This window comes from Cajanus cajan, chromosome 2 (assembly GCF_000230855.2).
Source record: "Cajanus cajan strain Asha chromosome 2, NIPB_CcT2T_4, whole genome shotgun sequence".
Classification (NCBI taxonomy): domain Eukaryota; kingdom Viridiplantae; phylum Streptophyta; class Magnoliopsida; order Fabales; family Fabaceae; genus Cajanus; species Cajanus cajan.
In genome coordinates this window covers 72,170,264-72,290,527 of record NC_138518.1, presented here as the reverse complement: position 1 = coordinate 72,290,527, position 120,264 = coordinate 72,170,264, and the positions used below count along the sequence as shown (strand labels likewise).

The window sequence follows — 120,264 nt, the reverse complement described above, 5'->3', positions numbered from 1 at the left end:
ACAATTACAAATATTTTATATTATAATAAATAATTACATATAATTAAATATTAAAAATTTTTAACATAATTAAATCGGGATGGATATTAAACCGGTGATGAGAACAAGTATGGGAATGGGACGGGTATGGATATGGGTGGGTAAATAATATACCTGTATCCGTACTTGTACCCGGTTAAACCAGATATTCTCTGTCAAAATTGGGACAAATTTGAATATTACTCATGAGTATAGGTTTATTTGTCATCCCTGAACAACACAACTAGTACCTTCAAATAGTTAATATATCATACATAAAAAAAACTTAGAATTGTTTTAAAAAAATGAAATTTTATCTACACATAATTTAAATTTTAAATATAACGTTTGAAACTAATTTAAACTAATTATATTTTCAGTTATTATTTTAACAAGAGTGTTTTTTAATTTTTTTTTTAAAACTCTTTGTCTCTTTTAATTTAACTTTTATTTTTAATTTTAAATTCAATTTTAGTATTTTAAAATTATTAATAATTAAAAAATATTTATTATAATATAAAATATAATTTATGTGTTTAAAAATATTTATTACTACAAATTTTAATTATTATATAATTTAAATATTCAAAAATAATTATGTATTATATATCATAATTATATAAAGTAAACATTTATCATGTACACAAGATGAATTAGAATAATAATTAATTTTTAATATTATATTAAGAATTAGCATGATTGTCTCTAGTGAAATTATTTTTAATAACTATTTACATATATTTAGTATATACATATACATATATATATATATATATATATATATATACTTATTATAAATTTAATTATATAATTTCTTACTTGTAATGTTTGTATCCCGTCAAAAGGCTACATGATTATAATAACAACGTTATCCGCGAAAGATTAGAAAAAATAAGCAGATTATTATAAAAGTGTAAATGTTATAATTAAATAGACGAAAAGTAATTTATTTTATGTGACATCTGACAAAAAAAAAAAGGAAAAAGAATAGAGTGAGGGGCACGCAGAGGCAGCGCGTTTTACTTGAGGTCCAAGGATTGAGCAGCAAAGAGAAGTGTATATAAGCGCTTCTCCTTTCACATTTAATTTTATAACACAACTCCAACAACCTTTAACCTCTTTTTTCTTAAACTCAACAACCTTTGCTTTGGCTCCAGCTAAGTTGGAGTGATGAGCTCGCAAGAGCCAAACCAGCGGCCTAGGGTTCCTCGTCAGGGATGGATTCCTAGAGAACAGGGTGGTTCCTCCAGGAGGGACCCTAATTTGCCTCAACTGCTGCGAGAGATTCAGGAGAAGCTCGTGAAAGGTGTGGTGGAATGCATGATTTGCTATGACATGGTGCGGAGGTCTGCGCCAATCTGGTCTTGCTCCAGTTGCTTCTCTATCTTTCACCTTAATTGCATAAAGAAGTGGGCACGCGCACCCACTTCGGTGGACTCCTCCGTAGACAAGAATCAGGGTTTCAATTGGCGGTGCCCTGGTTGCCAGTCTGTGCAGCTCACATCATCCAAGGAGATTAAGTATGTCTGCTTCTGTGGTAAGAGACCTGACCCCCCCTCAGATTTCTATCTCATGCCTCACTCGTGTGGAGAGCCATGCGGCAAGCCTCTTGAGACTCAGACTCAGAGGGACCTTGGAGGGGATGAGGACCTTCTTTGCCCTCATGTCTGTGTCTTGCAATGCCATCCCGGTCCTTGCCCTCCTTGCAAGGCCTTTGCCCCTCCGCGAATGTGTCCTTGTGGGAACAAGAATATCACCACTCGTTGCTCTCACCGCCATTCGCATGTTACCTGTGGCCACCGCTGCCAGAAGCTTCTTCAATGTGCCCGCCATCGGTGTCAGCGGATTTGTCATTTGGCTCCTTGTCATCCTTGTCAACTTCCCATGGATGCCTCTTGTTTTTGCAGTAAAAGGGTGGAGGTAATTCTTTGTGGGGACATCGCTGTGAGGGGTGATTTCAAAGCACAAGCTGGTGTTTTTTCTTGTGGTTCCACTTGTGGAAGGAAGCTTGATTGTCGTAATCATGTATGTGTGGATACTTGCCATCCAGGCACCTGTGGGGAGTGTGAATTATTACCGTCCCGGATTAAGACATGCTGTTGTGGGAAAACTAGATTGGAAGAAGAACGTCAAAGTTGTTTAGACCCAATACCTACCTGTTCACAGGTATGTGGCAAGTCCCTTCCTTGCGGGATTCATCGTTGTCAACAAGTGTGCCATGCTGGGGATTGTTCTCCTTGTTTGGTTCTAGTCTCGCACAAGTGTCGATGTGGTTCGACTTCCCGAACTGTGGAGTGTTGCAAGACTAAAACGGAGAATGAGAAATTTACTTGTCAAAAGCCTTGTGGGCAGAAAAAGAATTGTGGAAGGCATCGATGCAGTGAACGCTGTTGTCCACTTTCGAATCCGAATAATGTTCTAAATGCGGATTGGGATCCGCACCTCTGTTCGTTGCCATGTGGAAAGAAGTTAAGGTGTGGACAGCATGCGTGTGAATCGCTGTGCCACAGTGGTCATTGTCCACCTTGTCTTGAAACTATATTTACTGATTTGATGTGTGCTTGTGGTAAGACTTCAATCCCTCCTCCATTACCTTGTGGCACACCGCCTCCCTCATGTCAGCTTCCATGTTCAATTCCTCAGCCTTGTTCCCATCCAGCCTCTCACAGCTGCCATTTTGGAGATTGCCCTCCTTGTTCGGTGCCTGTAACAAAAGAATGCATTGGTGGGCATGTAGCTCTTAGAAACATACCTTGTGGTTCAAAGGATATTAGATGCAATAAACTCTGTGGAAAGACCAGACAATGCGGTTTACATGCATGTGGCAGAACATGTCACCTCCCACCTTGTGATAATCCATCTCCTGTGCCAGGTATTCGAGCCTCTTGTGGACAAACTTGTGGTGCTCCAAGGAGAGAATGCCGGCATACATGTACAGCTCCATGTCACCCTTCATCACCATGTCCAGATACAAGATGCGAATTCCCTGTCAGCATTACTTGTTCTTGTGGCCGAATAACAGCAAATGTTCCTTGTGATGCTGGTGGCAGCTGTGCTAATTATAATGCTGATGCTGTACATGAAGCTTCCATTATTCCAAAGTTACCTTTGCTGCTTCAACCTTTGGGTGCAAATGGCAAAAAAGTTCCCCTTGGACAAAGAAAACTGAAGTGTAATGATGACTGTGCTAAGTTAGAGCGTAAACGGGTTCTTGCAGATGCTTTTGAGATTACCACTCCAAATCTGGATTCTCTCCATTTTGGTGATAATTCTAGTGCTTCTGAATTGCTTGCTGACATGTTGAGACGTGATCCTAAATGGGTTATATCCGTTGAGGAGAGATGTAAGTTTTTAGTACTTGGCAAGAGCAGAGGAAATACACAGGGTCTAAAGGTCCATATTTTTTGTCCTATGTTAAAGGACAAAGGAGATGCAGTGAGGCTTATTGCTGAGAGATGGAAGCTTGTAGTGAATGCAGCTGGTCGTGAGCCAAAGCGTTTTGTAGTTGTTCATGTTACCCCAAAATCAAGAGCTCCTGCACGTGTGCTAGGGATTAAGGGTACTACAACTATAAATGCGCCCTTTCCTCCTGCATTTGATCCTTTGGTAGATATGGATCCTCGACTTGTTGTCTCTTTTCTAGACTTACCAAGGGATGCAGATATCAGTGCACTGGTGTTGAGATTCGGTGGTGAGTGTGAACTGGTTTGGTTAAATGACAAAAATGCTTTGGCCGTTTTTAATGACCCGGCCCGAGCTGCAACTGCCATGAGGAGGTTAGATCATGGTACTGTTTATCAGGGAGCTGTGGCGGTGGTTGTTCCAAATGTTGGGGCATCAGCTACAAATGCATGGGGAGGATCTGGGACAATGAAAGGAAGAGGAGGATTGGCAGCATTAAAGGGTAATCCGTGGAAAAAGGATGTTATTCAAGAACTAAGTTGGAAAGAAGATTCTTGGGGTGATGAGGAGTGGACTACTGGTTCTGCTAATGTCCAGTTGCCTATTCAGAAGAAAGATGCCCCAATATCTGCTTCAATAAATCCTTGGAGTGTCTTAAATCAAGAATCATCATCAAGTTCATCTGTTGCAGCCGTGAAAATTGATGTTTCTAGGAAAGACTCTAAAAGTAGTGCTGTCACAAAGTTGGAACCTCATGATGGTGGTTCAGACCTAGGAGGGCAGCATGCAAGAAACTTCGATGCATTAGAAGTTTCTGATGTAGTAGATGATTGGGAGGAGGCTTGTGAATAGCAAGGAGTAGACAGTTTTCTTTTCTATCTCAATTTTGCATTTTATTTTGTTGAAGAGGAGACAGGTATTCTATTTGTATGGCGTCCTAGCCACTTTTTTTTTTGTCATGAGGAGGGCATCGCCCCTCCCTACTGGGTTAATATTTTAATTTTCACAATGGAAAAAGAAAATGGAGTGATGATGTATGGCCAGTATGGGGCGATTGAGGTAAAATCAACGTTTCTTTGATGCTCTGAATCTCGGTTGAAGGGTTGTAGTTAGTAGCCTTTGCTGATCCGAAATGACTACTAATTAAATGGAGTAGCAGGTTATCGTCTTATGTGTTTTCAACAACAAATATCCTAGTGTCCGTTCAATACCGATGAAGAAATTTCTATCTTAGCAGTTTCATTGGTTATTGAGGAATGTTAGTGTATGGAAATTATGCATATCGACAATTTATAAGAAACACCAAATTGTAGTTGAGATAAAGCAAACCACACCTACTTCCTCCATTATTTCTTCCTACCAGCACAATTATCAGTTTTCAATTTTCAAATATTTCATTTCCCAGCTTTTCCTTCGTATCTCCATCTCAAACCTTGTGCCAAAGGGTCTCCAACTAGATTTTTCTGGAATTTTCCACCCCACCTCCATAACAGACGTGTGTCTTTGAAGCAGTATATCACCTACCTCTGCCCTGGAGCTTGACCCCACCCACACTACTGAGGCACACAGGAAAAAAAAAAGAATGTTGCAGATGATTTATGTTCTGATGCCTCTGCTGATTTGTCGGATGATGTATCGATGTGATTCTTTTCTTTTTACTTTTTACCTGTTCCATTAAATCAATCTAAGGGAAACAAGCTTCGGTTCTTCATAGTAGTCTTTCGGTCTATTGATTTCTTTTATGTATCGTTTTTGGTTGTTGCATTCATTTCCAAATTACGTCCAGGTCTTTCTGTTCATCCAAACCCCAAACCCACAAAAAAAAATTTATTCATTCATACTGCAGTTGGTCTTTCTTTAACATCAACAATATTTTTATAGTTAGTATATGGTACATTATCTACATATGTACTGACATGCAGCCTCAATTTCTTCTGCAATGTAATCATTTGCTGTAGGTTGTTTAACGTTTTACTATTTTTGGCAACAAATTCATTTTTTGCATTATCTCTGGCTAAACACTAAAATTTGACTATGAGGTAATTAATATTAAAAGTTTTATAACTTGTGTAGAGATTTTTAATGAATCACAGTTATAGTATTTGACAGAGGGAGCGGGATTTAAAGAGTTGGGATGGGTTTCGATTTGGAGGCAGTTTAGTTTCTTTGAATTTTTTCGATAACGAAAACTTTGCAAGTATTGACATCAATTACGGAAGTTGCTTTATAGTTTCAGTGATTTAGGTTTATAAGTTTCATGGTACTGGTTTATTTCCTAAATATATATGCTCATGATGCTTGTCTGAGACTAAACTTCTGTCGAATGCTGATATGATATCATTGCTGTTATATTCTGTATTTCTCTAGAACTTCAAAATATGAGCATTGGAAAAAAGTGGAACACTCTTTACACGGCTTTTAATTTTACAGATTTTGATCAGTGAAACAGTGAAAGTTCTAAGGCACTTTTTTTTTTCTTTCTTTTTTTAACACTAGATATATATGCCGGGGGTGGTGGAAGTGGTAAGGATTGAAATTGATGTTAATCATTGGATAAATAGAATTTGATATCAAAGTTTTTAAGGCTATTAGATTATAATAAAATTAATGATCGAGAATTGGTATAATTTTTTAAGAATTTATTTGGTGGTAAGGATACGATAATATAAGATAATTATCTTATCTTATTATGTTGTTTGTTGCCTGAATAGGAATATGATTTTTTTTTTTATCTAGTGTATTTGTCATACTCAAGTTAAGAATTGATAGAATAAGTTGTCTTTATATATATATATATATATAAAATAAGAGATTTTTTTATTCTATGAGTAAATATACTTAGACTTATCCCGTTCAATAACTCGATCAAATTTTAACAATTCAACTATTCAATTTAAAGTTTTTAATGCATAGATCAAATCTGCAAATTTTTTAAAAATTTAAAAATTATTTGATACTTTATTTTATTAATTCAAATTGACAGATAATTATAAAATTATTTTATACATTGATTCGAATTAATGAAATGAAGTATTAAATGATTTTTAAATTTCTAAAAATTTGCAGATTTGATCTATGCATTAAGAACTTTAAATTAAACGGTTGAATTGTTGAAAATGAGTTATTGAACGAAGTAAGTATATGTAAACTTACTCTTGGAGTAAAAAGATCCCTCCTTTATATATATTGTACATGCACGAGGGTACTCCGGTAATTTTGCTACTCCTGCTGGGTCTTCGTCTTCCATGATGTATCCTAGGGAAAGAGAGGGTACCTGCAAAAGGCACTTCAATGCTTAAGTTAGTCCTCGGTCTCAGAGATATCACTGCTAATCAAACTAGTAATTATGAAAACGTACCTCTCTTTGTCACTGGTCATACTTATTTATACTAACCTTGATGGGCCAGGCCCATATGCAGGCCCATAAGAGGGTCCATTAATGATACAAGAAGTCTTCGATGTGATCGCGAGGAGTTATAGATTCTTCTAAGGTGTTTTCCCTAATATTCATATCATTATCTGGTATACATTCTCCCAGGGTTTCAAGGCTTTTTGATAAATATTAAAAAATGGAGAAATCCTAAAAAGAAATGTTTGCGGATCTTTTCTGCTGCTTTCTCTGATATTGCCGTTTTTCAATTAATGTGGGACTGCTGCTTTCAATCAAACTTGGCCGAGGACTACCATATTTATGTATATAAAACTTTGAATTTCAAAACCTTTTCACTAAGGAATCTTTTATATGTGAGATTTCTCGCTTTTAAACATTTGGCCGAGGACTATAAAAATCTTTGGTTTTCAAAACTTTTTTCACCAAGGAATATACTTGGCCGAGGAATCTTGTACAGCTTTATGCTTCAATTGTTTGACCAAGGGCTAATATATATATAACCTTGGCTTTCAAAAGTTTTTTCACTGCGGAATCTTTAATACGTGAAATTTTTATCTTTTAAATATTTGGCCTAAGGCCAAAATGGTTTCCTTAATTGGCCGAAGGCCTTTTGATACGTAAAACTCTCACCGAGGGTATAAGACGGTTTTAATTTTAGATTCCTTTGACTATTATATACGGTTTCCTTAATTTGCCGAGGAATAAAACGATTTTCTTAATTTTAGATTCCTTTTAATTCCTTTGACCGAGAGCATAAATCAAGTAATTTTTGATTCCTTTTAACTGCTTTGACCGAGGGCATAAATCAAGTAATTTTTGATTCCTTTTAACTGCTTTGACCAAGGGCATAAATCAAGTAATTTTTGATTCCTTTTAACTGCTTTGACCGAGGGCATAAATCAAGTAATTTTTTATTCCTTTTAACTGTTTTGACCGAGGGCATAAATCAAGTAATTTTTTATTCCTTTTAACTGCTTTGACCGAGGGCATAAATCAAGTAATTTTTTATTCCTTTTAACTGCTTTGACCAAGGGCATAAATCAAGTAATTTTTTATTCCTTTTAACTGCTTTGACTGAGGGGTTTTTCAAGGTCTTGAGTTATTTTTCACGCTCGACCAAGTGTGTCCTCGGTCGAGGTCTTGAGTTATTTTTCACACTCGACCGAGTGTGTCCTCGGATGAGGTCTTGAGTTGTTTTTCACGCTCGACCGAGTGTGTCCTCGGCCAAGGTCTTGATTCATTTTTCACGCTCGACCGAGTGTGTCCTCGGTCGAGGTCTTGAGTTGTTTTTCACACTTGACCGAGTGTGCCCTCGGCCGAGGTCTTGAGTTGTTTTCGCGCTCGATCGAGTGTGTCCTCGGCGGAGGTCTTGAGTTACTTTTTCACGCTCGACCGAGTGTGTCCTCAGCCAAGGTCTTCAGTTACTTTTTCACGCTCGACCAAGTGTGTCCTCGGTCGAGGTCTTGAGTTATTTTTCACACTCGACCGAGTGTGTCCTCGGCCGAGGTCTTGAGTTGTTTTTCACGCTCGACCGAGTGTGTCCTCGGCCAAGGTCTTGATTCATTTTTCACGCTCGACCGAGTGTGTCCTCGGCCGAGGTCTTGAGTCTAGGAGCTCGTTAAACCTGGAAATATTTCTTGTATTATTATTCACTGGGGTATCTCGTTAAAAACATTGCTTAGCAAAAACCCTTTCACGTTCTTTTAGGGATAAAAAGCTAAGCAAGGAAAAGAGTACACCGAATTACAATGTTTTTCAACTGTAATACACTTTCAAATGTGTTGTATTCCATGTTCTTGGCATTAATTTTCTATTTAATTCTTCTAGCTTGTATGCTCGCATGTTTTGATTAATTTTGTATGGTCCATCTCAATTGGTCGAGAGCTTTCCTTCCCTTAGATTCTTTCTTGCTTCTCAACTGGCATAGCCTCGGCTCTAACTTGATTTCTTGATTCAGTTAATTCCTCCATTTTCATGTATTTTTCAGCCCTTCTCCTCAAGTTATTCATATCCAACGGAGGTTTTTTGCATAAACTATCTACAAAAGGTCCGGGTTTCAATGCTGTGTTCAACCTATCCATTGCGACAGCTGGGTTCAGGTTTTTTATCTCCATTGCGATTTTGTTAAAACGATCCATAAATGACCTTAAGGATTCCTTCTTTTCCTGTCTGATGTTGGCCAACGCCAATGATGTCAGTTGGTAAGGTCTGCTTGTAGCGAATTGCACTGTAAATAAAGATGCCAATTCTTCAAATGAATTTATGGAGCCAGGTGAAAGCTTAATGAACCAACTCAATGCTTGCCCTTTTAGTGCAGTGGGGAAAAGGCGACATAAGGCGGCATCTTCTGTTGTCAACAAAGTAACCTGTGTGAGATATGCGTTCAAATGGTCGTCAGGGTCCGAGGACCCATCGTACTTCTCTAGAGGAAAGTTTCTCCAGCTATCAGATATGGTTGCCTCCATAATGCTTTGAGTGAAAGGGTGTTTGTATGAGTCAGGTGTTATTGTTACCCGAGGGGAGGGTTGCCTAGGGATGGCTGACAGCTGCATGGGAGGGGCATGTGTTCGTGAGGTTGTCGGTGCATGATGTGAGGATGCCTCATTGTTGGGATGCTCAGTCGTAGGGTTCCAAGTTCTGTTCAAGCTTCTCAACTCGACATTTTCTCTCCTAAGTGCTTCAAGCTCCTGAGCGTCTTTTTCTCGGGCTTGCTTGACAGCTTCTATTTCTTCACGAAGCATATTCACAGCATCTGAATGATCAGTTTGATCTTCCACAGCAACTAGCCTCGAGTCCTGTTCGGGTTGAACCGAGTAGTTGTTGTTCCTAGTAGTGACCATCTTCTACAAAATCTTCTTCCTGCAAAAGAGATAAACAATACGGGCCTTCAAAACGGGCCCCACGGTGGGCGCCAAAATGCACCTGCACGAGGGTACTCCGGTAATTTTGCTACTCCTGCTGGGTCTTCGTCTTCCATGAGGTATCCTAGGGAAAGAGAGGGGTACCTACAAAAGGCACTCCAATGCTTAAATCAGTCCTCGATCTTAGAGATATCAATGCTAATCAAATTGGTAATTATGAAAACGTACCTTTGTTTGTCACTAATCGCACTTATTTATACTAACCTTAATGGGCTTAGGCCCATATGTAGGCCCATAAGAGAATCCATTAGTGCTTATCCGTAATAAACAGGTTAAGTAGGTTATTCCTCGGTCCTTCCTTATATTTGACCTGGTACTTATATTATATATTAAAATTCGCACACACATATTAAAACTAGAAAAAGTAGAAAAAATAGATATATAAATGACATAATAATATCTACATTAAATATTATAATAATTATTAAAATATTTTTGTTAACGATAATATTTCAATTAAATTATTTTATAAAATTTGTAGTTAAATTTAAAAAAACTAATAATATTAATTTTAATGAAGGGATATACAAATTACCTTAAATTATCTTAAGTTTTATTGGTATGAATTTTTTTTTAGTTTAGAGATGCTCTTTGACTTAGGTCATTTAAAGCAAATTTTGGTCGCTTTATATGGTTGGACTGTAATTATCATATTTTCTTGATCGGCACTTAGGATTGCATTTTCAGTCACTTAGATTACTCTATAGTTTTATATACATATATGTTATGATTTAAATTAGTTGTAATTTAGTATGTATATATACTAATTGTTAAGTACCCAACTACTATTTAATGCTATCCTTAGAAAGCTTTTTTTTTTTTTTTTTTTTTTTGCTACTTATGGTCGTACCATAAGTGTAAGGTCCATGGCAAATTATTAAAAAACTCGTCATCCAACTCATACGGTATGGATTTTGATCAGGTTAAGTTGAGCCTAACTTAAATAATAAGTTTGATTCGAACTCATTAGAACAATTTGGATTAGTTTGGATTTGCGGATTACCTGTACTTACTTACACTCCTACCATTTTTACAATAGTATACACACTCATAAATGTAAAGGATAAAATTTACAAGGAACTTTATATGCAATGTTTCTTCAATCACTATCATAGTTAAACTTTCACTTCAATAAAATGTGTATTAAAGAACCTATTTTTCTAGTTCATTATTTTTTTGGATATTGTATAAATTATGTCTATGAATAAAAAATATATAATTCTAATTAAAAATACAATTATGCAAACTGGACTTAAATTTCTTATTAATTATTGATGATGTCATCAAATTTAATAGACCAAATCACATTTATTAATAATTAAATTGATGACATCAATGATATTTATTTTACAATTTAATAATTGAAAATTGCTAATATAAATTTTAAAACAAAAATGATAGAAGAATTAAATATATAAATACAATAATAATATTAAATATTTTATAAATACTCATGCTCAAAGTTATTTTATTTATTAACATGTATTTTACTTATAAGAAGATGTAATGTTATCTAATCACTTAAAAAGTCATGACTTTTTTAAATATATATACTTATTTCATTTCTATTAAAATATGGTGTCTTTATCAAAATAAATTAAAATCTAGTGTCAAATATAACATAGTGATGATAAAAGATCAAGGGACTATTAGCTTGTGGCTTAACAAAACCAATTCTATAGTTTGGATAGTTGTGCATGATAAGCTTACAATGTTTCAAAATGACTCCAAATTTGGTATCACCCTATAGTTTCACTTGTAAATACCATTCACAATCCTCTTACAGTCCGTCTCAATTGGGACTCAAGGAAGGTATAAAAAGTTTGCATGACTTTTTATGTTTTAATATTGAGCATTCATTGATTGATTTATCAACATTAATTTCTTTCACACTCATAAAAATGGACACTCGTTCTAGAAATTTGAACAAGCATTTGTAACTGATAGGATGTATTTAATGATAAATTAAATTGCTCACATTAATGCTATTCATTATTATACAATTTTGACAATTAAATAATGTACTATTTTTGACAATTTCAATATTACGTAATAAGATTAAATATTAGACTATTATTTATTTATTTTAAATAAATTGCTTTAAATATATTTATCATTAAAAATCAATTAAATTTCTCACATTAATGCTATTTATTATAAAATTTTGTTAATTAAATACTATTTTTAATTTTATATATTAGATAATAACATTAAATATTAGAGTATTATTTATGGTTTTTTTTATAAAATAAATCACTTTAAAACATATCGCACAATAGTAATTAGATGTGAAGATTCCATAAATACGTAGTTAAATTTAAAATAATTCATATGTTGTTTTAATTAATAATTATAAAAATTTTAAATTCTAATAGTTAATTTTTATTTAATAAGAAATTTTTAATATAAATTGATTCATTTAATTTTTTAATATACATATATTTCCATTAAGTTAATTGATGAATATAGTGCAATTTTAGAGTATAAAAAAAATTAATACTACATTAAAAAATTAAAATGACAATTATTTTGTAATTAAAAAATGATATTTATTTTATAACTTATTTTTTTCTGATGCCACACTTGTGATGAAATAAATGGAATAATTAAATTTAGTGGACCTACTTGTATTTAATGACAAATTAAATTGTTCAGTTTAATGTTAAAGTACTAATAAAATTCAACCGATGGCTCGATCGTAGATTTAACGTTCAACGGTCTATTTTGTACACCTTAAGACAACGTCACATAAGCAAGGAAAAAACAATAAATAAAATAAAACTCGGGTCCCTTATCTGGCTCACTTTTTTATTGATTTATTTTTTTGGGTAAATCCAATTTAGTAAATCTGCATTGTATACGAGTAATGCAAACTTTCAGTTGTTTTTACCGTAGGATTTAGGATTTATGATTAAAATTATGATCATAATTAAAATTTATTCTTAATTCACAAAAACTAAAATTATGATTGTCTTAATGACCTTTTTTTATTTATTATTTTCAGATAAGATTATAATTTAAATAAATTTATTTTATATAATAATAATAATAATTTTATCTGCCATCTATACTATTTATAAAGATAGTGTTATTATCTACTTTTATATATCGCCTTCCTAGTTATATCGCAAATTTTTTAGATAAACCAAGAAATTAGAAAGTTTAGTATACTCCGATGTGTGATTTGATAAAAATTTGGATTGTAGTCTATGTAATCGAACTCAAGTATTCTAACATTTGTCAACTGTCTCACAAGACGGAATACATGATATAGACATTTGCTTTTAAGTCCATAATAAATTATATGTTTATGGTTTGTATAAATAAAAAAATTATATATTTATTGTTTAATAATTTTTATCAAGAGAAATCTTCTATTCCAAACTTTAATTACATAATTGATTTAGTTTGTTCTTAGGATATTAAAAAGCACTAAAGTTTGTATACCTTAAACTTTTATCATAATTAATTTAGAAGTGTTAATTTTGAAATGTTATGTCATTTTGTAGATGTCAAGAAAAATAAATAAATGTTATTAATTTGATTTTTTAAACATATTATTATAAAAAATTAAATTAAAATTTTTAACTATTTTATTATTAATTTTTCTTTCTCTTTTTCATTATTTTTATATTCATAGAAAAACTTAGTAATTGTTAAAGTGAATATCTAATTTAAATTTGTTATGGTTTAGGATTTAGGGTTTATTCATTAAAATGTTGATGAGTGATTATCTTTAATACTATCTATAATTTTTAGTGATATTATACTAACATGTAACACATTTTAAAAAATTCACATGTTCTTAAAATAAATGTTATTTATATATACCATTATTAGGGATCAAAACTAATAATTTTAGATTTTATAGTAATAAAAATTAAAAACAATATTTTTTTAGGAACTAAATTAAAATCAAAATTTACTCATTTTCAAGCACCAAAAATATTTTACAAAGACAAAAAATATTTACAAATTATAAGAACCAAAATCAAAATCCATTATTTTATAGGGACTAAAAACTATTTAAGTTGTTCTTTTATTACATATTATAGAATTATAGTAATATAAATGTCAAATAAAAAATGAATATGATTTTAAAATATAAATAAAAAAATGATGAATATCTTATAATTCAAAATGTTATTAGAAGATTAATAAGAAAATAAATAATTAACTTTATATTATTAAATTTCTCTATAAATTTTGTCTCAGGCCTTTAATTGTTGTAACACGATCTTATTGTCTCATCACACTTATGAAGAAAGTTGTAATGTAATATCTTTTATTTTATTTTTATTTTTGAATAAAATATACGCAAAGACACATTGTATGTCTTTTGTGAAACAAAAAGTTAATAAAGTGAAAAAAAAAAGTGTCTTTTACACTAAGTATTATAAAAATGAAATATCACCTTGTATTATCTATTTTTTAAAAACGTTTATACCTTTATGTTATATTCTAACTTTTTTCCTACTAATATATTTTTTAAGGATAAAATAAAAAAAAAAGCATATAAAAAATAATTTTCTCTGAAAAGAATAATTTTCAATTTTTTTTACAAAAACACTTATTTAATTTTTCTTATGAAAGTTCGGAGTCTGCTTTTTCCTATTAATAAATTTTATATTTATATTTCATGAAATTAAAATTTTAAAATATTATGTTTATTATATTTTTGGATTCATTAAAATATTATATTTATTATAATAACTTAACATAACTTAATATATATATATATATATATATATATATACCATTTATTAATTCCTCACATTGGGCGGATAATTAATCTACTTTAATGCTATAATAATTTTAAAGATACAGTACAATAATCCGAAAATCTCAACCACGAATTCTACAAATTCAAACAAGTGATTTTTTTATTTGCTAATTAATAAATTAAATAACTAAAAAAACAAAATATGTAATAATAGAAATGGGGCACATAGTTTTGTGCGATAGTTTTCGTTGAAGATTTGAATGAATCTAGCATTTTCGTTTTACATATATTAATTACTTACGTTTAGTATCTATTCCTATATCTGTTGCTGTTCAGTATTTTTTGGGGGCAGCCGACACATGTTCATTCATTGTTTCTATTTTCTCTGTCGCATCCACATGCTTTCAGCTTTCAACCATACAACAGTTGGAAACACAAATTAGGGAGAGAAAAAATAAAAATAAAAAGGAAACGGAATAAGTTCTGTAAATATATAGAAAACCATGTGATATGATCATATGATTGTCAATCATTTAATTAGTGATTAATAAGCTAATATTAAAAAAGGCTGTTAGAAGGTGCTCTGATTGCTACAAATACGTATATATTCAAGTGATTTTAAATAATGTTACATTTTTGGCCCGTTTAATTATTTTCCTATTTAAAAAAAAAAATTAAAGATAAGTGTTATAAGTTTTTAGATAAACAAAAAGAAAATAAAAATCCAGAATTGTTTGATAATTAAAAAGTGGTGTTGTGTGTATTATTTGACTGGTGTTGAATGTAGGTGGTGTGTAGTATTGACTCTTATATATTATTTTATTGCATGGTTGGAGCAAAAGTAGAAGAAAGTTATTATTTTACGCGTTCTCATTCGGTGTGTGAATGAGAAGATCCGGGTGTCCACGTCACCCCGGCATTTCCTCCCTACTACCAATAATAAAATAATGCAAAAATGCAAAAATGAAAAGAACTGTTTCATGTGTTTTGGAATCAACCAAATCACGAGATCAATAATAAGCCGTCTAAAGAATTGTTACGTGAAAATCACTATGTCATATCATTTTCATTTTTCTGTTTTAGACACTGTATTGTAGGGTCTAAAAGACGATCATCGTCTTAGTGTCCTCCGTCTCTGTCCTCTCAAGCATTGCCTCAATCGCTACTCATTCATATATATTGCTATTTGCTACCTGTCCTTTTCTTTCTTCATATAACTTACTTTCTTTTCCACTCACTTCCTACTTCATCTTGTTAATTCTCATGGATTCTCAACTACACCTTGATGCAAGCTATGACGAGGATAAGGTAAAATTAATTGCCTTGCACAAGTTGCTGTAAATGAATCACAACTTTTGTGTTTGCATATATACTTATTCACATACTTGTGTCAATCAAATTCAGTTTCACTCCATGACATGCATTAACAATTTTACTTGTTGCTGTTTTATTTGAATCTGGTAAGGATGTTGAAAGGATCTAGCTGGTATCTATATCTTCTCCTAATCAGAATTTTTATGCCCATATTATTCAGAAGAAAACATGGAAGCAAACAATTCTGCTATCATTTCAAATTGTGGGAATAGTTTATGGTCAACTGAGCACTGCACCTTTATATGTATTTGGGACAATGCAAGAGGGAGATCTTTTATCAGAGGAAGTCGTTTATGAACTCTTCTCCTTCATTTTCTGGACACTCACAATTATTTCTTTGATCAAGTATGCCTCTATAGTGTTGAAAGCTGATGATGAAGGAGAGGGTAATTAATTACCTTATCTTCAGTAACTATATAGATATGTACATGGCTAGAGCCTCTTATTAAGATTAACTTTTCATAGAAAATATTTGTAGGTGGTACTGTTGCTTTATACTCACTGTTGTGTAGAAATGCAAAAGTTGGCCTGCTCCCATGTGATAGTACCAACGAGGTTATGCTTTATGAGGAGAGAAGTTGCTCTAAGATGAAAACCGATTCAAGAGCACGAAGGGCCATTGAGAAACACAAGATCTGTCACTATTTGATATTGTTTTTAGCCCTCTTTGGTTCCTGTATGACCATTGGGGACGCTGTGCTCACTCCAGCACTTTCAGGTATACATACAACTGACTTTAATTTTAATTTCAATTTCCTACAATCGATTGCTGAATGCATGTGCAAGATTCAATACTTACTTTTCATTGTGTGATTAAATTATTCACCTTTAATAATTACTTGATTTTTTTTTCGTATATATTATTTTGGCTGTTTAACAGTGTACTCTGCTTCGTCTGGCGTTCAGAGATCCTTGACAGACATATTGGATGACATATGTAAGACCTTGTACTCAGAATAGAAATAAATGTGACTTTTGTAAGGTTAATCGCTACAACGTGTTTTTTGATTATTTTGTTGTCTATAACCAGATGCCTCATCACCAAATACTCAGCAATCCGTAACAAAAGCTCTAAAAAGATGTAAGTTCTGTATATAGAGATTGTCTATATACAAGTTTATAAAAGCTTTTTTTTTTTTTTAATGGGAATTAAAGAGTTTTTTCTCTTAAACTTGCATCCAAACAGGTTTATCAAACTTTTCAAAAAGGCCCATCGTATAACGTTGGTGCGCTAGTTTAAGTTGTGATCGGTTATTTATTTAATTAAGTAAATGAAAAATTGATGCACATATATATGTATGTATGTATCTTGCTCACTTAGTGCTTCATATATTCCAGATGTACCTGTTCCCTCCGCGTGTGTTATACTGGTTGGCCTGTTCATGCTGCAGAATTGCGGTACACGTAAAATTGGGATCATGTTTGCCCCAATCATCGCTGTTTGGCTATTGTTTGCTGCTGCGGTGGGAACATATAATATTTTCTACTGGGATGTAAAAATTATCTGTAAAATATCCCCAATCTACATATACAAATTCATCAAAAATATTGACCTCACCAGATGGAGGTTGTTAGGGAGCGTCATTTTGTGTGTAGCAGGTGGGCCTTCTACTTTTACCACAGCCATGCAAATATCACCAAGTGATTAGTATTTATATTCATAATTATTGTTTTGGTGGCTAACATTACAAGATGTTCGATACTGTTGTTTTCCAGGATCGGAGGCAATGTTTGCAGACCTAGGCCATTTCTCCAAGAAATCAATTAAGGTACAATATTGCATAACATTTTCTATAATTCTAATATGTTGAAAATTGTTACTAACTTGTGCATCATGTGTTGGATGTAGATTACATTTATATGCTTGATCTATCCGCTTCTTCTTTTATGCTATGCTGGTCAGGCTGCATATATGTCCAAAAATTTAATTGCTCCGGAGTTTAATCATCTTAGTCAATCTATTCCACGTAAGTAGGTCCAGTGCCTCTATTTCTATGAGATGTTTCTTCCTGCATGCAATTTCACTTTACTGAAGTGATGGCTGGTAAATCCAGGTGGTTGCAGGCACTTGTTCATAGTATTATCCCTACTTTCTTCAGCCGTGGGAAGCCAAGCAACCATAACAGCGTGTTTCTCCATCATTAACCAGTGCCTCGCATTAAATTGCTTTCCCAGAGTAAAAGTTATTCACACATCAAAAACTATACATGGGCAGATTTACATCCCCGATGTTAACTGGTTATTGATGATTTTCAGTCTCACTGTCGTGCTTGCTTTCAGAGACCTTGTGAAAATTGGCAATGCAACAGGTATGTCGTTGGCGTCTATTGATGAAATCTCATCACATGCTTCTTAAGAAACACAAGGAGTTCGTAAACAGGGGAGGCCTAAAAAATAACGATGATTAGTATGTGTGTTTGTGATTAAGGGTTTGTTTTTTGAGAATTACTTCCGGCATATAAAAATAATTTTACATTAGTTAAAGACTTAAAGTTAACTAATAATATATAAGTTAATTTCTCCAAAAACCAAGTGATCAATTTGCATGTTCGTGATAGAAGCTCACAATTTGTGACAGGTTTGGCTATCATTTGTGGAATGCTTGTGACAACTAGTCTGATGTCACTGATAATTGCTTTGTATTGGGAGAAGAATTTAATGGTATCTGCGTGCTTTCTTGTATGTTTTGGCTTCCTTGAGGTTGCATATCTTTCAGCATGTCTGCTACAATTCCATAAGGGAGCTTGGTATTTGGTTGTCCTATTGGTAGTGTCCATGACAATCATGCTTTCATGGCATTATGGAACTGTGAAAAAGTATGAGTTTGATTTGCAAAACAAGGTACCAACGGAATGGCTAATAGATATTAGTCCAGGCCTAGGGATTTCAAGGGTACCCGGAATTGGGTTCATTTACACTGACATAGTAGCAGGAATCCCGGCTTTCTTTTCACATTTCATTACTAATCTTCCTGCCTTTCATCAAGTGTTGATCTTGGTGTCCTTCAAGTATATACCAGTGCCTTATGTCCCAGAAAGTGAAAGGTATCTCATAGGTAGGATAGGGCCAAAGGATTACAAAATATATCGTTGCATTGTGAGAAGTGGATATTGTGATCACATAAGGGACACGGGTGATTTTGAGGAGAACATTATTCGTTCCATAGGGGAATTCATTTCCATTGAACAGAATGACATTGAGTCCATGGTTTCCCCGGATGAAACAATGATCGTTGTTGGAAATTCAGGACTTGATGGAAATGCTTTAGTTGCTCTTGATGAAGTTGAGTCATGCATGGTGAACAATGAATCTCAGATAAGTCCAGTGGATGAAACGTTGGAGAGTAGTAGTGGTGGTAACAAGAGAAAGAAGGTTCGGTTCATGTTGCCTGAAAATAGTCCTAAAATGCAGGTATCTGTTAGGAAGGAGCTATTGGAGCTAATTGAAGCCAGGGAGAGTGGAAGTGCCTATTTCTTGGGTCAGTCACATTTGGTGGTGCGCGGTGGCTCAAACTATCTCAAGAGATTCTTAATCATGGTTTATCGTTTCAGTGAAAAAAACTGTCGAGAATCTCCTGTGGCTCTTAAAATCCCTCATGCAGCACTTGTAGAAGTCGGTATGGTATGTACTATATAACTACAACAAATTATACGACTTCTGCTGTTTCACTAATCCAAATAGAGAAGTCAGAGGTACAAAAGATGGGGAAAAATATTTCTTACTTGAGCATAGTTGTAGATCTCAGACTATGCAACATATAATGGAAATTAGAGAGATTATTCATGTCTTGTATTGTACCAAAAAAAAAAATATAGTCCCCTTTACATGATATAGACATTATGACCATATAAATGCTGATGTATTTCTGGTTCTGGGTGAGTTATAGGGTGCAAGGGTATACAAAATTGTGTATGATAGACAACAATTTGACCTGTTGCCGTAAGCTGTAACACTTAAAAAATGGTTGTTAAACCTTTAATCAATTTACATATACTGCTGCATAACGTAAAGATAAAATTACAAAAAAAAAAAATTATAAAAAAAAATAAAACAATATTTTTTAAAATTACATGAACTAGAGACACAAATTTTAAATTTAAAAAAAAAAAAAAAAAGAAAGAAAAAGATTGAGATAAGAGAATGATGTGGCGAAATGATGGGTGGGATTAAGTAATTGATAGAGAAGGCAAAAGGTGATATGGTAATTTGTACAAGTAGTAAGCTAAGTAGTAGCGAGAAATGGGTGGGACAAGAGCTGGGACGCCGTCCACCGCTGAGTGGAGTCCTTAATGAGACAAGAAGAAATGAAGCTTCGAAAGTGTTGGGAAGCAGTTTGGGGCAAAGTAGGTGGGTCCCCAAAACAAATGGCGCACATAAGGGTGGGCCAATCGGGGCTCTGGCCCATGGGAAGGAAGGGGAAGTGGCCCACATAAAGCTCGAAGAGGGTGAGGCCCAAGCTCCAAATATCAGACGCATAGCCGTTGTAGTTGCCGCCATAGGAATCGGGGTCGAAGCGCTCGGGGCTCATGTAGGCACAGGTTCCCACGTACGAGTTGCAGGCGTCGAGCGTGCGACACATCACCTTACTCACGCCGAAGTCTCCGATCTTCACCTCCATCTTGCGGTTCACCAGAAGGTTGGAGGGCTTGATGTCGCGGTGGATGATCTTGTGCGCGTGGAGGTAGCTGAGGCCGCTCAGAACCTCACGCGCCACGCTCGCCACCTGGGGCTCCGAGAAGGTGCCGCTGCTCTTGAGGAGCGTTTCCAGCGTCCCCACTTCCATGTACTCCATCAGGATGGCCACGTCACCGGAGGGTTTCTCGAAGAACCCGTGGTATTCCACCACGTGGGGGGACTCCGTCCGCTGGAGGATCTCCATCTCTCGCCGGACCTCCTGTCGGCTGGCGCCGTCAGTGTCGCCGTGGACCACCTTGAGGGCGTAGACCGCGCCGGTGCGCTTGTGGCGGACCTTGTAGACGGTGCCGCCGTTGCCATGGCCGAGGACCTGGAGCTTTTCGAGGTCGGCGGGGGCAATGGCGGTGGAGGAGGGGGGCAGGGGCAGGGGCTTAGGGACGGAGGGCTCCGGGAGGCGGAGGTTGAGGTGGCGGCGCTGGCGTACAAGGGGCATTGTATGTGAATGACTGAATGTGAATGTGTGTGCTTGTAATTATATGATGGAATGGAAGGGAAGAGACGGAAAGAAAGAGGGAGGATGTGGCCTTCACTAACTCACAAGTCACAAATACCATTTTCTTTACTTTTCCTTTTCTTTTTCTTTTCTTTTTTTGCATCTCCCTAAATATATGCTAATTATCCCACTTCTACTATTCTTCCTTCAATTTTTATTTTTCACCCATTCATTTTTCCTTTTCTATATATATATTAATATATACGAGTGATAAATTGGTTTTATTTTTTAATAAATAACTACAATTGCAGTAAAATAATTATTTTAATTAATTGCCATTATAAGATTCAAATTTTATTAATAACGTTATACAAAAATTATTTATTGACCCAATCGTTAAGTTATATTTATATATTATTTTTATTGTTTTTGTCAAATTATATGAAAATTGAAAAATAAGAAGTTGATATAACGAATTTATTTAAATAAATAATATATTTTAAAGTTTATGAATATTAACTACAAAATTACAAACTAAAAATAAAAAATTTACATTTTTAATTCTTTTAATGTTAATTATCTTTTTTTATTATATATCACCCTTTATTAGATCTTCATTTAAAAATAAAAGTGTCGTAAAAATAGAATCATGATTATATACTTAAATATTAAAAAAAAATCTTAATTACTTTTATTCTATTAAATGATGTTGTCTTTAAAACATTTTTTTATTTAATTAATATGTTTTTAATAATAATTTTTATTCTTTATATCAAATTCTAATAAGGAAAAGATAAATTGTAATTGAGATGAACGTACTTAACATATAAATTAGTTAAATACAAACATTGATCATCTATTTGTAGCTTGCAAGTTGCAACGCCTATAAAAAATAAATAAACATAGGTTAAATTGTTTTGTTGGTATGCGTCTCAAATTTCCATATGTTGGAGTCAGAGTGAGTGTGATTAGATGCAAGTTGTAGACGGCTGCCCATTAATATAAGGCCAAACAGACCAATGTGCTTATTAGTCAACCCACCACAACCTTTCCCCAAATATCACGCCATTTTTTTATTTTTTTATTAAAATACTTCTCATTTTTATATTATCTCTCCATCAGTTATAATATAAGTTATTAGTAATAAATAAATAAATAGATGACTCATAATATAAGTACTTTTAATTACTAGTTAAGTAATTTAAAATAAAAATGATGAAAATTTAAGTGCTACTAATACACTTCTCCTTTTCTCTATAAAAAAAAATACATTTCTCGTTATTTTCATATAATCTCACTTTATTCTCATTAAAAAATAGTTATTAAATTTTATTCAATAGTTAGATATTAGTTGGTGAGACATTAAAAAAAAAAATTTAGTAATCAATGTTATAATCATATTTTGAATAATATTTTTTAATAAAAACTTTTCACTTTTAATTTTTTATAGTATCTTAAAAACATTAATAAGCATTGCCTTTGAAAAATAATGGTTATAATATAAAAAAGAACAAAAAAAATATTTAATGTATAATTTTTTTAGTAATTTAAACTATTTAATAAAACATATTTAACACTTTTATGTACCATGTACCATAAATACATAATAAAAAAATTCCAAATTTTCGTAGGTCATACAGTTATTATTTCACGATTGATGAAGGGTATTTCTCGAAGAAGAAAAAATGCAAGAGACACTTTATATTAATTATATATATATATATATATAAAAAAAACTGAATAACACTTCAAATTTGGTTCTTATGAAAAGAATCAGAAGAAGAACTACATACTTAATCTGCAATAAGTCAATAACAACACTAAAATTTGAACCAGAAATTTCATATAATTCTATGCCACTAAGCTGAGTTTAATGGCTTTTCTGAAGAGATGTCATTTAACTAGAATCAAACAAGTCTGGAAAAATCAGTTTACAAATTTAATTTCAATTATATTGTTTTGTAACATGAGTAAAGAGAACTATACATTCATTTAAATACAATTATCAAGCTTAATTCTCATTCTTGTATTCTACTAGCAAAAAAGTTTCACGTCACTTTGTTCCTAGGCAAAAGCTACTTCGTTCTAGTAATTAGTATTAATTAAATTTTTTTATCATTTATTCATTTTATTTTAAAAGGCCAACAAATGTATAACAATATGAATATTCATACGTATAATAATAATAATGTTTTTATGATAAGAACTACAAAACAATTATAAGACGGAAAAACTAACATTTTATTTGTCTAATACTAAAATATTCTTTTTGGGACATCATTTGTGGCTTCGTACCTGTTTCCAGTTTCCAAATCCGATGAATCCCATCAATTTATGGGACCAAGAGAGTAGTGGCGGCCCAAATTGGACTACTGGGACAATACTCAAGCTCCACTTAATTCATTAGATAAAGACACTGTTTTAAACTTGGCAAACACATACATACACATGCCACATTGTATCACTCAACCAATAATAAAATGAAACGTTATAAAAAAAAAAAAAAACAATGAAAATTGACAAAAAAAATTATGTTGTTTTGATTTTAAATAATACAAGAAATTCGATATAGCTCAACTCCAAATGATTCATCTAATTTGATTCATAACTTCCTTCTTTTTTTTTTATCCCTAATCTGACCCATGTTTTGACCCACAATTCTAACAAGCACAATATTACTGAACAATAGTATGACCGAAGTACCACAGCTGAGGATAAAAAATATAAGGATAATGATATATACACTTCTTTATATCAATAATATATCTCTATTATATTTTTTAAAATACTTTTCATATTTTAACTTTTATTTTTTTTTATTCTATGAGCCTTCTTTTTCTTTGTTTTCATTTTCTTTTTTACTCGCCACCTTTCACATGATGCACATCCTTCTACCTCATTATCTTTAATGTTCAACTTTTGTAAGCATTCATCTTTTTATATGTATTCTTTTCTCTTTTTTCCCCCCGTGATTTTCTTTCTTTTTTAAAAGGTGTTTAGCAGAAGAGAAATTTTTTATTTTTGGAGAATTTTAGATTAAGAATATTAGTGTTTAATATTTGATATCTATTTTTTAAAAATGATTCTCAAAAAATATTGTTTCGATAATATTTTTATCCTACTTTCATATAAAATCTTTTTATGTGAGGAGTTGGAAATCTAACTCTTTCAACTAAGAGAAAAAATTTTAATTATATAAAAGATCACAATATTCTTTTTAAAAATATAAAATATATAATTAAATTTTATATTTATAAAATATCTCTTTTGCCATCTTTCCCTCTATCTTTTTTCCTGGCTCTCTCACTCCCCCCTCTCCCTTCTCTCTATCCCTTTCATATTTTTATTTGGGAATTGTTACTGTACCCTCAAAGATCGAGGGATTTCAATACATTTTTCTATGTAAACTCATAAAAGATTTAAAATAAATTAATTTAATTATAAAATAAATAATCCAAATTATACTTATAAAATAAAAAGTAAGATAAAATTATAGAGATTAAAATTATAAGATTTTAATAATATTATAAAATATTAAAAAAAGAAATAAATTAATAAATAGTAGAAATAAAAAATTATTAAAATTACAATATATAAATTCAAAAATTTAAGACAAAAAAACAAAAAATATACTTAAAAAAATTTAAAATATAGAAATTCAAAAATTTTAAGTGAAAAGATAAAAATATACTTAAAAAATTATTAAAATTAAACTATTTAAATATATAATAATATTATTACAAATAAATTAGAATATATAAAATAAAAATAAAATGACTAAAAAATTAAAAGAATAAAATATTATAAATATTATTTAAATAAATTATTAAAAATATAAAATATAAAAAACTGTACCGGTACCCTCTCAAATAAGATGGGTACCATAGAATTTCTCTTTTTATTTCTCTCTCCCTTTTTTGTGTTTCATTATTTTTTGAGTTTGTCAATTTTAATAATATTATGAAATAATATTTTTTTATTTCTTAATTATAAAGTGACATTTTTTTGTTTATTTTTTATTATCAAATTTTATATTTAAATAATTTTAACTATAAGTTTTCAACATTTTAAAATAATTTAAGTTTTGTCAAATGCAAATAATATTATATATAAAAAAACTATTTATATATGTAATTAATTTTTTATTATCTTTAAAAAATATTTAGATCATAAAAAAATTTAATGTCATATTTATAATAGGATTTGGGTAATAAATATATCTAATAAGATTATTTTAATAAAGGATATTTAAAAAAAATGTCCAAGAATATATTATTGTAACCAAACATTAAAATCTTTAATTTTAAAAATCCTGTATGAATATTTTCAATAACCTTTATGATTAAACAAACAAATTTTAGCTATTCCTAGTAAAAAAAATTCTCCCCTACCAAATGTTCCTTTAATATTTTGGAAAATACTTTTCAGAAATATATATAATAAAAAAATCCTCCAAAAAGCACTTTCCTTAATTATGAAAATATTGTTCCAATTATTTTTGTTAAAAACATTAAATTCAATGTTATAAAAATTGGATGCATATAAAATGAAGAGTGTACAAGAATCATAAAATTCTATATTTTGAAAGGAAAATTATCATTCTAAAATTTAGTCCATTTTAAATTCTTGAAAAATGAGGAAGGAGGGGGTGAGTGCTTTGAAATTTGAACATTTAATTTTAAAGATTGATTTTATCAGTAAATAATTGGATCATGATATATAATATTAAGAAATAATATTTTAGAAAAAATTATAATAAGAATATATTATTAATATAAGGAGGTGCATGCATGAGTCAAAATATAAATAAGAAACGAAAAGCCCAGAACAAATCTAATGGGCCTTAGCTTTATATTTTAACCTCATCCCCCTTCGAATATTTAACTTGTGTTTTATCGTCCACAAAAATTGTTTAATCTCGCTTTTTGTTTGCAATTCTTTTTTATTTACGTCTTTCGTTCCAAATTTTTAGTCTTTTTAATATTTTTATTTTCTCAAAATAATTAAAATTTTAGAATTTCAAACCTTAAGTAACACTTTTTTCTCAATTAATTAAATTCACATTTAATATACTTTTTTCTACCAAATATCAACTTTCCATTTATTTATTACAAAATTAAAATTATTAGAGTTAGTCTAATGATTAAAGAGGATGAGATTGAAGCAGCTACAAGTGAGAGAATTTAGATTCAATTCCCATTATATCTTTGTAATCTATTCTATGAATAAAAAAAATTATTACTAAATTATAATAATAAGATCTCAAATAAGATTTTTTTAATCTAAATTTACATGTATTAAATATTTTTTAAAACCATGTTCATTAATCTAAGAGGACTAGATATTTGAGATCCAGGGAGTAGTAATTTCAAGAAACACAAAAGTGAGTAAATTATTGATTTATTAGCATTTGTTCTATTTGTTTTCTAGACTTCTATTATTGCATAATATGTTTATTTTTAGAGATTTTTTTTTTTAAATTTTGTTTAGATATGTTTTGTTTCTTACACTACAAAAAAATGTCATTAAAAGTACAATATATATAAGTAAATATCTATTTGACACATAATTACATATAATTTAAGTGTTAATTTTGATAGTGATTTAACAACATATTTTGTAGTCATTATATAGTTTATACCAATAATTTTTTAATAATCTCGTTTTTCATTTTAATCCTATAACATTTTGTTTTTGAATTAGCCCATTTTATAAAAAAAAATAGTAGAGACCAAAACAAACTATTCAAATATTATAAGATAAAAAAGAAAAAATAGTGTATTACAAGGATTAAAACATAATAACAAAGACTAAAGTAAAAATAAATAAATTTTACAAGAACTATTTTAGAAATTAAATTTTTAAAGACCAAATCTAAAAAAATGATATGCTACAAAGACTAAAAGTAAATTTATTTATTTATTTATTGTAGAAAACAATTTGCCGTTCCTTCACATATATATTTTAACTTCAAATATCTTAGATGACTCTTAGGATGTTTTATCATAAGGTTTTGGCTGAAGCATACTTTAAAATTCAAAATGACCCGCCCTCCTCATTCATGATTGGCTCAAATGAAAAATGAAAGTTTTCTATGATCCGTAGTTACGTTAATTAAAAGTGAAAGAAGTAAATTAATTATAATTTATATGATTAACAGACTAAAATAACCACTTAAAGTAATTCATTAAGAGTTTGAAGATAGGGAAGTATTGAATATCGATACACATGTAGACATCAAATGTAATTTATACTATGAAAGTCTCCAATAATGAGAATCGTTTTAACTAAAATGGAAATATTATAATGTGATAAAGCGTGGTATATATTCGAGCACAGATTCGCAGTGGCATACGATGCCAATTGGATCTGAATTTCGAATTGATGCTCAGATTTTTCACGCTTCAATAGTCTTTAAGAATATTCTCCCTCAAAAAAATAAATAAATAAAAAAGAAACAAAAAACATCCATAAAAGCTTATTTTTATAAGCAACAACGTATTTCTGGATTGGTTCAATGCGTTCAGCATTAATATTTTAACTAAATATTGACCCTACGTTGAACAGGTTTATAAATAGTTATACGTTATTATTTGAAATATTTAAAAACTATAAATAAATATTAAAATTAAATAATTATAGAAGATTTATTAATCTTATAGGTAAAAATATATTTTTCAATCAAAATTATATTAATTATACAAATTATTTGAGAGGTAAGTAATGTAACGACCCAGCTGGCCACTACACTCACCACCATAACACACCGGAAACACTAGACAGAGTAGAACAAGTATATAAATATAGAGTCTAGAATATAAATATATACATATGTCTCGAGTCCGACTAGAGTTAGGGCATGCAATACAAAAATTACATCAAAAGTCACTATGCCAAGTGACCAAAACAGACAAAGCATCCATAGAAGTCAGCTCCATCTATCAGCTATCGACTCACCACTATCCACCACCTATCCCTGCTCTGCTCCCGTACATAGTACGATCATAGCAGTCCAACCACATGAAAATACAAAGGGTAAGCTAGCATAAAAAGGAACAACATATAGAAAGATTTAGGAAATAAAAAAAACTACAACTATCAACACTTCATCAACATACATCCCATCGGTTCTCAACATGATCATCAATAAGCATGCAATGCGTCGTCACACATATCAACTCGGAGATCTCCTACAACAACTCAGCTGTTTAGGCCTACAACAACTCAGCCCTTTGGGCCTACAACAACTCAGCCCTTTGGGCCTACAACAATTCAGTCATCACATAACACTGCACAACTATACAACTCAACACATCAGCTTCACAGTTCAACATATCATCTACAACACAACACCACTTCTCAACACATTCACCAGATACAATTCAATATCAACAACAACATTATCTACTAGACATCATTTCATAACCTTTCATTTCAATTCAACTCAACATAAAACATCATACACAACAATCTCATCTCCGCGCCCGGCGCACACGTGGTTGTGCCCAGCGCAACGCAACCAGAGAGCACCAGGGGGGGTCAGCGCGCCCAGCGCAGGTGTGCCCGCGCCCGGCGGGACTCAGCCAGAGAACCCAAGGCTCTCTCGCGCTTGGCGCAATGGCCATTGCGCCCAGCGCTGACCAGGCAGAGACTCAAAGGAGTCTCCCGCGCCCGGCGTACCTAACCCAGCTCTCAGCGCGGGGAAGGCAGGGACCACCCCTTGGTCTCGCACCCAGCGCGATTCGGAATTGCGCCCAGCGCCCACAAGGCAGAGACTCCCAAGGAGTCCCACGCCCAGCGCGACAAGGGCCGCGCTCAGCGCAACCTCAAGAAACCAAAAGCAAGTTCCAACGAGTATCGTGCCCAGCGCGGTCCAAGTCACGCTCAGTGCGGGCCAACCAGAGACCCACATTCTCAAGCGCGCCCATCGCACTCATCATTGCGCCCAGCGAGCTTGGCCAAATGGGGTCCCCTGGTGACCACGCGCCCAGCGCGATGAACAGCGCTTAGTGCGAAGCTCAGCAGCAACACTTCATTTTCGAAAAATTAAACCAAAATCTGCATAACTCAACAGAAATCCAACATGCAAACCATTCAATATCTCCAATTTTCATCAAACATCAATAAAAACAGTTCATTTTCAACATGCAACCACAAATCTTCAAAAACCCCAAATTTTCCTCAAAGTTTCGAAAACCCCAAAATTTCATTTGAACCCTTCTCTGCCAGAAATTATCCAACAACAAGCAATATAGAAGTACCTAAGACCCATTCTGAGTCGAAAACAGCCAAATTTACTAGCTTCCCTTACCTCGGGTGAAGATTCCGAGCTTTGGGAAGAAAAGAATGAAGGAGAAGAGAAGCTTGGAAGTGAACGGAGAAGAAATCAGCTTGAGGAATCAGTTCACCCCCCCTATGCACCTTCAGCTGCCAAGAATCGCCACAAGCAAAAGAGAGAAAAGGAGAAGTGAGAGTTTGGAGAGAAAATGAGTTGTGTAAGGAAGAGTGAGTGAGGCTGAAAAATGAGTAAGGGTGAAAAATGGGAAATGAAAAAAAAAATAGAGTCCTCACAAGTAAAATTTGATAAAAAAAATAATTGTAAATTTTTTTTGAATTTATACATATAAAACTTATATTTTTAAATTTATATTAATTATAAAAATCATTTGCAAACTAAAATTTGTTAAAAAATTAACACAAATTAAAATATTTTGTAAATCATACATTAAAAAAAACATATATCTAAAAAATTAGGAGAATAACATTGTTAAAATTTAATAGCTTTTTTTATTAAAATATTCAATAAAAATTTAATTTCATCATCAGGTCATCACTCTTTAATGTGGAATAGCCTATATATTTAAATTAATTTAAATCTATTAGTGATTTTTAAAATAATATATCTAAGTTTAAAAGAGTCATTAATAATCTATTAATGTAATTTGCATTCAAATAATAATTAATATTATAATAATCATACTAATGACATTTTAATTTTGAAAAGAATACTTGAACTCTTAATCACATGAAAAAATTGAATTTATCTCTTCTAAGGTAAGGAGATTGCACTTTAAAAAATAAAGTGCAACAATAATTATTGATTGAAAAATTAATAATAAATATTATAATTAATTTTAAATTTTATTATATATATATATATATATATATTTAATTTTATCACAATTTTTCACTATTGATTTTTTAATGAATGATTATTATTATATTTTATCCTTTAAATCATAATTCCCTTTAGAGGAGCTAGATCTAAAAAGATTAGATATTTTAAGTTTTTTAATATCAACTTACCTATCACATTTAATTTAAAAATATACTTAATTTATGTATTATAAGAAATAAAAAAATAGTTTTATAAAGTAACGTACAAAGTCTGAAAATAAAAAGGTGTCAAATCACCATTGTTGGTATGATTATTAATTTGTATTATTAATCACCATTGTTTTTACGATGAGTTGAAAAAACAAACATTTTTAATTTGTATTATGATGGAGTTGTTATATAATGAATGGATAATTATTTAAAATTTAAGTATAATGATAAATTTTACATGAGTTTTTTAAATTTAAATATATCTTAAAAGTATAAATTTAAATAATATTTTAAATTTATTAATTAATTTATATATATATATATATATATATATATATATATAGGATATCAAACACGAAAAAGAATTACGATGAAATTAAAATTTGTATTGAATATTTTAATTATAAATATTAATTTATATAATCATGTTATTAAAAAAAGCATTTGATAATTATAAAGAAACGTTGTTACAATTAAAAGAGAAAGAAAAAATAGAATAGAAATGCATAACCTCTTATCTTTTATATGAGTTTACAGTCTCTCTTATATAAATTTGCATATTTTATTTTTCCTTTCAAAATCTAAAATAGAGAAAATATAAAAATAATCCCAAAAAGTTTACATAAATGAGAGAAATACATTTTTAATGACACAAGAGCATAGTGCCTGAGTGAATAATGATAATTAAATAATACACAAAATAATAATTATATAAATTAATATCATAATTTCTAATACTAATAAAATTAAAATAAAATACCATTTTATATATTTTAAATATTTATAGTGCATGTAAAAGTCTAAATGTAATATATATTAATAATAATAATTTTATATTTAAAATAGAAAAATGTCAAATTAATATAATATAAAATCTAAAATATTATGAAATAAAATTTTTGAATTAAACTAAATGGCTAAATTATATATTTAAAAGAAATTTATTAAAAGTATAAATAAAATAATTAATTATAATTTATATTTTTTTATTTATCATAAAATATTTTAAATAAATTTAAATAACCTTTTCTAATATTTTTTAATAAGACTGGTTCAACCTAATTCTTGATTGATTTTTGCTAGTTTGACTAGTTCATATTGATTTCAAGACACACAAGAATTGTCAGACTAATCATTGTGTCTGTTCCGTATGTCGAATTGGCCAATTCGATCCAATTTTAACAATTATGGTCTAAAGACTCTAAACACAATAAAAAGTGAACACATGAATATGACAATTGTTCCATCGTCTCCTATACCTTAGGATAATGGACATTGTTTTAAGTGACATGATTAAATCCCAATAGTTATAAATTTAAATTAATTGTCTTAAACAAGATTCTCGAACAATCAATAAAATTTATCTTTCTAGCAATTTAAATTCGCATATTTTTAGGTTTTGTTTATTGTTTTCTTTATCACTGTTGTTTACAATTTTTTTAATAAAATTGCTAATTGTTCACAACGCTTTCTTTATCACAGTATATATATAGGACTAGTGAAATTTATTGACCTTAATATCACAACTACTTAGCAAACTCTTGAAGTAAAATAGAAATTGATCATTCTGAGAAACAAAGTCTCTTCTTGAAGTTAATTCTTTAAAGAGAATTGTTCATTACTACATTTAAAAAAAAATAACTTCAATAAATAGTTTCCAGATCGATCTTTATAAGAACACTTGTACTGCAAATATGGATGAAATTAAGTATATGCTCTTGAAAATGGTCTCTTAATTATTATTATTATTATTATTATTATTATTATTATTATTTTTAAGATGACTTAGATGAGTGTACACTCTTCATAACATTATGTGTTATATATTGATTGAAATTTATTAAAAATTATAAAATTAAGACAAAAGTTCGTTAAATAAAAGGTGATATTCACAATATTTATAATATATTTAAATCAATGGTGAAGTGTGTGTTTAAAAGAATATATTAGAAGGTTTATTGTTAATATTTTTTAAATATTAATTTTAAATGGATAAAATATATTTATTTTTATTCCTCAAAATATTTTAGAATGTTAGTTTTAATCCCTATAAAAGTTTAATACGTTTTTAGTCATTACATTTATTAAAAAGTGATATAGTTTTAGTCGTTCATCACTTTTGATGTTTTTAGATAAATGCATAGATTAAAAATGGATTAATTTTTTTATAAGAAGTAGAATTAACATTTCAAAATATTTAGAGGAATAAAAATATATTTAACCTTTTTAAAATTAATCATTTGATTTATTTATAATTTTTTGAAGTTATAGGCTGTTTTCCCTGTTTTTTGTGTTGATTTGAAAGTTCTAGCAACATAAAACTTAAATTAAAGTTTTTATGAAATTAGAAAAATGTAGGGTGTAAGTTTATGTCTTATGAGGCGGATAGCTAAAATGACATGGAAGTTAATGAGAATCTAAAGTAGCGAATTCCTTTTAGGATTCTGTTTGTCACCACTAAGGTTACACTGTTAAATGTTCGGATGACATGCATATGGTAGCGTTCTTAGTACAAAAGGAAAGTGAGAGAGATAGATGACTCTTGAGAGGCTATTTAAGTAACATATTTCTTTATTTAGCACTGCTCAAAACCTAGCTAGCTTCTTGTCCTTTACATATATGTTGTAGTAGAGTTTTAGGTTGGGAAAGAAGACCATAATGCGTGGTGATGGCGGAGGTGAAGGAAGCAGCAGGAAGAGAAGAGGATACATCAACCCTTGTTATGCCACACGCGCCGCCGATGCTCATGCATGCCACCCATTTCTCATTCATCCTCATAACCGGTACTTCATTTTTCCAATTATATTTTCTTTTTTATTTTTCATATTCCTCCATGCATCTTCCCTTACTTGATTCTATTTCTATAAACATACCCATCTTTCTCCCCTATCTATCATCTATATATCCCTTTGTTTGGATTCATGAAAAACAAACAAGAAAATACCAAATTTTCATTCTCATACTTCTTTTTAATTCTATCTATCTAAATATTTCATTTATTCTTTTCTTCTTTCTTTTTTCATTTTATCGTTTTATTTGAATCTTGGACCAAATAGTGTCCACTGTCCATTCCAAGGTCTCACCAGCTGTACTCACTGCTCATCATTCATCAAACACAGCGACCTCTCGCATTTCAACATTAATTCCTCTCTTCGTTTGCCTGAACACCTCACCTTACCCTATTTATTACTACATCTTTCCTTATGTTTCACTACTTTTTTAATTTTTTAATGCTACTTTTTTAATTTTTTTAAAAAATAAAAGACTCCACCATACATTCAAGAGGATATGGTCTCTGGGGAAAAGGGTAAGGTAGAATGTGAAGTTGTATAATAATAGTAGGGCAAGGTGATTGGGGCATATTAAGTTAAATATAATGTTTATTTGACGATGAATAGGTGGTACGTGGCGTGGAAGCACTTCATTCTGATATGGGCAGTGTACTCATCCTTCTTCACTCCCATGGAGTTTGGTTTCTTCAGAGGCCTACCCCACAACATCTTCCTCCTGGACATCGCCGGCCAGTTGGCTTTCCTGATGGACATCTTGGTCCGCTTCTTCCTGGCCAGCCACTCGAACGACCACCGCCAAATCGCCCTCAGATACCTCAAGTCTCGCTTCCTCCCCGACCTCCTCTCCTGCCTCCCATGGGACTACATCTACAAACTCGCCGGCCACAAAGAGCCCCTCCGCTACCTCCTCTGGCTCAGACTCACCCGTGCTCTCAGAGTCACCGAATTCTTCGAGTCCCTCGAGAAGGACACCAGGGTCAACTACCTCTTCACCCGCATCGTCAAACTCTTGGTCGTTGAACTCTACTGCACCCACACCGCTGCATGCATCTTCTACTATCTTGCCACCACCGTGCCTCCTTCTCAGGAGTCTTACACCTGGATCGGTACCTTGAAGATGGGTGACTATTCCTATTCCGACTTCAGACACGTTGACCTCTGGAAGCGCTACGTTACTTCCCTCTACTTTGCCATTGTTACCATGGCCACTGTTGGCTACGGAGACATCCACGCCGTCAATGTCAGGGAAATGATTTTTGTCATGATTTATGTTTCCTTTGACATGATTCTCGGCGCTTACCTTCTCGGCAACATGACTGCGTTGATCGTCAAAGGCTCTAGGACGGAGAGGTTCAGAGATAAGATGTCCGATATTATTAAGTATGTTGATAACAACAATTTGGACCGCCAGATACGTCACGACATTCAACAACATTTGCGCTTCCGCTTCAAGTATGATCACACTTACACTGCACCTTCTGTTCTTCAAGACATACCCACCACCATCCGCACTAAGGTATTACCAAATACAAAATCTCTATTTTCTTCATCACTTTCCACTTTCCACATTATTCATTATTTATTCCTCTTTGCAGATTTTAATCAGTTTATATGAGCAGTTCATTCACAAAGTTTCTCTTTTCAAGGGATGCTCTTCGGCCTTTATAAAACAGATTGTAAGACATTAATTCTTTACATATGCTCACACTATATATCATCTACGATATATAATATATAGTTGGATTTTGAAGTTTACAATTTGGCATAAGAAAAAAAATATGAAATAAAATTTTCTATAAACAAAATTAACTTATTTATTGGCGGTTAAGATTTCTTCGGAGTCATAATTAAATATTTTTGTTTTTTTAATTTTTTAATTTTGCTTGTAAATTTCATGAAAATTTATTTATATTTAGAAGAAATAAATTGTACAAGTAAATGATGTTTGCTTGTTAACTCATTCATAATTTGTTGCTTACTTTACTAATCAATCAAAGGTTAATTAGTTTTAGTATTTAAACACTTGCTATAATATTTTCAATGTATATAAAATTTAATTTATAACTCAAATATATCATATTAGTTTTTTTTCTCCTTTTTGTTTGTATGATGTTACAAATTTTCTATTCTCAACCTATTATGTTTGTTTTAATTTATTAAAAAAAAAAATTCTTCAAAAGGTGCTTCTAAAAAAGTTTATTCAATTATACTATTATATTTCAACTTCTCTTCATATATTTAGTCTTCTTAATCTCTAATCGTAATTTTTCACTTAATTGCTCATTAGTAGTTATGCTTAGTTATCATTTTTAGTGCTTGTTTTGAAAAATCATGTGAATGTAAAACCATTTTGTGACAACAAAGTCAATAAAAGGTAGACATAGGAATAGCTAAATGCGATGTAGAAATTTTTTACATGCATTTAGTAATTATACTCCTTCCTTTTCATATAAATAACACCTTCAATACGTTATTTTATTCATCCCAAATTGTAGCTCCTCATTTGAGAGAGATAAAAAATAGAGGGTCTTTAAGTGAGTATATTCTCCTATTGTAAGAGAGAGTATTATTATTCTTTCCTTATATTTAGAAAAAGATTATAATTTTTCTTCCGCCTCTCTAGTCTTATTTGCGATTTTTTCCTTATCAGATGAGGATTTTTCGCGTAAAAATATTGTGTGTTAATTCCTATTTTTTCATCTCTAATTTTAGCTGAATGTTATTATTTTGTTATATCTAACGTATTTCCTGTTTTTGACAAAAGTTATAAACCAAAAATCTGTCTTAAATTGAAATAGGCAACCAAAGTTCAAGAAGAGTTTTTCCTCCCAGGAGCATTGGTTACGGAGCAAGGAGATGTTGCAGATCAACTCTACTTTGTATATCATGGTGAGCTGGTAAGAATTCACTAATTCAGTAATTAACCCATCCATTTGTGTATCTATGTATATTTTTCTTATTTTTTCAGTAATTCAGAGTAACATCTTCACTGTTACTTTCACTCATGATTTTACTGCTTATATTATTTGAAACAACTGCCTCCTCTAGTGTCAACTGTCTGAATAAGGAATCGACTGTGCAGAGATAGTAAGAAACATGAGTGCTTCCCTTTATGTTCTGACCGAATTGTACGTGACTCAAAACAAACTATCATATATATAAGATAGTCTCATTAAAATATTTCAAGTTAAAATGGATATAAGAAAACTTGAAATGTATAATCAGAATCAGTAAATGATATGCATAAAAAAGCATTGTTAATGATGAATTATTTTATATCACATTTTTAAACTTGTTGTCAACAGAACGAGGTAAAAAGAGAAGATGGTGATACTGAAGAGACAATCACATTGCGTACCCATTGTTACTTTGGCCAGATTTCTTTTTTTTGCAATATGCCTCAAACTTCCACGGTTGAAGCTCGTGAATTTTCCAAGGTTTTGCAACTTGATATGAAATCCTTTACTGAAATACTGAAGATGTACTTTTTAGATGGTCGTATTGTCTTAAACAATCTCCTTGAGGTATGTTTAACAAATAGTAGTTTATGGCCTTTTTACTAACTGAAGGAATTGTTAGGTCTTGGGATAGAGATTCTCAGTTGATAAGTTTATAATACATGCTTGTACTTGGCTGACAGGTAAAAAACTTGAGTGTTCAGCGTAAGCTTTTGGTATCAGACTTCAACCTGACTATAGGAAACCTGGAAACAGGGCTAGCTACGAGAATGAACTGTGCCGCTCATGATGGTCACCTCGACGTTGTTAAACGTTTGATTGGATTTGGGGCAGATCCCAATAAGCCTGATTATGATGGCAGAACACCTTTGGTATCAACAACTTATTTTAATAACACATTTCCATTTCTTCATTATGCATAATTACATATAGATAATTTATCTCTATATTCTCCCATTACTTGTAATTTAATTTGTCTCTAGTATCTACTCAACACAGTAGCGTCAAACAAATACTTGGATTTGATTTTTCCTCTCGTTTCCCTCTTATTAACTTGATTTTATGTTTGCTATTACAGCATGTCTCAGCATCAAAAGGATATGTAGATATTTCTTCCTTTCTTGTTGAACAAGGAGTAAATATCAATTCCACAGGTTAGCTTTTGAACTTTAAAACCCAAATCAAGGACAATATTTTATTGAAAATGCTTCTTTGAAGAAAAAATAGTGTTACATTTTAAACACCCGTTTGTTTTAGATAAATTTGGAGCCACTCCCTTGCTTGAAGCCATCAAGAATGGACATGAAGAAGTAGCATCTGTACTTGTTAATTCGGGAGCGATCCTTACTATTGATGATGTTGGTAACTTTCTCTGCATGACTGTTGTAAAGAAGGACTTGGACCTTTTAAAAAGGGTTTTGGCTTGTGGAATCAATCCAAATGCCAAAAATTACGATCACCGTACACCTCTTCACGTAGCTGCCTCTCAAGGTTTGATTACAATGGCTGAATTACTTCTAGAAGCAGGAGCAAGTGTTTTATCCAAGGACAGGTATGGACCAAATATTGAGTTAGCATTCTTATCAGACAATAATTTATATTCCATTAGCACCTTCATTGTTCTAATGTAAACTTATTTCATTGCTAACTTGGAGGGATCTTAGAATAGCATTTTTGTGTTGTTTATTGAACTGCAAAATAACATCTTTTAATATTTCCTTCTGGAAGATGGGGAAATACACCTCTTCTTGAAGCTCATACCGGTGGAAATAGAAATATGATCAAAATGTTCGAAGTTGCAAAAGTTTCTCAGTTGGCTGAGTTGTCCAGCAGTATTCATGAAACTCAAGGTATGGTTAAGTTTCTGAGCACAGAATACCATCTTAGACGATCTTTAGGTGTTTGGTACGCTGGCATTTGAACCTGGGTTGTTAGATACTCTGTATTTTGAACGTTAGGGATGTCAAGATTCTTATGTTTCGTGAGCAATTAAAATTCATTAAAACCATTCACATTATGTCCTAGAATCGTATCTTGCATTTTTAAGTTTAACTACTCGGATACCCAACATCCACTGAAATACATAATTTTTTTCCCCATGTACATTCTAACAAATCATATGCGTTCAACAATTTTGCAGCAACACCAATGTTGCAGTCAAGAAATGAAATTCCCAGAAAGAGGTGTATAGTATTTCCTTTCCACCCATGGGATCAGAAAGAGGAAAGAAAAGAGGGAGTGGTCCTATGGGTTCCACAAAGCATTAAAGAGCTTATAAAGGAATCGATGAAACATTTGGACATTCCAAATGGTTCCTGTATTTTATCAGAACAAGGTGGAAAAATTCTTTATGTGGACATGATTAACAATGATGAGAAGCTATTTCTGGTTAATGAAGCACAGAATGGGGTGAAAAATTATGGTTATCCCAGTGTCCAGACACAGAAGTAGGATCAAAAATTGTAAACGCAGTTACGACTAGCTGGTTAAGATACCTTTCCTCAGTCCACAAATTTTTCTATTCCAGATCAGAAAGTGTGGAAAATAGATCCAGAAACTATGTTCAATCAATTTGCATTGTATGTCTGCAGTTGTTGTTAGTACAAACGAATTATTTAACGAAAAATGTATATCTCACCACGGCTTATGTTTCATTCTTAAATTAATAATTTATTTTTCGAGGGAAATGTTTTAATGAAAAGGAAAAAAGAGGATCTTAACGTGTACGTGGTTAATCAGATTGCCTTGTTTTTAATCATATGAGTACATGGTTGCATTAATCAAGCATTTGTTATGCTACTTAAATCATGGTCGTGGTTGATGAATTTCCGAGAGAATTGTATGAATGATGAAAAGATTTGAAACACAAAATAAGTAAACTAGATTTTTGTGTAGCGTATGTAATCACTTCCGAAATCAGCAATGACATGTCAGCTATGAGCAGCCTGACATCCAATGGATTAATGGATGAGGAAAGAAAGTATAGTGATATAAGTAATTTGATTAGAGATGGGGTAATTATTGTGAAATTGATAGATAAAATGGCATACAGAATATGAGGCATTTTAATATAATAACCTTATTCCGAAGCAAGGTGTAACTCAATGTTGGAAATTCTTAACGACAAAACAAAGAGAGTGGCCAAGTGGCAGATGGTGAGAGAAGATATACATATAGGTTCTTTCTTTCATGACATACCATTTTCCTTTTCCAGGTGGGAGATTGAGGATGTGGGGAATATTGTCTGGCTCGAGATAGGATTCAGTTTATTTCTCGGACCAGGCTTCATTCCCCTCTTTCTCTTCTTCACTCTGCAGATTGCACATTATTTCCATTAATTCCATGTCATATTTCTTTTCCAAAATCCACACTCATCCATACATTTGGTAAACCCTAAACACAGGAACCGCTAACGCATTGCCATAAGCCTCTTCACAACCGCAGAGGGACTCAAAAACACCCAAAGCCTTCTCGCACGTGCTTCTTTCCCCCTCCAACTCAAGGACAATCTCCAACATTAAACAAACCATTCCCACTTGGATAAATTTCAATCTCATTCTCCCACTAGAGCAAACCAAATGCCAAACCACCGCCAACGAAGCTTTCGCAATGGTTTGACCAAATAACAAACAAGGTTTCTGAGGGCAACAATTGAGGTCTCTTTCCAGGAGAGATCTTGCTGCCTCAAGAACCAAACCATGCCCTTCTTCATCTTCTTCTTCCCGAGAACCATTTCTGTTTTAAGGTATGAGAATTGAGAATGAGAATGAATGAGGATGTTTGGTTGGGTGTTTATATATTGAAGTGAGCGCATTCAAAATTGAATGTTGACCAAGAGGAGAATCAAGAATGGGTAAAACCAAAACATCTTCAGTCAAAATAAGCACGTGATACGACTACCATTCACTTTATTGCAATTTTTCCCGTTACAAGTTCTTTTTTTTTTTTTTTTTTTTTTGTTAAAGGCAATTTTATTCTAGACATCGTGAACTATTAAACATGTATATGTTTTTAGAGATTCAACCCTTAATTCCTTTGCATCAAAGAAAGCGAAAAAAAGAAAATTAGTTTTCTCACATGCTTCCATCACAGCACTGCCCGTAACTTCTTTTTTTATTCAACATTATAAAGTCTTTGGAAATTTCTAGCATCACCAGCCACCAATTTTGTACAGCATTTTTGGCACAGAAGACAAAGATCATATATTTGTTATAGAAAATTCCCGCTTAAGTGCTTTTAAAATCATCATTAACAATGAAACTCTAACTCCTAGTATTTAAATTGAAAGAATGGAATAATAAACAACCCACTATTTTTGAAAAAAAATAAAAATAAAGAAAGAACACGGGCAACTTAATGGAATCCCTATGCGTGGGGTTGAAAATTGATTCTGCTATAAAAGTGGAGACTGGAGTGCTCTTAATTGCAACCCAAGGGCGCCAGGAAACTGCAATTTCAGTTGTTCCATCCAGTTCCTAATGTTGGGCTCTGTTCCTACTTTCTACACCCATGTTGTTACTACTGGCTTAAGGTTGGCCTAGTGACACGGGGGAAGGCTAAAAAAACCACCAGTGCCCCGTGAATCAGTCCGGATGCAAATACCATCAAGCCATTATCTTATAAATTATACAAACACTATTCTGCAAACCTAAATATGAAAAATTCAGCCATCTAACCAGGCAGCAAAGGAGGAAAATCACAAAAGCTGATGCTTTATCATTATGGCTTTGTTGCAGGGAAAAAAAGGACAAATAAATATTTACCTTGGAAATAACCTTCCTTTCATTAGTAAAATTCACAGCCCTATAACTATATAGTATATACAGATGATTAGTGAACAATATCTTGAACTTTTAACATGGAAGAAAATATACTCCATCAGTCGGTACCATCACACTATTATTAACTATGCCTTGTCATGTATGGGAGCAAACAGAGCTCAAGAGGACAACCCAATGCACAAGGCTCCCACCTGGTGGGGCTTACTCAGTTCAAGACAAAATGGTACCTAGAGTCCACATAGCTCTCAACATCCCAGAGAAAAGAACCAAAAGTCACAGCCTCTAAAACAAGTTTCTTTAAACCACCAAAGCTAATTTTGATGTTTTCATCCTTAGAGACTGCCCCCTCAGGTGTTACAACAATTTCAGGTCTTCCAAACAATGCCTCTGTGTGCTTCTCAATGATGCTGACAGCTTCTTTGGATCTAATTGTCGCATATCTTTGTAGGGTATCACCGTCAAAGGACATCACATAGCTACGCAACCTGGTGGGCTTTATACCATAGCTGAATCCACTAGGACTGACGTCACCACCAGTCCAGGTAGATACTTCAGGATGAGACATCACTTGAGAATTGTCCTCTTCAATATTCGGACTTGCATTGTCCATTGTAGTTTGATGAACACTATTCTCTTCTTCTGTTGCATTTGGAAGAATTTTCATTGTCTTCTCCAGCTGGAACCTTTGGTCAACTCGCTTAAGAAAATAACCATACATCACCGATGCTGCATAGACTTGCCCTACCCTGAATTTGCTGATTTCAGCTATTGATGTTAAATCTCCTACTTTGGTACCCAGAATGAGACTCAAGTGGTTTTGAATCATCTCATATGCTTCATGTGAGTGAAGCTGTTCAAGTTTACCATCTTCGTTTGTCCACAGATCAACCTTACCAGACTGATCTGGGATTATGGAGGGTATCAAAGAAATATTAGCATCCATGAACTTCTGCACCACCAATGCATACAAGATCTCTTCCAGAGTTTTCTTCCTTTCATTAGCCTTCACCTCAGCAATTCTCCTGAAATAGTTTGGAAGCCAGAACAATGGTTAACATCAGATTTGTTTAAGACAAACACTTTACGGTATATAAATAGAAGTTGAGATAAAGTGGAATAAGAATTAAATGTTTCACACTCCCTGGTTGCACCTTTTTTCTGCTTTTAAACGGTGCCATTCATGGCTACCACTTTTTCTTTTCATTAAAGCAATTCAAGAATACCGAGTTACTCTTTTCCTATTACATTTTTTTGCAAGAATGGAATTAAGGGTCTCCTAAAATAAACTTCTGTAGAAACACTTCTAGGAGAAAAAATAGGAATAAAAAATGAAATAAATTTCTCCATAATCTAAAATTAGTTTATGCATAAGTTAATTTGCAGAAGTTCTCTCATAGTTTTCCAAAACATTTTTTTTAATATGTGCATAAGCTAGTTTTAGCTTATTGAGAAGCTTATTTCATTTTCTTTCTTCTTATTGCATTTTTGCTCTTTATTTTTTCTCTCTTACATGTGTTTCCGAAAAAGTTTACCCAAATAGACCCTAAATTAAATTAGGGAAGAGACATTTTCACAAAAGTAAATAGATTCCAATGACTAAAATTCAATTCTTTAGAAGAAAAAAAATTAAATTCTTTGATTTTATCAATTTCTAGACTATCCATGGGAGAGGAGATGGTCCTTTCTTCACCAAACACAGGGCATATACGCGTATACAGTTTGATCAGATTTGAAATGCATAGTACATGAATGTGTTCCTTACAGAATGCACGTGGACCTACATACTAATATTTTATAATCAATTGAATACAACAGATGGACTCGGTATACTATACTCTACAATACACCCAACAAATCCTATGTGAATAAAAAATTAACGTGACTTTAATTTCAACTTCATCATTCTGACAATGAACAGTGGAAAATAATACAGCAAAGTGTGTAGTTTAGGAGAAACTCATGTATGATCCAAAAGTACTATGTCAATCCAGTTAACCATAAAAAATACGTGGCATCCAACAAATTATATAATACTTTTATACTAAAATCTAAACCGTAGTAGTGCACATAAGAATGTTTTGTAGCCACCAAAGGGATCAGTTTTCATTCATACAAGTCATGTATGCGAAATAAGCAAGGAATGTAAGTTGGCAGATTCATTAGCGATTTCGTAATAACATGAAGAGAAAATGAGAAGTGAGAATGAAAGAAACCTGTACAAAACTAAATCAGTGCCTGAAGCAGAGGGCTCTTCCTTTTGTTGATCAGCATCGCGGTCAGTTTGAAGCTGCTCAAGCTGCTGGTCGACGGCAGCAGGCACGAGATGTGGATGATCTTTCAAAATCCGAGAAAGAAACTGCCCAACTGGGGACTCCAACTGAAGAGGAGCAATCTTCGCAGTGCCATCGGATTCAGATGACGATGCTGCTCTAACTACTAATCCTCTTCTATTCCTGCGACCTTGCTTGGGGATAGATAATGAAGTGAAGCATACCTGGTAAAAATAAACAAATGAATGAAACTCATTAATAACTAATCTCTTCACGCATGCAATTGAATGCATTAACAAAGCATCATTTCATTTCCGATTCCTAATTCCAACTACTAGCAGATAAAAAACAGAACAAGTAATCAATGAATCACAGTAACCGTACCTTTCTGGAAAATCCTAAAGTAGAAGCGAACCGAGCTGAGGCGGAGGCGTTGATCGGTCTTCCAAGGGCGATCGCCGGCGACCGGACGGCAGTCACTGCCACGTCCATTTGCAGCTCCGAAAAGCGAACAAAAAAGCTGGATCTACGGAAGAAAGTAAGAAATAAAGCTGAAGGCAAAGAAACCCTAGAGAGAGAAAATGGTTATCGATGATTTTCTTCTGTTTATTCAATTCTGATGGCTTTTAGTCGGACTCGGAGAGGTTAAGTCGCCACGTCAAGTATTTATAGGGCGTCTCGTGTATGTTAAATGACCATTCAGCCCTCCAAACAAAATTTTATGATTTTATAATTATTATTTATTATTTATCTCTGCTCATCATTATTCTTATGGTTATGGAATTAAAAATAAGAAACTTTATTAAAAAATCATAACATTTAATATTAATATTAATAATATATTTTAGTAATTCGTAATAAAAATATTTATTTATTCTTAAGTATGAGTTTACAGCAAAGGTTGAAATAGGTAAATTGGAGATATTTTGGTGTGAAGGAGAGATTAGAGAGTTCGCGAATGATGAAACGTGTGATTTATGATTTGCGAGGCTGAGAAAATAGAGAGAGGAGAGAGGAGAGAGGAGAGAGGAGTTACTTGTCCAAACCTGAGTCTTAAAACTGCAGGCAAGTGTTGGGTCCCAAATTGGCCACTCATGCTGGGATTTTGTGGTGAGCATCTCATCCTGTATCATTTCTTGCTATTTTATGTCATTCACTTCCCCCTCAATCCTTCCAATCTTATTCATTTTCATAAATTCTGTATTACCAAATTTTTCTTTTTTTCTTTAGCTCAATAGGCTAGCTTATTATTCTTTCCAGAAACATAGAGACATGTTAAGTAAATAAAGTAACGACTCAAATGTTCAAATGGCTTTAAATAATTCATCAAATTGCTCAAGTAATTCACTAGAATTAGGAACAAAAAAATCCACAGGATACACACTGAAAGAATACGTTATGAATTAAAACAATTAATTAAGTGGATACTTGTTTATTAATGTGATAAAGGAGAGATAATAAAGTATTTCAATATTTAGCTAAATTGCATTTTTTACTTTGACTGTCAATTGACTTGATAACATGTCGCTGAAATGATTGGGAAATACAATTTTTTTTATAAAAATAATAAAAAAAATGACTTTATAAAGATTATAATTCATGTTCTTCATTATAAGTTATCTTGGATCCTATGCATAAGATTAAATGAATCTCTTCATTAAAATTTAATGAATTAGGTTGAATCAAGTTTATATATATATTTTTAAAAATTTATACTTAATCTAATTTGATTATAATTATGTTAGATTAAGTTAGATCAATCAAATTAATATAATTAAATATTTAGAAACTTTTTTTAATATAATTAAATTTATTTATTTTTATAAAATTTAAACATTTTATAATAAATATAAATCATTTAATATTTTGTTACTTATTAATCAATAAAATAAATAATAATATAAACTAAATTTAAAAATAAATTTATTAATTTACTGCATTATTATTCGATCAAACAATTAATATTAATATAAAATAAAATTAAAAATAAATATATTATATTATTAATTCCTTACAATATTATCGATTTAAAAATACAATATTTATTACCGAAAAAAATGACAAAAAATATTGTTATAAGTAAATGATTATATTAATTTATTATTATTAGTAGTAGTTAAATTGAATCATGGATCAAAAAATACAAAAGGTTGAATTGAGATTAAATCAAACATTAAAAAAATTTGTCTAAATTTATTGGTTAAGTTTAAGTTCGTGAATTACCTTTACAAACTTACACACCTAAACTTCCTGTATAATCTATTAAACTACTTAACTTCTTTTGTTGTGTCAATTTTATTTTTTATTACTTTATTTTATTTTTATAAATATGATTATAAGAATATTCAAGTAAATTTTCCGGCAATTACAAATTAAATTAAATTATATAATTCTAGTCATTGTTATCGGCGGTAGATATTTTAGGGACAAAAAAAATTAAATCATATAATTCTATCCTTTTCTTTTCGATATTTCAATCTCAATATCGTATCAACAAATCATAAAAATAAAAAAAATAAAAAAATAAAAAAAGAGAAAATCTATCATTCACGGCTAGTAACGAAAGATTCTTCGAAAAGTTAATGATCAATAATCATTTTAAAATATTAAAATGAAAAATAAAATTTGGTTTTATACATTCACCAGGAAAGTAATTCATTATATATAAATCTAAAAATTTGAATCAATTTTTATACTTTTAATAATTTTTTATAATATAAATATAATTGATCTAATTTTTAAATTATATAATATGATATTCATGTATATAGAATTTGATATTATTTAAAAAAATTTAGATATATTATCGAATAATAAATATTTATACAATTTTAAATATCACATTATAGGTTAAAATAAACTAATATGATTAATTATAAATAATTTTGAAATAAGGATATACAAAATATAATTAAAAACAGAAGATTTTGCGTAATTTTTTACCCAGTGTTAAATAATTGGGACTCATTGTTAATTTTCTTTATACCTCTCTCCGGTTGTTAACTAATATGGTGTCCTCAAATCTTTTTTCTTCATGAATAGATGGGGCAAAGGAGTTTACAAGGCATTAGGTAATTGTAATTAGTGTCAAACTTAAAACCATGTCCACTAATCTTGTTTAGGCCAGTAGGTAGGACTTTCACAGCGACTCTTCTATATGGCAGAGGCAGAACGTAACCCCTTGAACAAATTCACAGTATGCAAAACTTGGCCAAAAATATCATAATAAACAACTTTGGCATTGGTTTGTTGAAGCTCCAGGGACATAAATCCTTGTCCATCATAGTAAAACTCCATCCCATCTCTTCTCTCTTTATCGATGTCTCCTTTCCATGCTTTTGAACCTCCTCCACTGGTTAAGAACTGAATTTGGCTGTAACAACACTCAATATAATCAAATATGTATCATCATTTAAAGGTGATTTAGTTAACAAACAAGCCCAAGTTAATACGCACCTGCTTGTGCTACTTATATGTTCCAAGCAATGGTCATGCCCATTAATGTACATATCCACGTCGTTTGCCTGCAATTTTCATTTTATCAGTAAAGGGTGCACCTCATTTTTCACTAGTTTTCTTTGTATACGATATATTTGGCTAAATGACCTCAAGGATTGGCAGAAGCTGCCTTATGAGCTCTTGAGTGTCACCATGGTGCCCTATGCTTCTTACAGGATGATGCCCCACAACAATCTTCCAGTCGGCAGTAGAATCCTTTAATGCTATTTCCAGATCCTATGTTCAAAGCCACGCCCCAAAAGACCAAAAATATTGCATTAGATTGCTTTTATCTTAATTTGTTGTGCTGATTTAATAATGATCGAGAGATTTACCATTAAGAGCTTTGATAGATATTTCTCTCTTGGAAGCACTCCTCTCCAATCATACTTGTGCTCCTTTGGCTTAAGAAAATACTTGTCCACAAATGGTGTTGTATCAACGAAGAAGAACTCAGCAATTTCTGGGGAGTTTTAAGATTAGAAGAATACTTAATGATGTCGATATTTTATTATACCAAGACATAAAGCTCTGTTGAGAAGCTTCCTTACCGGTATCAACAATAAATGATTTTTGGCAGATCCATCTAGGATCAATATTCTGAAGGATTGGATTTAATTGAGCTTCAACATCTCCCCTGTAGTCATGGTTGCCCAAGACTACAACCAAAGTGCAACACATTTGATAGACATGATGAAATATTAGAGGAGTGTTTACTCACATATAAGCTTGTTAAGAAATTTTGACTAATAAATCTATCTTTGCAATCGGTGTCAGAACTTACCATTATACCACTGCTTTTGGAGGCTCTTGGCATTGTAGATTTTAGAGAAGGAGTTTTCAAATGCTGGGTCGTCTATACCAGTCAATCCATCATCATAGAAATTGTCTCCAGTGGATATCACAAAGTCGATATTTAACTTTGCAGCTACTCTTCCCATCTGACATACACAAAGAGTTGAGTGTTTAAAAAGCACCAGCTTTTGTGTACCTAACTAGACATAGAGTGTTTGGATAACCTTCTCCAGAAACACTTTAAAAAAATAATAATAAATAAATAAATAAATAAATGAAATAAACTTCTTTATAAGTTTGTTTCCATATTTCATCTTATTTTTTTCTCCTATAAATGCTTCTGAAAAAGTATCTATACAGGCCATAAGCATCCTAGCATAAAAAACAAGTCTCAAAAGAGCAAGTAAAAAGATTCACGAAGATGTTAATGCTATGTTATAAATCCTAATAAAAATATACTAGTAATTGTGTACTTGTGTTACTAGACTAATATTGGAACACAAGTTTGCCCTCATGTTTTTGCGGGGGTTGGGGTTAGAAAGAAGGTAGAGTTTATGTGACTGAAATTCTTAAGCGGTTATTAGATGAAGAATGGATGTAACAAAAACCTGAGCAGAAACTTCAGATTGGTTGTACGTTCCTTTCCTCCCCCAGTCTCCAATGACCACAAGGCTAAGTGAGCCATCAGTTTTGACAGGGTGCTCTAGGCGTTGCAGCAGAGCTGATACAGACACAAAACAAACACTGATGAAAGCCATCCATAATCCCAAACCAGCCATTTTTTTGTGTGTTTGTGTGTGTGTTTCCAACTCTTCACTTGTAGGACAAATTATATAACGAAATAAAAAAGTCTAGCAAGAGTTGATGACCAAAATGGATCTTAAGCGTTACTGTCAAAATGTCATAGATAGATAGATAACTTATACGTACTAATGGCTCAGTGGCACGACATGCATAATTTTAAAATCAATATACTAACGGACAAGCCGAGAAAAGCACGTGGACGCAAACAATAGGGTGTCACTGGGCCCCACATGTCAGTTTTGTGCAGCTTCGTTGCAACTTCCTAGCTAAAGACAATCTTGCTAATTGCTATGGTGCCAATGTATGCTCCATTTAATTAGAACCAGCGAATTCAAGTTTCGATTGCTGAAGCAACGTGTGAGCGAATGATAAATGCTGAGTTTGTAGAAACGTATTGGTAAGTGGTAATTGATTCCCTCAACTAGTCTCATTATTCGTGCGTTCGGTGTAAAGTAGGTGTTGTCAAGTTCCAAATTATTTTGCTGGAGTTGACAACTTGACGTTAATGGGTTCAAAGTATGAGTATTATTCTCACAAATTCGGAAGTGTATTTCCTTTTGTAACATCACGTCACATGGGAGTTTTCTTTTCAGTTCTTTCTCTTCTCAAATTCACTGATAAAATAAATTGAAATCAAGCTTGGGATTTGGACACTTCTCATATTCCTATATCCACGTTATTTGTCTTTATGATATCCTCTAAGGTCTCAGGTATGGTCGTATTTTAATGGTGGTGTATAAGATACCAGTGGATATTGGATATAAGCAACGTATGCTTCCATTTAGCCATCCTTATAAATCAATTATCCTCGAAAAAAAATTGGCATCACGTTCTTATCCACAAATATATGCTTCCATTCAGAACAAAGATATGCTTTCCATCCTAAAATAAATTGGCATCACATCCTAACAAAGATATGCTTCCATTCAGAACTATTACTCGCAATAATTCAAATATTAAATTATTGAACCGGTGATGATAAGCTTTCCAAACTAAGGTATGTGGATTGCAAATTTGAAATTAAGTAGAATTACTTCTCTGACACCTTAAATTTACAAGTCAGAAGTTAAATAGCAATTCGTCCCTGCGGTGAATGAATCACAATAAAGAATGGGATTTGGCCCATAGTATTTTCATTTCTCATACATACTAAAAAACATGACATCAAGGATTGGTTTGAAATTACATCAACCAATTTGGGTTGGTCTATTTACATGGAAGAATGTAGCTGTTTTGAAGAAGTCAATCTATGCAAAACGTTGCCAAAAACATCATAGAACTCAATGGAGGCATCCGTCTGAGTCAATTTCACGGACATGAAGCCTTGTCCATCATAGAAGAAATTTAGGTCTCTTCGATTCATTTGTTTAGTGTCTCCTCTCCAAGCTTTTGACCCTGCCCCGCTAGTCAGAAATTGAATGGGACTGCATACAAGTTCCTCGATCAGACAAATATATTTCTTTTGCTTTGTTCCATGTAAAAATTTGCATGAATTCATTTAGTTTTACCTCTCTGTGTCACTGATGTGTTCAAGACAATGATCATGCCCGTTCATGTAAAAATCAATGTTATTTGCCTGAAATTTGAAAGTAAATTTAACTGAGTTAGGCAGAGAGATGAGAGTCATCTTCAGTTATTCATCCTCAGCTTTTAGTTACCTGAAGGATTGGGAGAAGCTGATTTATAAGTTCTTGAGTATCACCATGGTGCCCAACACTTCTAATGGCATGGTGACCAACAACAATCTTCCATCTTGCTGTTGATTCCCTCAGTGCCAATTCTACGTCCTGCAACATAATATTATAACCTCAATCAATTATATCACTCTCACTTATATGAGAAGAAAGCACTATTATTAATCAATCATCAAGTGGATGGCAAATTGGCAACAGCTAAGCGTGGTACAACAAAGGGAATTTTCCGGTTTGCAAGTTTCATGTATTTCAATTTGTCCAAATGGTTAGATTTATGGATTAAAAATATGTTATTCTGCTATCAAAAACAATTGTGGATTGAACTAGAAATATTTAAACTAAATTTTGCAGCTAATTGAATATTTCAAATTCTCCCTACTATAATTTTACAGAAGAACACTGCCAGCTGAAAATTCAGATATCTTGTGCCGAGTGGCAAAATGTAAAAGTAATCTATGCACACCTTGAGTAAGTTTGTAATATAAGGTTTTTGTGAGCCAATGCCCCGCCAATCATACTTGTGTTCCTGTGGTTGAATGAAGTAATCGTGAACAAAAGGAGTAGTGTCTACAAAGAAAATCTCAACCAGCTCTGCAGGAGAAGAAACACCAGATTATTGCAATGGTTTTAATGTCTAGAAGATAATCTCAAAGAAAGAAAAACAAGAAGCAAGAAAATACCTGAATCTACAATAAAAGACCTTAGGCAAAGCCATCTGCTATCAATTTCTCTAAGGACCGGGCTCAGTTGGGCCTCTGCATCACCCCTATAGTCATGGTTCCCTAACACTGCATCCAACATGATACAAAAGTATATGATAAGCTCTACTAGACTCTATAGTATAACTTGTATGTCATCATTGATGAGTTTAGGAAATTACCACTGTACCACTGCTTTTGCAGGCTTTTTGCTGTGTAAATTTTAGTGAATGACTCTTCAAAAGCGTTGTCATGGTCACTAGTGAGTCCATTGTCGTAGAAGTTGTCTCCAGTGGAAACTACAAAATCGATATCAAGCTTCTCTCCAACCTTTCCCATCTGCATTCATATTCATGTAACTTTGTTTTTTCAGTACAATACAACATTGTTTTCATCCATTAAATGATAATAACTGAAATGAGGAGAAATGAAGAACATAAAAGCAAACCTGGAAAGCAACTTGTGATTGGTTGTAAGCACCTCTTCTTCCCCAGTCACCAAGCACCAAGAAGCTAAGAGAACCGTCGTGTTTAGAAGAGAGTGCAAATCTCTGTAGTTCTGCAGATGCATAAAGAACGCAGAAGCCAAAGCTGATGATGATGGTAAAGAGAAAGGACATGGTGTTGTCTGCCATGGCTCTAACGAGAAACCAAAACAAGAGAAAGCTTCTCACTTTAAAAAAGCTTCATTCACTGAATTTCGTTATTACAAAGAGGGTTTATATTCTGTGAAAAAACAGTGCTAACAAAGTATTGATGATACTTAAAAGAAAAAACTAACTAACGATAACCTAAAACAAATCATAAATGCCAATACTTCTTTTCCTTGCTATTCCAGCAAGGGCCTAATGCAGCTCGAGTTATTATTACTGTGATGTGACTACTCACGAGTTTTTACAGAGTATGAATCAAACATCTCAGAATATATTATTTAAACCCGTGTCAGATTTTACTGCCACAGGAGAATCTAATGGATGTTGGGTATTTTTACTTAAATAGGTGATTTTTAAAGAATATTTATTTCGGAAACTTAATAAAAAATTATCCTACTTTAATAGTAAAAGAAGAAGGCATGGGTGTTAAAAACTATTGTGACTCTGAAAACACAAATACAATTATTAGGTTGGTGATGCAATTGGTAGTTTAAGAGGAAAAAATTAGATGGGTTGCGAGAGAGGCATAAGTTGGTGATATATGCGAATATGCCATGCAACAGTGGCTATGGAATGCGTAGAATATTCAAGAAAAACGCATATCTAACAGAATATTCGGATGCTGTGCTTCGGATTGACTGCAGCACACTCACACTCACACTCACACATATCAGAATCCTGGCCATTTAATTCATCCTACGATGCACATTAGCTTTTATTCTCCGTCTCACTGTCATATTCAGATATAAACGAATAACCATCAACTTGGCCACCGAATATCACTCTTTCTTCTAAATACTTGTTTAAGGATGTTGAATTTTTTTTCAATTTAGTCTCTTAATGTGTGAAAAATATATTAATCTGGATACAAAGTTAATGAATATTCGTTAATACTTTAAAAGTTATTTATACACTTTCATTAGTTTAAGGATTGTTTAAAAAGAAAAATAATAATATTTTAGAAACTAAATCGATGGTTTATTTAGTTAAAATTAATTGATAAAATCTCACAAAATATGAATTGAATTCCGTGATATAGGTGAAAATAAGTTATTACAATATTATTATATTGTTTCTATATATATAAATTAAAATATTTATCTTAAACAAGACTATTTTAAAAATAATTCTTTAATAATAGTGTTTATAATAACTTTTCTTTTAAATTATTTATAGGAATCTTTTTAACTTTTTGTTTATTTTAATTTTAACCTTTCATATTTATTTTTAAATAAAATTTTTAAAATGTTTATAATTAAAATAATTTTATATCATGATATAATTTATATATTAAAAATATTTATTTATTATAATTTTTAATTATAATATAATTTATATATTAAAGTAGTGTATTATATTAATATACAAATTTATATTAGTAAAATAAATACAATTTACCAAAGATTGTATAACAATAGTTAGAAGGAAAAGTTATGATCAAGGACGGAGCCAAGGGGGGACCTACGGGTGCCACAGCCCCCCCAACAATTTTAATTTTTTTTTATATACATATATATTACTATATGGCACCCCCTATTTTTAATATAAACTCATATATTACTATATGGCACCCCCTATGTTAATTATTATCTAGTTTTGTCAGATAATATGCTTTTGATACTTTAATTTTCATTTATTATAAATTATATATTATTTATTCTCGGCCCCCCAGTATTGAAATCCTGGCTCCGTCCCTAGTTATGATTAATATAACATGATTGATATGATAGATAGGTAGAGATGTATCATCCAAATGTTACAACTGCTTTGATAATGAAAGCATATAGACGTGTAAATATATATATATAAAGTCATGCACGAGGCAGTGGATCCAACCACATCTTTCCCTCCATTTTATATGATCAAAATCAGGAGTACTGTGTTGTGTTTTTTATAAAAAAAATTAATTGAAAACATTTATTGCATTAATCATTTTTAATAAAAATATTTATATTATTATTTTTAATTTAATAAGTAATTAATAGAGAAAAAAATTATTAATATATTATAAATAATTTTAAAAGAATAGAATAAATTTAATATAACCAATTAAATTAATTAATTTTCTTAATCTTTAAATAAGAATATTAATATATATATATATATACAACACTGTCTGCCCCAAATTGAGTCCCTCACACGTACCACATACACAAATACTACTAAGAATAACCTCTTGGTTTAGAGATGTATTAAAAAATAATGCGAAGAGATAAGAGAATGATAATAGATTTTTTTTTTTTTTTGTAAAGATAGGAAAGATTACAAAGATGGTCGTAGTGAGGATTGAACCTAGGTCTTCATGCTTCTAACTACCTCAACCCCTCCTCACCCAACCACTAGGGAGAATGATAATAGATTAAAAAAGTAGAATAAAAAGTAAAGAATTTAGTTTAGAGAAAATAAAGGAAAAATCGAAAAAGAATAATATTATAAAATTATTTAATTATTGGAAATAAATTATAATATAACTTAATTTTTAATTCTTATAATCTCTACTTTAAAAGCTTTGAAATAAGTGCATGTTTGGATTTGTGATTGAAGAAATGATCAGAAATGAAAAGAAAAGAACCCTAACATCTTTCTATCATCAGTCAATTCAACCGCCACCTCCTCACAGAATTCAACCATCTTTTTTTCTCCAAAATAAGGAGAAACATGTCTGTTATTTCTGCAACACTAGACACATGCACATCGGCAGAAAGCCTAACAACTGCAGAATGGTCGCATGCCACCAAAGAGAACATTGAAGTTTCATGAGGACAAATGAGGAAAATCAAATATCCACTTACCAAAATCAATTTCCTGAAGACGTAGAAGCAATCTTCACCAGCTTCAGCCAAAATTGATTTTTATTCGTGGAATCGTGTGAAGAAGAAAAATCCAAACATGCATCCAAAGAGAGAAATCGCGTTTTTGGAAGAGAATACGCGTGTTGCCCTAATGCAACGCGCATCCAAACACGGGCTAAAACTCTTTAGACGTGCTTGTGGATGCATATGCAAAACACCTAATTTAAATTTTAGTATATTAATAAACAAATAATCTTAATATATTATAGTGAAATTTTAATGTTACTATAAATTAACTAAATAGATTAGATTATTAACTTTTGCTATTGGTATGATATGTATTCATTTTGGAATCTTAGCATTATTTAGATAAGTTCATTCCATACAAATCTTGTGATTTTGTATAATTCAAATTGACCTAATAAACTTGAATTCGTTATTCTTAACATTTGGATCATTTTCAACTTAACTCAATTAAAATTCAATATTATATAGTTAGAATAATGGATTTTGTATTTTTAGTTTATAACAGCGTAACAATAAAATATTTATTTTTAAATTTTGTATTAGTTAATGTTAATTTTTTTTTATAAAGATAGGAAAAATTACAAAATAGTCGCAATGAAAATTGAACTTAAGTCCTCGTACTTCTAACTACCATAATCTCTCTTCATCCAATCACTAGACTAATCCTAATGATTAGATTAATATTAATTGTTTGGGTTAATAATGTAAAAAATAACAAATTTATTTTGAAATTTAGTTTGTATCATTGTTTTCTGTATGAATTGATAACATTGTATTTATAACAATATATCAAATAATTTACATTTATTTTAAAATATTTAAATTTTTATAAAAAAAATTAATTTAATTATTTTGATTCAACTAATTCAACATGTTCGTATCGGGATCTGATTAAATTGGATTAGATTCTTAAAAAAATTGCACATTGAATTTTAATCAAGTTAGATAAAATATCTATCCAAATACGGTTTAATCCAACCAACTTACAATCCCTATCGCGTGAACCTACCAATGCTCTCTTGGCCAAAAAAAGAAAATCAAAGCAAGCAAAGGAATCGTGAACGTTTGATAATGGAAACAAAAATTAACAGTTTTATACACACTAATCCTTTATCTGTGCATTGTAATTACAAAGCAAATACAAGCTGAAACCAAATGTGTGTACATATTACTAACAAAGCACCACGCACTACCTAATTTACAATATCAATACAGAAAAAGATAGGCATTGCTTATTTATTCAACATCATACGGTGAATTCATTCCACAAAAACATCCTTCAACATAATTTACTACTGGTTAGGACCTAAGAGTGAGAGAAGAAAAGCCCTGTAGTTGCCGGATGTTTCTGAGTGAACTGCATCGTTAAGCGTCTTCTTGTATTTCTTCAAGTATTCGGCTTTGATATACAGTAAATCCAACTCAGCCCTTGTTACTATCACCCTTATAAGTTTTGTATCATCAGTCCCCAAACCTTTCATTGACTTGCGCAAGACCTGAACAGTGCCAAAGGTGAAGAAAACATATCTTCATGTCTTAGTGGTAAGAAATTTTAAAAGGTTCACTTAATGCTTACAGAACTAACAACTACAAAATCAGCAAAAGATACTAGACAAAAAAGAATTTGTTGATGCATATTTACATTAATAAGTCATGCTAAATGGGGTTAGGATCCTCTGCAGTATAAAATTCACTGCAAGGGATCCCAGCTGTAGATGAACGTGTTTATCAAGTTTCTAACATTTTCAACTATAAATCATTTGTTTCAAGGACTCGGTGCCCATGTTGCTAACAGATCGTTCAGTGAAAAAATATTCTGACAATAAGTCTTGATCACCTTATCTTTAGACCACTTATCTCGAGTTTTGATTCTTACCTATCATCCTAGTTTCTTACAAGAAGAATTGTCATTGAATGCAAATGTTGTGATCTCTATCCAAGTAAAATGACGTTACTAGAAGCGACTATATTAAATTGAAGCCAAGGGGGAATACCTTTGCAAAATACCTTGCAGGATTCACAGCACATTGAACTATTGTCAGAAGTGCAAAAGCAAACAATCCGGATGTTTCCTTCTTTATTGCCTGATATAAATTTAGCTTGTATAAGCACCAGAAAAGACATTGGGAGAGACTAAGTTCAAAGCAAAAGGAAATAAAAGTGGTAAAGATACCTTTTTCAATGAGTGCCCATACATGCTATCGTAATAATAATCTACAGCAGCCAAATGTGCTGCACTCCGTTCACTGAATATTTGCACAAAAGTCTTCTCATCAGTTCCCAGTTTCTTCTCCCCTGCTTTGTAGAGAACCTTCGCATCCATCTCAGCCATCTCTCTATTTACCTCGGGGCCTTCATGACGTGGTGTGGCTACATATGCAAGCAAAATCTGAATCAAGGTTTTTACATAAATGTATTAGTAACACTTATTGTTTGAATATCTAGGAAGGAATTAAGATCTGATTACTGATTAAAATAGAGAATAAATGGAATGAGGCAGAAGTTGTAATCCACTGGAGATCTACGACAAACTGAACAAGATTTCCCTAGACATATGCAGTTAAACACACTTGCACATTCAAATAAATGGATAGACCAGAAAATTAGTCCACATCCTACCCATAGTTGACTAGCGACTGAAATCTTTCAACTGCCAACAGGCATTCAATCTTTTGTGTAGATCCAAAATCATTTTGTTTGCCTTGTAGCTATATTCTTGAATGGAGTAACTAGAGAACCTTGCCTCAAATGGCTTGGTAGAAGTCATTCAGCTATAAATTTGAGCAGAACATAAAGACCACAAATGGTGGCTTTATTGGAAATATCCACCAAAGCTTTAAAAAAACATCCCTATATATCTTTGATGAACATGTGCAGTCTCATTTTTGTTTAAACTTTTTTTAGCACCTTGGGTACTTCAACAAGTAAACAACCAAAAGTGCCTCACTAATGTCATGCAATCATCCTCTTTAACAGGTAGGGTTGTTAGGATACAAAAAAGAGTACGAGACTTTCAGCTACCAGATAGAAACCTTTAATGTGACTAATTTCTGCTAGCAAGGATGTCTTTCATGAAAGCCACACACAGGCAACAACAAAGAGAAGATTCACCTTTTTATGGTCCCCAGAGGTGTTCCTTTCAATGTCGTGCTCAAGAAAATTGCCAAATTTAGAATGATATATCTGTCTTAAATATTGCAGCTGGGATGAACTTCGTGAACATATTACTTCAGTAGCAGCTTCGATATTTTTGGCTGCGGTTAGAGTCTGCTTAAGGATTATTGCATCACGTGTGGCAGGGTCATGAATCCAAAGCAAAACTGCAGTCTAATAAGTCAAACCAGGTATATATGGTTAGGAAATGAAACATATCTGCTTCACTTGTCTAAATTCTAAGGTACATATAATTTGGTTAATAAAGAGAGAAACACATGGCTTGGTCTGTCATAAAAAAAAATGATTAACATGATATTGATCAATGGGTATATAATTGATGAAGTACAATGGAATTCATAACAAACAACATAGTACCTCCAACTTGCCAGTAAGCTCCGAAGCTAAGCGTTTGAGAAGGTCCCCCGCATACATTGTTCTGTACTCGTGTTGGATATAGGCACGCTGTGTAGCATCTCGATGAGCAAGTATATTGATTACAGCACTAGTATCACATCCAAATCCTGTAAACGCATTGAGTTAGCACAACAAAATGATTCACTGAGGCCTTCTTATTAAGAAGGAGCAAGTCTAAGAAGATATCAATAAACTTAGTTCCCAAGACAATCACACATGACAATTTTGAATATTGTCAAACTTCAAAAGCTTTAAAACAATAATGTCTAAAATGATTGGACATACAAACCACCACCATCAATTGTATGAATTTAGCAATAGGTATGCATAATAAAAGCAGTATGATGGTTCAATTTTTTTATTTTTATTTTTTATGATTGAAGTGGAACGGAGCTTGACTCAACCTTACTCCTAACATTACTCTCACGCCGAAGACGGTCTTTTTGAATGTGAAGAGTGCAAGACTAGACATATGCATGTGGTCCATAATAATCTGGTAGTAGTGGGTGGTCGGTCTGGTAATCAGTAAACCCAATAACAGGTAGGATAGTGATACTATTTTAAGAAAGTAGATTGGAATCTAAACCTTCCAAAAATCAGTTTGTAAGAAGAGAATGGGTCCAACAACAATGATTCAAACATGGTGAAACACAAAAGTGCCCGATTGACTAGGTTAATGATAAAATTGTTCCTTCTGATCCCATGACACAGGCCATGAATAGTGTGAATTAAGATGGTCAAATCAAAGGGAATTTTAAAGAAATCACTATCCAGAGAAAAAGTTCCTAAATAATCAGCAAAAGAAAAATAATATTTTGAAGGAAAATAGAGTACCCTTGAAAGCAGTGTGAAGTTGTATGGCATCATCTCTGGGGGAAGGAGGAACAGGGGGTACAATGAGGGTCGACATGTTTCTGTACGTATCGTATTCAAACACAAACTCTTATGTTTTTTTTCTTTTCTACGAAACCAGAATGCTGAAAGAGAGGCAAATCAAAGGAAAAACTTGGAACAAGAAAAATAATGGCACACGCGTTAACCGAAAATAAAGCAATAGCCATTTAATAGAATGATGAGTCATAAGTCATAACCCAAAGAAAGGAAAGGGTATCGATCGGTTCACCTAATTCCATTCGATAATTCACCACGTGTCTCATCTTCAATCCATTTCTTCTTCATTTCGTCATAATAATTTAATAACTAAATATGTGTGGATAAATAAATAAATTATTTGAATTAGTAATATTTAAAATGTATTATTTTACTTATTAATTTATTAATTTTAGATGTAGTTTCTTTAAATTGTATAATATAATCTTAATAAATTTTATGTCTTTATATTTAATTTCTCTAACATGATATTCTTTTACTTGAACACATCTTAATAGATTTATTGTTTTTTATTTATTTTTTAAGTATTTTCTTTTTTTTTAATATATATTATTTTTCATTTAATAAAATGTAAGAAAAACTTAAAGCATTTTTATATTATTTTTAAGTAACTTTTTCTCTCTTTTATTTTGTATATTATATGACTTTGACTTCAAAATTATCTTTAAATTTGTATGTATATAATTTATTTATATATATATATATATATATAACTATTTTAAGGAGAATAAGATTGAATTTAGTCTAAAAATAAATAAATTTAAAGATGATCATTTTTTTATAATGCATTTAAATTAATGCTTTTTAAATATTTTTTTTATATAAATTATAATAAAATCTATATAAATAAATACTTTAAACATGTAACATATGTTTATTTATGATAAATAATATTATATTGTACTACAAATTTTTTATTGATAATTTATTTTAAGATATTAATATTTAATTTATAAATAATTATATTAAATAAAATTGAATTAGATAAAAAGTTAAAAAAATTACAAATTTTTTTATTAAAAAAAATTAATAAAAATATTTTTATAAAAAATAGAAATTCGTGTTTAATATATAAAAATTGATATTAATATATAATTATAAATTAAAATAAAAGTAAATAATAAAATTTATGAATATTTTATGGTAATATTTAATTTATTTGAGATGATATGACAGGCGTGCTTACATTCAACGCGCAAGTGGTTGTTTAATGAAATGTGGGAATTTGATTGATTAGTGATATAGAAAAGGGTGACGGCGATAATAAAACAACATATAATCCAATAACAAGCTACCGTAGGTGTACATTGGGCATCACTACAGGCTATCATTTAATTATGTTATCATTAGTTAATAAGTATTATAAATTTAGGTTGAGTGTGATGGAATCAAGTTATTTTATTACCATTTCATAAACTTAGGTCGAGTGAAAGGAATGGAATTATTTTTGTATTCAATCTTCAAATTAGAATATTTCTCTATTGTTTTGTGATTATGAAAAAAATGAATAATATTTTTATTTCAAAATCATATAACTTATTCTTTAATTAGCAGTGGTATGCTCTTATAATTTTAAGAAATAACATTTTATATCACTAACTAATTTATAAGATAACAGAAATTACTATTTTTATGTTAAAATTAATATTTCTTCAATATCATAAACCCTGTAGTGATAAGCATAACATAAATTAAAATTATTAGCAAACAAAAATATTTTACTAATTGTTTAGAAGTTAAAAAAATAAAAAAAATAAATTAAATGAATTTTAAAATTTATAATTAAATATAATTTTTTATTCATAAGAATTGAATATAACTTTAAAAATTGAAACAACTTGATTTGCACACATATGTGTTTGCGCTTTTTTTAAAATTCATATGAAAATTTCATAATTCTTATTGGATATAACAATTTTTAGAGTAATTAAAGATGATTATTTTATTTTGACTATAAAATTTATTTGATTGGTGAACATTTTGATGGATGGAATTTATTATTAATGGTCAAAGATGAGTTAATCATTAGAATATATAGGTTTAAAAAATAAATGATAAAAATAAAAAATAATTATAAATTGGGCTTTTTTGCTGTAAGACTTGTAAAACTTTTAGATATATTGAAAATAAGTTCCCCAATTGAAGCTAAGGAGCAAGAGTGGCTTAGGTTCACCTTTTAGTGTCAATATTTCAACCATAAGTTTGCTGACATTTTTAAGATTACCGTATTTGAAGTATTGTCCGCTTTGACATTCGTTGGATTATCATATTTTTTGTCCTTGAAAAGGTATCTCAATGTGTTATGGAGGAAGAGTGTTTGTAACTTACTCTTAATCTCGACTCTTAAGCGACGTGAGACTTTTAAACATACTAGAACAAACTCTCAATCAAGACTAAGGGACAAGAGTGACTTTGGTTCTTCATTTAATGTCAATGTTCCAACTATAAATTTGCATCGTCAATATCACAACGTTCGAGGTATTGTTCGCCTTGACAAGTGTTGAATCATTGTAGTTTTGTCTTTTAAAAGACGTCTTAATGAGTTAAGGAGGATAAATATTTATAAAATATTTTTAGTCTCAATTCTTAAACGATATGAGACTTTTTAGGCATATCAAAACATAACTCATAAAAAACTTATTTATTTACAAATTCATTCAAAACAGAATAAATCAGGTTTTCAATAAAGAAAGAAAAGAAGAAGATAAATTGTCTTATTAATGGTCATACAATCACTACTACATTTTAATTCTTTAGCATCATTTTCCTACTTACATTTGTTAAAATGTTAATATATATTGAACAAATAAGTTATTTTGCATCATTTTTTTTAAATGTTATTATAGATAGAGTAACATTTTTTTTTATTTCAATATTATTCTTTCTAATTATTTTCAAAATTAAAGTCTCATATCAAGTAAAAAAATGTCACATAAGTTATTTTGTAATATATTTTTTTTTGAAAAATGTTACTATAGATAAATATCATTTTTTTATATCTCAATGTTATTGTTTCTAATTATTTTTAAAATCAAAGTTGCACATCGAATAAAAAAATTCACATAAAAAGTATACTTCTCTTATATCTATTTGTTTCCCATAATTAAAATCTCATAACAATTAAATGAATAATTCATAAAGAGTATATACAATCATATGGTTATACTTAAACTTATTGAACTTTAATATTTGATATATAACTAGTAATGACTAATTAAGAATATCTTCAACTTTGTCTTAAAGAACATGCAAGAGCTTAGGAAACATAAAGTATAATAATTGATAGTAACGTTTATATTAAAACTAATTATTATTTTATAAAATTAAAAAGACTCGACAACATCATTAAAATATTATAAAAATATCATTTTAATAACATTTGAAAAATATTATCTATATAAAAGTATTATTAAAAGTCTTTAGCAACATGGATTATATACAATATTTGATAATATATTCCAAAAATAAATTAGTAACATTTATGCATAATTAGGTAATATTTTTTTTTAAATATTACTAAAAAGTGAATCAAACACAAATTGAAAACTATCATTCAATCTTCAAATAAAAGTTATGCCCATTCTTAAAAAAAATTTCAGGATGAAAATAAAATAAATCCTTAATTTTAGAGAGACATAAAACATATTTAAGTCAAATAAAAATTTGAAAAAATTGTTAAATAATTAAAAAAAATAACATTATACCTCACAATAATACTATAAATAAATAAATAATTATTAGTCACTATTCACCCAATTTTAATTTATAAAAATATAAATTATTAATAAAATATGATAAATCAATTATATATATAATCATGATTAAAAATTGAGAATCATAAATTTTAAAAATTTAAATTTAATTCTATATATTTATAAAATAATAATTAAAAAAATTACCGTATAAATATTAACAACAAAATTATTAGATATGATATTTTAAAGAGAAAAAAGTTATGAGATTTTTTTTATAATCATGGACTGTGAATTTCAGGAGGAAGAGATAAAAAAATGGAGAAGAAAAAAAAATTAAAGAGGAACAAATTTTTTTTGAAAGAGAAACGAAAATATGAATAATAAAAAAATATACAATTAATTTTTAGTGAAAAAATAAGAAAAATTTATTTATGTTGGTGACATGATTAAAACTTTGATATTTTTTTTGATAAATTTTAGCATAAATTATGAATATTATACTAAATAATTTATTAAAATAAATTTAAAATATCTTATATATGAACTACTAACAAGGTATTTTATAAATCTATTTTATACTCTACACTTATATAATAAAATAAATATAAATAAAATTTTCATAGTTTTTCCGAACAGAGATAGATACTTCAGTTTTTCGAACACAATGAAATTTTCTTATGCTTTTTCCCTTTTTATCACGTAACATATGACTTTGTAGCTTATAAGTTGATTTATTTTAATGAACTTGAGAGTACTATGATATTACTCTATTTCTTTTTAATTAATGAACTCCTTTTTTGAAATAAAATTTGTACAAACATTTTAAATGCATTAAAAATACTTGGTCAATATTTAAAAACATTTTGAATATTTGATATGTAAAATGCTTCATCCAAGTTGGTCAACAAATATAACGTATGAGAGATCATTCAAAAGGTATTGTTCGTATAGTGCATCAGACGCTTCTTTATAAAACATAATTTGGAAACTTAATTCAAAACAAAGATTTTGGATTGTTTGAAATCTTGTTATGTATTCAAATTTTCTTTCAAAAGCAAAAGCTATTATAAAATTGTCACTTGAATATATTTTTATATGTATAAAAAGTTATTATCTTAATGGTTACATTACATGTTATTAAGGATTGAGAGTTTAAATATTTTGTATTTATTTTGACAAGTGATATTATTATGGGCAAAAATATAATTTTTGTTTTTTATATTATTTATTAGTGTTAATTTAGTCTCACTTTAATTAATTGAATCAATTTAGTCTCATATCTTTAAAATATATCTTAATATTTAACTTTTCGCTTCATCTGTTTAAATACTTAACGGATGACACACGTGTCATGCCATCATATCACGTGACATGACACATGACATGACATGTAGCATGATGACATGATACGTGTCATGTCATCATGTTATGTGACAGATCCGTTAAGTAATTAAACAAAAAAATAGAATGTCAAACATTGAAATACATTTCAAAGATGTGAGACTAAATTGATTTAATTAATTAAAGTGTAGTTAAATTAATATTAATAAATAATATAAGGGGAAAAAAATGTATTTTTACCTATTATTATGTGTGAGAGGGAGATTTATATCATTTATGATATTAGTAACATTATTCTAATGATTAGATCGTAAACTTGAAAGCATGCAGTAAATTGAGTGGAGGAAAGGGTGTTGTTGAACCAAAGTATGAGTGGCCATAAATAATGGAAAAATAAAGAATACCTGGCGTGAAGGTAGCGATAGTATTTTTCGCCGCATAGAAGCGACGTGTAATGCGAATAGAGACACACGTGTGATGTGGTTTAGGAAATACCCACATCAACATGTTAGGTGCTTCTGGAACGTGGTGCAGAAGGAGTAGCACTTTCTGGAACACTGCGCAAATCCAAATTTTGTTTCCAAGACAACAGAAGGCGCATTTAGTTATCATCGAATGCAATCCAAGTTTATGTGTCGTTTTGTTTCTAATAAATCCTCGCTGTTATCGATCCATCGACCATCATCACCTATATTTGGAAGTTAACTATTTTTGGGAATTGGATAAGGATTTTTGAGTCTGCATTGCATTGCATTGCATGGTGTTTGAGTTTGAGGAAAGAATGGGAATGGATGGGAGGGGAGAGGCGGCGTTGCTTTTGACGTCCGGCGCCAGCGGACGGATCCGCGCCTTGTTCTCCCTCCGAGCCTTGAGAGCCCTGGTGGCCTTATTGAACGCCGTCGTTTTGGTCCTTCTCTTTCCCTTCCGAAAAGGGACCGTCCTCACGTCGCCGCTGGCCTGGAAGAGCACCGCCGCTTCCACGTCCACGGGCAGGAGGGCGTTGGCCATTCGGAGAGTGTTGGAGGATTCCGATGCGGATACCTTGAGGGAGTACCGCCTCTTCCCAAGCTCAAGGGGTGACATCATTTTCACCCATTCTTGGATTCCCATTCCTCACCATAACACCAACACCTCTCTCCGGGGAATTGTTCTTCTTATGCATGGACTTAATGAACACAGGTTTCTATTTTCCTCCCTTCCCAACCCATTCATTATTCTTTTTTTCCTCATTACTCATTATCCTCACCATTATTCTTTCACAGTGGCAGATATTCTCCTTTTGCAAAGCAGCTTAATGCGAATGGTTTCAAGGTTTACGGCATGGATTGGGTTGGTAAGACAAGAATCATTCCTCAATTCTCATTATCATCATTAAACACTCATTTTCTATTTTCGCTACTTCCACTACGCTTTCTTCAAAACAATTTTCAATTAGGTAAACTTCTTCTATAACATAAGAATTAGGATAAATCAAATATAGATTATTTTTTTCCCTTATATTTTTTCTTCTTTTCTTTTCCGTAGGTATTGTGTTATGTGATTATTTTCTTAAGCAGGTGCATGGTGCTTTTTCTTAGCTGCCTACTAGAGCAGGAGTAAGGACCATGCAATAGTGCAACATATGGTCCCGACCTTTTCTTTTTTAAATAATGAATCAATACAAGTATTTCATTTAAAAATTACTTATTTAGTTCTAGTCCCCCCAAGGTTAGATTCCCTTTTCTTCATTGTTAAAGCATATATGGGTTTCATATATGGCAATTTGTTAGGATATGAACATTTTAGAAATATTAGGATGTGTGTTCTTCAGGGAACAAAATCGTGACTTACACTTTTCCTTTTTAGTAAACCATGTTTTAAAATATTTTTCATCTCCTCAATATTTGCTCAACTCTGATTTTTATCTGTTTACACCTAGGCCATGGTGGAAGTGATGGGTTGCACGCTTATGTCCATTCTATCGATGATGCTGTTTCTGATATGGTATGTTTCCAAAAAGAAATCTACAAAACGTTTGACAATATATGATAAATGGTGATGTGATTTATCTATTAAGTATCCATAATGGTGGGTTAGTAGTTAATGAGAGATGCAGTGGGTAGGGATAATACTTTTAGATTTTATTATCTGATTGAAAAATATCTTTGTACTGATAAAGAATTTCCTCTTTTTGATAAACAGAAAATGTTTCTGGAGAAGATTCTAAATGAAAATCCAGGGCTTCCATGTTTCTGCTTTGGACACTCAACAGGAGCAGCCATTACTCTTAAGGTTTATTTATTTATTTTAAATAAGATTCTTGCAACCATTAATTATTAGGAAAGGGAAAAGCTCAATAAGTATAAATGATTTGGTTTTTTTGATTTTCTATCTTCATTTTAGGCTATGCTTGACCCAAAGATTGAAGCTCGCATAGCTGGTGCTGTAGTGACATCACCTGCAGTAGGTGTTGCCCCATCTCATCCAATTTTGCTGGTGAGCATACTGTAATCATTCTGTCCAGTTTATGTATCTGATTATAGAAGATACCTGTTGACATCTTCATTTTAGAATCAAAATTGAATTCATAAGAAATGGCCGAGGTTGCTTATTCATCTCCTTGTCCTCTTCATTCCAGGTACTTGCTCCTATAGCTTCAATTTTGCTGCCAAAATATCAATGTAGTTCTGCATATAAGAAGGGGTTGCCAGTGTCTAGAGACCCAGAGGCACTAATTGCTAAATATTCTGACCCATTAGTATGTACTGGATCTCTTAGAGTGCGTACTGGTCATGAGATTCTCAAAATTACAAGCTACTTGCAGCAAAATATGAGAAAATTGAGAGTTCCATTATTTGTTCTCCATGGCACTGCTGATACCGTAACTGATCCTGTTGCTTCTCAAAAATTATATGTAGAAGCCTCCTCAACTGACAAAACCATCAAACTATACGATGGGTACTTACATGACTTACTCTTTGAACCCGAACGAGATGCTATCACACAGGACATAATTCAATGGCTGAACAGTAGAGTATGAGATTTAGTAGTGAAAATATCATGAAAATTTTCAACCATTGAAAATTGAAGAAGAACCTTCTATGGGTGGATAATTTCTGCCTCTTTGTAGAGGAAAGTAAATTGAAGCTGAAGCTACATATGGAGGCATTTTTTATGTTAATTTTTTTTTATAACAAGGAGGTAGACCTTTCTTCATCATTTCATATTTGGAGTAAAGTGATATCTTGGATTGTGACTCTCTGTCTCTCTGTCAAAAGTGAGGATAGAATTCCAATTCTTTGACAAGGAGCACAAATGTCGAATCATCATGTATGAGCTTCAGTTATAGTTTTTTTTTGGTCAAGAGGAGTTTCATTTATAGTTAGGATCAGATCTTTTACTTTTTTCTGGTGGTTATCCATGGAGCACAGAGTACGTGTTTACAATTCCAATTAGGCTTTTGCCCTTTGTCTATTAACGTCCCTGGGTAGAGTTTGTATTGTCCTCTGAATTATTATGACAATCATTTTAAAACACTTCTGTGTATTAAGAGTAAAGACCGAGATAGGTTAGAGGTACAAGTGGTTAAAATATTAAATTCAATATCAAATTGTTTGGACAGTATTTAAGTTTGAATTTTTGTAAAAATAATTTTTAATCAGATTTTACATATCTTTGAGTAGTTTAAGGTGAAATTTGATGTGTAAAAAAAAATATATAGGTTAGATATATTTTGCTATTCCTGGTACATTCAAAAAAAATATAAGTTCTCAATTTAAATCATTATCTTAAATATTATTAGTGAACTTTTGATTAAATTTTAATTTTACATAATTCTTAAATTTTTTCTAAAAAGTTATATATATATATATATATATATATGTGTGTGTGTGTGTGTGTGTGTGTGTGTGTGTATATATATATATATATATGTATATGTATATAAAACGTGACAGATATTTTTCATCATATTCATTTATTTTGGAGTCAGATATGAATATTGAAGTTTATTAAAATATTGAGAGAGTTAATGAAAACATTAAAATGTATTACCAACTATCATGATATGGAGGACCTTCTCTAAAATAACTTAAGCAATAATCTAAATTCAAATAATTTTAGAAGTGTATTTTACATCCTCATGATCCTAGTAGTACGTTATATATCGATGTTTGACTGTATTAAAATTACAGATTTTACGAAGATAATTTCTAAAAATTTTAGAATGAAATTTTCTTATCTTAATTATCATAAATATCTATAATTTTCAAGACTTAACTATTGGACTTTTATCTTGGCTATGTATGTAAATAATTACATTTCTAGTATTTTTTTTTTGAGATAGCACCCAATACCTTTTTATAAATGTAATTTACTCAAAAAAATTAATTATTTATTTTATTAATAATAATTATTCTCTTATTTTATAACAACCTTTGTTATTCAATTTTTTTAAGATTATTTTACTTTTTTTTAATTATGTAGTATCTCACTTGATTTACAATTTATAATCTCTATTGTATTTTTTTTTAACAAAATTCAGAGTCATAAAATGTCTCATTATTTTTTAAACAAAACACACGTATCATTAAGTGTTGGAGTACGAAAATAGTGTAAAATTGAGTATTGAATATAATATCTAACATATTTTTAACTTTTAAGGAGTTTCATTGTAGGTTTAAATAATGGAGAAATATTGAGTGTAATTTTGAAAAAAATACAAGACTTGTGAGTGTAATATTTTTTCAACTTTTAAGGAATTTTATTGTAAATAATAAAAGAGTATTGACTTTCACTATAATCTTGAAAATATACAAAGATGTAAATATAATTTACTCAATAGTTTATTTTTAGCTTTGGGCTTAAAGAGTACACAACTTATGGGCTTTTTGACCATTGTAGGCCATTTTTTTAAAAACAAATTAAGTAAATAGAGTTAATTTAAATCTATTTATACTTTTGAAATTGTTCTTGTATGTATGGTTAATAGTGATACTCGTGACACATGAAAAAAATCAATTATATATTTTTTCCTATAATTATTACACAATGAGCCATAAGATTCGTTATAGTCAATAGTGACATCATTAAGGTCATTATTAACCATAACAACTTGTTAAAAAATACTATATATAGAGTTGGATTTTTAAAGTTGCTATAGACCATAATGGCATTGTATTTTTTTTTACTACTATGCCCCTATGACACCATTTATTTTAAAAGAATTTTTTTTACGAGTGATTTAATTTTTAAAAAATTGTTATATATATTTTTTAATTTAGTTAAGTTTATTTTTCTAAATTTGTAATATTTTAAAAAAACGAAAAGTATTTTTTAAAAAAAATTGGTATTCATATTAAACAAATCTTGCATACTTTTCATTTTTTTAAAATAAATTATCTTTACTTATTAGTTTTTAAAAAAATAAATGAAAAATAAAAACCCAATAAATAAATAAATAATTATCTAATATATTTATAAACAAATTTTACATATTTTTTCAATTTATTTAAATAAATTATCTTTATTCATCAATTTTTAAAAAATAAATAAAACAAACCAGAAAACAGATTAAAAAAAGGAGCTCACTATGGGCATCAACAACCTTAAAAAAACCCTAGTATTATAAAATAAAAAATTACTACAATCCATAGTGACCTACAAAAAGTGATTTATTTATTTTTAGAATATGTAATATTTAAAAAATGAAATTGATTTATTTTAAAAAATTGTTATATTTTTTTTCATTTAATTAATTTTATTTTCTAAATGTGTAATATATATATATATATATTATTTTTAAAAATAAATTATCTTATTTATCGGTTTTGTAAAAATAAAAAGTACTCAAAAAAATAAATATAAAAAAAAGAAAGGGGATGAGATTGTTATGGCCATTGGCGACTACCAAAAAAATTTATAAAAGAACAAAATTAAAATAAATATATAAATAAAAAGTCATTATAATCTATAACAATTAAAAAAATCATGTTTTTATTCGATTATAAATTAGTATAGTTGATAGCGTTACTATTTTATCGTTATTTTTGGTAAAAATAAGAAATATTATAAAGATGGTCGTAATAAGGATTGAATATAGGTCCTCATGCTTTAACTACCTCAACCCCTCCACATCTAATCACTAAGTTCACCTTAATGACTCATTTTGTTATTATTAAGTCTAGTGATTTTAACGTGACGTATTTATGACTATAAAAATATTTCAAAAATAATGATGTATCATTCTTGTTGCTATATGTCATAACAAGACTGAAGTAAATAGTTCAAAAAATGTAATATGCTTGAAAACAATTACATCTAATAAATGGTTTGTAAAACTGTCCCATAATTGTTAACAAAACCCAACTTTTAAGCTTTAAGTACATAAGTACAAAGAGACTCGATAAATATCTATATCAAAGAAAGACGTTAGTCGACCACAGACCTAGATGATACAAATCCTCCAAATTCAAGTATTAACATAAAATGAGATTCAGTGAACATCAATCCGATAAAAGTGTATACTATATGATAAGTAAATATATCTATTTCATAATTTTACTTTGTAATAATGATTTTTAAAATGTATCACCAACCAAACTGTACAACAAGCAAATATATTTGATTCATAATTTTACACTTGCAATAATAATTTTTTATTAAGATATCGAAACCAAAAATGACTGATACTAATTTTTTTTATTAAAATATTTTTTTTAACGTGATTTTAAACCGGTATACAGACTCCATAATCAACATTCAAGAGCATTCCCTTATAGAATGATATTAATGACACTAATAAAAATAATAAACAAACACATGATAATTGTTTTGAGTTTTGTATATACTTAATGTTTTTCAGTTTTGTACATATAGCTCACAATAACTCCATGTCAATGTAATGATGTTATTACGACAACATAAACAACTAAGAGAAGAGTGATTTATGCTCACATTTTTTGTTAAGGTTCAGAAGATTACCTTAGTGGTATGAAATAGTAGGTGTTATGGATAAGGGACATTAGCTGAAAAGTGAAAAGTCAAAGCGTGGTCGTTGGCATAAAAGGAGGAGTGGGGCTTGATGAGAAGAGCATTAGCTTGCATTTTCTTTTGTTATAATTCTCAAACTCACAAGTGAGAAACTAAGCAAGCCATTTTATTTATCTTTCGATTTGTAGGGTTTCGTTTCCGATTGAACCATGGCATATCCAGCTAAGAAGTTCATCAACGACCCCAACGGTATGCGTTTCTTCCATTCTTTTTCAATTTCTCATCACAATCAAATTCCATCCACTATGCCATACCTGTTATTAGCTAAGGAAACCATTGCATTCTTTTCTCTTTATTCCATATTATTTTACATGCAAGTTTGATTTGATCATTCCCATTTCTGTTCATTGCAGATGTTGTTACTGAATACATTCAAGGTCTTGTGCACACTTATCCTGCTCTCCAATATTTAGATGGCTTTCCTCAGGTGAGGTATTATTACTCACACATACACCTTTGCCTCTTGCCTTTTCACACATGAAAGTTCCTTAACATGTTTCATTTTTTTATTTGCACCGAGGAATGCAGGTGAAGGTTGTGTTACGTGCCGATGTTTCATGTACAACATACGATAAAGTTTCAATCATATCAGGTGAGGGACTTCGACCATCAATTCAGCTCTGTTCATAGTGTCACTTGGCTTTTCTACGTTCTCCATCATTCTGCTTTTTTGCTTTGATTTTAAGGAGTTCACTACTAGGACTCGCATAACATATATGTACCTTTACAATTCCTGATAAATTCTCAAATATAAACTAAATTAACCGATTCCTTAATTTTATCCTAATTCATGCCTTGAGAGTTGAGAAGAATTATTATGTAGTATGTATCTTTACAATTCCTCTCTCATACAGGGGGAGGAAGTGGCCATGAGCCTGCTCAAGCTGGATATGTTGGAGAAGGAATGCTGACGGCAGCCATCTGTGGGGACATCTTTGCCTCTCCCCCAGTCGATTCAATTCTAGCTGTATGGTTTCATCTTATTGTTGGAAGTGATGTGTATATTACCCTTTCAACTATAAATATGTTGGTATCTGTATTATGAATCTGCTGCATTTGCTCTTTCAAATTAGGGGATACGAGCTGTGACTGGTCCTATGGGATGTCTTCTGATTGTCACGGTACCGATACTTTTGATGCTCTTTCCTGAGTAGTTTTTTAAATTGTTTATGATGTGGAAGGAAAAGGCAGAAAATGCATGAATGATATACATACGTTTTTCTGAACGTGAACACCAAAATGTGTTTTTATAAAAGCAGATGTCTTAAATAGAAAAGAGTACATCAACTGAATTCCTTCATCCTTTTCTCTCCCATAATTGTGCACTTCCATATCTTTCCATTGAATCCCACAAATTTGAGCTGATGAGCTGGGTCGTGGTGCTAATAGATCGGTATATTTTGATGTTGTACTCAGAAAGTCTAATGTGATTAAAGAGAATTAGATAAAAGAAGTTGCATTTTTTTTTCAATAAATTTTTTTGGTACTCTACAAAGTCAGTTTTGAAATGTTTTTTTTTTTTCATTTTTTTTTTCATTATGATGTATGGATTTTGCACTAGTGTGGTCAGATCATGAGGAATCAATAGGATCTACTTTGTTTCTGGATTCATAGTGTTCAAATTTGGGTGTTGATAGAACTACACCGGTGATCGTTTGAACTTTGGTTTGGCTGCTGAGCAAGCAAAGTCTGAAGGTTACAAAGTAGAGGTATGTTTAGACTTTAGATGGAGGATTGTTTTCACCTTTAAGATATGATAACTGATATTATACAAGAGTGCCAAGTATTTTGCACCGTGCAGACTGTAATTGTTGGGGATGATTGTGCCTTACCTCCACCTCGAGGAATTGCTGGAAGAAGAGGTTTGGCAGGCACTATTCTGGTTCATAAGGTTTGTTCAGAAATCCCCTTCAATATTTATTATTGCATTCTGGATGTTTTGACAAAAAGAAATGTCTTTCTGGCATGTTTAATAATGTGAATTTATTTTCTTGTTGAAAATTGCAGTACAAGTATCAATAAATTATATTATAATCAAGTTCTTATTTACTTTCAGTCTTTCGTATTTAATCATATTTTTGTTTTGAGTGAGGCAGGTTGCAGGAGCTGCTGCCGCCGCTGGCCTTTCTCTCATTGATGTTGCTGCAGAAGCAAAACGTGCATCTGAAATGGTGGGCACAATGGGGGTTGCATTATCCATTTGCACACTTCCTGGTCAGGTTACATCAGATCGTTTGGGCCCTGAAAAGATGGAACTGGGTCTTGGAATTGTAAGATACCTTTAGATAGGCACCTTGTCTTTCTAAACAGATATTTTAAAACCTCAAATTATTTGTTACAGTGCAAATATGTTATTCAAAATCTTATATCCTAAAATAAGTTCTTGTAGTTATTTGCCTGTGCATTTCAGTTCATGAGACTCAAAATAATAGTTTCTCCCCCTCATTTCTTATTTTTTTTCTTCCTTTTCTGATTGATCTAGATGGATTTCTTATCTCACCTTTTTATATTTAATCTTCTTTCTCTTAAATCCTATTATAAGAAAAAAATATTACACAAAAAATATTTTCTATTTAACTCCCTAGCAATTGAAGTTTGTCTTCACTTCAGTTATTGCTTTCATTCTCATTCAAGTTCTGAATATTATACAGCATGGAGAACCTGGTGCAGCTGTGGCAGATCTTCAGCCTGTAGATGGAGTGGTTTCTCATGTTCTTATGCAAATATTGTCTCCGGTATGCCACAACTTAGATTTTTTTGTTCCTTTAAACATGTTTCATACAAGTCTTATAATGAAATGGTGTCAGCCTATGACTGTTTTTGTAATGTTTCTATATCTGATATTCAGGGAGAATGGAGATTTTGTGTACTGAGTTTTCCATCTTACATTCTTTTCTCTGCATTTGAATTAGAGTATTTCTACTCTATGCTGTTCAATTTTCTCTTGATATGGTTTCTTGTCTGTATATGTATATCCTTTGAAAGTCTGGGACTTTCTTTGAATATTTATTTTCATCTTGTCTGTCTATGCATACTCATTATATTTGTCAGTCACTTAGGCATTAATATACTAGTGTCTAACGTGCATGACTGCATGTCAACCGGGTTTTTGTTTTATCTTTATTTAGAGAGGAGAAATGCTAGTAACATATTCTATGAAACTATTGGCTAAATGTTTTTGAAAATCACAAAATTATGTTGGTCCCATTCTTATTTAATGAATCTCATTCATGATTTTGTAGTTTTCAATAAATTTTAGCCAATAAAAGTGTTGATTGGAAGGAGTGTATTGCTAACACTCCTCAAAAAGAGAATACAGAGTATAAATGAACTTGTCTTTTACATTTCAAATACTTGCCTTCTAACTTCATATCCTATTTATTAAGGTTAATATTTATATTTTGGTCTTGCCATATTATAACAATATTAGTTAGTATAAAGAAGAGAAACGACAACAACAATAACCTTATCACTAGGTGAGGTTGGCTACGTGGATCATTTGGTGCCCGTTGGACTCAATTAAAAACTAAATTCTCATAAATATTATTCACCATGAACTCTCTTTTAATAATTTTCTTTATGAAGAGGAGACAGATATTGACAACATTAGTTAATATTGACAATTATCAGTTTTATTTTATTGCTGCTATGTGAGTGGTGTTGTTTAAGTTTTTGTGTCGCTCTTTGCATATGATTTCACAATGAAGCAATTAGTTTTAGATGATCATTCTTTTGAACTAGCTACAGTCATTTTTCTTTTGGTAATGTTTGCAGGAAACAAACTATGTTCCTATTACACGAGGTTGTAGAGTGGTTCTCATGGTCAATGGGTAGGTTCATAAATTTTATCTTTGCTCGATAACCAAATTTATCTTTTTGTAATTTTTATAGATTCATAATTTTCTTAGAAATAATATTTAAATCACAAAAGCCATTTTAAAAACATTATGCAAGTGCTTTCATGGATCTTTTCATTACAAAACATTGAAAATAAATTATCATAACATTGTACACATTTTATTTAGGTAGCACTAAATTTTAATCTGCAAATGCATATATGGCTTTAAAGAATTCTGTGGTTTTGACTACTCTTTTTTATATTTTATATTTTACTAGTGGTTGAGGGCAAACCTTGGTGCAATGGTAAGGTTTTCTGCTTATGACCTAGAGGTCCCAGGTTCAAATACTGGAAACAACTTTTCTGCTTGCTGCATAAGGCTGCGTACTGGCTATGAAAATGATTAGATTTGTTAATTTTGTGAATAGGAGTTCGCACACCAGTGATTTACTTTTGGTAAATACACTATTTTTAAACAGATTTTTTGGTATCTTACTGTTTTAAGTGTCAACTTGTTTTTACTACAATAGTTCAAGTGTCTATATTTCCACTCTCACTATTATGAATATGAACCAATTGAAGTTATTTCTGAGAAGCGAGTGCATGTGAGTCCTATTAATTTTTTTTCCTTCTTAAATGTCTTTTGAATTATCTATGATTTTAGTGAATCCCATAGTTTAAATGTTACATTGTCCATAATTTTATTGATGTTACATTAGAGCAGTCCTGAAGTGAGATTCTTCAAATGCAGGTTAGGTGGCACTCCTTTAATGGAACTAATGATTGTGACAGGAAAGGCAGTCCCAAAATTGCAGCTGGAACACGGGCTGGCTGTTGATAGGGTTTATACAGGGTCATTTATCACTTCTCTCGATATGGCAGGTAAGCAGATTTGTTATTGCAGATTATGGCAAAACATACATTTCTTTGAAATTCATTTCTGATTGGCATTTGTGTCACTCTTAGGTTTCTCAATTTCTATCATGAAGGCTGATGCATCTATTCTTCAACGATTAGATGCTGCAACTAAAGCTCCGTATTGGCCAGTCACGGAAGATGGTCAGTAATTATGCTAGTTGCATTTCTTTGACTGAACTCATTGCATGAACATGAAGACTTGAAAAAATTATATTGTGCTATGAACAACATAGCTTTTCACATCTTTAAAATCACATGTTAAGTGTCACAAGCAAATTCATTAAATTAAGCATTCAATGAGCTTTTGAAGTTGTTTCTTGATGACAGGTAATCGCCCACCTGCCAAGATTCCTGTTCCAGTTCCACTGTCTCAATCAGCTAAGAGTGACAAGGTACATCAATGGAAATCTTTCATTTCCTTCCATGACTTTTGAAATAATTAGTTTATGATCATTTCTGTCTAAACTGGCATTGAATATAGTTAAGGTATCATATGAATTGGTGAATAATATTCCATATTGTAGAATAGTGGTATTCATTCTCATTGCAAAAATAAGATGCAAAATAAACTGAATACAGAAAATATCCTAAAGTAGTATAATTATTGCAGTAGGATTGGCTCTTTTCTACTCATATTCTTCATTTCTGAAATTGTACCAAAGCAGTTCTGACTTGGGACTGCTTCTGTTTTCCTTTTTGCTTTATGTAAGCCACAGAGTCAGCCAGTATCACTAAATAAGCAAGGTCAGGTTCTTCAGGAAGCCATTGAAGCTGCTGCAAATGCAATTATAAATCTCAAGGACAGTCTAAATGAATGGGATAGCAAAGTTGGTGATGGTGACTGTGGATCAACTGTGAGTTCTATTCTCAAAAAGTCAAAATTATCATCATTCCTGTTTTATAAGTTATAACTGTTGATGTATCTAGTGCTTCACTTACTACATTCTGGTTTAATTTTGCAGATGTATAGAGGTGCAAAAGCAGTTCTGGAGGACATCAAAAAGTAAGTTTGTGCCCTATCTTGCTCCAGGGTACTACACTGGGGCAATCTGCTTGTATGTTATTGCAAGGAATGCTCTTCTCATTTTTCCTTGACTTTTTGACTATTGTAAAACCTCTTACAGAAAAAACGCACGAGTTATTTTTCATAGAAAAATAATAATGCATTACAAAAGGTTTTTATTTTTTATCTTGATTATGTCCTAGAACTTTCTACCAATACTTTTTATGGTAATCGTATTATCTAATTTGATCAGCTGGTGCAGTTTGGTTTTCAAATCACCGATCTTAATGATGGAAAAAAAAATAAAAATAAAGAGAGCACTTGAGAACAAATATCTTATTCAGTACAGAAGTATTGTTACTCATGTAAAGAATTCAAGATACATACCCATGGAGCAGACTCTTAAAGAATATCTGTGATTATTATCCATAGATTAACTGTTGGAAAGATAATTGAGGGAAAGGAAAGCAATCCAACTTTTTCTTCTGTTCTTACTTCTGCCAACCCAACTTTATGTATTCATTCATATGGGGCAATTTTGTCAATGCTCATGTGTAACGGGTATATTGATACCCATGCCTTGAATATTGACACTGCTATTTGCTCTTTTACACTTTATTGGGAGCACAAGGGTGACCAGTTATTTGCTTGCATTTTGGATTAATGAAGTGTTGATATATGTTGTTTTAGGCCTTTTATCTTTCCTTGAGAAACTTCAAAACAGCAGATGACTGCTGCAAAATATCATTGTCAATTTAAGTAGTGATTGTGATCTGATATGAACTTCCTATTTTTTGTTCATAGTTATCCTCTGAATGATGCTGCAGAGACTGTTGGTGAAATTGGATCGTCAATTGGACGAGCTATGGGAGGAACAAGTGGGATCATGTATTCTTCCATTGTTATGTATTCCATAAACCATAGTATTTATGCTATCTGATTATTATCACTTTCACACTTGATTGTATATATTTTTTTTCCAGATATACAATTTTTTGCAAGGCAGCATATACACAGCTGAAAGAAAATTCTCACTCTGGTGTCACGCCAAAACAATGTGAGAATATTCTCCTAAACAAGCAACAATTTATTGTTCTTTTGTTTATCTTGTCTTAGTAGAATCATCCTTCCATCATTGATTCTTCTGATTCAGGGGCTGAAGCACTTGCGGCTTCCATTGCTGCTGTTAGTAAATATGGGGGTGCTAGTGCTGGTTATAGAACATTGCTAGATGCCCTAATTCCAGCATTGTCAGTTCTTCAAGAGGTATCAACAATACTTGTTAATTGATCTTAACTATTAACAGGGCCTTAACACTGTTATTTTTCTTTGGGCTTACAGAGACTAAATTCTGGTGATGATCCTTCCATTGCCTTTCTTCTCTCGTCTGAAGCTGCATTAGCTGGAGCTGAGTCAACCAAGAACATGCAAGCTCAGGTGACAATCTCATCAATGATTCTTTGCGTTGTAGGTTGTTAGGTACTCATATACTAGGCCATGTGAAAAGATGAGTAAGGGGCAGAAGAGCGATATGGGTTGTTACAACCTTGCCTACGTGGAAATGAAGGTATGAAGGAAGAGGAAATTGTTAGAGGCAAAGATAAAAGGGAGGGAATAGTTTTGGGGACTTTGGGAAGGGAGGTGTAGACCCTCAAAATTGTGCAGTGTTCTATTCTCATCTCTCTGATAAATTTCTTGTTCCAATCATAGCAAAAGTTGTAGGTGATAATTAATGCAAGTTACTCTCATGTTAATTAGTGCAAGTCATTACAAGAAAAGGTGATTGAGTATAGATTAAGAGGAGGAACGAGAATTGCGAAGAATCAATTTGGTTTTATGTCAAGAAAGTCTACAACAGAAGCAATTTATCTTTTATGGAGGTTAATGAAAATGTGCCGAGGACTAAAATATGGCGATTTCCTATTTTGAGATGATCGTTTTGAATAGTAGAGACATTGTGGCATTTAGACATTTCAATCTAAGGATTCATGGTAACCATTATGCACTCACTTCCATGTTTTTATTCGTTGTATGGATCTGACAATGTAACAAATGCAGGCTGGGCGTTCAACTTATGTGTCGGGAGAGATTCTTTCATCAGTTCCTGACCCTGGTGCAGTGGCTGCTGCCTCGTGGTACAGAGCTGCGGCTGTAGTTGTCCAGCAAAAAACCAATAGTTAAGCTATGCATATAACTCTTCTCAATGTCTTCTTTATGTGCATATTTAGCCTAGTTGTTCCAGATAGTTATTCCTGTAACTAATAGATTCTCCACTTACGCATTTCCATCAACAGCAATATCCGTCTCAATGTGACCTTATGATTGTAATGTTCATGTTATTTTTATCAGTTTAATATTATATTCTGTTAAGCTTATCTGCTGCGGCTGTTACTAACTTAATTTCTGTATTTCCGGAAGCTTTTGATTACAAGTGTTTTTTAATACAAAATAAGTTAAACTAACTACGCGATGTATTTCTGTGCTTTTGATGTTTCCGGACAAACTCAAATCGCTGATACTATCTTTTTAGTTCTCAGAATAGAAATGTCTTGTATTGGATTGAATAAGGTCAAGGCTCTATTGTTGTTGAATTAAAATCTAAACAACTACTAAAATAAAGCTTATATAACTATGTAAAGGCTTTTGTTAAAACTAGGCAAGTCCATGTGTCGAATAGAATGCCATAAAAACGGGTTGATAGCTCATTTCTTTTCATATAGAAACTTATTTATTTAATGCAAGAGAAGAGGAGGCAAATGGTTTAAGTGTAAAACTATTGAGCACTATCAATGTTGCACATTAAGTAAATTAAAATGACAATAATTTATAGTGTATTTCTCTTGCAAATTGTACCGAAAGTTGTAGGTTTTCTCTAATACAACAGAGTTGCTTCTATAGGCAATTTTCTTTTACTATGTGTCGCATCATTACCTTTTAATGGTTTAATTTCTTCGGTAACAGGTGCTTAGAAATGAGACAGACTTGTAAAGAATCCTTAATAGCGCTTTTAATGGTGCAATCACGGTAGAGTTGTTTAACTCAGTTTTAGTGAGTCTTATAATACAACATGAGATTTAAGAACTTTAATAAGTTTTTTCTCCAATAGTGTAATCCTTGGGAACATAAAATACAACTTGAGTTGTAAGGTGCATTTTGGTGCATGTCGGCTATTGATCATGCTATATATGTCAAAATGGTTATTAGAAAAAGGATGGAGGGGAATGGAACTGTAGTGCTGGCTTACATGTAATACATTTATTTGCCTTGCTTAGTAACTTAGGCACATCATGTACTTGGAATTACTTTTATAATCAATGATGTGGTTTGGCTTATTAAAGAAAAGTCTTGGATGAGTTCGTTGGAGGGAGATGCAAAATATATGGTTTCAACTTGCAATTGTTCTTTTCCCAGATAACAAATAATTTAATATTAAATCAAAAGTAATAATTTTTTTGTATAAGTAAATCGAAAACATTATTTAGTATATTTATCTGCCTTATCAAATTCAATTGTCAATTTGTCTCGTAAATTCAACTTGCTGTTGGAAATATTGTGTGATTTTGAACGACTTTGCAATGCAGTGAAGTTGTTTGATGATCAAAGTTAGAGCAACAGTAAATCAGCGCGTGATAGATCCGTCGTTTTCATGTAAGGATTGTGAATGAATTACTATTTAGACTTTCCTCTCAATTCTCATAAGACATGCCCTGCAAAGAATCTATTGTGTTATCATAGTGTCGTCTCTTTAAACATGTGCGTCTCTCAATCTTCAGCTTTTCATTCATTAGATATAGGGACCATATCACTTCACCTAAAAATAAATAAATACAAAAATAAGAGAATATTGTTGATTGTATTTTCGGCCTGGCCTGCCAAGTGCATGGTGGCATTCATATAATTGAAACTAAAAAGTCATCGATTAATCATCAGTAGAAAGAAGATATATAGGGTTGAATGTGGTGTAAGTTATCTAACATATGTTGCAGTTAGATAGCAACTTATATTAAGAATGCATGTGGTGTCCCTAATTGGAATGGCAGAACCTGAGTGGTTTCACCAAAACCGTGGTCTTGTAGTTAGGTGCTTAAATTTGATTCACACAAACACTTGATTGGCATTGGCTCTTGTACAGACAAGATCATCTCGTGTTCCACATGGTGTGAGAGTGCAAGTTACAAGAGTGGGTGCCATAACGTAACCCATTCTAATACTAACTTCCTTACTTGTGCAGGAAGGGATCCATGACATGAATAACTACCTTTTTTTTTTCAATTTGCGTACAAAACAAGGTAAAATTGCCTCCATGAGACTCAGTGGTCCTGCAAACAATTACATGCTGCTATTATCGTCTTCATCTTGTAATTATTCCTAAATTGAGTCAACTGGTTCCACAAGGGGAAAAGTTGAAGTAGAACACATATGGTTAATAACAATGTTTTCAAAAATAAAACCGTATACATCGAAAAATGTTTTAACATACCATCCGAATCAAATTACATATTTAAAGGTGTGTATGATAAAACTAGTTAGTAAGCTGATAGAAAATTTATAAATAACTTAAAAACTTATAAGTTTGAAGCTGAAAATTTTCAAGTTTGCTAGCTTATTTGAATTAAAAGTATTTCTTAAGATTACCGTTGATAAATGTAAAATGATATAAATCGAATTTTATAAAAACTGTGAGAGAATGATAGAATAGGTAAAATGATTTATAAGTTAATGCAATTTAACACAAGTAGTTAAAGTCTCGTATCAAACTTTCACCTTTTTCATGAGGGAATTCGAATCTCCATAACATTACTTTCTCCCTTATTAACTAGGAATTAGTTGAGTAGTCACATATTATGATTTTTTTTAACTTAAATAATACTATTTTAAATTTTTTTTAACCAAATAACAATTGTGCAAATTTATTTCTCCAACTAGCATTATTCACTGTTCACGTTTAGAACGGGTCGTTCTGATTTCAGAATGGGCGGTTCTGGATTCAAAATTAGCATATAAAATGTGGAACCAGAACGAGCAGTTCTGAATCCGGAATGGGCCGTTCTGACCTATAAATAAAAAAAATTTAGTTTGATTTTCACTTATCAAATACCAAAATTCAGAAACTAACATCAAATAATTAAATTTATTGAATATTAACATTACAAATATAACTAAATAAATTTATTAAAATTCAATACAACAATAAAGATCAATGGTGGCAGAAACTGATTATGTTGTTCTCTAATGTCCATATTTATTTTAATTCTGCGCTGGACTTTAGCTGACCCGCTGGAAAACTGATTATGTTGGCAAAAACTAATTATGTTGCTCGCATGACCCGCCGGGAGATTTACCGTAAGACTAAATGAAATGTGGTATGATTGCGACAAGTTCCAGAAAGTTCATATTCCTTGCTCGCATAACCCGCTGGGAGATTTACAGTAAAGCTAAATGTAATGTGGTGTGATTGCGGCAAGTTCCAGAAAGTTCATATCCCTTACTCGCATGACCCACTCGGAGATTTACAGTATGACTAAATGTAATGTGGTGTGATTGCGGCAAGTTTCCGAATGGGTCAGCCAAAGTCCAGCAGGATTAAAACAGAGATGGACATTAGAGAACAACATAATCAGTTTCTGCCACCATTAATCTTTATTATTGTATTGAATTTTAATAATTTATTTAGTTATATTTATAATGTTAATATTCAATAAATTTAATTATTTGATGTTAGTTTCTGAGTTTTGGTATTTGATAAGTGAAAATTGAACCAAATTTTTTTTATTTTTAGGCCAGAACAACCCGTTCCGGATTCAGAACGACCCGTTCTGGTTCCACATTTTATGTGTTGATTTTGAATCCGGGACGGTTCTGATCCATTCGTCATGTGTTATTTTTTAATCCGGAACGACTCTTTCTGAAATCAAAACGGCCCATTCTGAACGTGAACAGTGAATGATGCTAGTTGAGAAAATAAATTTGCACAGTTGCTATTTGGGTAAAAAAAAATTAAAATAGTATTATTTGAGTAAAAAACTCACATATTATTTGTGTTTTACTTGACAATATTGAAAGTGTTTTTTCAATCAACCATTTTATTTCAGCAAAAGAAAAATATTTATAAATTAAAAAGGAGTAAAAAATTTAAAGGATTTGAAGTAAATTAACAAGAGAAAGAAAAAAGTTTAAAGCTTATAAGCTATAAACTACTTCAATTAGCTTTTGAAAATAAATTATAAACTTTATAAATAAGCTCATATAAATTTAATATCAAATAATTTTTTTTTAGCCAAACTAACTAATAAGTTAATGATATGTTTATAAGCCTATGAAATAAGTTGTTAAACACACTCTCACTTCATATTTGAAAAATAATTCACAGCTGTTTCTATGCGGAGAAATTATGAAACGATCCTGTATTGCTAATTAATTTTTATATGATATATAATTATTTGTTTTTATAAAATAAAAATTTGAATATATTAAATAAGAAGTGGTCGGGATCGTAGATAGTCAATAGTCTAAAACTAGTAAATAATTTCTCTGTTTATTTAAAAGTGTTTTTCTTATGTTAGACCACGCTCACTAATAGAATTTTTTTTATTACATGCGACTTTTCCTGCGAATTTTTCATAAAAATTTGCAGGAAACATTATTCCTGCAAATTTTTTTTGTAAAATTTTATCTGCAGGTAATACTTTCGTGGATAATATATTTTTGCGAATTTTAAAATTCGCAAGAAATTTTCCTGCGGAATTTCTTGCGAAAAAAATTCACAGGAAAGTTTCCTGCAAAAAAAACTTTGCAGGAAAGTTTCCTGCAAAAAAAATTTCGCAGGAAAGTTTCCTGCGAATTTTTTCGCAAGAAATTTTGCAAGAATACTTTTATGAAAAAAAATTAAAGAAATTACTATAAATTCTATCAATAATTTTTCAACATTCAAATACTCACAATGAATTCATCCAAAACATTTGTTTCCATGCCTCCAACATGTGATACATAATCTTTTAAATTCTAAGATTGTAGATTATAAGCTTACTCAACCATACAAATCAACTTGTAAGGTAAGTGTTGCCCTAACTTATATATTTTTTAATTGATTTATTTTCGATTGACGTGGGACTTGAAGTTTTTTTAAAATATTAAACTTACAAATTTAAATATTTTTTTTATTTTTCCTGCAGATTAAAATTTGTAAGAAAATCCGCATAAAAAGTTACCTGCAAAATTTTTCTACCAATTTAGTAAACATTACTTGCAAATTTATTTTTGCAAGAAAATCTGCAAGAAACAAAATAAAATTCTTACAATATTTTTTGCAAATTTTTACCATGGAAAAAAATTTCTATAATTATTAAAATTGTAAAAAAATTTGTAAGAAATATATGTAAATTATTTTTCGCAAATAAATTCGCAAAAAATTTCTGCATATATTTTTTTTCAGGAAAATTCGTAAAAAAATTTTGCAAATATTTTTTTGTAAGAAAATTCGCAAAAAAATTTTAGAAATATTTTTTTGCAGGAAAATTCGTAAGAAAATGACACTTTTCTAGTAATGGCTGTGTGATGAGAATAATTTTAGATGGGCCACCCGTTGTGGGCCCACATTCACTACAAATTTAAAAAAGAAAGGCTGATGATAAACACACCTCCACTTACGTATAAACACACCTCCTTTTCAAATAAATATATATATAATGTCTAAATTACCCTTAAAAAATGAAATTTCTAAATTTATACATCCCTTTCCCACGCTCAGTTTCCCGCACCCCCTTCCCGAAATGATGCAGTCTCAGATCTCGTGCCTGCCGCAGCTCAACGCGCCGCCGGTGTCTTACCCCGGCGCTCCGCCGCTGGTGATGCGCCCGCTTGGCCAGATGCCGGGGTACCCCGGGCAGGGCCCGCCTCCCATGGCGAGGGGACCTCCGCCACCGATGCCGCCCGGGAAATTTGCTCCTAGGCCCGGCGGTGCTCCACCGTAGCCTTACCCTGTTCCGTCACAGTTTGGACAGCGTCCCATGGGGCCTCCTCCTCCTGGTCAGATGGTAAGGGGTCCTCCGGCACCGCCTCATCCCGGGATGCCCGCTCCGCCACCGCCTCGCCCCGGCATGCCACCACCACCTGGAGGTGGTGTTCCAGAGTATGGTCCTCCTCGACCTGGCATGCCCCCTCCGCCAAACCCTCTGAATCAACAGCAACAGTAATGGGAGAAGGGATTGATAGGTTGGTTTGTGCTGTTTTGCTCATTCCTCTCTTTTAGATTTCGTTGAGACTGTGTGTTAGCAGAATTTGTTTTGAAGTGAAGTGATGTATGTTTAAATGCGGGGGTGCGGGGAAAGAGGGTCACTACAAAAAATAATGTAAATAGTAGGGGTCTTTTTTTGGCGATTTTAAAACATTTTTTCTAGACATCTCAGATGATGATCTTCGTGAAACTGCATATGAGATCCTCTTGGCTTGTGTCGGAGCCACAGGGTATGCTGTCAATATATGTTTGCTTCAGGGGATGTCTTTTCCTTGTTTACGCGTATTCTGTTCTTTATGTTAAAACTTTGATTTGTTTCTTGTTTATCAGGGGTCTGATTGTCCCATCAAAAGAAAAAAAGAAAGAAAAAAAATCTAGCTTGATTAGGAAGCTTGGGCGTAGTAAAAGTGGAAGGATTTTATCCCAGTCTCAAAATGCTCCTGGATTAGTTGGCTTGTTGGAAACTATGCGTGTTCAAATGGAGGTATATAGGGATTTAGATTCCATTTACTTATACTTTAATCCATTGGTCCTTCCACTGATTTTTTGTACCATTGTTTTTTTTTGGCAACATAGTGTAGTGTACTCTTATAATGTTTGACAGCCTCTGATTTCTCTAATGAATATCTTAATTTAGTAAAACCTTTATGATATTGTGGCTTCCTCTTTTTATTTGGTGGTTTAGAGGCTGAATTTTGCATTTATTGAGATGGAATTTGATTAAGAGTAGCTAATCAAATATTATCTTGTTAATAGCATGCACAAAACCATACCGAGGTAATTAACATGTCATATAATTATACCTGGAGATACATATCCTTGAGGAGCTAGAATAAGCCAAAAAAAACTGCAGTGATGACTGTCAAATTTTGAAGTGATGGAAAAAGGTATATCAAAGTCCAAAATACTTAAATCTGATGAAGCCTGCAAGATAGAAAAAATTGATCAAAATTTTAAACATGGTTAAAGTATGATTGGAACAAACAAAAGGAAACTCTTTAATTTTTTTCCCATTGGGATTGAAATATACTCGAGTTAAAATCCTTCCTACAGGGGTTGAGTCAAAGAACAACATGGGTTGATTCATTCTGTTTGGACCATTTTAACCTTGCCATAATGATTATGAGTCTTATCTTGATCAGAAGATTCATAGCCACTTGCATTTAACAAGTTTTAATACTTTATATAATTATAGTTTAAAATGATTTAGTATTATTTTTAGTTTTAATTTATCTTTTTTATGTGATTTTCTAGATATTTCCAGTCTGCAGTATTAGACCTGAAAGCTCAACTCAAGCCAGCTTCTATGTAGGTATTGTTTACCATTAAGTGTTTTAACTGGATCTCTGAAAATAATCTTTTTCACTGATCATCCTTCATTCTTTATCAATTAATTTCAAAAGCACTATTGTTTCCCAATTTCTTTGAGTCATTTAAATATTGTTTTACTGATACCTTGCATCCATTTCTCAGATTTTTTTTATTGGATTTTATGTTTTACGTGTCTCATATTTTAGAAGAAATGTTTATCCTATGCTATCAAGTGCTAAATAGAGATTTCAAGTTTGCAGCATGTATAATTGCTTGCACTATTTGTTTATTGGCAAAATTCTTTATAACCCAATTGATTTAGTTAAAATTTGTTTAAATTAGGTAACACTTATACTTTTCCTCCCAGTAAACCAAGAGATCATTCCTCAGGAAATTTTCCTTTTGTTGAACTTTATTATGTTCTGTAGTTAATAAAACCTGCAAACTTTCCTTGGTTGTACTTTTGCAAACTTTTTTGTTTTATATCTTCCGATATCTTTTGGATCATTTGGATTCTGCTATTGTATGTTACAACAACCAGGTTGTTTAAATCTTGTGTTGCTATTTACATATAAAATGCTTCAAGGTTGAAATGCTAAATTATCCTCTAGGCACCTTTGCAGTTGCTCTGTTGGACAATCCTATGCAGTCAGGGACCACTATTAGTTGTAAACTATTCAGTATTTTTGGGATCTTAACTGACCCCTTATTCTCAAGAAAAGAAAATTGCAATTTTGTGGCGGTTTAAAACTGCCAGATATGTTGAATCAAGAAAAATTTAGATAAATTTTGTGGCGGTTTTAAACCGCCAGAAAATGACAAACAAGTCAAACAAAAATGCATTTTATGGCGGTTTGAAACCTCCACAAAGAGGTTGAATTTTCTGGCGCACCAAACCAGCGTTTACGAAATATCCGCCAAAAATAGTTTTTGTCGACCGTAGATCCGGCGGTTATGAGTGACGCCGGTAATGTAATTTGTGGCAGTTTTTAACCGCCAGAAAAAACCAAATTAACCGCCACAAATCACACATTTTTTTTGTAGTGGGTGTGGGGTGAGGGGAAGGGGGGTGCGGGGAAAGGGATGTAAATTTAGGAATTTCATTTTTTTAAGGGTAATTTAGACATTTTATATATCTTTTTTTAAAAAGGGGGTGTGTTTGTACGAGAGTGGAGGTGTATTTATCATGTGCCAAAAAGAAAAACTAATATGGTAACTTTATTAGATTGGGCCAAAGCCCATTGTTAATTGGCAGATGTTAAACACACCTCCACTCTCGTATCAACACACCCCCTTTTTTAAAAAAAATATATAAAATGTCTAAATTACCCTTAAAAAAAAATAAAATTCCTAAACTTACACCTCCCTTCCCCGCACCCCCGCACCCCCACACCCCACACCCCCTTCCACTACAAAAAAAAATGTGTGATTCGTGGCGGTTATTTTGGCAGTTTGTGGCGATTTTTAACCGCCACAAATTGCATTAACCGCCGGATCTACTATTGCAACAAATCGTTTGCGACGGATATTTTGTAAACGCCGGCTTTTTTCAAGAAAATTCAATCTCTTTGTGGCGGTTTTGGTTTAAAACCGCCACAAAATGCATTTTTATTTGACATGTTCTGACGGTCGGAAACCGCCACAAAATTGCAGTTCTATTTGACTTATTTGTCATGTTTTGGCGGTTTTACACCGCCACAAAATTCATTTTAATTCTGTCCAATTCAAAGTTTCTGACGATTTTAAAACCGCCACAAAAATACTATTATCATATTTTCCCGCACCCCCGTTCTCCGCAACCCCCTACAGTCATCTATCTATTTTCTTCCTGATACGTTTAATGTACACTATTATTAGCCATTACGAACTATTAGCCATTTCAACGAGCACTTGTTGCAAAATGCCCCTATTCTCCATAGCTGTAGCAGTTTCCAACAACACTGCCGCCACCTCCTCCACCGTACCTTCCACTATCGCCTCTGCCATACCTCCCTCAACCGCCGCCGCCTCCTCCACTGCCTCCTTGAAAGCAGTCCCTCAACCGCCATCGCCTCTTCCACCATAGCCACCTCCGTCGTAGCCTCCGCCTCCTCTTCCACCGCCGTAACTCAGACCGCCACCATGACCACCGCGCCTGGAGCCCTGAATGGCAAACTCGATGGACTCCCCCTCGGCGAGGCTTCAGAATCCGTCAGATCGAATCTGCGATTAGTGAACGAAGAGATACTTGGTGCCATCATCGGGGGTTATAAATCCAAATCCCTTGGTATCATATTTGGAATCATTAAACGACGACTCTCGATTCAGATTTCAAGTTAGGTTTTCTGTTTCTCGATTTGACATCATATCTAAAACCAAATTTTGTTGTTGATTCTAACATGGCCACCGTTGCTAATCCCATGGATCTTCTCCTTTTTTACCTATCATGTTTCGTATTTTCTTGATCTGTTGTGTTGAATTGTGGATTGGATTCGGTGAGTTTTTGTTTTAAATGGTTGATTTTAGGGTTTTGGGAAGGTTGATCTTTTAGGGTTTGGTGTGTTGGGTGTTGATTTGAGATGTGTGGGTGCTGGGTTTTGTGTATTTGTTGATGTGTTTGAGTTTTTGTTGGTTTCAGATGCGTGGGCGCACAAGACATTAAGCACAAAATGTGGGTGCTGACTGATAAAGGGAAAACGTATCCCATTCAAAAGTGCAACTTTTTTTGGCAATATTTCCAGAAGGTATCTAAAGATGAACTTGAAGTTTTTATGTGTGTTGAATGTTAACAACATGCAGTTCTATGTCCAATTTGTTCATGTTGGGCTGAGAATTTAATTGATTTGATGACAGCTATGCAGGTGGGCCAATAAATTCCCAACATTAAACAAAAATGGACGTGTTTGGTTGTGAATGAGAATATATTTTGGATTGTTTGTGGTTGAAAGATATAGACGAAGCTTGAGGGGAGATTTTACTGCATAATTATAAGACCTTCAATGTTGTTATGGAACTGGATGTTGGGTGATGCAAAACCAACGAGATAATAAATTCAATGTAGAAGAAATAAGAATGTTCTTAATCAATGTGGCCAGTGGGGGAGGACTTTGTTGTTGTTCTTTTAATCTGGCAACAATGAGCTAATTTATAAGAGTCCACTATTTATTTTTCTTGCCATTGTACTGTTCTGTTCCTATTGCCCAATAGATGAATTATATGTAACTTCAAGTGATGAGCGGTATCCTGAGTGTACTTTCTGTTATACAGGAAAATTGAAACTGGTTGGAGAAACAAAGAAATAGTGTTTTTGGACTTGACTTAATAGAGAAAGAAGATGGTGTTTTTAGCGAAAGTAATGAAGATAAAGATGAACGGGATCATAGAACAGCAATGAATGCAGTAAGTAAATATTATCCCCTTCAAATGCTCTAGGCTGTTCGTTTCCATTATTATTTACGTCATATGCCAAAAGTATAAAGAAAAATAAAAGAAAGATATTATTACCTATATTGGAGTTCTGGAGCATTTGAATATTGAATTTTTTTGATCTAACTTTCACATTTCCAATGTTTATTCTATTATATATTTCTACCTATTAGTTTATGCTATAGTTTTAATGTTTAATACCCTGAATCCGAGAATGAATTTTTGAAATATCGCATTTGATGTCCCTCATTATGTTGAAATTTTAAAATATCTTTTTTGGGTATCTCCTGTGTTGTAAAGTTAGCTGCTGGCCTTGAAAATAGTAGCAGAGCGTCCTCATTGAGCCCTACAAGCACTCATCTCAATGGTTCTCAGATCAAACATGATCAGTATGGATTAGGATCTGAAATAAACAACAGTGAAGTATATCCAATCTTTGATCTTTGCTGCAGGTCTTTCTCTCTGCTTTTTTAAAGCACTAGTTATGTTAGCTTAGCTCATTTATATCTTTTCTATGGTTTGCAATAAGTTTGGACCTGACTAGTATGTATTATGAATAGAATTTGCTGCCACTTCTATTTTTGAGGGCAGAGGGGAATTTCCCTGTTCGACATGTTTTGGGCCGGGAGAACCACACAAGCCAAGGGAGTCAACAAAGGATACAAACACAATCTGTTTATCTTTCATCTTATAATAACATATTATACACCAAGAAATTGAATGTTACTAAAACTATGTGCATTAAGCCTATCCAATATGATTCATAAAAAAGAAACTTAATTGATAAAAAAAAAACTTATTTTATCTTGTAATGATGTTTTAAACCTGTAGATGTAGTGCCCAATATGAAACACGTAGCAGGCATTTTAATTACTTGTTTTTCTATTGCAGATGAAATTTTGATGGCCTCGAGAATTATACCACGAGTTACATGTTTTCGACAGATTTGCACAAGATTATTAGGATAAGTGTGAAGAGGAGGATATAAAATTAGTTTTGCCTTCCAAAATACCATCCCTCAAGTAACAGGGGGCGGGTTCTTTGTCAGAGTTTGTTGATTACTTCAGAACATCCCTCAAGTCACAAGATCTGGAGCTAGTTCTAGAGGCAGATTCAAACTTAGATAGTTGGTGCTCTAACTACTTTTACACTTTGCTTCTTTGCTTTGAATATTGTTAAATAGACAACAGCAACTTCATACCATATATGTGTTATTTCTAAGAAATTTATCTGCTGAATTCCATGATCACCACTTTCTTTATTTTTTATTTTAGTCATTCTTTGTTGTGTTGTCATTTTTAATTTTTTCTTTCTAATTTATATATTGATAAATGTTTCAAGAGTTACATTTGTATGTTCTATATTTTTTTACATGTATTACTTTTGAATTTCTTGGATGCATATGATAAACAATGCCATATTATTATTAAGACAAGTTTAAATTAATTTGAATGAGAATCGAACACAGTTTTAAATCCGAATGAGAATCCAACACAAGACATTTTTAAAAACTTCTGAATATATATGGAAGTTGAATTTTGAACCAAATTAAATGATATTTTAAATAATATTATTTAGAAAGTCCTATATTAAGAGATGAGCTTACTTTAGACTGCAAACGAATGATATTTTCAGTAGTTTAAAACCGCCACAATCTTTAAATACTATTTTCCCGTTCTATGCCCCACGTGACAACCATTTTTTTTATATTATTTTAAAAAAAATTCAAAAATAAAAAAATTATTCTTAAATAATTTAATCTGACCATTTCGACTTTTTTTTTAATATATCGTTTTATTTTACTATTTTCTTAAATATCTCAGATTATATTTTATTTACGTAAATATACTGTTTCTTTATACATTGAAAAGTCGATTAACGTGGAAACGATTTCTCAATTAAGCTTTTACTAAAACATTGAATACCCCCTTTGAGAAATCGGTGGTTGCCAAACCGATTTCTCATCGGGTCATTTTTTTATTATTTGTTTTTTAGTTTTTTTAAATTTTTTAAAAATTATTTTAGTTATAATTAAAATTTTAAATTTATAAATTAATATATTTTATAATTTAATTATTTCAATGTCATTTAATAAATATTGGTAATATAATATTTTGAATTATTTAATAATTTAATTTTTTCAACAAATATAGATATTTTAATATTTAAAAAAAAAAAATATATATATATATATATATTTATTGTTGTAATAAATATAGATATTTTAATATTTTTTTAAATATCTATTGACTAAAAAATGATAATATTTTTAGGGTATTTAAAATTTTAGTTTTTATTTAAAAACATAGATAATTTAAAATTATTTGTTAAAATTATAAAAATTTATAATTTTATTTTTATTTTATTTGTCTTTAATTTGAAACAGGAAAAATAATAGTTTCATGAAGATGAACAATTTAGAAATAATAAAAATATGTCATGCTAGACCTATGGCTAGATATTGTCTTGATTTTTTTAATAATGTTAAAAGTTGTTAATTTAATGTTTCTTTATGTAATTATATTTGAACAAGAAAATACATAACACATAAATATTATTATAATTATAGGTAAAATTTACTAAAATAAGTGATCCTAGAATTCGACAAGTAAAATTTTTATTTATATATAAGTTACTTGAATTAAATAACAATATAATAGTCATTAATTTTTAATAATTAATATGGTTAGTGTTAATTTTCAATAATAATTTGATAAATACCTAAAATATATAGAATATTATTTGCCAATTTATAATAAAAATGCGCTTTTAAAATAATTTCAAATATATTTTAAAAATAAAAAATTATTGTAAAATAAAGTGTATTTTTGACGATTGAAAAATAAAAAATATTTTTGGCAATCTAAAATAGCCATCAAATGTAAACAAGTAAAAATAATAGTATTTTTGTGGCTGTTTTAAAATCGTCAGAAACTTTGAATTGTACAGAATTAAAATGAATTTTGTAGCGGTGTAAAACCAAAAAATGACAAACAAGTCAAATAGAACTGCAATTTTGTGGCGATTTCCGACCGTCAGAATATGTCAAATAAAAATACATTTTGTGAGGGTTTCAAACCGCCACAAGAGATTGAATTTTCTTGTACTCAACCCCGGTGTTTACAAAATGTTCACCCAAACGGTTTTTGGCGATGCAATTTGTGGCGGTTTTTAACCGCCAGAAATCGCCAAAATAACTGCCACAAATCACAAGTGGAAGGGGGTGTGGGGTGTGGGGTGCGGGGAAGGGGGGTGCGGGGAACGAGGGTACAGGAAAGGGAGGTGTAAGTTTAGGAATTTTATTTTTTTTAAGGGTAATTTAGACATTTTATATATTTTTCTAAAAAAGGGGGTGTGTTTATACGAGAGTGGAGGTGTGTTTATCATCTGCCTTGTTAATTTATTCTATACATAGCTAGTCATACGTTCTTTGGTAGTGAGAATAAAAATAGCAACAAAATTTTAAGAAGAAAAAGACATGCGACGCAGACCAAGGGAGGAGAGAATATTTGTCTCTTTGAGCATATAATTGAGGCAGTAAACATACTCCATTTTAGTTGCAATTTTAGTATTTTTTTGCTATTGAGAGTTTTATTTTGATATATTTTATTTAGTGTTTCGCCATCTTTTTTGTCTAGTTAGTTATTTCATTGTTATGTTTTATTAATTGTATTGAGTTTTACTTTGTTTCATTCTTAAAGTAGAAAGACATTTTTGGATCATTTTTACATTTCGTTGTGTGCTTTGATACCAATAACTAGCTAGTATCAATATTTGAACTTTTTTGGTGGTATTTCTTGTAGTGAACATGGTACCCAATGCAACTGGAATGGTGATCTTGAATGGACCAACTATGCCCAGTGGAAAGGAAGGATGGAGGATTTGCTTTATTTGAAGCCTAATGATAAAACAAATGAAGAATGAACTTTGCTGTACATATATGTTTGTGGGTATATTTTAACAAATGATTGCTAACGTGTTAAAACCACGTATTAGTGGGGAGACTCGTGCAACGACCTTGTATTATCATGAACTATGTACTTATGTTACAAAAGATCAGGAACACAAAGTTGTTTTTTATTTGATCAAGTAGATGTTGGCTTTGAAGTATCACATAGGACTCCACTTACAAATCATTTGAATGGAGTATAAGGAACCATGAACCAACTTTTTGCTATGGGTATTAAATTTGATGAAGAAACTCGAGATTTATACTTGGTTATTTGCCACGAATGTAGGCCAGTTCAAAATTGGACTTGATAAACATTTATGAGAGGAAAAAAAAAAGAGAAAAAATTAAATAATTTTTTTCATAAATTAAAACTCGTTTGTACACAAACTAATCTATAATAAAGGAATTTCTAAAAATTAATTTATATAAGTTAATTTTACTATATAAAGAAGATTATTTTACTTTTCTCTCCTAATTAGTACTTTTAAAAAAGTTAATTCAAAAAGAACTAAAGACATGGATATAGATTCTAAGAATAAAGATGTGTATGTTCTTTGAAAATCTTAAGCATATACATGTGTTTAGTGAGTCCGCTTAAGGAATTAGAATATTTACTTTAATAACCGACACATTGCCAATTAATTGGGGCGAGGTTCGAAGGAAAATTCAAGATCAAGTTTAAGGAATGCCGTGTGATTTAGGTTTGAGAGAGTTTAGGAGGTAGGAGTAGTGAGACATGAGTTGTTGTTTGTGTAATATCTTTTTGTTTTGAGTTATTTTGTTTTGATTTGGTGGAATCCAAACTCCAACTTAGGTCCAAGACCAAGTGAATCCTCACAACTAACAACTGATCCTAACAATGTAATTTCAATTTGTTTGACTAATGTAAAAAATAAGTACACTATTGTGTTCATTAGAAGAAGACTTGTGCGGTGTAGACATTTTCGAGAAAAGATTTATTATTGGGTATGTTTAAGTAATTTCAAGCCTGTATTGAAAGAGAGAAAGAGGCAAACTTGATGCGTCCAAGGTTGGCCATTTATGGGGACTAATCAAACTTTGGTACATGCCGGTCGGATCGAGATCTGAATCTTTTAGAAATAACAAGTTGTTTGATGTGGTTAGGTCTAAATGTTTTATAGAATGACAAGTTCTTCGATGTGGCGGCCAAGAGGCCAAGACTTTATGTCAAATGGGAAAAGAAAACATTCTGACACTGAAATGAGTAAAGAATATTGCACAAGAGTGAGGACGTGTATGAAATTTTTATTGTTACAGTGACTTTGGTAATATTGATAAGAATCAAAGATGAGGTGCACTCCTTGGCATGATGGCTAAGGAAGGACACTTAAAGGCAATATATACTTTGTTTTAAGCTAAGGTATGATCTAGTGTCCAGACGAGTATGTGATAGTTATAAGTTGGATTGAATCGGTGTTAGGGCTAAGGTTATAGATACAACAAAAGTGAAATGCATAGAGACATATATATGTTGAAAGAAGTTGATTAGTAGTTTGTAGGCAGTTAGAGTTAGTATGGAAATGAAAAAGAGGAAACATGGAACTGGAAGTGATATTAAGTAATAAATAGTTACTGAGTGAGGGAAGAGACATTGCCAGTAGAAGAAGAAGAGTTGGAGTTCTTATGGTTATGCATCCAAACTTTGAAGACTTGCCTGCTAACTCCAATCCCTCGGCAGAACCTCTCTATCTCATCATCAAGATCCTTCCTCTGAAGCTTCCAACCGAGCTTCTCCGCAAACGCCAGCATCTTCTCCTTCTGCTCCGCCGAGAACTTTGACCTGAACCGCTTCTTGCTCCCTTCGCCATACTCCATCGCCGGAGGGCTCTCGGGGGCCGCCGGGTACTTCACCTTCCGGTGGAAGTTGCGGTGGCACCCGCACGCCGCGCATTGTAGCCCCCCTCCGTCCACCGTGAACTCGCCGCAGCCGTCAGTGGCGTAGCTTCCGAGGCTTGCTGCATGGTTTCTCAAGCACTCTCTGTATACGCTGTTCCACTTCTCGCCAGATCCTCCTTCCATTGATCTTCTCTCTCTCTCTCTCTCTCTCTGCAATGCAAACTTTGCATATACTATAATATATAACATTTCACATTTGCAATGACTACTATGGTCATGGTTGGATACGATATTTACACTGTCCCCCGTTCTAAGGACACGCTAGCTACGTACTATTTATAAGTAAACGGAGACGTCCCCATGAAATTCGTTAAGATAATGTTTTCTACACCCACACTCATTCTATTTTATAAACTACTCCAATTCACATATTACTTTAACCCTTTTATCGTCTACCGCTCCTTACAATACTAACTCATTTATCCCTAACTTTTCCGAATATATATACATCAAGGATGCTCAAACCCTAAAGCCAACAACATATATGGATATGCATATTATAATTAATCCACTTTTTTTTTTTTTAATAATTATATACATAACTAGTACTGGGTCTATGAAAGCTCAAAATTAGTTTATAGGATGGGAGGAGTATTATTGATGAGATCTGGAGAAGTGAAAGTGGGGAGATAGAAGGCGCGTGTATCCAAGGAAATGAGGCAAGGGGGACCCCTAACAGTATGGGCTCTGTCCAATAATTCACTTTGGAATGCAGAAACACAAACCCTTCGGGAATTTCATTATTTTGTATGCAGACACGCCCTTCTTTTTGTACTTTTGTACTCTCACACTATCTCTCCTCTACTAAATCAACTTATATGTGCCTAGCTATGGTTATGTGATTTATTGCATATATAAGATAATGAACTCAAAACCAAGTACTTTGTTATCAAATTAATGTTTTATTGATCAGGATTAAAGTAAATTTGATTATTATTTTCAATTTATTTTGGAATTCATATAGATATATATGTTTCAACCAAAAGGGAAAAGAAACAAACAAAAAATATGATCTACTAGCATACAATTAATTCCATTGGCTAATTTAGAGAAGAATCATATAGATTGACTTAGCAATAGTTGCATGGGCCTGAGCTGTATAAGAATGGTGAGAGTGTGAAATAGGGAAATAGAGAGGCAAAAGATGAAATTCACTTGATGTGTCGGAAAATAATAATGGTAATGCTAATGGTTGATTCAGTATCTTTTGGGAACCATTTTGCTTTGCTTCCTTTTCTCCACTCAGTGTCCAGTCACTGTACTATGTGACCTTTCCTACAGTAAAGCGAGAGAGCACTTTAGGTGCAATGCCTTCCTCTGTTTGGCTTTTTCCGGTTAAGGCTGCAACCAAAATATCGTTGCCCTATCAATTATCATTATTAAAGATTCTATTGCATTCTACCACTCCTTATCATACTCAATACCAATACAAATTTAACATAATAAATTACACCAAGGGAAACCCTAAAGCATTAATATTTCACCTTCTGCTTTCCTACTAAAATTCTTTTCTTTTTTTTTTCTTCATAATTTTAGGTGCTGATTTCATGTTTTATTCTATTAATTTTTCTTGTATATCGGATATATAAAGAGTAAAACTGAGAATAACGAGCAATGTATTTTGCTTTCATTATATGAAATTTCCATTTCTGATATTTTTTTTACAAGTTACGCATAGCTAGCTGCTCTAGAAGTTAATGTAGTTGGAGAATGATTTTCAATATATCATGTGTCAAAAGAGATCGCGAGCCACATATCCTACCTTAGCAAAACTTAGGTAAGGTCGTAATCAAATTAAACTGTGATACTTGTAAATGGACTTAAATTTATTAAAAAAAATGCATCATAAAATAAATAATTAATTTTTAATCTAAACGAAAAGTGTTCTATCAATAATTGATATTAAAGATGGTGTCACTTACATCCTGTAACTGCTGGATCCAACAAAAAGATAACGAGAATCATTTTCATTGCATTCGTAATAAAAGTTTTGCGCATGATCCTCTTTAATTAAAATTAATTTGTTAAATGGGTGTCTCTCAAACTCTTGAGAGATTGTAAAAATATTCATTATTATTTTTTCATCTAAATTGACATTAATAAAGTTAATAGAATTTGACAAAAGGACAACCACCGACTATATTTTGAAATAAGAGGGTCAAATTAAATTATTTTAAAAAATGAAAACAAATTGAATATTCAAAAAAATAAAGAGATTAAACTGAGCAAAAATTTATCAATTTTTTCGTCTTGATAAATTTAATTTATTATTATTTATTTAATAGTTTATTTTGTATTAGATAACTCTTTCATTTTTTTATTATTTTTATTTTCAAATACTTAATTTATTGTCATTTATGATCTTGTTAAGATAAGTAAAAAAACTTCAAATTTATTAGATAAAAAAATATGAAATAAATTTTTATTTACTTTGATCTCACTTTTTTTTAAAAAATATTTAATTTATTTCTCTAATTTTTTAAAAAAATTCAATGTTAACCTTTCATATAATTTTATTAACGCAATTAGCGTTAATTTGAACAAGGTGACAACATTAAATATTTTTAAAAAATAAATATCAAATTAATCTTTTTTTTTTAAATAAGACTAAATTGAATCATAAAAATAAATAAAGAATTAAAATAATAATTCAGCATAAATATAGAGTAGGTGTTCAATCTTCAACATTTTTATGTATTACCACAAGTTCAATCTTCAACACTTTTACGTATTACCTCGTGAGTTGTCACTTATCATATTAATTATCATCTATAGTACCGTTAAACTCGTTAAATTACGAAGGAATTATTTCAAAACTCTAGAGTTATAGGAATATATAAATTAATTAATTTAACATGATAATAATATACGTAAATAATTATTATAAAAATAAACTTAAATATATTTTTAGTCTCTACAAAATAAATGAGTTTTGATTTTAACCTATGTAAATATTTTTATTTTCCATCATTCTAAAATTTATAATTAAATATTATTTTTGGTCCTGGTAAAATATTTTTTATCTTTGTAAAATATATAAGTAAAATTATGATTTTGCTTTCTGTAAAATCTTTTTCTTTAATTTTTATCTATATCTATAATATAAAATCACTATTTTTGATTCCTAACAATGATTTTAAAGTAGATAAATAGCATTTATTTTAAAGATCTATAAACAAATTTAAAAATGTCTCACATTGTAGACAAATAAGTAGTGAAAAATAATTATATAACAATATAAACTAAAAATAATAGTTCTAAATTTTATAAGAATGAAAAACATATTTATTTTAAAAAGTATATTTAAATTTATTTTAAAAAAAATCAATCAAGCAGTCAATTAACTCCAATTTTTATTGACATGTTTTTTATTACAATAAAAACATGCAAAATATTGTAAGTAATAAAGGTTGGATTCAGAGGAAAGCTCTTACACACAATAAACACATTCAATTTAAAATTCAAATTCATCTTTAAAAAATGAACAAAAGTAAAATAATTTTTACATTTGTACATACATTTTTTTTCAATTTATTCACAATAATTTTCCTTACAAAAAAATAGGTAGAATAAGTTAAACGTTGTTGTAAGCACACATTTACATGAATCTCACATGCTTAAATTTAAAAAAGGATATGACTCATACAATAGCTTAAAATTGATAATTAAAAATTAATCTATGCTTGTATAACATGACTTTTACTGACCAAATATTATTTTAATAAAGAAAAAACTAATTTGAAGTAAATTTATTTGTTTTTTTTTTTTGCTTAGTAAATTTATTTGTTTAAATATAAAATAAATAAATTCTCTTAAATTTAATTTAATTAAGATTATAAGAAATTTTTCATAAGTAAAACTAAGTACATTTTTTTTTTTTGTTTTAATACAAATTTACTTCAAATTATCTTTCACTCAATTTTGGTATTAACTTCCCGGGTCAGACAAGAGAGCGGTATAAGGCCCAGATAAATGAAACTTGTGGGCGTGTTAAGGGTATCGCATTAATGTTGGGTTCATGATATATACAGTTTTTTTTATAAGTATCAAAATTATAAAATATTATAACTTTTTAAAAAAAAATTAATTTTACACTTTTAACTTTCAATTTGTTACTTTCTTCTTTTTATTCACACACTTTTTTTTTTCTCTTTTCAATTTTTATATGCTACCAAAATAGGTGAGGTGAAGGAGAAATAAGGGATGCATGTAAAAATTGAAAAAAAAGAAGAAAGATATGTGAAAAAAAGTACTAAATTAAATGTTGTGGATGTAAAATTAAAAAATTTAAAACAAAAAATTAAGAATATTTTAAAATTTTAAATTTTTTTTTTTTAAAGAAAGTGTTCTTATAAAAAAAAGAAGGTGTATATATCATGAACCTTAATGTTGCACTCTGAAAAGAAAAATGGATGGGCTTGATATTAATGATTCTTGTTTGCCTGGGCTGACTAAAAATAAATTTGGGCTACTAACACTTGACTTAAGATGTATATACCTCTTTTTTTTTATTAATAAGTACATCTTTTTTCTCTTTTCCAAAAACATTAATTTTAGTATTCTAAAAAATACTTTTTAGAATACTAAAATTAATATTCTGAAAAAGTATTTTTTGGAATTGTATGTTTTACATACTTCTAAAAAAATACTCTTGGAAACACTAAATTTACTATTTAGAAAAAACTTTTTAGAATTATGCAAAACAACACATTCCTATAGTGTACTTTTTGGAATAATAAATTTAGTATTATGTTGATAGAATTGGAATCTCTCCCTCACAACATACAAAAACAAGTAAAAAATTGAGAGTCAATTTTACTATCTAATATATGTCTCATGCTCAAAGCAAAATTACTCACTTTCTTCTTACTTTGATGAACACAACGTAAATTTCCGAAGCGACCTCCATTAGTATCTGATTATTCTCTCAATTCTTTAAATAACGAAGCGTAAAAGAATATGAGAAGTGTAAGAGTAAATTGACTCCTTCCTCTTAACCTCTATTTAAAAAACTTAACTTCCTTCTCTTTTATTTAAAATGAATATAAAATAAAATAATACATAATACATATTATACAAAATTATTTAACAAAAATTACATATTTCTCTAATAAATATTATACAAAATTATTTTACAAAGATCCGTGGATGGGGGAAGTTTGAAAATGAGAAATGAGGCCCAAGTTGATGAATGATCCAAGTGGACCTCTGGAGGAGCAGTGTTGTGAAGGAAATGTCAAAGAAATCCATACTCTAAATCATCATGGTAAATTGGACCTACTCATTCAAGTCTTTTCCGTACAGGCCTGCATTTATTGCCGAATTCTCCGGATTGATGACCCAAACATAAAATACGGTGGTCCAACCTTTAGAATAATAAAATAGTAGAAATGTTTTGTTTCATATATATATAAATACTTTACTTGTATTGTAATACCAATGTTCTTCTTTTGCCAGATCAGTTCAAGGCACCAGAGGCCGCTTTCTTAGATTGGGGCTGTCCTTTCCTTTATTATTTCCAACACCCCTTCAACTAACAAAAATATATAAGTTATTTATCCAATGTCACATCTATATTACTCTTTTCAATAATGTTTTACAATATTAATCTCTTTCATATAATGATTGAATTAATAAAATTTTAAGTTAAATTAATATGTAAGTTCCTATAATTTTATATAGTTTTTAAATTAAGTTTCTATACTTAAAAGATTTTTTTAAGTTGTGATTAAATTCCTACATATGGCCTCATTATTTGAATAATGATCACAAAGTGTTCTGCAAATATTTTAAACGTTGGCATAATAACTATGGTTGTCGGGGCAAAACAGTGATGACCACCATCGATATACGCAAACAAAAAGTGGATCATACTTGTGCATAAAGACCTTTAAAAAAAATAGCCAACTAAAGTAGGAAAAATTTGTCATTATACGTGGATGATTTTTTAAACACTACAAGGTCGATCGTACGTAGCATGACGAGGTTAGCTATAATAAGATAGGGTTGACCATAGCATGGTGAGGTTGTTCATAACTCGATGACGTCAGTTAGAACGTACTATAGTCAATTGTAATATGAATTAATCGAGTGCTTGTTTTCATCATGTTTTTAAGTCATTCCAAATTTAGCAAATTTTGCAAATGTTGATGTGCTAATGCGATAGTGATTGAGGTGGTTTATGAAAGTGAAGAAATTAATAACATGATGAAGTATTAAGACTGGGGACTATTCTCTCTTATTTACAATTAAACCCCTCAAAATTTAATTGGTTTTGCACATGAAAACATGTCAACGTGACGATGAAGTGGGACATTGAAATGGTATGTAAAAATGGGGTAAAAATATTAAAAATAAAGGGTTTAGAGTGAGGATTAACTCTCATTCTATAAGTATTATGTTCGGTTTAATAGAGGAGTTGAAACTTAAGATAATAAGTGTATATAGTTCTAAACTCTATTATAATCATTGTAATTTTTATGAATTAAAAAAAAATAAAAAATAAAAAATAAAAAATCGATCATTAAAGTCCACCAATAACACCAACTTTTTTTTGGTACACGATGAGAAACAAACAGAAGAAACGAAACTATAAAGCGAGACTTAAAACCCCTGATGACTCCATAGGGTGTTTGGTGCCAAAGATGGTTCTAACCCAACCAGCAAGAACATCTGCGAAGGAGTTTGCAGTATGTTACACATAAACCAGATTGCAGTTTGCAGATCCAATGTCTACTCAGGAGACTTTTGGTATCATTAAGTCAATCACAATAACAATGAAAGGCAACCTCCCCAGTATTACTTGGCTAATAACTTTATTTAACACAGAAAATATATATATATATATATATGTATTATGATTAAACGCCATGTAAAATTTACGCATACATTCACTAATATTATATTGAAAAATATTATCATTATACAAACTAGTAATAATAAAATTAATATTAATAAATGAAATATAATAATATATACTTGTTAGCTACTTAGCATGACTAAGTCATGGTGTACTAGTAGCCACCTTATAGGCAAGCCGGACACCCCTTCGGCATCAGGGCAAGCCGAATACCCCTTCGGCATCAAGGTAAGCCGAACACCTCTTCGGCATTAGAGCAGGCCGAACACTCCTTCGACCTCAGGACAGGCCGGACACCCCTTCGGCCTCAAGGCAGACCGAACTGCCTCAAGACAAGCCAAATACCCCTTCAGCCTCGAGATAGACCGAATACCTTCCAGAAAGGACGTATACCCCCTTCGGCTTTGATGCAGGCCGAGCACCCTTTCGGCCTCAAGCTTGGACGAAGACCCAGAAGAAAGTCAACTCATGAAAGACATATAGATTAGGACCTCTATTACACAATGAGTACACACCTAATTAGGAGAGATTAAGCATAAACAACCTATTACCCATTCTCGAGGCAGAAGGCCCACCAGGCCCAAACATGTCACTATAAATATACAGGTGATGTGACATAAATGAGGTACGTTACTATTCTCACTGGTGCATTTATTGCTCTGAACCGAATACTGACTTGATCGTCGGAGTACCTTTGCAGGTACCCTCCCCCTCCAATCGGAACTAGTGTTCGGTCGGCATGGAAGATTCAGAAGGACTTGAAGTCAGCTAGGAAGAATTAAGGAGAAAAGTGTTCTTACGCAGGAACACATGGTTTGGACCGCCACCCGCAGAGTTAAGTAGTATATATAAATGAGTATATATATATATATCAATTTTTGCCTAAGCGTTAAAAAAACTCATTAATTTAATAGTTATTAAGTGCTATTATTAGAGATAACGGTAAAGGATTCTAATTTCATTTAAAATTTATTATTTATAATTTTATTTATAAATATATGCATCATTTCTCACATTAACTTCATGTCATCATGTTAATTTCATCTATTAATATCACATTATCTACCATACCATGTCATTCTTAATGTCACTTAAAAAACCATTAATTTTTAATAAAAGATAATAGAGAGACTAAAGTACGTCGCAATTCTAATAAAAAATCTAATTAAAACAGGTACATTTTATAATTATAATAATTAAATCACTTAATTAAAACCTGAGAGTCAAATAATAATCCCAATTTAAGTCTATACTTTTTCTTATCTAAAATGACGATCTATATTCAGAAGGTTAAAAGTGTATTTAAACTTATATTTTAACACTACAACAAAAATTATTTTTAATAACAATTGTTTAATGACAATAATTTAATTGCCGCTATTTAATTATATAATAAAAAAATTAATGGCTAATATATAATAGCCACTAAAAGTGTATTTATATTACACTAAAGTTTATTATTAGCGACAATTATTTATTGAAAAAAACTAGTCCCACATCGATTAGAGATAAGATAATTAAATAGTATATAAGTGAGTAATAACTATCACCTTATAAGTTGATTTATAGGGTTGAGTTAGACTCTTAATTCACTATAATAAATTAATATCAAATCACCCACTATTACCAAGTTCAATAATGCTATAAAGCAATTAGAGAGCAACTTTCACCTTATAAATCTCACATCTCTTAAGAGATAAGACAATTAAAAAAATATATAAATAGAAGACAACTATATAAGTTATGAATTTAGAAAAAAAAAATTATAGGAATAAATTATTTAAAGTTTTACTAGCAAAAGATAAAAGTCACTAAATGGATGGAAAGGAGACAATTGAAAAAATAACTTTTAATAGCCTTTAAAATGGCTACTAAAATTGCCACTAAAAAAAATAAATTTTTCCGACAATTTAGTAGGTCTTTACCAACATTTTATATAAATGCCGGTAATAGTATTAGCGACATTGGATACACCAACCATTATCTAAATGCTGGTAAAAAAAATAATGACCATTTATATGGTCGCTAAAGAATAAATTAATTGCCACAAAAACCTAATTTTGGTGTAGTGTAAGTAATTTTCAGTAAAATTACATCAATCAATAATTTTTATTATATTAAATTTTATTAATTCAATAATAAAATATTTTGATATTCATGACTATGTAATAACACATACAAAATTTTGTATAAATTAAACATTTTTAATTATTTAATATTATAAATTATCTTATTTATTTAGACTTTAACAGTATATTATATATGTTAAATTGAGTTTGTTTAATAAAGTATCAAATACTCTTTATTAATTCAACAGTTTCTTTATTTAACAGTTGAAATAATAAAATTTAATATATATATATAGGAGGGTTCAAATGATACCAGTGTAATTTTTACTAAGTGTTACACTGCTTAGAGCAACTCCAATGGGAGTTGCTTATCCCATGAAGCAACTCAATTCCCGGTTTCTTGCCTTTAGAGGACTCTGACGTGGCAACATGAGTTGCTTGAAGAAGAAAGAAAGTTTCTTCCTCAAGCAACGGTTCCTTAATCTTCTTGAACATATTTGGAAATGTTTCAGAAATAATAATGATGAAAATTAATTTTATATAATGTTTATGTATTTACTATTGCTTTATTTTATTTTTAATATATATCTACTTATTGTGAATTTTTTCTCGTAATTTATTTTCTTTCATTGTAGTGCAATTATCCTTTTTAATAAAAAATTTAAATTTAGTTCATAATTGATTAGAAAAAAAATTATAAAAGTTGAATTTCTTAAAGTTTCTTACCATTGGAGTAATTTGTATTTGAGTTGCTTAATGCTGACATGACACACTAGGGACCACTTATTTCATTTTTCAATGCATGAAGCAACTCAAATGAGTTGCTTCCATTGGAGATGCCCTTAATAACTTTATATTAAATGTGAATTTTGAAAATCTAACCGTTAGATTGAAATTTCATATCTCTTAGATCATATATGTCAAATTTTGTTAAAATTGAACAACAACTTGAAGGTAATCAAAGTGTTCATATTTTAGTATATTTTGAAATGTATATATTACGTCAATTTTGTTTTATGAGAATGAAGTATCAAATCATCTTAGATTAATATAAAATTTGATATATATGATCTAAGAGATATGAACTTTCAATCTAACGGTTGGATTTTCAAAATTCACATTTAATATAAAGTTATTGAGCGGTGTAACACTTAGTAAAAGTTACATCAGTGTCGTTTGAACCCTCCTCATATATATATATATATATAACATATCTAATAAGATCATGTCTTATTATGAGAGACAAGAGAAGTAAATCATAGTCTTTACATTATAGATAAAAATAATTAATGGTCAAAATTAAACTTTAATTATAAACACTCCATTATTGTTATTATTATTTCTTATACAATTAATATCATCATCACTCATCGATATTATCACCATTGTCATTGTTATTGTTGTCGTTATTATCACTACTACTACCAATATTATTAAACAATAACGATGACAATGGTGGTGGTGACAGTTACATTACTAATACCATCACTATCATTACCATCATCATGGTAGTGATAACAGTGATAATTACAATGATAGTGATAGTGACAATAATGACAACATAATTGTCATTATCACCACTATTGTCATCATCTTCATTATTGTCATCATCACAACCATTGTTCCCGGCGACACTTATCATTGTTGCTAGTGTGCAATAATAATGATGGTCATTTCTCATAACAAAACATTCTCTCATTGAATAAGCTCGTTATATATATATATATATAGGGGAATGTTAATATACTTCCACTTATTTTTTAGTGGAGAATATTAGCAACCTACACCAAAATTTTAGGACAAAAAAATCACTTATTTCTTTTGATTTGGTTAATTCGTACAAAGGATATTATAGTAATTTAATTTAATTTTAAATGAAAAAAAATATTTTCTCTCTCTTATTAATTTCTTTCACTAAGTCATTTTTGTCTCCTATTAAATTCATTCTCCAACTCATTTCTCTTTCCTATTAAATTCTTTCTCTAACATATTTATCTCTCTCTTATTAAATTATTTCTTTAACTCATTTCTTTCTCATCTATCATGATGTCTCCCCCCTTTCTCTCTGAATAAATAAAAATTAATTAATAGAAAAATAAATGAATTGGAGAATGAAATTATTAAGAGAGAGAAAATATCTTATTTTTATTTAAAATTAATTTAAATTACTATAATATCATTTGTACGAATTAACCAAATCAAAATAAATGAATAGTTTTTTAATCCTAAAATTTTGGTGTAGGTTGCTAAAATACTCCCACTAAAAAATAAGTGGGAGTATATTAGCATTCGTCATATATATATATATATATATATATATATATATATATATATATATATATATATATAGACACACAAACACATTAACTAGAATCACCCTAGTAATAGAAATGACAATGTGAATTAAACTTGGTGGGTCAATTCACTAACTCGTGTATTTTTTTGTGAGTTAAATTAGATAAATAAACCAATGTACTCATACAATATTTGTTTTCTAAAAAATATTATGAAGGATATAGATGAAAAAAAAAGGTAATTAATATTATATTAAAAAGTTAAGATGACACTTATTTTAAAACTTATTTTTTCTTCAAACATAATTCTTATTACGAGACGAAATATTATATATATTGTGAAGAAATACTTCTAAAAATTAATATATTAACTTTGACTTTTTAACAAAATAAAAATATAGAAAAGAGTGGGAACACTTGGTTTTTAACATGGCAAGTGTAAGTACATTATTAAAAAAATTATAATAGACTTAAATATATTTTTAATCTCTTAAATTTAAGGTGAATTTGGTTTTAGTCCCTCAAATTAAAAATTGATCTTTTTAGTCCTTATAATTTTAAAAAATATTGTTATACTTAAATTTTATTAAAAAATCTATCAAATATTGTCATAAAAAATTTATCAACTAATGTCTATATCAGTAAAAAAAAATTACATTAAATCTAATTAAAATTACATTGTTATCTCAATCTATCTTTTTCAAATATATTATTAATGAATTGAGAGATTAAAACAAATTTTTTAAAATTATAAAAAGATTAAAAATAATAACTTTAAATTTGAGAGAAAAAATAAATTTATGTTAAATTTGAGAAATTAAAAATATATTTAAATCTTAATTATATATATATATATATATATATATAATTGTATGATAAAATATTTAAATCAGATGAAATCTATACTTAATCTTTGTTAAAAACATATTACCATACAACTCAGTCTTATTTTTTTTCTTAACATTCAGTCATGTTAGATATATTTTTAACTTAAATATATTTTTTTCAATGTAATTTGGCGCCTTTCCTTTTTTAGTTCTTGTCTCTTTTTTTTTTGTTGGCTTTAGTTCCTATTAGTTTTGTTTTTTACGTTTTTGTCTCTAAAGCGAGTCTTCACCGAAGAAAAAAAATGACTAAAAAAGTGATGTGGTTAACAAACTTTCCTAAGTGTATGAATTGAAATTTTAATATAATATTTATGATTAACAAAGATGCGAGGTAATTAAAATTAAAAATTTGTTGAATGGGTTAAGTTAGACTGAATTTTCAGCACTAAAACCCAATATATTCAAGCCAAAAAACAAGTCTGTTTGGGTTAAGTTTTATCCAAACATACAAATTTAAACTAAATTGTTGAGTCTAGGAGGGTTAAGTTTATAGTTACCTGTACTCGTGAACATCCATGCTAATAAGACATCAAAATCTCTTTCTCACATCATGTCAAAACCCTAAACCCTTAAAGAACCACAACCAGCATGATCAAATAAGATATTAAAGGAACTAGATCATACAATCAGCACGGGAATAGCAAATACATGCCAAGAAAATCATCAACAAACAATACAATTATGCTAAAGAGGATCATGCAAAAAATTGCCCTCACTGGAAAGCGAGGATCACAAACAGCTAGTTCCTATGCAAGCCTTGTTTCCTCCCCTTCTTTCCTTCACTTATTATTTTGATATGTTAGAGAGTTAATTTGAGATTTTTAACTCCAAATTCAAAAAGGATCTAAATTCAATCTAACCCAACTTTTCCTTCCTACAATAAGGGTAATACAGTCACATATGCCAGATAAAAAGAAAAAACTCTCATTAATTCTAATGGTCATTGACTTGAGTGTCACCTATAGACATGTACCGAACCTAGAGTCACTTTCGAGAGTGAATGTTCCCCTCCTTTGCATTGTCACTTAACAAGTAAGACCCAATTTTAACAGTTGTTAGCTAAAGTTCGGTCGAATCTGCTCGATCGAAGCGGTTTCTTTGCTTCATACAGTGAAATCGGTAGCTAGAGAGGTATTTGGAACGACTAATAGCGTGTTTGAAAAATCATTTTTTTAACAAAAACATAAAAATACACTTTCCAAAACAAAAAAATACAAAATAAATATTTCTATTTTTCCATTCAATTTACGTTTGTCAAATTTTAACAATAAAACAAAAACATACTAACACTAAGTAATGTGCATGTATTTGATGATGGAGGAATATCCTCCTTATTATATTGTATAGTACGGCTACTTAACTCTAAGGTGCAACTCCTCATGTCCTAGGACTGACTATATAAATTGCCTACAAATTGTAGAACTAAAAGCCTGCTTAGGGCGTCTTTCTTGATACTAGTCCACTATACGAGTCTAATATATCTTATACTCAAGAAGGAAAATACTGTATCCTCCGAAAATGGAGGCTGAAAAATTGTCGAATAATTAAAAAATTTATTATTTTTAATAAATTTATTATAAAATAATTATTTTAATAAATTTATTAAAAAATAATAATTTTTTAATCATTGGGAGCGTTTTCGGCTTCCGGCTTCCATTTTCGGAAAGCTGTAGCAATGCTCTTTTAAGAAAGTGATCTTTAGATACTCCGAGGGTGTACTGTAGAGAGAAGATACCTTTGAAGAAATTAAAAGGGAAATAGAAGAAAGTGATTGATATAATAATAATAATAATAATAATAATAATAATAATAATAATAATAATAATAATAATAATAATAATAATAATAATAGTAATAGTAGTAGTAGGTAAAAGGAAAAAGCTGGGATGAAAAATTAAAGTGGAAAAATAGTTAAAAATTTAATATTTATTTTTGAAAGTTTGATTATTTGCGGAAACTATTGTAATTAACACGACAGTCATAGTTTTCATCCCATTAATAGTAACTTTAATTATTCTACATACCATAATAAATAATTATCTCGTCGTCCTTTGGATTGATTTTCCCTACTCACATTTGAACTTCATAACTCCGCATTTAACTCTCCTATCCACTTCAGATTCAGTTATTAAAAGATAAAAATTCCTATACACCTTTCTTCCGGAAATAAAAAAGATTGAGATTTCTGATGTATATATGCAAAAGATAGATAGGTTAGCATTATTTGTAGTGGTGGATATGGCAGGTTCACATTCAGCATTAGGACTGTGTAAATGAAGAGCTGAATTCACATTTGATCGGATACCCTTGTTTTACGGCCCATGTCAATGTGATGCCAGGACAATATCGAAGCACCAAAGCTTTATCTATGGAAAGGTCTTTTTCTTCTTCTTTTTTTTCTTTTCTTTTTATTTATCTTCCTTTTCTTTCCCTTCCATTATCGATGGTAAGGTCCATATTAATCGCCCATTATTGACTAAAGCTTTATCACATATGGTCAATCATATCAAAGACTTTTTCAAACAAAACAAATCCTTCTGGAAAATTTCACTTGAGTTGCGCGTAATTTCTCACGAAACTTGTATTTTAGGAATAGTAACTTCCTTTGAATACTCAATAAGAAATGAATGATATGTTGAAAAGTAAAACAGACATAATTGGAAAAAATACGGAGTTTTTGAAATGGGTTTGTACGTGTATAGAGTAGCACTCAATCATGTTTCGATAGGTTTCTTTTTTTGTATCTTTATGTTTTGGACAGTTTCTTTTGATAACAATGCTACTTAAAGATTAATAGGGCGTAATGTAGCCCTACTAAAGCTGTTCCTTCTCCTATATCCGTATACCCAAGTGAATTAAGATCTATTAATATTTTTTTGAAAAATAGTTTAAACAAGTAGTACTGTACTATGTAACCCGAAAAAGAAACATGATGCAGTTGCGTTATTTAATTATCTTTCTGACTCTACAACTGCTGTGTGCATTACAACAGGTTCCAGAACAACATTTAAATTAATTTCCATATAATTTTTTAATCAAAACTGTAGCATCGGATTATGTACAAGAGAGAAAGTTTTTGATTGGATTGTATTTAGAAGGACGACCTCTAGTATATTATCTATGTTTTTCTCGTTTTGGCAATATAGTATCATAGATGTATCATTGCATTCAGCTGATATCATCACAAAACAAAACCTATAGTATACTATCTATGTTAATGTCACCAAAATGATAGGCTATGATTATTCATAAAGTTATCTACAAAGAAAACCAACTGTTGTATACAAGTACATAATTCAAATACATTTATATGGATTAGGCTTGGATTTTTTGCCGACTATACCTTATCTTTTAATGGAAATGTTTTATCATTGTGTGTGTCTATATATATAGAGATACAGAGAGATGGAGACGCCGATCAACTAAAACAAAAAATCTAATACGAGTTTCCAATTTAAACGATAGTTGATAGTAGCTAGTTTTTATTTATTTATTATTATGTATGCATGATTCCTCTAACAATAGAAAACCACAGGGTCTCATTTTTGGAGAAAAACAATAATTGTTTCGCGATTACAGTACAACTAGAAGCTCATTTGGAGCTGAAGCTATATACGAAGTTCATGTCACTGACATAATGGAGTCGTAGAATTTAGTTAGCGTGGTAATTTACCTTTTTCTCCTTTTGCTTTATTTGTACAAGATGGGGATGGGGATATTAGTGAGAAGATAAGAAAAGGGTTCTGAAATGGGACTCAACCCACCCACCAGTTAGTTAATGTGAGAAACCAGCTTACAATAGGATAGGACGACCCCAGAGTCAATTGACAGTGCAACCTCCACCAGTTGATAGGAGTAATAATTATACACAGCAAATGCAAATGCAAATGCAATTTTGTGCGTCAGGTAAAAGTGGAGACTGATACTGAACCAAGCAATTACAACGATGCATAGACGAGAGAGAAGAAGCACATGGTCCAAGATAAAAAGCTACTAGCGGAGGAAACTAAATAAATACGACTCTTTAAGCTGCTCATATCTTTGGCCTTTTGTATTGGTTCTCGCAATGAAAGATAAGAGGACCACAGAAGAAGAAAACATTGTTTGTGTGTGTAATAGAGTTTTATTTATTTATTTATTTTATTAACATGATCACAAGCAATTCTTTTGTAACCCCAAAAGCTTAGAATGGTCTCTGCATATTTGGAAAGATGCTGGTTCTGGTTCTGCCTCTCTCTGCGCCCACTACTGTCTTGGCCCTGATTCAGATGCAAGAGACGTTAAGGTGGTCATCATGAATAGAGTTTGTTTGTGTCTGAACGCTTTGAGACTCTTGAGAGGGACGACTGAGTCTGCGACTGTCATTAACCCCTCACCCAGTGGCACTGAAAAACATGCTGCTTTTTATTCACATTTATAAGTCGCCAGAATAGCAGTCCAAAAGTAAGGACTATACTATCTGGATTCCCTTTTCTCTCTCTATAACTTGTGTGTATTCATTTCCTTTTTATTTACTTTCTTTTCTTCAGTACAATTCTTTAATGCTTGTTAAGGACTCTTCTCCGGTTTCTGCCCTACACGTCCAACAAAGATCTACACATAGTCCAAACAGATAATCCAAAACAACCAAACTAAAGGGTGCGGAATTCAGTGCTTCTCTGACTCTCATTCATTGCAATGCACGAGAGAAAAACCTAACGAGAATGAATATATATAATACATATACATACCAGTACTACTACTGTATCATTACACCGCGGCAAATTAAAGAAGCAACATTTAAGCAAAACCTGTTCACCATAGTCTGTGTTTATACCAAATTTAATTATCAAATAACATGGCACAAACTGCGACTAATTTACATTAATAATAATACTCCTTTTCTCGACCACCTCAATCTCACTTACATAACCGTAGCACTCACTTCACATGGTGGTATACCAATTCACAAAAGATATTAATTAGGGTAGAAAAACAAAACAATATATAGTAATAGAAACAATAATAAAATTAAGGTGGGATATGATATGAATGGAGAATGTAGAAAGAGAAGTCTAAGAGTTAATTTTGACACGATGTTTTTCTACTTGGGCAGCTTCCGTTGTGATGTAGGTGAAGACGAAAGAGTTATCATCCGGGGCCGGGGGAGGTATGGTTCGCGATTGAAAACGGTGCTTGCAAGCGAGGCAAGTGATTTGAAGCATGGTTGAGTTGATCTGTTTGATTGCATGCTCCTTCAAGGCATAGGCTTTGTCTAGTTCCGCAAGGGCTTGTTGTCTTATCCTCTTGGCGTTAGAGAACTCAAGCTCCGCGAGCTCCATTTGCCTCTTTGCTTGGTTCCTTGCTTCTTCTGCAAACGCTTTCTCCGCCATCGCTATCCTCAGCTGCTCACGTGCCTCCTGTTGAACCCTTTCACCCAATGACTTGTCCATTCTTTCTCCCATGGATAGGAGCTGCAACTGTGTGTGTGTGGAGTGGTTTCCGTCTCTCTTTTCAGTAGGAGCGACTGTAGAGAGCTGAAGCTCCAGGTTAGGGTGGAGTTTGTTGGCGTTGGTGTTGGTGGCAATGGTAGGGTCGGTGAATGAGGGTTCTGTTATTACGGTGGGCTTTTGAATCATTGCACTTCCTGCTCCTGGCCAAGGACCACCTGTGCTGAAATTGGTGTCGCTTGAAGGGCTTGAAGCAGTTCGAGATAAGCATGCAGCTGCCTGTGTTTCTGGCCCCAACCGCCCCACGTTGCACGCGTCTTGGTGCTCAATAAAGCTTTCCACCCTACAAACACAATTATTTGAGAGATCACACAAAGAACCTTTCGTACCATTCAAAAGCCTCACTCGTCAGATCCTTCGTTCTATAATACTCGTATATGAAAGAGAAAAGTGATTATAAAAGTTGCCTCTTGCCTGGTAAACAAGTCAAGAGGTGGGGGAGAGATTTCAGTTCACTAATTAAAAGGACACCAAACTGATGTCATTTTGAGCTACCGATGGTCGCACAGGTTAAGGGAGGAGGAGCTAGCTAGCTATTGGAATAATGGTGGAATTGAATATATATATATATATATATAACGAGAGCTTCGCTTCGGGAACCGTGTGTTCCCAGATGTCGAGAAACATTGTTTGAAATTTTGTTTAAGGTTCCATCAGTCAAATAGTATTAAAGTTTTATATTTATACAAAATTTGCCGTTTGTTGCTGAAAGCATTGAAAAAAATATATCTAAAGTCAAAAGGAGAAGGAATAAAATAATAATAAAGAAAAAGGTAGGCGAAATTAATAAGCATGCGGGATGGTAATTAACCTTGAGAAAACGCGGCCACAATCGCAGGAGTGGCCTCGGGTGCCACAGGTTTTGAGATGTGCTTTGTAATCAGACTGCACCGCGTAGCCTTTGGAGCATCTCTCACAGACCCATTGCTTGTGGCTGCTGTGTTTCCTTCTGAAATGCTTCTTTATGCCAACGAGGTCACCGAGGGCATGGCACGGGTCATGGTGCAAACAGCTTGGCTCCGGGCATACAAACACTCGCTTCTTCACCACCGGCGTCTCCCTCTTCAGCAGCTTCCACGGCACCTTGTGCCGCCGACGGTGCATCTGAAGGTTTTGGTCCCTCTGGAATCCCTGGTTGCAGATCTCACACACATAACGATCCGATTCCAGCAAGGTCTTGGGTGAGAGGGAAACCACTTCTGCATCTGGATCTGCGCTCAATCAATTAATATACATACATGCAAATAAACACTCTTTGGTTTTAGAAAATTAAGAGATTAGTTAATTAGAATCTGCACCTGGTGTTCCTGCAGGCCTTCTCTTCCTTTTACTAACTGCAGTACCATTTTCAGCGCAGGAAAATGGCTCAGAAGTGGGAACTGAAGAGGGAGATGAGGTATTGACTAACATGTATGATAATAGAAAGTGTTCAGTGACTGTGTTAGCGATGGAGGTTTGGGAAGCTAAGAGAAGAAGGACATAGAATAGAGGAAGGCAAAAGCTTTCTTTTCCTCTTTCGGTTACCTCACTCAGCTTTCTTTTAACTTACTTTTAAACTTTCAGCTTTTTTCCAACAGCTTTCTCTCTCTTCCTTCCAACCCTCATCTTCAACAGGTATTGTCTGTATAGCCCTCCTTAATAAACTTTCAAAAAGACCCAATCACAAAGCTCAAAACTTGATCCCACAATGGGCTCCAGAAGAAAAACATCCCCACAAAAAAACAAAACCCTCTCGATCGTAATTTCATCACACAGTAAAATTTTCCTTTGCTTTGCATGCATAAATACAGGCCAAGCCCCCAAATACACACGTAAGCTTCCTATTTTTGTCACACTCTCACGCACAACCCTTTCCTCTCTCTCTTACAAAGAAAAGAGAGGGGGAGGATACATCTTTATAGACCATTGTACCCACACGCAGGATTTCTAATTAATTTCACTTGCCGCAGCTTTTGTAAAAGTGATAATGAGGATGTGAAGTCACCCTCAGGGGCATTCCAGTCAATGGGGGTCATAATTTTTTCTGTCCAAGGTGTTTTGCTTTTTGGTAAACTAGGGGCATCGTCTCAACAGTTCCAAGTAAAAACTGGAAACATTGTCTTTTCTAGGTGAGGTTCGTAATGTAGGCAATATTGTTCAATGGCCCCAACACACATACTGTGCAGCATTAACCATCATTTTACCTCGAGTTCAAGAACAGAGGAAACCAAAACCATGTTATCCCCTACATGCCACTTATTTTCTAGTGCTGAATATAGAGGCATAGAGGAAGATTAGTCACCATCGATGCCGAACGTGATTAGTCCCAATTTTCAACTTATTAATAACAAGGTCGATTTTGAATTCTTTTGATAGATTGAGTTACCTCAAAAAAATAATCTTATTATAATTATTTGAATATTATTTATATTATAAATCTCAAATCTAAATATGCAAACAACAAAAAATTAAACACACAGAAAGTGTATTGGATAAAATTTTTAAATAACTTTAAGACTTTTTTTAATAAAAAATTCTTGTGGTATCATATTCAATCAGGATTTTTTTTAAGATAAACCTTTTGGTATTCAATCTTAAAATATATTGAGAGAGATAAAGACAAGGGAGCTAGGAATCCACTTATTCCAATAATAACTCTTTTTATATTTACTTCACTTAATAATTTATATTTTATATCAAATTTTTATGATCCAATCATTAAATTAAAAGTTCTTAATACATAAATTAAGTCTGTAATTTTTTAAAAATTTTAAAAATAATTTGATACTTTATATTATTAATTCAAATTAACGTATCAAATACTTTTATAATTGTTTATCAATTTGAAATAATGAAATAAAATATTAAATAATTTTTATTTTTTTAAAAAATTTGTAAACTTGATTTATATATTAAGAATTTTTAATTTAACAGTTAAATTATTAAAATTTGATGAAGAACATGAGTTATTATTAAGTAAAGTAAGTCTAAGTACACTTACTCTTAGAACAAGTGAATTTTACCTATAATGAAAATCAAATCGCCCTATTTAACATAAGAATTTAAAATTTAAAGTAAATTACATTACCCTCTTTTAAGAGATAAGAGTATTACACTCATCTCCTCTCTTATACTAAATCGTATAATTTAGTCCACTTAACTTAACGTCATTAATTTAAATTACATTTTCCTCCCTTAAAAAAATATAAGTATTACATTATCCACTTTACATATGTCAAAACATAAAATAAATTATAATTTTTTCCTTTAAAGTTGTAAATATTGTATTATTACTTTCTTATTATATTAACATAACATCGTTAAAAAGTTATCATTATAAGATTTTAAAAAATAATTTTAATTTAATTATTTATAAAAAATTATATTTTACTTTAATTATTCATAAAAAAATTAATTTAAATATATTTCAAAATATTTAATTTCATTCATTGAATTAAAAAAATTATAAAATATTTAGTTAAATTTAAATTATTTTATTAAAATAACAAATAAAATAAAAACTGCAAATTAAATTATATATTATACTTTTATATATACGTCAATATATATAATATAAATTAACATATATATATATATATATATATATATAATTTTATAATAAATATATTTTATTTAATAATAAATTTTTAATATAAGATTCTCAAAACTTAAGGATTTTTGTGTTTGGTTACAATAATATATTCTTGAGTATATAAATATTTAATACAAAGATATCTTTTACTAAAATAAACTCATTAAATATATTTATTTACTCAAATCTTATTACAAATATTATATTAAACTAATTTAAAAAATTAAAACTTATAGTTAATTAAAATTATTTAAATATAGAATTCAACCAAAAAAATGTTACATAATAAATAAGAAGGATAAAATTAAAATATATTATTTCATTTCATTCAAAAAAATAATAAAATAAAAAAGTGCTAACAAATACTTAAGTTATGCATCAAAATCTTTTTCTTTCCTATTTGGCGCTTGAGAGGATTGGAACATATAAAAATGCTTCTCTACAAAACAACTCATGGCGGATTATTAACTAATTCAACTCAATATAAGAGAGGGTTATCTCGTGACAAATTGTGATGGTGCTACCTAGGTTGAAAAGTTGTTTGTGGAAAAGTCATAAGGAATTATATAAGAAGTTTTATTAGGCTCTATTGCATAGTACTTTAAGTTGAATTATGGAGTATTTACTTTGGTCTTTTCCTTATAAAAAAGAAAGGTCTCACAAAAGACATCATTATTGAGTGAGATTTTAAACTTGTAGTCAAATTCTTGAAGGAAGGATGCTTAACTATGCAACACCCTCTATCCCATATACCATAATACTTAAAAGAAATAAAACCACTAGAAACACCGATGAGAATATTAGATGCATGCTTTTTAAATCCTATGAAAAGAAGAATGAGATGACCATGAAATATACTTGAGAAAGTTATTAAAAGATTATCTTGATAAATAATATCTCTAAATATATGGTGTGTATCAAAATCGATTTAACAATGCTATGTAATTCATACAATCAACCTCATTTAGTAAGAAAAGTTACTATTTTGAAAGGAAGTAAAAAAAATCTAGAAAGAAAACTTATTTATTATTATGTATCCCAACTATTTATTTATTTTTTAAATAAAGTATCACACTCTAGAGATAATGAATATTATATTATTCTCTTATTTTATGTTAAAATATAATATAATTTATTTAATTTAATGTTATTAATATAAATTATATTTTTTTTCTTGAGAAATGTAAATATGACATTATTTACCTTTTATATGTTAAAATATTAAATAAATTATATTTTTATTTCTTAGAGATAAATATATTATATCATTACTCTCGATCATATTAATTATATTAATTTAGGTTTGAAATATATTTTAAATTTTATTATTCATTAAAAATATACTTTTAATTTAATCATTCATCAAAAAATAGACTTTTAATTAAAATATATTTTAAAAATATCTTTAGTTCATTTTCATTCATTCTCCTAATTAAAAAATAATAAAAATATAGCTAAATTTAAATTAACTTACTAAAATATTAAATAAAATAGAAAATATAAAATAAATTTTATATATATATATATATATGCTTATATATACATCTATTATCTCTATATATAATATAATATAATATAAATTAACATATATATATATATATATATTAATTTTTGTAATAATAATATTTAATTTCATGATAGGTTTTTAATATAAAATATTAATTTAAAAAATTATATATTTAATACACATATTTTGACATTCTATTAGTTAAATATAATAAATAATACTTTATATATAGTTTATTTAGATATTATAAATATTTTATTAAAAACATCTATTGAACAATACCCTAATACTTATACATTACTTTTAATATATATAAATAATACTATATAATAAAATATTATTTTATTTAAGTATTTATAAAATATTATTTTAATTATATTGCTTAAATATTATTTAATACTTATCTTTTATTTTATTATACTTATATACATATATGTTTACTGATTTTATTTTGATATAACTTTAAAATACTTTTTAAAATTAATAATAATTTTTTTAAAATATATAATTAATTTAAACAATTAAAATAATAATTAAATATGTGAATTAAAAGATAAATTATTAAAATATAACATATTTGAATTTGTTAAGCGAGAAAATGCTTATCTTAGTACAAGAAAGAAAATGTGTAATATTTATATCTATGAAGGAATTAATGTCAATATAAATGATGTTTTGATAATAAATTTTTTTAACAAACAAAACTTGAACATAAAATTTTTAAAAATGAGTAAAATGTTATATATTAAAATTTATCAATGAAAAATCTGTAATTTTCAACTTAAGAATAAAGAACAATATAATAATATTCGTATCTTTCAGAAGAAGAAAAAAGTGTAATTTACTCTTTAATTTTTGAAGGCCTAACATGTTAAATTTAAGCTTAAAATTAATTGTTACTCATTAAGATATATTTAAGTTACATATCTATTAAGCAATGTGAAATAATTATCATTATATTTTATCTTCCAAAAAAATTTATTATATTTCAACTTCAATTTTTTTTGACATTTTAATAACAATAAAAAGTCTCATTTTGATTATTATTTTACAATATTAATAAAAATATTAAATATTTTTCTTCTCAAAAAAATATTAATGTTTTTATTGTATCTTTACTTTTTATTGTGAATAAGAAAATATAAAATGATGGATATGAAAATTGTGGTACTATATTTAATATTAAGTCATCTAAATTAAATGAAACAAGAATAATCTTATGGTGGGTTTTCGAAAATACATTGGATGCAAATCCTCATCTTACATTTCATTCATATATGTGGAACATAATTGAAAGAGGAATGAAACGCAGAGTTAGTGGATGAATGGTACCCATTGTCATTAACGTGCAAAAATCATTAGACGACACGTGGAAGAGCCAAGGCGTCACTGGTGACTGAACCATTCATAACTTTGGCGGTAAGATGAACGGATGAGAGTGGGTGGACGGCCATGATTGGGTTGGGGGAGTGAAGCATCCCTATCGCGGCAGCACAGTATGATATCTACAGTTGTGAAAATTATGAGAAAAATAATAAAGAAGAGATCCCCTCCCACACCATAAAATAAGGGCTATATCAGTATGTAGCAGCTTCTGTTTGGTGGCTGCCGGGGCCAAAAGCAGTGGGACACCTTTCTTTCCTTAGCACCTTACTGCCACCATTTTTCACTTTCACCTCTTAATAAATCACCACTGTCCTTCTTAATGTCATTGACCTAACAAGTTCTTAAATGTTGAACTCCATTAGTAGTACTACTTGAGAGATAAAATAGATGCAACTTAGGGAATATTAGGTAAAAAAAAAAAAAAAAACCAGTTAATTGTATGTTATTTACTCAAACCAAACAAATGTAATAAATTGTTTAGTGTCCTATAAAATGATTTTGATTTTTTCTATTATACCATTAATTAAAAGTTAAGTGAAATATAAGAGTATAATTAACAAAAAGTAATTAATTTTGTCTAAAATTTTGAAATGAAAAATACATATTAAATTAAATTGCATTTTTGGTCTTTATGTTTTGTAATGTGTAATTTTGATTCATTTATTTTAAAATAGAGGTATTTGGTTCTCCTATTTTTAAAAATATAGTATTTTGGTCCTTCTATCAAATAAATATTTATTATTTATTAAGTTTTAACATTTACTTATACTTAAATGATGTGACATTTAGTAACACAACATTTAAAGATAATTTTTTTTAGGAGGATTTAAAGATAAAAAATTAAAAAAAAATTAAATATATAAGATTTATTAATAAAATAAGTACTAATTAATTGTTAAAATAAATAACAATCAAGAATTTTTTATATGTTATTTTTTTTAAAATTTTTATTCATACATATCATGTCACTTAAGTATTGAGAAGTCATCAAGTTATGTCAAAATTTAACAACCAACAAATATTAAATTGATGATAAAATTAAAATTTTGTATTTT

General features: G+C 30.9%; 13 protein-coding genes and 1 long non-coding RNA gene across 24 annotated transcripts; 7 read left to right on the top strand and 7 right to left on the bottom strand.

The window, feature by feature from the left end:
- The first annotated feature begins 1,095 nt into the window (after window positions 1-1,095).
- LOC109799413 (NF-X1-type zinc finger protein NFXL1) lies at window positions 1,096-5,131 on the top strand. Its single transcript, XM_020359965.3, has one exon. It carries the CDS (start codon window positions 1,189-1,191, stop codon window positions 4,270-4,272), a length of 3,084 nt encoding a protein of 1,027 aa, XP_020215554.1. The 5' UTR covers window positions 1,096-1,188; the 3' UTR covers window positions 4,273-5,131.
- Window positions 5,132-15,347: 10,216 nt separating this feature from the next.
- On the top strand, window positions 15,348-19,708 carry LOC109799448 (potassium transporter 25). 3 transcript variants are annotated; one of them, XM_020360013.3, is made up of 10 exons: window positions 15,348-15,763; window positions 15,990-16,215; window positions 16,308-16,547; window positions 16,710-16,766; window positions 16,860-16,910; window positions 17,168-17,428; window positions 17,546-17,598; window positions 17,679-17,796; window positions 17,884-18,138; window positions 18,408-19,708. In XM_020360013.3, the coding sequence occupies exons 1-10, from the start codon at window positions 15,719-15,721 to the stop codon at window positions 19,463-19,465; spliced, it is 2,364 nt and encodes a 787-aa protein (XP_020215602.1). In that variant the 5' UTR covers window positions 15,348-15,718; the 3' UTR covers window positions 19,466-19,708. The 3 variants fall into 3 exon arrangements, with proteins under 3 accessions (XP_020215602.1, XP_020215605.1, XP_029127280.1); XM_020360016.3 differs by having other exon boundaries at window positions 15,349-15,763; window positions 15,921-16,215; XM_029271447.2 differs by lacking the exon at window positions 15,348-15,763 and having other exon boundaries at window positions 16,049-16,215; window positions 16,295-16,547.
- A 267-nt stretch (window positions 19,709-19,975) lies between these two features.
- On the bottom strand, window positions 19,976-21,099 carry LOC109799449 (mitogen-activated protein kinase kinase 9-like). Its single transcript, XM_020360017.3, has one exon. The coding sequence runs from the start codon at window positions 20,955-20,957 to the stop codon at window positions 20,052-20,054; it is 906 nt and encodes a 301-aa protein (XP_020215606.1). The 5' UTR covers window positions 20,958-21,099; the 3' UTR covers window positions 19,976-20,051.
- Window positions 21,100-32,816: 11,717 nt separating this feature from the next.
- Window positions 32,817-38,714, top strand: LOC109799476 (potassium channel SKOR). Of its 2 annotated transcripts, none has more exons than XM_020360047.3 (10): window positions 32,817-33,067; window positions 33,683-34,592; window positions 34,672-34,752; window positions 35,875-35,973; window positions 36,382-36,600; window positions 36,717-36,905; window positions 37,112-37,187; window positions 37,291-37,585; window positions 37,762-37,883; window positions 38,174-38,714. In XM_020360047.3, the coding sequence occupies exons 1-10, from the start codon at window positions 32,943-32,945 to the stop codon at window positions 38,482-38,484; spliced, it is 2,427 nt and encodes an 808-aa protein (XP_020215636.1). In that variant the 5' UTR covers window positions 32,817-32,942; the 3' UTR covers window positions 38,485-38,714. The 2 variants fall into 2 exon arrangements, with proteins under 2 accessions (XP_020215636.1, XP_029127279.1); XM_029271446.2 differs by lacking the exon at window positions 32,817-33,067 and adding an exon at window positions 33,156-33,591.
- A 2,077-nt stretch (window positions 38,715-40,791) lies between these two features.
- On the bottom strand, window positions 40,792-43,738 carry LOC109799562 (UV-B-induced protein At3g17800, chloroplastic). Its single transcript, XM_020360143.3, has 3 exons — window positions 43,469-43,738; window positions 43,028-43,308; window positions 40,792-41,836 (listed from the first exon to the last, which is right to left on the bottom strand). The coding sequence occupies exons 1-3, from the start codon at window positions 43,574-43,576 to the stop codon at window positions 41,020-41,022; spliced, it is 1,206 nt and encodes a 401-aa protein (XP_020215732.1). The 5' UTR covers window positions 43,577-43,738; the 3' UTR covers window positions 40,792-41,019.
- A 2,360-nt stretch (window positions 43,739-46,098) lies between these two features.
- Window positions 46,099-48,270, bottom strand: LOC109799404 (purple acid phosphatase 3). Its single transcript, XM_020359952.3, has 7 exons — window positions 47,986-48,270; window positions 47,367-47,523; window positions 47,134-47,241; window positions 46,918-47,045; window positions 46,691-46,819; window positions 46,541-46,608; window positions 46,099-46,457 (listed from the first exon to the last, which is right to left on the bottom strand). The coding sequence occupies exons 1-7, from the start codon at window positions 48,154-48,156 to the stop codon at window positions 46,238-46,240; spliced, it is 981 nt and encodes a 326-aa protein (XP_020215541.1). The 5' UTR covers window positions 48,157-48,270; the 3' UTR covers window positions 46,099-46,237.
- Window positions 48,271-49,285: 1,015 nt separating this feature from the next.
- LOC109799403 (purple acid phosphatase 17) lies at window positions 49,286-51,638 on the bottom strand. Its single transcript, XM_020359951.3, has 7 exons — window positions 51,022-51,638; window positions 50,756-50,912; window positions 50,556-50,663; window positions 50,339-50,466; window positions 49,840-49,968; window positions 49,690-49,757; window positions 49,286-49,605 (listed from the first exon to the last, which is right to left on the bottom strand). The coding sequence occupies exons 1-7, from the start codon at window positions 51,205-51,207 to the stop codon at window positions 49,392-49,394; spliced, it is 990 nt and encodes a 329-aa protein (XP_020215540.1). The 5' UTR covers window positions 51,208-51,638; the 3' UTR covers window positions 49,286-49,391.
- A 3,478-nt stretch (window positions 51,639-55,116) lies between these two features.
- Window positions 55,117-58,667, bottom strand: LOC109799643 (annexin D5). 3 transcript variants are annotated; one of them, XM_020360243.3, is made up of 6 exons: window positions 58,449-58,666; window positions 57,576-57,721; window positions 57,156-57,371; window positions 56,218-56,433; window positions 56,039-56,128; window positions 55,117-55,540 (listed from the first exon to the last, which is right to left on the bottom strand). In XM_020360243.3, exons 1-6 carry the CDS (start codon window positions 58,522-58,524, stop codon window positions 55,337-55,339), a joined length of 948 nt encoding a protein of 315 aa, XP_020215832.1. In that variant the 5' UTR covers window positions 58,525-58,666; the 3' UTR covers window positions 55,117-55,336. The 3 variants fall into 3 exon arrangements, with proteins under 3 accessions (XP_020215832.1, XP_029127277.1, XP_020215833.1); XM_029271444.2 differs by lacking the exon at window positions 58,449-58,666 and adding an exon at window positions 58,019-58,039; XM_020360244.3 differs by having other exon boundaries at window positions 55,381-55,540; window positions 56,052-56,128; window positions 58,449-58,667.
- Window positions 58,668-64,077: 5,410 nt separating this feature from the next.
- LOC109799640 (alpha/beta-Hydrolases superfamily protein) lies at window positions 64,078-67,056 on the top strand. The gene is made up of 6 exons (XM_020360240.3): window positions 64,078-64,720; window positions 64,804-64,874; window positions 65,460-65,524; window positions 65,723-65,812; window positions 65,924-66,016; window positions 66,159-67,056. Exons 1-6 carry the CDS (start codon window positions 64,299-64,301, stop codon window positions 66,558-66,560), a joined length of 1,143 nt encoding a protein of 380 aa, XP_020215829.2. The 5' UTR covers window positions 64,078-64,298; the 3' UTR covers window positions 66,561-67,056.
- Window positions 67,057-70,482: 3,426 nt separating this feature from the next.
- On the top strand, window positions 70,483-78,704 carry LOC109799394 (putative 3,4-dihydroxy-2-butanone kinase). Of its 5 annotated transcripts, none has more exons than XR_014431772.1 (21): window positions 70,483-70,759; window positions 70,924-70,997; window positions 71,099-71,162; window positions 71,425-71,537; window positions 71,644-71,691; window positions 72,208-72,279; window positions 72,372-72,461; window positions 72,667-72,840; window positions 73,222-73,305; window positions 74,345-74,400; window positions 75,160-75,290; window positions 75,375-75,467; window positions 75,654-75,718; window positions 76,043-76,180; window positions 76,289-76,329; window positions 77,134-77,217; window positions 77,313-77,386; window positions 77,483-77,595; window positions 77,671-77,766; window positions 78,088-78,320; window positions 78,388-78,704. XR_014431772.1 is itself a non-coding variant. In XM_020359937.3 (20 exons), exons 1-20 carry the CDS (start codon window positions 70,720-70,722, stop codon window positions 78,508-78,510), a joined length of 1,779 nt encoding a protein of 592 aa, XP_020215526.1. In that variant the 5' UTR covers window positions 70,498-70,719; the 3' UTR covers window positions 78,511-78,704. The 5 variants fall into 5 exon arrangements, 1 of the variants encoding a protein (XP_020215526.1); XR_014431771.1 differs by having other exon boundaries at window positions 70,487-70,759; window positions 76,037-76,180; XR_014431773.1 differs by having other exon boundaries at window positions 70,490-70,759; window positions 70,924-71,002; window positions 76,037-76,180.
- A 5,029-nt stretch (window positions 78,705-83,733) lies between these two features.
- LOC145955334 (protein unc-13 homolog) lies at window positions 83,734-87,175 on the top strand. The gene is made up of 3 exons (XM_083069997.1): window positions 83,734-84,540; window positions 84,893-85,046; window positions 85,817-87,175. The coding sequence occupies exons 1-3, from the start codon at window positions 84,521-84,523 to the stop codon at window positions 85,889-85,891; spliced, it is 249 nt and encodes an 82-aa protein (XP_082926123.1). The 5' UTR covers window positions 83,734-84,520; the 3' UTR covers window positions 85,892-87,175.
- Window positions 87,176-87,313: 138 nt separating this feature from the next.
- LOC145954531 (uncharacterized) lies at window positions 87,314-90,523 on the top strand. Its single transcript, XR_014431770.1, has 5 exons — window positions 87,314-88,187; window positions 88,491-88,596; window positions 89,120-89,251; window positions 89,579-89,730; window positions 90,170-90,523. It is a non-coding gene; the product is annotated as an uncharacterized LOC145954531 (long non-coding RNA).
- A 4,254-nt stretch (window positions 90,524-94,777) lies between these two features.
- Window positions 94,778-95,554, bottom strand: LOC109799743 (zinc-finger homeodomain protein 2). The gene has a single exon (XM_020360364.3). The coding sequence runs from the start codon at window positions 95,334-95,336 to the stop codon at window positions 94,821-94,823; it is 516 nt and encodes a 171-aa protein (XP_020215953.2). The 5' UTR covers window positions 95,337-95,554; the 3' UTR covers window positions 94,778-94,820.
- Window positions 95,555-112,034: 16,480 nt separating this feature from the next.
- LOC109799631 (zinc finger protein SHOOT GRAVITROPISM 5) lies at window positions 112,035-114,625 on the bottom strand. Of its 2 annotated transcripts, none has more exons than XM_020360229.3 (3): window positions 114,044-114,625; window positions 113,557-113,950; window positions 112,035-113,028 (listed from the first exon to the last, which is right to left on the bottom strand). In XM_020360229.3, the coding sequence occupies exons 1-3, from the start codon at window positions 114,153-114,155 to the stop codon at window positions 112,311-112,313; spliced, it is 1,224 nt and encodes a 407-aa protein (XP_020215818.1). In that variant the 5' UTR covers window positions 114,156-114,625; the 3' UTR covers window positions 112,035-112,310. The 2 variants fall into 2 exon arrangements, with proteins under 2 accessions (XP_020215818.1, XP_020215817.1); XM_020360228.3 differs by having other exon boundaries at window positions 113,557-113,956; window positions 114,044-114,624.
- Between the last annotated feature and the right edge of the window lie 5,639 nt (window positions 114,626-120,264).

What these genes read in the sequence shown, in the direction of transcription:
- LOC109799448 (XM_020360013.3), top strand. Translation starts at nt 15,719, where the DNA reads ATGGATTCTCAACTACACCTTGATGCAAGCTATGACGAGGATAAG. An exon ending in AGACATATTGGATGACATAT is followed by an intron (nt 16,767 to 16,859) that starts GTAAGACCTTGT and finishes GTCTATAACCAG; the next exon opens with ATGCCTCATCACCAAATACT. An exon ending in AACAAAAGCTCTAAAAAGAT is followed by an intron (nt 16,911 to 17,167) that starts GTAAGTTCTGTA and finishes CATATATTCCAG; the next exon opens with ATGTACCTGTTCCCTCCGCG.
- LOC109799476 (XM_020360047.3), top strand. Translation starts at nt 32,943, where the DNA reads ATGCGTGGTGATGGCGGAGGTGAAGGAAGCAGCAGGAAGAGAAGAGGA. An exon ending in AGTAAATATCAATTCCACAG is followed by an intron (nt 37,188 to 37,290) that starts GTTAGCTTTTGA and finishes CGTTTGTTTTAG; the next exon opens with ATAAATTTGGAGCCACTCCC. An exon ending in CAGTATTCATGAAACTCAAG is followed by an intron (nt 37,884 to 38,173) that starts GTATGGTTAAGT and finishes ACAATTTTGCAG; the next exon opens with CAACACCAATGTTGCAGTCA.
- LOC109799404 (XM_020359952.3), bottom strand. Translation starts at nt 48,156, where the DNA reads ATGGCTGGTTTGGGATTATGGATGGCTTTCATCAGTGTTTGTTTTGTG. An exon ending in CCAAAAGCAGTGGTATAATG is followed by an intron (nt 47,242 to 47,366) that starts GTAAGTTCTGAC and finishes CTTTGGTTGTAG; the next exon opens with TCTTGGGCAACCATGACTAC. An exon ending in CATATAAGTAGCACAAGCAG is followed by an intron (nt 46,458 to 46,540) that starts GTGCGTATTAAC and finishes GTGTTGTTACAG; the next exon opens with CCAAATTCAGTTCTTAACCA.
- LOC109799413 (XM_020359965.3), top strand. Translation starts at nt 1,189, where the DNA reads ATGAGCTCGCAAGAGCCAAACCAGCGGCCTAGGGTTCCTCGTCAGGGA.
- LOC145955334 (XM_083069997.1), top strand. Translation starts at nt 84,521, where the DNA reads ATGGGAGAAGGGATTGATAG. An exon ending in ATGGGAGAAGGGATTGATAG is followed by an intron (nt 84,541 to 84,892) that starts GTTGGTTTGTGC and finishes CTTGTTTATCAG; the next exon opens with GGGTCTGATTGTCCCATCAA. An exon ending in CTATGCGTGTTCAAATGGAG is followed by an intron (nt 85,047 to 85,816) that starts GTATATAGGGAT and finishes GTGATTTTCTAG; the next exon opens with ATATTTCCAGTCTGCAGTAT.
- LOC109799403 (XM_020359951.3), bottom strand. Translation starts at nt 51,207, where the DNA reads ATGGCAGACAACACCATGTCCTTTCTCTTTACCATCATCATCAGCTTT. An exon ending in AGCTTCTCCCAATCCTTCAG is followed by an intron (nt 49,758 to 49,839) that starts GTAACTAAAAGC and finishes TTCAAATTTCAG; the next exon opens with GCAAATAACATTGATTTTTA. An exon ending in CACATCAGTGACACAGAGAG is followed by an intron (nt 49,606 to 49,689) that starts GTAAAACTAAAT and finishes ACTTGTATGCAG; the next exon opens with TCCCATTCAATTTCTGACTA.
- LOC109799631 (XM_020360228.3), bottom strand. Translation starts at nt 114,155, where the DNA reads ATGTTAGTCAATACCTCATCTCCCTCTTCAGTTCCCACTTCTGAGCCA. An exon ending in AAGGCCTGCAGGAACACCAG is followed by an intron (nt 113,957 to 114,043) that starts GTGCAGATTCTA and finishes GATTGAGCGCAG; the next exon opens with ATCCAGATGCAGAAGTGGTT. An exon ending in TGTGGCCGCGTTTTCTCAAG is followed by an intron (nt 113,029 to 113,556) that starts GTTAATTACCAT and finishes TTGTGTTTGTAG; the next exon opens with GGTGGAAAGCTTTATTGAGC.
- LOC109799562 (XM_020360143.3), bottom strand. Translation starts at nt 43,576, where the DNA reads ATGGACGTGGCAGTGACTGCCGTCCGGTCGCCGGCGATCGCCCTTGGA. An exon ending in CTTTAGGATTTTCCAGAAAG is followed by an intron (nt 43,309 to 43,468) that starts GTACGGTTACTG and finishes TATTTTTACCAG; the next exon opens with GTATGCTTCACTTCATTATC. An exon ending in ACTGATTTAGTTTTGTACAG is followed by an intron (nt 41,837 to 43,027) that starts GTTTCTTTCATT and finishes AAACTATTTCAG; the next exon opens with GAGAATTGCTGAGGTGAAGG.
- LOC109799394 (XM_020359937.3), top strand. Translation starts at nt 70,720, where the DNA reads ATGGCATATCCAGCTAAGAAGTTCATCAACGACCCCAACG. An exon ending in CACTTCTCTCGATATGGCAG is followed by an intron (nt 75,291 to 75,374) that starts GTAAGCAGATTT and finishes TGTCACTCTTAG; the next exon opens with GTTTCTCAATTTCTATCATG. An exon ending in CCAAGAACATGCAAGCTCAG is followed by an intron (nt 77,767 to 78,387) that starts GTGACAATCTCA and finishes TAACAAATGCAG; the next exon opens with GCTGGGCGTTCAACTTATGT.
- LOC109799643 (XM_020360243.3), bottom strand. Translation starts at nt 58,524, where the DNA reads ATGTCGACCCTCATTGTACCCCCTGTTCCTCCTTCCCCCAGAGATGAT. An exon ending in ACTTCACACTGCTTTCAAGG is followed by an intron (nt 57,722 to 58,448) that starts GTACTCTATTTT and finishes ATGCGTTTACAG; the next exon opens with GATTTGGATGTGATACTAGT. An exon ending in CTGCAAGGTATTTTGCAAAG is followed by an intron (nt 55,541 to 56,038) that starts GTATTCCCCCTT and finishes GGCACTGTTCAG; the next exon opens with GTCTTGCGCAAGTCAATGAA.
- LOC109799640 (XM_020360240.3), top strand. Translation starts at nt 64,299, where the DNA reads ATGGTGTTTGAGTTTGAGGAAAGAATGGGAATGGATGGGAGGGGAGAG. An exon ending in CATGGACTTAATGAACACAG is followed by an intron (nt 64,721 to 64,803) that starts GTTTCTATTTTC and finishes ATTCTTTCACAG; the next exon opens with TGGCAGATATTCTCCTTTTG. An exon ending in CATCTCATCCAATTTTGCTG is followed by an intron (nt 66,017 to 66,158) that starts GTGAGCATACTG and finishes TCTTCATTCCAG; the next exon opens with GTACTTGCTCCTATAGCTTC.
- LOC109799449 (XM_020360017.3), bottom strand. Translation starts at nt 20,957, where the DNA reads ATGCCCCTTGTACGCCAGCGCCGCCACCTCAACCTCCGCCTCCCGGAG.
- LOC109799743 (XM_020360364.3), bottom strand. Translation starts at nt 95,336, where the DNA reads ATGTTATATATTATAGTATATGCAAAGTTTGCATTGCAGAGAGAGAGA.